The sequence below is a fragment of the Theobroma cacao genome, chromosome 1 (assembly GCF_000208745.1).
Source record: "Theobroma cacao cultivar B97-61/B2 chromosome 1, Criollo_cocoa_genome_V2, whole genome shotgun sequence".
Classification (NCBI taxonomy): domain Eukaryota; kingdom Viridiplantae; phylum Streptophyta; class Magnoliopsida; order Malvales; family Malvaceae; genus Theobroma; species Theobroma cacao.
In genome coordinates, this window is record NC_030850.1 from 30052155 (window position 1) to 30193381 (window position 141227).

General features: G+C 34.9%; 17 protein-coding genes across 19 annotated transcripts in view; 7 read left to right on the plus strand and 10 right to left on the minus strand.

The window, feature by feature from the left end:
- On the minus strand, positions 2019-19751 carry LOC18613397 (protein HUA2-LIKE 3). 2 transcript variants are annotated; one of them, XM_018124456.1, is made up of 17 exons: positions 19135-19741; positions 18476-18552; positions 12613-14691; positions 11860-12325; positions 10066-10174; positions 9841-9953; positions 9585-9772; positions 9031-9499; positions 8504-8945; positions 8210-8389; positions 7164-7171; positions 6482-6565; positions 6297-6373; positions 6130-6191; positions 5637-5755; positions 2412-2579; positions 2019-2293 (listed from the first exon to the last, which is right to left on the minus strand). In XM_018124456.1, exons 1-17 carry the CDS (start codon positions 19255-19257, stop codon positions 2258-2260), a joined length of 4800 nt encoding a protein of 1599 aa, XP_017979945.1. In that variant the 5' UTR covers positions 19258-19741; the 3' UTR covers positions 2019-2257. The 2 variants fall into 2 exon arrangements, with proteins under 2 accessions (XP_017979945.1, XP_007050671.2); XM_007050609.2 differs by lacking the exons at positions 2019-2293; positions 2412-2579; positions 5637-5755; ... (2 more) ...; positions 6482-6565; positions 7164-7171 and adding exons at positions 7394-7901; positions 7989-8041 and having other exon boundaries at positions 19135-19751.
- Positions 21729-25680, minus strand: LOC18613399 (GTP-binding protein BRASSINAZOLE INSENSITIVE PALE GREEN 2, chloroplastic). Its single transcript, XM_007050612.2, has 4 exons — positions 25454-25680; positions 23275-24655; positions 22803-22970; positions 21729-22590 (listed from the first exon to the last, which is right to left on the minus strand). The coding sequence occupies exons 2-4, from the start codon at positions 24571-24573 to the stop codon at positions 22237-22239; spliced, it is 1821 nt and encodes a 606-aa protein (XP_007050674.2). The 5' UTR covers positions 24574-24655; positions 25454-25680; the 3' UTR covers positions 21729-22236.
- On the plus strand, positions 28369-30494 carry LOC18613400 (EID1-like F-box protein 3). The gene has a single exon (XM_007050613.2). It carries the CDS (start codon positions 29123-29125, stop codon positions 29990-29992), a length of 870 nt encoding a protein of 289 aa, XP_007050675.2. The 5' UTR covers positions 28369-29122; the 3' UTR covers positions 29993-30494.
- LOC18613401 (CSC1-like protein At4g02900) lies at positions 40314-49052 on the plus strand. The gene is made up of 12 exons (XM_007050614.2): positions 40314-40513; positions 40591-40919; positions 41108-41257; positions 41961-42096; positions 43175-43276; positions 43486-43602; positions 43752-43832; positions 45144-45484; positions 45983-46228; positions 46753-47077; positions 47889-48122; positions 48611-49052. The coding sequence occupies exons 2-12, from the start codon at positions 40606-40608 to the stop codon at positions 48818-48820; spliced, it is 2256 nt and encodes a 751-aa protein (XP_007050676.2). The 5' UTR covers positions 40314-40513; positions 40591-40605; the 3' UTR covers positions 48821-49052.
- LOC18613402 (isoamylase 2, chloroplastic) lies at positions 49982-53500 on the plus strand. Its single transcript, XM_018123184.1, has 2 exons — positions 49982-50122; positions 50594-53500. Exon 2 carries the CDS (start codon positions 50691-50693, stop codon positions 53292-53294), a length of 2604 nt encoding a protein of 867 aa, XP_017978673.1. The 5' UTR covers positions 49982-50122; positions 50594-50690; the 3' UTR covers positions 53295-53500.
- On the minus strand, positions 53760-58570 carry LOC18613403 (protein PALE CRESS, chloroplastic). The gene is made up of 7 exons (XM_007050616.2): positions 58398-58570; positions 58213-58280; positions 57493-57687; positions 56770-56856; positions 55815-55865; positions 54937-55116; positions 53760-54442 (listed from the first exon to the last, which is right to left on the minus strand). Exons 1-7 carry the CDS (start codon positions 58504-58506, stop codon positions 54209-54211), a joined length of 924 nt encoding a protein of 307 aa, XP_007050678.2. The 5' UTR covers positions 58507-58570; the 3' UTR covers positions 53760-54208.
- On the minus strand, positions 58840-68839 carry LOC18613404 (mediator of RNA polymerase II transcription subunit 33B). Its single transcript, XM_007050618.2, has 12 exons — positions 68313-68839; positions 67100-67210; positions 66512-66859; positions 65953-66272; positions 65759-65850; positions 64802-65162; positions 64064-64271; positions 62829-62943; positions 62520-62681; positions 61463-62123; positions 60703-60909; positions 58840-60278 (listed from the first exon to the last, which is right to left on the minus strand). The coding sequence occupies exons 1-12, from the start codon at positions 68591-68593 to the stop codon at positions 59158-59160; spliced, it is 3987 nt and encodes a 1328-aa protein (XP_007050680.2). The 5' UTR covers positions 68594-68839; the 3' UTR covers positions 58840-59157.
- LOC18613405 (apoptosis-enhancing nuclease) lies at positions 69560-72978 on the minus strand. The gene is made up of 7 exons (XM_007050619.2): positions 72851-72978; positions 71942-72093; positions 71732-71865; positions 71158-71387; positions 70871-71077; positions 70265-70345; positions 69560-70131 (listed from the first exon to the last, which is right to left on the minus strand). The coding sequence occupies exons 1-7, from the start codon at positions 72889-72891 to the stop codon at positions 69882-69884; spliced, it is 1095 nt and encodes a 364-aa protein (XP_007050681.2). The 5' UTR covers positions 72892-72978; the 3' UTR covers positions 69560-69881.
- On the minus strand, positions 73396-74448 carry LOC18613406. The gene is made up of 3 exons (XM_018118096.1): positions 74425-74448; positions 74266-74344; positions 73396-74150 (listed from the first exon to the last, which is right to left on the minus strand). Exons 1-3 carry the CDS (start codon positions 74446-74448, stop codon positions 73495-73497), a joined length of 759 nt encoding a protein of 252 aa, XP_017973585.1. The 3' UTR covers positions 73396-73494.
- On the minus strand, positions 75331-78013 carry LOC108663471 (sm-like protein LSM2). Its single transcript, XM_018127754.1, has 3 exons — positions 77848-78013; positions 77519-77677; positions 75331-75690 (listed from the first exon to the last, which is right to left on the minus strand). Exons 1-3 carry the CDS (start codon positions 77848-77850, stop codon positions 75571-75573), a joined length of 282 nt encoding a protein of 93 aa, XP_017983243.1. The 5' UTR covers positions 77851-78013; the 3' UTR covers positions 75331-75570.
- On the minus strand, positions 78373-83321 carry LOC18613408 (BTB/POZ and MATH domain-containing protein 2). The gene is made up of 4 exons (XM_018127746.1): positions 82675-83321; positions 80910-81258; positions 80130-80406; positions 78373-78917 (listed from the first exon to the last, which is right to left on the minus strand). Exons 1-4 carry the CDS (start codon positions 83088-83090, stop codon positions 78739-78741), a joined length of 1221 nt encoding a protein of 406 aa, XP_017983235.1. The 5' UTR covers positions 83091-83321; the 3' UTR covers positions 78373-78738.
- LOC18613409 lies at positions 91560-95438 on the plus strand. The gene is given in 6 exon segments (XM_007050625.2): positions 91560-91949; positions 92429-92609; positions 93124-93188; positions 93190-93542; positions 93840-93920; positions 94449-95438. Coding segments are annotated over 6 exon segments (1275 nt in total). The 5' UTR covers positions 91560-91856; the 3' UTR covers positions 94951-95438.
- LOC18613410 (elongation factor Tu, mitochondrial) lies at positions 95897-100205 on the minus strand. The gene is made up of 12 exons (XM_018114426.1): positions 99864-100205; positions 99465-99540; positions 99250-99342; positions 99081-99155; positions 98556-98660; positions 98364-98454; positions 98067-98272; positions 97475-97558; positions 97200-97265; positions 97049-97111; positions 96530-96770; positions 95897-96354 (listed from the first exon to the last, which is right to left on the minus strand). Exons 1-12 carry the CDS (start codon positions 100052-100054, stop codon positions 96284-96286), a joined length of 1362 nt encoding a protein of 453 aa, XP_017969915.1. The 5' UTR covers positions 100055-100205; the 3' UTR covers positions 95897-96283.
- LOC18613411 (GDSL esterase/lipase At1g54790) lies at positions 103588-105594 on the plus strand. Of its 2 annotated transcripts, XM_018115648.1 has the most exons (6): positions 103588-103779; positions 103873-104042; positions 104215-104415; positions 104528-104697; positions 104788-105055; positions 105151-105594. In XM_018115648.1, the coding sequence occupies exons 1-6, from the start codon at positions 103718-103720 to the stop codon at positions 105405-105407; spliced, it is 1128 nt and encodes a 375-aa protein (XP_017971137.1). In that variant the 5' UTR covers positions 103588-103717; the 3' UTR covers positions 105408-105594. The 2 variants fall into 2 exon arrangements, with proteins under 2 accessions (XP_017971137.1, XP_017971133.1); XM_018115644.1 differs by having other exon boundaries at positions 103589-104042.
- Positions 110124-117516, plus strand: LOC18613412 (E3 ubiquitin-protein ligase SP1). The gene is made up of 11 exons (XM_007050628.2): positions 110124-110783; positions 110901-110953; positions 113737-113861; positions 113952-114047; positions 114233-114370; positions 114458-114523; positions 115493-115605; positions 115713-115823; positions 116003-116046; positions 116131-116236; positions 117128-117516. Exons 1-11 carry the CDS (start codon positions 110710-110712, stop codon positions 117228-117230), a joined length of 1029 nt encoding a protein of 342 aa, XP_007050690.2. The 5' UTR covers positions 110124-110709; the 3' UTR covers positions 117231-117516.
- LOC18613415 lies at positions 132455-138612 on the plus strand. The gene is made up of 7 exons (XM_018129703.1): positions 132455-133239; positions 135342-135472; positions 135642-135759; positions 136395-136511; positions 136663-136778; positions 136932-137086; positions 137757-138612. The coding sequence occupies exons 1-7, from the start codon at positions 132711-132713 to the stop codon at positions 138253-138255; spliced, it is 1665 nt and encodes a 554-aa protein (XP_017985192.1). The 5' UTR covers positions 132455-132710; the 3' UTR covers positions 138256-138612.
- LOC18613416 (BSD domain-containing protein 1) overlaps positions 140008-141227 on the minus strand; it is a 1830-nt gene continuing 610 nt past the window's right edge. The window contains exon 1 of the mRNA XM_018114281.1: positions 140008-141227. This exon is cut by the window's right edge and continues 610 nt beyond it. Coding sequence (XP_017969770.1) covers positions 140222-141227 — 1006 coding nt within the window. The 3' untranslated portion in view covers positions 140008-140221.

Below are 141227 nucleotides of genomic sequence, written 5' to 3' on the forward strand. Positions count from 1 at the left end.
TGTCCCGCATGCATCATCCATTCATGCTTTACCTTACCTTCATTCATGCACTTGTTACCAATCATCACACTGTACACCAAGTACAAAGTTTGTAGTAGTTAGTTGTTACTTGTTTATTTATTCAACCCAAATTTTGTTTGTTCTGTATTTTGCCATTATTGCTTGGGTTTTCTAGAGTTTTAGGAGGAAGAAATTGGAACTCCGAACTCTGTTCTACTCCCTCCTTTAAAGCCTAATTACAAACCACTTGATGATTAAATCGTGGGGGGGACAGAAAATCAGAACCATACAAAAATACGGGTGCATCAATCAACCATTGTTAGTTATTAATTAAATGTTTATTTCTTTCAGCATGAGCCAATAACACGTAACAGCAGCTTTAAATACGTTGCCGGGGTCATATGACTAAAGGTATATTTTAACCCACAAAATTGCTGACAAAATCAGCATCACTGAAGGAATAATGAAAGCGAAGTGTCGTTGAACCTTTTTTAAAAATGAAATGAATGTACACCTAATCTCTTTTATTTCTTAATCAAAGGCCAGGTGCCTGATGAGTCAATGCCACAATCGAGTCCAAAAAGACCACTACGCCCTTAATAAGCTGCTTGCTAAAGGAATGGGTGCCTCTCCGCCCTACAGTACCCACTAATATTAGCCCTCGTAAATGGTGTTAGACCTATCCAGAGACAATAAACTCAATACTGACTGGATTAAAATTTGAAGTTTAGTTTAGGTCATACTAGTATTTACAAAAATTGATCACTGCGCCAACAACACTCTTGCTACTCCCCGCTGTCACGTGTGCGGTGTCGGCGATAAGGCCAACCGATGCACAGTCCTAGTCAATCCGACATGCCGGCCACCTATCATTACCAGCCGTGACAAACCAGTTTAAAAGTCAGTTTTACATGCACCCCATGTTTCATAAATTGCTGTCCTACTTATCCTCAAGTGGGGTGCAAAGTCGTGATTCCTCCCTCTCAGCAACAACTTCACAAGCCCTCTAATGGTGAACACATCGGGTCATGTTGGTCCATCACTTTCATGTTAATGGGCTGAAGCGTGCCACATTCGTTCTTAAGAGAATCGTCGTCTTCGAAAAGGAGATAATTGATGGTTCCGTATGCGGGTCCGGCCCACGTGAGAAACTACCCAACTGTTGTGGTAAAGATTGGCATGGGAAAAAGGGTTTATAGCTACAAGCTTATCCGATTAAGAAAAGCAGAAAAGAAAAATCAGAAGACAATTCTTCTTTCCGGTGATATAATCGTGACCAATATGATGCAACTAATGTATGCTCTCAATTTCATCGGGATTTAAGCTGTGCCCGTGGTGATGGTGACGATGATGATAAGGAAATGCGCACGTGAGAAAGCAAAACAAGTGGGGTATTGTCGACAAAATGGTTTCCAAGTATGAGAATGTTGCCGTAAAATATGAGAAAAATCCTAGTTGTCGGGAGAGATTTTCTTGCATTGTTATGATCAAGATTCATAGGAACAGTGAGTTGGTCAAATATAATCAATGCAAATTGCGAAGACCTTCGCTACACGTCTGGAAAAGAGAGAGGAGTTTGTTTGTGTTGTGTCCACCAATGTGATAAACACCCGAAAAGTTTTCAACGTAACCAACAAATTCTTCCATTACTATTAACACCAGCTGCTTGATGTAACCTTTGGGTAAAAGGTTATGCACTGCAACTGCATATAAGCATAAACGTGACCAGCTGTTTTTTTAAGGAACCGCACCCTCGGTACGGTCTGCAAAGTCGTATAAACTGGACTTGATTGTAAGCATAAATGTTGGCTGTTTTGAGGAATCGAGCAATCGGCAGATGGTTGCTTCTGTTCTGATAATATAACCTTACTCTGAAGTGGTTCAGGGCTTGGAGTTAGGTGTTGATGTTTTAGAGATAGGGCGTTATATGGTCGTCAGAATCCGCAAATGATTTTCCCTATACAAAATGTCTGGGAACAGTTCTAAATTGGTGCTATCAGCCATAAGTGACAGAGAAATTCCAGAGAGGAAATTAATAGCTTAAATGCAGCAAAGAAACTGTCTTAATGACAACAATGGAAGACAACTAGTTTTTAACTAAAGCAGCGGATGTCATTACATGAGGCACCATCAACATAGATAAGTCTCAATAGTCAATCCACCAACATAATAGCATACATTATCATGGGCATGGCTAACACTTTAATCTCTACATTTTCTCTAATTTTATCTTCCCTTCCAACTCATCCTGTATCTTTCATGTATCCACTCCCAATGCTTTCTTGATGTCAGCCTGTGCCAAGAAGCACAGCAAGAATGAGAACACTTCTATTTTCAAAACAACATAGAAATTAATCTCTTATGCCATAATTAAATTGCACATGTACCAGGAGAAAGGGAGGAGGGAGTACCTCTATGGCCAGTGGTGCGGTGGTTGGGCCATAGCGACCCAGGACATGGCCATTTTTATCAACTAAAAACTTTGTGAAGTTCCACTTTATCCTAGATCCCAGGAATCCAGATTTGTTTGATTTTAAAAACTTGTAGACAGGTTCAGTCTTTGGCCCATTGACACGAACCTATATATGAAAGAAAATTTAGCAGCAAAGAGTAACCAGTTCTCATAGAATGCGAAGTCCAGAACATTATATGTTGATTGGAGATGCAATAAATAAAAGAAAAAATGATGAAAAATAAACTTTTTCATAAACTCAATTTAAAAATATCCTTCACTATAATTTTAATTAATTTTTTAAATAACTTGACAACAATACCTTTTAAATAATTTCAAATAAATTAAAATAATTTCGATTTTCTCTATCCCGTCATCTAGATAAAAATTTTAAAATTAAATCGTAATTTCTCTCTTATCAAATACTGTCTATTTCACCATCCCAAAGAGCAGAGATGACATCAAGGTATGTGCTTTAGGTTCTTAAGTGTATTGATTTATTCATAAAATCTCAAAGTTAAAGGTTCAAATTGATTAGACATATTTATAAATTAAAACACTATCATACTTTGATAACTTAAACCTGACTGTGAGTAAGCAAATCAATTAGTTATTAGATATTGTTTTTAAGCATTGTATCTTTTTAATCATTGCGTCACTGATTTTTAAGAATTGCGAGATTAGTTTTTAAGCATTACGTAACTTAATTATTGTGTCTCTGATCTCGTGTGATTAGTTTTCAAATATTGCATGATTGATTTTTAGGCAATGCCTAAAACTAATCACGCAATGCCTATCAACGAGTCACGTAATATCTAAAAATCAATCACACAATGCCTAAAAATTAGTAACGCAATGCCTAAAAACTAGTTACGTAATATCTAAAAGCTGATTACGCAATGCTTAAAAACAACCAAAACTACTGAATTTTATTAACAAAATTAATAACTTCAGACAATACACTATATTTCATTTAACAACATAATCTACGAATATACCTACTTGACAAAGAATACTCAAAGATGTTTTTCTATATCAAAAACCACCCCAAAATGCTTAAAAATGCTAAAAACGTTCAGATTTTTTTTCGTGTATCAAAAATCACCCTAAAATACTCAAAATGCTTAAAAGTTTTTCTTTCTGGTAAGGAATACTCCAAAGATGAATGGTCTGGTGATGAAAGCTCAAAAGATATAAATCGGTTTAAGGCACAGACCTAAACATATGGATCGATTTCATTAAGGGTAATTTTATCCAAAATTAATTTATCTTGACTAAAAATAATTAAAATTATAGAGAGAGTTATTTTAAAAAACAGCTTATGTATGAGGGGTATTTTTTAAAAAAATCTTAAATAAAAAGCAATAAGCATGATGAACAGCCAAGCTACTGCTAAAATTGCAGAAATCAGAGCTCTATTTTTTCTGAGAAAAGCAGAAATAAGAGCTTGAATCCCACTTGTAAATAATCAAAGCAACATGACAAGTATTAGAACTACTGAAGGTGCTAAAAGAAAATAGAACCATCTTCATTAATTGGCTAATGCATTCCCAAAAAGTCAAAAAAGGCTCTACGAAACCTTTATGCATTCCTCAGAAATTGTATGAGTTAGACATATGTATAGAAGTACGCATGAGTATAAAATTTTATCATCATAATTCTTCATAAATTAGTTTTGTGATTATATCTTTCATGCTCAATATGAGCAGAATTCGAAGTCTCAGAGTCTCATACAAACTACCTCACATGTGGAGTCATGCTCTCAAGAACAAAATGGAAACATTATTAGACCTTGCAAACTTTGCCTAGGAGGGCTATTAATCAGAAGTCATTGGACAAGAAACCTTTTTGAAAACTTTGCTTGCAGAAGGATCAGATTGTGTAACTGAAATCCTGCTTGGACTATTGATCATAGAAATTGAGCTTGGATTACCAACCTCCAGTTGAAAACCCAAATATTTTTACATTGGCCACTCCCAAGAATATTAACATTTGAATCGTGACCTTTCAATTCTATATAATATCAGCTCTCAAATGTACCAATATCCACCCAAAGGAAGGGGAGGACTCTGGTCAGCCACTTCCAATCTCATGCTTTTATCTCAGCTGAGAGCAAAGGCCAAAGTGACTTTGAGTCTATGTGTTACTAATAAGATTTAGAAAATCACATCTGACCCTGGCAAAGAACATTTCCTATCAAATGCACAAACACAAACAAAAGATATATCAACGTTAAAGCAGACTCGAGTAAATCCTGACTCCTGTTTCTTGCAGCCAGAAGACAATTAGGCTTCAAGAACAGTTTTTCTTGGAAGAAAAACAACAGTTTCCAATTAATAGTCCAGCATCTACCATATTTTGTGAGTCTATATGTTACTAATAAACACTTTAAGAAATCACATTTGACCCTGGCAAAAAACATTTCCATTTGATAGTCCAGCATCAATCAAGCAGAAAAGGCCGTTAAATGTAGTTCAAAACAGCTGCTTAAATCTGTTAAGACATGCTTGCTCAGCTCAAAAAGAGTGTTGTCCAAAATTGAACACAGTCTAAGCAAGAACCATACACAATGCAGCTTGCATTGTGAACATAAAAAACAAAAAGTCAATAAGCTTCTTTTAGAAATACGGTTCTGAATGTGCTTTGTCCTCCATTCCAATCAACAACAATCACAAACAGGTACAGCACATTAAGGAACTTCAAGATCTGAGTAAAGATTTCATATAAGTGAACAAATATTTGAAGAAGAAAGTCGTGAGATTGTCACAACTGATGATGTTCAGGCAACTTTCAAATACCATTCAAATTTAAGATGCAATGTTAGAAGCTCTGAACACATATAAGGCCTCTATTCTTCTACTATTAAATTTGTCAGGAGTTGAAAAGGAAACAGAGTATATTTAAAAGGTACATCTAAATGGTGGCAAATGCCTGAAGCAGTATAAGAGAGAACCATTGGAGTCCTATCAACAGTTCACCTATTTCTATATTCTTAAAGTAAGCAACATGGGTTGTTAAGGTAATTTGATAAAGGCAAAACCGATCAACAAATGCAACCACAATTAACCCAACCAATGGTCAAATTCAAGTAACTCAAAGCAACATCTCACTTTGCCATTGAGTAAATCAGATATTACTTCTAACAAAAGACATCTGTTATCCAATGTTAAATATATTACATTACCTTTCGAAAAATAGGATATTCAGCCTTGTATCTTGTACAAGCGAATTGTTGTACTTCTTGCTCTGTACCAGGTTCTTGCTTCAAAAACTGATTGCATGGGAATGCCAAGATCTCTAGACCTTCAGTCGGAAAATAAAAGCATCTTCAAGTCTCAATATATCTTGGGCAGAAAATTGTAAATAAAGTTAAAATTCATCCACCTGTTTCATATGACCAAATTGCCTAAACTGATAATTACAAAACCAAAACATCATATCATCATGGAAAAGGTTGTGTACAGCGCTATGAAAGAGAATAAAGCCACTCGGGAAATAAAAGGAAAGAAGAGACAAGGTCACAATGGCAGCCTTTGAAGACCTTAAAAATACAGAAACGAATTCAAGAGGGGTCTACACAGATACAAAACGAAGAACATAATCATGCATGATTGGTCTATTAATTTCCACTTTTTTTTAGAAAAAAAGAAGGAAAGAGTAAAGAAAAGAGAATAAACCTTGATCCTTGTATTTGCTGTAAAGATCAGTCAACTGGGTATAATTCGAATCAGTAAGCCCACTGTTCAGAATCACAAATGTATAGAATTCAGATAGAAAATCAGGGAAAAGAAGAACAAAAGAAAAGAAAAGTTAAAGAAGGAAAAACAGAAAGAGAGAAAAGAACCATTTAGAAGCAACATTAACCACAAGGAGAACTTTTCCTTCGTATATGCTAAGGTCCACATCCTGACCTTTGTTATCCTGCCACACAAACAACAGAATAAACCCCCCCACAAGGAAAGAAATAATCATCAAAACCATTTCGTAATTTTAATGGTAGAAGCAGGACAAGAAAAAAGAAAAAAGAACCTTGACAGTAAATTGATGGATTGATTTCTGAGGGACCGATTCAGAAGCCCCCATTTTGGTTTCTGATAAGAAAAACAAAAGGAGCTCCCTTTCCTATGGGATTGAATGGTTCCTAAAGTTTAACGAATTAAAGATTTTTGGGTATATTGTGCATTGCTCTATTTGTCTTGTATTTTGTATTCTGTTTCTGGGCGGTTGGTTAAAAATAGACGAAAACAAAAGCAGGGGAGAGATTGCCTTATCAGCTGGGTATGTAAAGAAGCTTCTACAATAATAACGACAGCGATTATTAATAATCAATATCTTCACAAGGAAACTCAAGTTCAAGATTTGAAGCAGCAGTAATATATGTATATATAGATTACTTGGGCTTGAGAATAACCAAATCCAATCTGAAACGCCCTTTGAAATTTTGTGTTTCCAATGATTATTATTATTATTGATTCTTCCTCTTTGATCTTATCGAATCACGCGGTGTTTTTTACTGTTTTCAGTTTCACTCACCTGTAGACATCGCAATCCCTGAAACTTTCAAATCTGGAAATGTAAAATATAGCAAACTACAGCAAAATCCACCCGGTACTCCAAAGGAAATTCTTTTAATTCACTGGTCAATAAAATGGAAAATTGCCCCACACTGACAGAGAGAGAGAGAGAGAGAGGTTGTGGCCTCTGCCTGCACGGGTGGCACTAATTGAGTGCACAACCAACGATCAAATTAAAGACAAACACCGACTTGGTCAACCATCTCCTAGCCGCATTTATAATTTTTATAATTTTATTGCAAAATAAAAGCAAAAAAGAAATGTGGGCATAACTAAAATATTTTGGATTCTATATTGCTGAAAATGATACACTCTACTCATCCCTCTGGAAGAGAAACCATTGTCGCTTCTGTCTTTTCCACAACAATAATAAATCGGCATCCAGCTAACTAGATTATATTCAGCTCATTCTGATCCACTTAAACCACTGAAATTCTGCCAGTGTATTTGACAAAATGGACTGTTTACAGCCAAAATGGGGGTTGTAAATATCAAAAGCTAAAAAAAATATGGTATCTAAGCAATGGCCCAATAAAAATTTTGCTCGTGTTCCTATTGGGGCGTTGATGAAATAAATAATGCAAAAAAAGAAAAGAAAAATAAAATAAAATAAAATTTTGATACATGACAGCCTAGAGTTAGATTACAGCTCTCCCCAATCTCTACAGTAAGGCACATCTCACTATCCTTGCCAGTTGCGGTAGAGGTGATAGGATACATATTTACAAAACCAGCATGCCGACGTGCTGATCATCGGCTCCAAACCCGTATCTGTTGTATATCTGTTCCTTGCATCGCAAACAATATAGGGCCAGAAAAGCACTCAACTCTTTTCAACAAGCCGCACAACCCAGGTCAAAAAATAGGGTTTATACCTAACAATAAGTAACCAACAAGGATTTTGATGAGCAAGTAAGCATTTGAAAAACAAAACTTCAAAATAAGTAACGGCAATTACATACCAATTAGAGCAGCTCGATAATATTTGGTCATCTTGGCCACCAACCGCTCGGAGCTGAAACACAAAAGATATTAAGAACCTGCCCCTAACAAACACCTACCTAAATGCAGCGTCTCTAGTGATCAATTGACCAAATCAAGATGCATTCTAGCAAGCATGAAAATGCATGCGTATGCTCTGTTTTTAACTTTTAAAGCAGAATCTCACAGGAGAAATGCACACCTCTTGATCCAACTGGGACCACACCTTCTGGAGGTGGTCTGACAGGAAAGGAGTTTCTATGATTCATTGCAGGGGGGTGGAAGCCCCATCCTTGGTTTGGCAACCTTGTTGGCTCACATTGGGGTCCACCATATGAGCCATGGCCATATGATGCTTTCACTTTATCAGCATACTGCGGACCTAATAGGAGAAAAGATAACATAATATACAATCAGGTATGATCAGAGAAACTGAGGCATTAACAGTAGACTATTCCCCATCACCTTTGGTACAAAATATATTTAAGAACATTACCAGAGAAGGGTTGTGGAGGAAACCTCCAGCTCTCTCTAAGTTCATTTGGGGCCGGTTTCATTCTCTCATGGCTATTATAATAATTTCCACCATCAGTGTTCAGAGAATAGTATCTGTTGGAGTAGGGAGGAGGTGGGGCATCCCTCATCGAATTCATATGCTGGCCTGAATTAACATATGAGAACTGATTTGATTGTGCAGGATGAGGAGGTCGTGGAGGGTAGGCATTGTGATGGAAGTTAGGACCATCAAGTTGTTGAATATTATTCACTGGATGCACTGGGTAACTGTTGAAAGAGGCATTACAATCAGAAACCTCAATAGGGCCTGGAAGATCTCTAGATTCAGGTCCATGATAAGGGGCTGCATTGGTGCACATTGCTGAATTAATTCTGGGTGCAACTGATGGTGGAACTGCAGATCGCAAATCATCTTGCCTATTCTGCAAACATAATCCAAACAAAAAGAATGAAATAACATATAATAATAATGAAATCACAAAGGCAATACAAACAAGCAGGACCTACATGTACACTGGTATGACTTGTTGAATCAACACCATTAGCAAAGGGATCAGATGTAGGACAAGGAGGGATGGGAAGGGGTGGGGGAGGGGGTGGGGGTGGCGGTGGAGGTGATGATGGCAGTGGTGGTGATGATGGAGGCACATCGTGAGGTAAAGGCGGGGCAAACGGCAATGGGAAATGCTGATCACACTGCTCTAGTGAAGTTTGTGCAGTATTCACTCCAGCAGCACCACTGGTTGAGCTCATTTCAATCTCAGGAGCAACATCCTCCATTTCAAGTTCACCATCAACATCTTCCAAAATATGTCTGCGCTTTTCAATTACAGGGTTTGCCACTTGTTCTTCAGGGGTTCCAGAATAGTGTTCTGGAGTAACAGCCTCAAAACTCCCTCCATCAGAATCACTACCTTCATCCTCATCCTTGAGCATTCGGGGCATACAAAATCCAGGAAGCTGGAAACTAGAATTGCTGAGGCAACAAAAAATATTTTACAAACAAAATTCTAGAAATTTTTAAAATTAGTCATAAGTTAAAGAGATTCCATAATACAGACCTGCCATACTCATCCACAAGCATACCCTCCATGTCCCTGACAGGATCATCCAATGCTCTCTCTGTTCTAGCTGAGCGGCGAGAAAAGGCACCACCAGAAGATGAAGCACTAAGTGAATCAAGTTCTCGTATATGGTGGCGAACAACAGACTCCGGAAGGATTCTTCTTTCCAGCCAAAGTTTCAAAACCTATACAAAAGAAAGTGGGTGAGTGGCCCCCCTCCAAAAAAATAAAAAAAACAGCTAATATCACTCACCTTTAAGCACTGCCGACGATTTTCGTGTGCACTAGGTCCAGGGGGAGCTGCAGCATAGAGTAGACGAGGCAGTGTCGCTTGAATAGCTGAAGGGTAGATGCCACCAACATCACCTGGATACCAAATAAAAACATAGCCACATTCATAACTCATATAAACTAAACACCTATCATACTGCTAAATGGCATCTTCACCAAGTCATTAGTGAATAAACACAAATCATACCTTTCAAACCTCGGGAGCACTGAGTAATGGAATCCACAAGAAAGAACAAATCCACTCTTCTGTGTAAGCTTGACTCACGTTCCAAATTTCGAGTAACAATTTCTACAACCTAGGTTTAAATGAAGAAATCAATGCATTTCAAATAAAATAAGATCTTTTAGAATATGAAGATATATCATCTGTACATATGCTCTCAGTTCACAAAGCTCTCTTTCAGCCTTCACTATAATACACTTTAAGTCTTAATAAAAGTCCTATAAGGGGGCATAAACAACTTTTAATGCCAAAGTTTACCTATGTCTAAGTTCAATTTAAAGTGCTGACAATGAAGGAGAAATGCCTTTGATAAACACTTACATAATATAACTAAAAAGAGAACTTTAACAATTTTACCCCAAACATTTAACTACATTAACTTCTGCATATAAAAAGATATACAAGCTATTATAAAACTCAATTGTCTTTATTCATCCTTAAATAATCACATGGACTTGAAACAGATGATTAGGGACAAAAGGCTTTCACATATAACGAGCAGTGACATGTTGAACTAATCAAGATAACCATGTCAAAGGTTGTATTAAGTGTTATAGGAATGTAATTAATTTAAGAGAAATAACTCTCAAGAATAATACAAAAATCTGTAAGTAAAGGTTATCATCATTACAGAAACAAAGGGCAAAACATCCAGAAACGCAGATCTACAATGAATTTAATGCTTCAAAAAGCTGATAGATTACAACTCACAAGAATAGTCCAGTAGTTCTTTTATACTACACAGCAGTACAAGAAATTCAATTTAAAAGAATAAACTGTTTTTTTGGATCTTGAAATATATGAGAGCAGTAATAATATCAGTTTATCACTAAAAAATGAAAAATGCTTTATTTTCAATATGGTTTTCCCTTGCCTCATATTCTGCCAGACCAAACAGAGTATTATAACAACACAAGTTTAAATAGACTTACCATTGGAATTTATTTGGCTTGCCCTTTACATAATTTTTGGTTTATTAGAATGACCCTTTTTCCCAAACCTAACAATTATGAAGATTCCTAATCTAATTAGGTTTATGAGTCACCATCTTTTCAGACTTGAATAACTTGCCAATTCTGGAAAATTGACTATTAAAAAATTCATGTAAAATATATGAAAACGAAATTATCGGGTTTTTATTCTGTGCTTTTTCATTCTTAACTAAATATCAATCACTACAATGTCCTTGACTTTCCTTCCAAAACTAGATTCTCTACCACAGTCCAAATAAATCCTCTTCTGGTATCTCACAAATCCCTCATGATTTTTAATGCAACTACTATCCAAAGATGTCATTGAAACCCTAATGTTATAGTGGCAAGAAGATTTCAGTGTTAAAGAACCTTCTATGAAGCCACATGTGTTGACATAAAACATCAACATAAACAACCCTAGTTGGTTCCCAAATTCATAGTTTCTCTTACTGCTGCAGTTGCAGAGCATAGCCTTATAAGAGAAATTAATCAAATATGTGCTAAGTTTGAAAGTTGGAGGAAGATTAAAGATTGCCATATAAGAGAAAAGCTTAAACAGAAGCAAGGGAAAAAAATCCACCCAGATTTCCTCTAGATGATAACAATAATATAATAAAGGGCCTATGAATATTAAAGTTGATCTCAACTTCACATAAAATGACTCCACTTTTGCACAATTGCAGCACTTGAGCGAGAATAATCTTTAATGTACTTTTGCGGACCTGCATGACAACTATAATTCAAACAAAAAAAAATAACAAAAAGGAAAGCAGAGAAATATTACCTTAGCAGAGACACCAAACTTTGCACAATCAATTGCTATGCGTGTTGCACGAGCAATGCTCTCCTTTGTCCTCGTTAAGGTTGCAAGCATATTTTCAAAGGATGACAGAGCAGCATGTGCTTCGGTGTAATTACTGCACTTACTGACAGATTTTGGTCTTTCAGAAGCAGCAGAGTCAGCTTTACCTTCATCGTCAGCAATTGAAACGCACAAAGATTTGTTGTGACAAGAATGCACATTTGGACTGCAATCCCCATTGCTTCGAATAATATTAGCACTCTCTGAAGTAGAAACATGGCAAATTGAAGCATTGGAAGGAGAGACCTTAGCAGGAGAATCTACTCCATCAGCTGAAGATGAACTTAACTGGACACCTACAACATCCTTGTCTGAATTGTCATTACAAATCAAACTAGAAGTTGCCTTCTGCCTTTGTTCAGGCAGGAGCTCTTCCATAACCTCACACCTAAGTCAAACAAGAAAAAAATTAAAAAAACATATTTAAGACAGGACCCTTTGGAAAATTCAATTCTGTTATCAGATTTATGTTAATATGAGCATCATGACTGTTTAATTTGCTTGCTATGGTTGTGCTTGTATTCCAAAGGGCTAAATTAAAGAAACCACTTTCACGATTGTAGGTGCAAAGTATGCAGTTAACTGTTGAAATTTCATGTTATATCTTTAACAACAAAAATAACCCAATATTGTTTCACTGAAAAGCTGTAATAAAAACAAGGCAAATATGCTTACATGCCATTGACTAAGCTGCTGTCATCAGTTTGAGACTTCAATGAATCACTTTTCTCATGACTGGTATGCTCAAAAGTGCACTTAAACACATTTGAACCATCCTGAGGTGAAACTTTACCAGTTTTCTCAGTCCCTGTGACAGGATCTGAACTCATGTCAGCATGTTCTGAAGTATTTAATTGTTCATCAGGATTTTCTGCCCTACAATTGCTCAAGCCAACAGGTTCAGCATCACGATCATCCTCTGAAGGCAACTGCTGATCTGTAGAACCACAATTGGGTCTGAAACTAGCCTGGCTTTTGTCAGGATTAGGGGATGGGTGTTCTAAACTTTGGCCTATATGACTATCACAACTAACATGGTTCATAGGCTCCACAAAGACATCTTTATGGAAATCATGCTTTTGATTTTTAGGACTCTTCACAGGTTGACTGCAAATATCTGGTTCCAAAGAAGATTTGGCACATTTTTCCCACGGTATTGAGTTTGATCTAGAAGAGATGCCACAATCACTATTCAAAAGCAAATCCATGCCAAGTTGCTCCAACCCATTAGCTTCTTTGTCGTCAACAGCTGTATGAGAGCAACTCCTAATCGGAGAACCATGACATCGATCATCTAATGTTTCCATGGTTGGTGAATGTTCAGCACATGCCTGAACTTCTTCAGCAGCATTAGCTGACATAGCTTCCAAAGCACGATGGAGGCGTTTAGATGGAGGCAGCGCAGCTTCGCCACCTGCCAAACAGCCTAGTTGATTTCTCATGACTTTCCAAGGTTCTGGCCCGCTTCCTTGAACTTGAGTGTCATACTTTGAAGGTGATATACTAACCAAAGCTCCCTTCAACACTAAAGAGTCTCTATCAGCAGGAGAATCATTGCGACAGCTTGATGATGGACTCATCTGCTCCAATAAATTGACAGCACCTTCATTAACAGGCTTTTCTTCAGTTGGTGAAGAACTAGTGAACTCCTCTTCAGCAGCTGACAGTTTGCCCCTGCGAACCCTAGCTCTTTTCACCAATGGTAGATGCTCATCTCCATCATCTTTGGAATATTTCTCATTTAAATTTTCACATGTATTCTGCAAATTTTTCCGAGTATCATCGATTCCTAAATTCAGATCTGCTTCTGCATACATTCTAGCAGGACCCTCAGCAGAGTCATGATTTACTCGCTTTCTAAGAGGTTTCCTTTTCTTCTTAATGACAACTGTCTTTATTTGGAAATCAAGCCCTTTGCTCAACTCAACATCTCCCTCCAAACACTCGACAACGGTCTCAGAGTGTTCTGGTTTACAACTAGAATCCATAGTGCTGCCTTCGTTCAAGCTAACAGCATCAGAATCAACAGTGGCAATTTCAGACCCATTATCATCAATGCTACCATTCGACATTAACACAGATGAGTCCACATCATCACTTTCAGAAGCATCTGTAGACTTTCTGACTCGTTTATTCCTCCTTAGGGATCCATCCTGGATCACATTAGCTGACACATCAGCTGCAGTCCTAACATCATTAGATGACATCATAAAATTCTGGAATCTAGAGGATTCCACCCTTGATGAGCTTCTAGCCCTTCGAACTGATGGTGCCTTCTGCTGTGCAACAGATTTTTGAGATCGTAAACCTCCAGATCTTTTTCTTGATGAGTACGTAGTCAATACGGGTGTTTCTTTGACCAACATCTTATCCAGAGGTTGCTCTGACACAGATTCTTTTTCAAACAGAGCATCAATTTTTGCCTCAGCTGGAGCAACCTCAGTTGCATGACTTGGATCATTTCGATTTGTCACGGCATTTGAACTTTTTAATCGCAACTCTACTGTTGCCTCACAGGTTTCAGTCAGATCCTTTGATGCAGATGAGTCCACTGAGTTCCCATAATTCACCTGAGTAACTCCATCAGCAGAATTATAATCATCAACCTGATCCTGTTTCTTTGACTTCTCATAACTGTCAATAATTTCCTGGACTGCACGAACAAAATCCGCACCCTTCCCCTGACGTTTGATCAAAAGAGATTGTTTCTTCTCTTCAGTAAATGCTTCAACATCAGCAGGATTACAGAAGGCTCTGCTTGAGAAAATATCCATATGAGAACTAACATAATCCAAACTAAGCTAGGGGAAATTATATATGAGGAGCATAAGGATATAGATGAGTTAAAACAACCAACAAGTAGAAATATCCAAATAACAAAGACCAACTGAGAAAAAGGATTACAAAAATGTTACAAAGTAACTATTATAGTTCCTATCAACAATATATTAATAAAAAATATAGTAGCTTTAATAGCACAATAGAGTTCCATGCATCTAATTCCCAAGCACAGCCGATTCAAAATTTATTCAAATAAATAAATTAGTATACAGAATTCATTGGATAACTCATTCCATACATACAGGTGCTACACATAAAAAGGAAACCATTCCTGTACATGCCCCCCCCCTTTTCATTTTTTTTAAAAGGTTTCACAAATCTTTCACATAAAAAATGATACAAATGCAATACCAACAGGTGCAAGCATGTTAAGATACAGCTGATAAATATGCTAATGAACTTCCGAACCCACGTTATCAAATGGCTAAAATTTTTGCTAGTCTATGTAGATTTCTGAATTTAAAGACTACATCTTACTGAGATATATCGCAGATGACGAGCCCGTTTGGCCTGGCTTTTTTCTAACTTAAAAGCTATTATGAAGCTCTTATGAAAAATAATAGCTTTTAAAATTAAGCTAAAGTTGTTTGGTAAATTTTTTTTTATAAGTTCTTTTTTATAAATTATAATTTTTGTTAAAATTATCATAGNAAAGTTGTTTGGTTAAATTTTTTTTATAAGTTCTTTTTTATAAATTATAATTTTTGTTAAAATTATCATAGATGGTATTTTTTTTTTAAGAAGGTAATATTGTAATTATTTTAAACAAATGAAGATATTTTTGGAACAAAAATAAAAATTCTCTTATATTTTTAAAAAAAGAGAAGAAAAAGCTCCTCCTTGGAACTTTTTTTTAAGCTCTTTTTTTAAAAATTTTGTTCTTAAAAAAAAAGCTACTTTTTTTTTAAGAGCTTCTCAAAAAATTATGTTTGGCCTGGCTTTTGCTTTTAAGAGGTAGATAAGCTGAAAAAAAGCTAGGCCAAACATGCACAACATCAACATCATCAAATAACTAGATGACTTTTACTAAATCTGAAGAACATTAGCATCAATGTTTCCAGATACTTCATATTCTAGGAATTGTTTTCCAGCATGTAAAACTTCCTTTTCAAGGTATATCTATTGAGTACAAAAATGTTACAGGAACAAATGTGAAAACCATCAAACAGAAAAGATAAATGAGAATGGCAGCATCCCAACTAAGTATAAATCATGTCCAGATTTGAAAGCCTCCAAAAAGTCTGTTTTCAGATTACAGTGGCTCTACCCTTTGAAAAACCATGTATAGGTCTTCTATATGAAAACTTAAAATTCATCATCATGTTACATATTCTACAATAAAGTGGGAGAACCAAAGACAGCCCAAATAAAGCATAAAGCTGATAATTAGAACAAAGAAAAGAAGATCCAATTTACAATCAGCACAATACCACTCATATAACCAGTTATTGAGGTCTACCAGCTTTAACAACATAATCTTTGACTTAATATTACAATAATTTGCAGTAATGAACTAAGTTCATAAGGAGTTTCAAAATTTTTAAAATAAAAAGAATATATATATGCAAACTTCATATACAGATGCAGCAATGCTCCAGTGAAGAGTATTTGATTGTAATTAGAAGGATTATCACCACCTTGCAAAAGACAATAGGCAAAACAAGAATTTTACCAACCAATGACCAACATCACTCAACATAATAGAAAACAGAAAATGGAAACTTATAACTACTCTCTTCTTGCATTCCATCCCTACATGAAAAACAGAACCTATTGAATGAGGGGATTGACTACTGCAAAAAGTTAAGAAAGCAGTTGAAGCAGCAGTGAAGTGAGAGGATGGTATTTGCCCATTCTTGAGCACTTCTGAATTGCAGGGTTTTGGGAAAGCAACATCACTAATTTTAGATCAATGCCACATGTATCATACCTTATTTCTCTATGTATTCCAACACTAGATTTAAGTGGTCTAAAATGAGGTTTTACTAGCTCTATTTTGAAAGGTCTCTTAGAGAGATTTCCTTTCTCCTTTGCCTCATCAAATTCAGCATTTTATGAATTCAAATTCCCACTTAGCTTCCATATCTCACCTTCATCCTACATTTGAGCTTGGTGTGTTCTATACTATATCAGTGATTACACTTCTAAGAGCTCAGGAGTTATCAGAATGATTTCAAAATTTGTTATATAACAGTTACCTGCCGTATCCTCACCATATCTTCATCCTACTTTTAAACAATGCCAGTTAACTATCATAAATTACTAGTGTTTATGTTTACTATAGCCCAGGAGCTATGAGAATATCCAAAATCATTGTGCAAGCAAAAAGGTAGATCAAAAAACTCCTATCCACTACAACAAGAACCTAAAAGTCAATAACTACTACCACAGTGTAATAGCTGAATGTATAACCTAAACCTCAACTTTAACATATTATTCTATGTTGGAGTCAAATATGCATAAAGCTTGCTATACTCTAAATAAGTCAACAATGACATTGGAGTTCAATAGCACCTAACAGCTACCTCCAAGAGTAATTACAGGAGAGGATAGTTTAAATTCCTTTCACATTATCAAAGTATATACCGCATCAAAGGTCAACATGCATTCACCCATCCAACACCGCAAGTAAATTCACCTCTACCAAGTTTATAGACTTAATGGTTTAACTAATTCAAATAAACAAATTAAAAGAAATTCCCCTTGAGACAATTTGTTTGATAAAAGAAAATAAAAGCACGAGAAGCCGAGAATGTACATTCTTCCATAGTTGCAAATATTTTATAAATACATCAACTTAACTCTAGACAACTTCCTATCCTACAATACAAACTAATACAAAAAAAAAGTCCAATTTAAAATGTTTTAATTGAGCATTCAAACACCCATATCTGGCTGCACACACAAGCACCCATTACTAGATCATAAACATTCAATTTAAAGATAGATGACTATCTATAATTTAAAAGATACCTTATAGATTTACGTATGGACAGTGAAGAAAGGAAATTAATTCATCCATCTCCGAATGATTATGCTTTTCCCTTGGTAACAACAAAATATCGCCACCGTTGATATGGGTTAGGTGGTTAGCACGCTGGGGAAAAAATATTACTAAACAATGGATCCCTCATCATATAAACATACTGAAGAAGAAGAAGAGGAAATGAAAGTAATGATGATGATAATATGTTGTCAAAAAGTTGAAACAATAATCTTAACAAGAATACCCAAATGCTCGTAGACATCAAGGACATGGCCACTGAAATTATATTACCAACGCTGATGATGACAATGGATTGTCAGTAGAGTTCAATAAATCATCTAAACCTAGAATGTCACATGCTTTTACACATCAAGGACATGGTGAACCCAAATTATCTACTGACGATCATGATAATAACATATAGATCAATAAATCATCTAAACAAGAATGCCAAAAGATTATCTACAACAAAGACAGAGGCCACCTACAGTATCTTCCTTTGAGAATAAAATCACTCAACTAACATAAGTCACCAAAAAAATTTGACCATATTACACAACTATCAACAAGAAACACCAAAAACTAAGACCATAGAATTGCAACTACGCATGACTATTAATAATTTAACATAAAGACAAAAGGGGGCAAAAAGAGGAACACAAAGCAAAAGGATGAACTGAACAGACTAATAATCTTGAAATGTGCACTTACATTTGCTGGGTTCCAAAGAAGTAAACCAGAACTTTCTTCCAATCAGATGAATAGCCCCACTTCTCTGGCTCGCTTACCTGCCACCAGCAATCAGAAATATAAGCCTAAAAGTAGTGATTATACAACTGAAAGAAACAAAAATAAAGTAAATAAAGGGGGAGGAGGAAAATATAGAAGAAAACAAACAGCAAAAGGACTACAGGATAGGTTAGTAGAAGATAAAGATGACAAAACAATCTTAAAGAGCAAAAGTTAAATCCACAGCCTTTAAGTAGAATTTAGAAACCAAGGGTTCGATTTTGCCAAAAACAGTTCTGCCAACAGAATTTCTTATTTAATTTTCTAATAAATGCATTCGAGTTTCTATTTTAACAAAATCCATGCATATCATCTCCTTCGAGTCACAAAAATTAAATCAAAACTGGTCAAACATTAAATATGCAAAAGAAAAAGAAAGCCGACAAAGAGTTCCTCCCTTTTAATCAACGATCAACAAAGAAGCAAACCCTAAATAGAAGAATCAATCATGCCACCAATATAGAAGATCATTTAAACCTCACATGCAATAAACACTACGGCAACATCATATTATACAACATAACAAAGATTTTCAAGACATCAAAGATAGAAAAAGGATAGTGATAAAAGTGTAGGCCTACCGTGGCAGGCCAAGCAGGGAAGCCTTTGACTTTAGCAAGGACAAGATCGCCGACTTTCCATTGGCGGCGTGCGGCGGCGGCAGCGGCCGCCTTACTGGCGCCCTTCCTTCGGCTGGGCGCCATCGCAGAACCGATTAAACTATTATCCCGAACTCAAAGGCACGCCAAATCGCCCGAAAGGCGTAACAGTTTGGCACTCTCTAGGGTTCCGGCGCAACAATTTGGCACGAAATTTTGAAGGCATTTGAATCGCCCCCCCGATTAAAAGTGAGTGAGCAACTCAGTCTGTTAAAAAAAAGAAACCCTAATATTTTGTTCAAGAAAAAGGAGTGTTAATGTTTTTTTTTTTTTGCTTTTTCTTTTTTTGGTTTGTTTGGGTATTACTGGGGGTTTTTGGGAATAAAAAGATAATCACACAAGGAAAATGCAAAGATATCGAAGATTTGAAATGGCGAGGTGAGGAAAGTGCTAAAATACGCAGGTGGGGTGTAGGTTAAGAGTAGGAAGGGGGAAGTGCTAAAGTGCACGGAAAGGGGGCGGTGGTGCAGGTTAAGAGTGAGTGGGGAATCTGGTGGGGAGGGTTGGGGAAGGCGTATGCAAATCCACGTGACTTACCCAACTGACAGGAGGCAACAAGGCGATGATCACTCAAATCTTAAAGGACCATACTAGGGAGTGGGCTCTCCCCCCCCTCCAAAAAAAAAAACAAATCCAAAGAATATTCTTACTATGAACACAGCTGCGGTTTGGGTACTGGGCCTACTGGCTTTTTAAGGCCCATTTTTGTACTTTCTGGTTCTGAAAGGCTGGTTTGGACTACTGCCCACCGCCATTCCTTCATCATTGGTTTATAATGCAAAACTGAACAATAGTAGACGTGGTCAACCTAACACAGTGGAAAAGTTCGGACGGCGGCCAACATCCATGTCTGAAAAGTCAAAACATTTTAAACGCGTAGCTGGGTCTCCACCGCCATTGCAAACTAGTTCATTGCCAATTGACCTCTTATCAAATGTCAACCTTCTCGGCTCTCGCATTAATACTCTCCATACGCTTCAACTCCCAGCATTTTAAGCAGGGAAAAGTCTGGGAAAGCCAAAGAAAAGTAACGATGGTGATCTTGCCAAACCCAAATCCCTGCACTATCAAATTGCAGCCAAATAATAACCCTTTTTCCATGTCCAGTTTGGTGTCCATTGGCACGGGGAAACATGCACCAGCTCGCATTGCCATTGTCTCAACCCTAAGTATATCGTACCAAACCAAAAGCCTGGGTCGGTTCATCAACGGCAACCGTGTTCTTGAAGAACCATCTTCAAGGCGGGGATCTCTTTTTGCGGATCAAACTTTCACAACAAGAGATCTTGGAGAGAATGAAGGCAAAAGTGGGTATTCAACAAAGCTGAAAACCAAGCAAAATGATCACGAAGAATTCGAGAAAGAGGTCGAAAGTGTTATCTGCAGGCTGAAGGCAGCTGTAGAAAGGATTAGAGAGTTGGAGATACAAAAGTTAATGGGTAGGTTTAAGGGAAGAATGTCAGATGAAGATAGAATATTGGTGGAGAATACGAGTAGAGAAATTGTAGACAGGTTTTTGGGGCGGCCCCTTCATTATTTGAGAAGCGGTAATGGAGATTTGAAGGAGAAGTTGAAGGACTTGAAATTGCTAATTCGTATGCTTGATAAATTATGCATCGAGGGAAAACCCAGACCTACCAACCATGTTTTATGATTCTTTATTCTTTCTTCTTCTATTCCATTTTTTTGAAACATTCGTCAGTCATGAAGAATCATTCAGTTGATTCATTCTTTTCTAGCAAAAAGATCATAGATTATAAGAAAAAATTGACAAGTCGTTTATTTCATCTACAATGCAAGGCCATGTCCTTTGTAAGAACAATAGAGAAATTATACACTGACATCTTGATTTATGGTTAGAACACTAGAAGAACAGTTGGTTTGCCTCCTTTCTTATTATTACTGATTATTAAAAATGGTATACAGCTGTGAATCTTACCATGATATTTCACGTTGGCTTAAAAAGTGGCTGCCATTCCCATACAAGATATGTAGATTGTAGACTGGTGCAATGCTTGCGTGGGTCAAATTTGGTCGATGATGAACCTTTGTGTTTGAAATTTATTGCAAATCAGTAGACATTCATTTGGCATGACCCTGTCATGCATGAAAAGTCATATACATATGTTCTAAACGACTCCATCTCCGAGCTTAAGTTCTTTTCACCTGATATCCCTCTCAGCTTTTAATTTAACTTGGATCAAAATCTGATCCAAAAAACTTCGATTTCAATTAATCAAACCTGACCCAATATATGCAGTTAGTAGATTTATGCACAACATTTTGGAGAACAGTCTTTGAAATCAAACTTTTCATTTTTCCTTTAAAAAGACAAGCTTTTCATTTGTTTATGAAGCATGTCAATGATGAATTCTGTATGAACTCCACCCACCACAAGAAAAACTTTTGAGCTGATTTTTTTTTTTTTTTTGCTTTCAGTGGAACAAATCTTTTCCTTGAATTTCCTTCCATGATTCAAACACTTTCATAAAACATATAATAGGATAAAATTGAACTTTGCCAAATTGCAAACATCAATTGAAAAGAAGACAACGACCAAGAAATTGTTTAGTTTCAAGCTGCATTCTGAATTTTATATATCCATAAAGACAATATAACGTTCCTTATTTTTGTCATGCTTGATCTTTTCAACTTTCAAGATCAAAAAATTTACCTCCGTAGGCTGTACCATCGAAAGAAACAGATCTTCATATGACGAAAACGGATACATAACCTTTCCAAATTGTAAGAGCGATACCAAAATGCTGCTTATCATACTGAACAAACTACCTAACTACATAGAGCAGACCCAGAGTGTGCACCAGGTGTATCCATTCCATAAGCTCATCTCTTCTGCGTAATGTATAGGTCTAATATCTTAAAGAGATCATTGCCTGAAGAGAAGCTCCAACAAAGGATGCTGTACTTTCAAAGGTGGCTTGTGTTTGTTGCTACCTTCCTCTTTCCCCTACAGGTCCATGTTAGGATTTCCCTCCCATACTTGCACATCTTTTGCAGCCAGAATCAAAATTCAGCTGTCATAGCTGTTTTCTGGTCACTCTGTTTCTTCTTCTTTTCATTTTGCTTCTGTGACTTATTCAAAGCTTGGTCAGCCTTTGAGACAATTTTAGAGACTGTGAATCCAGCTTCTTCAAAAAGCTGTGCTCTATGAGGAATCAAAGCATTGCGTAAAACAACGTCAACTCCATCATAGGTCCAAACCCCTAACACTGCCTCTCCATTAAGTCCAATAGCAAACCAACCAATACCAGCGGCAGCAAGGTCCACTGAACTTGAATCCCAGCTGTGACCAGAAACATGGAATTCCTTTCTCACCCAACTGCCAAGCTCTTCTACTCGTTCCTCCCCAATTGGGGGCTAAAGCAAGCACCAATGCAGAAAGTGTCAAGGGTACCATTATACACAACCAAAATGTAGTAAAAGAAAAGTGATGAAACATGTAATATTCCAGGTAGAATATGAGTGATGCAAAGCAAAAACTTGAGATAGAGAAGAATGGCAAAAAAGGATTTCTACAGTACATCACTTATATCAAGGGGAAGATATTACTTCATTTTAGCTCACCACACCTGTAACTGACGACCAAAATGATCCTCTAGCATTCTGTGTGCATTTTCAGTTCTCCCCATGTGTAATGGTAGATAAGGAGATGCCCAAACTGTAACATACAGAGATTCCACAGATGACTCTTCAATATCCAGCCTCATGAGTCCAGCAATGTGAACTGTGTGACCTGCCTGTCACATTCAAATGTATGAACATTAGCCTTAGCCACAAAGCACGAAAATATAAAAGGAAACAAAAACTGAAACCAGAATTTTGTAGCAGCATGCCCCCATTTTCCCATTAACAAGAGAACATCTGAAACTCAAGCAGCAAAAAAAAATAAATAAATAAAGAATCTAACCTGACCAAAACAAGAAACAAATTCTATTTCCAGACCATAACAAGAGCAAATCTCTGGCTGAACAATTTAGGTAGCTAGGACTTTTGACAGGAGAAATTATATGACATGTTGAATAATGTCATTTTGAGACTAACCTTGATTCTATACGTCCTCGGTTTCAACTCCTTACTAACATAAACAAGCTTCTGCTCCTCCCTAGTCAACCTAGTTGTCATTTGATGTGGCTGCAAAAGCCCTGGAGTATCAAATAACTTTGCCTGCCCTGGCAGCACCCCTTCCACTCTTACTATCCCCAAAGTTGTCCCAGGCACTGGTGCCTCTGTCAAGAAACCAATCTTCCCACCAACACACTTCCCAACGGCATTGATCAATGTACTCTTCCCAGCATTTTGGGCCCCCACTGCCCACACAGTCCCTCTAGGCCCTGCCATCTCCACAACATCCTCCACCAAGCTCTTCACTCCCCAATCCCTCACAGGACTCACAAAATGCAATTTTGCAATCTTGCTAGCTCCACCCTCCCTCGCTCTCTGCCTCACCCAATGTTCATATCGCGTAGGTGACAAAGAGCTTGGTAAAAGATCAATCTTAGTAACTACAAGCACAATCCTAGGCACATTTCCAGATTTCCCCTGTTTCCAAGCTGTGTAATTCTCTTCAGTTACATCAGATACAAGTTTCGCTACTTTTCTTGGAAATGACCCATCAAAATCTGATGCATCAACCACCATTAAGACCACTGACCGAGCTCCTGACACTGATCCCAATCTCCTGCCAACGGTATGATCAAAATCAAATTCTGGCAATAAATTCTCCACTGTTGGATCCCTCACCTTGCCATAATGGCGCAATGAGTGGCATCTAGCGCAAACCACAGGCTTTTCAGGCATTTCTTTATCTAGGTTCTCTTCCTCAATGTCAGTGCTTTCACCTTTTTCCTCCAAAAGCACACCTTTCTTGAGAAAGACTGTGAATTCAGGTTCAGTTGACACAGGTACCAAGTAGCGGGAACCTGTTTTGAGCATCAGGTCCTTGGTCTTCGTTGGGGGCTTGATGAAGAAACCAGGGTGTTTAGGGTCTGAGTCCTGCATGTGTACCCCACATCCTGGGCAAACAACATTGTGGGGGGTGGCATCATCATAGTTTCCATCTCGGTTCAGGGTCAAAGATTTAGAAGAAGAGGACTCCTGCTTCTGCTGGTGTTTTTGATACTTTTTTGGTGGTGATGGTGTGGCTGTAGATTGAAAGGTGAAATGGTTGGTGAAGAAGAGGAGGTGTGGAGTCTTGTTGGAGATTTGGGGCTTAGTCATGGGTAATAGCGGAATTGAAGTTTTGGCTGCTGTAGTGGAAGTGAAGGGTTCTGTAAAGAAGAGGGAGAGAGAAGAGAGAGGTTTGAGTTTTGATGGAGAAAGATTTCTGGCTCTAATGATCATTTCTCGTTGCTTGCAATTGCTCTGAGTTTCTTCCTTTTCTCCGTGGTACTAATTAAGGACCAATGTGCATTGCACATGAAACCTTTAAAACAAAGGGGAAAAATGTTTATGGCCTGAACAAGTACAAGATATAAAGAATAATAATGTTGAGATGCAGTCCATTTTTACCTCATAAAAATTTTTCAGTAATTCATAAATCTCTTTCTAACATACAGCTCCTCTATATAATGTCTGGCAATACTTAAAGAACAATGTAGAATAACACAGACGACACTGAATAGCACCAGATACCAACAGAAACAAGAAACATTATATCGCTATTAATCTTCATATTTTCCATTGAAAATTAATCAATGCAAAAACATAATTGAAGCTAAAGCATATGATCACTAGATCAAGTTTATAGTGGTTTTGACTACTTGGAACCTATTTTTATCACTCCCTGAAGCAGATGAGCAATGGTAATCCCATTTGTCCCCCAGCAGATAGTTACCGGTTGCAGAAGCAAATCATCAAATATATTTCCAAGCTTATTGAGCAAGAAAGTATCCAACAACTAACAGACACATCAAAATCCTACTATCTCTTTGTAAGGCCAACGATAAAGAACGATGAAACTCTAGATTGATAAGGATTTCACCTTAAGTTTGAAACTTGAATAGCGAAATGGGAAGTAAACTGACTGTGGCCCCTTATTATTGATTTTTTAAAGAAACGAAACAGAGAACAGCAAAATAGAATTTAAAATACGAAAATCAACTGAACCCAAACCCAACAAAAAAAAAGGAATAACATAGAAATTAATTGCAATATCACAGTGATAACTAAAAATAAAACACAAGTAGAATAATAAGAAAACAATTCAAGAATGAATCCTCACCGATTTATGGAATAAATCGAAAATTTGGAGAGTGAAACAAACGGCAGGAAAGAAGAGATTTTGTCTCGGATGAGGAATGGCGAAGAGGAGAAAATAAATGGAGGAAATGACTGTAAGGGATGGCTGAGAACAAGGCGGCTGAAAAGAAATGGAGGGAAAATGGACAAAGAACGGAGCGGAGAGGGAAAGAGCGCCAGAGCGGCTAATGTGAGAACGAACTAGCTCCATTTGGGCTTCCACTTACCAAACATTGTCTACGTATAGTGGCATTGTTGTAATTGTGACAAAATTTATAATATAATCTTAATATTGCATTAGGTTTTAATATAAAATGGATTACCTTAGAAAGTATAGTGAAATATTTAAAAATATGAATTAATATTATTTCAAAACAGTATATTGCATCAACACGCACGAATATTAAGTACCTCATATTTTAAGCGAACAACCATCTTTTAGTTAAAAAAACAAATTCTATTCCTCAGTATTAGGTTGAAAATTGTATAAAACAATTAGTATATGCTTATTTACATGATGGCAATATATTAATGCACATATTAACCATTATATAAAATAAAACATGTCCATTAATAAAGATTATATAGTATTTTATTACCAAATTGTGTACTTCATTAATATAAAGACTTGAACTGCAAATTCTTATATTTGGGTGTTGCCATGTATATTCTTACTAAACTAGATATTAGTTAAATCTCAAAAAATGAAAATTTTAATCTAATATTACACCTTTTATATTTGAAAGAGCTAAGTTGCTTATTAATACAATTAATTATTTAATTAATTTTTTGAAGTCATTGTAAAAAAAAAAATATCATTGTTGTTTATTTATTTGTATATGAATATTTTTATAACTACCAATGTCTATCAATCTTTGGAACTCGTGCTATTTGAGTAATTTAAAATTTAGTAAGTTAATTATTACTCATTAACTTAATTTTTTCTTGTGTAAAATTAGTATAATTAAGTCTTGTATATACATTGATTTGGTTGGTTTTTAGAATTTTAAGAAAAGGGAGATTATTTCAAAGTGGAAGATTAATTTGTGTCATTTTAAGTTTAAAATAAATAAATAAATTTAAAGAAAACTAACACTCAGTTAAAAAAATCAAATCTATAAATAATTCTAAATAGTTCAATTAAAACCATGGACTAATGGTGGTATTTGATTCTAAGAACAAATATAATTCAATATTTAAACTAAAAATCATATCAAGAAACTTTAGAACTTGGATTGAGTTAATCAATTAAGGTTTTAGCTAGCTACAAAATGCTAAATTGATCCTAAGAAAAAACAAAGATATATGAAGATGAATTGAAGAGAAATGATTATTACCTTAGAAAGAGCCTAATAATAAGAGATAATAATTAAATTAATGGAGATGAAAGGGATATACAATGAAAAATTGAAAAAGAAATTAAAATGAATAGTAATTTAGAAAATTTTGGTTTTCTACTATATTATTTTATTTTGGTACGGTGCATAATTTTATAGATTTTTCTAAAAATGAGAAACTAACCATATAAGTATTTACATTTTAGCATTTCTTATCAAAGCAAGTTTGTACCTTCCTATATAATATATAAACATGATGTGCATGATATGATTAAATCATGACCTGGCTCAAACTTAAGTTGTAAGCTATAAATCCAAAGCTTAAATTCCAATCGTAATGCTGAGGGCTAAAACGACTATCAATAGTCACGGATGACGAAAATTAGGATGGTGAATATGAATAATGTTAAGTGGAAAATCCACCAGGGGATACGAATGATTTGCTTTCTACCGAGAACTGGGCCGACACTGCCAACCCAACCGGCCTGCATGGACTTGGTTGACCTCCATATTGAAATGCAGCGTGGACCAGCCTAGGTTCGATTTTCAACACCCAAACAATGCTACATTTAGACTTGGGACGGATTACCCAACTTAACCATGCACCTCCAACCACAAAGAAACGACAGAGAGCGTCTCTTTATTATTATTTTCTCCCAGTACAGATTAGATAGTGGTGCAACAGACATCGTCCGATGGTGGTCCATCTTGCTTTTCCATTTGCCACGTGTCCCGACAAGAAATTCGGACTACCGACACGTGTCCTAAAGAGCACTATGGACAGTCACTTCGGTACTTATAATAGTACCCAATTTGAAGATGCTAATGAATGCCACGTGTGTCTTTTGTTTGTTTCTCCGACAGAGAGATGAGCATCGTGGGCGGTACGCGCACTACCAAATCATATGATTGACAAGCCGAGGTCTTGTCTCCCTCTTACTGACAAAGACAGCCTGCTTCTGGTTCTGGGGACTTTCAGAGTTTCCTCCCTTCTCCCGCAAAACGCGTTTGATTAATTCAATTACTCCGCTACGTTCGAGCCAAAGAAATTGTGTTTTTTTTTTTATATATATATATATATAGAATAAATGAATAATGAAAGAAAATTGTTAATTTTCTCTTTATCAATCCCCCCATTTTGTTCGATAAAGATCTCCTAAATAAATTTAGATCTCTCTAAGCAAACGCTGACTGCCACATGTGCTTTGCTGTTGATGTTGGAAAGAAAGCACCAAGACTGTTGATAATTTAAAAGGAGACAACTCAAAATATCTACCACAAAACTAATAGATTTGGGTATCTGATTGTCAATTTGATGTAAAAGCAAAAGACTTTGTTAGTTTAATCTGTTGTACATTATCGTGTGAAGTTGACTCGTGGGTCTCAATTTATTCCAACCTGTAAATTAGCTGGCCAACAAGCAATTTACCTAGGAATGTCTGTCAACTTTCATCATCTTTAGGGGTTCCCCCTGCTCATCTTGAAAAGCAACTGTTAAATTTACCAACGTATTTTCATAATTACATCTTGGAATAAATTTACCATCGTATTTTCATAATTACATATTGGAATTGAGTGTAAAGATGGTATATATCAATAAGGTTATGGGCTACAAAAGAAGTAGGCTCCAGTATCCTCAACAGCAACAAAGTGACAGACTGATCATTGCCTCAAAGCCTCAATTTGTGCTGCTCCTGACAAAATACATGTTAGTTTCGCAGACAACAATATATCCTAAGCAACTGCTACGTTCTTTTACCCTTTCACCTCCCTCATCGGTCATGAATCGTCGTCTCCTTGTCGGTCCATACCCCAGAGACGCGGACCACGTGCTCACACATAAGAAGGACCTTTGGACAAATGAAGGACAACAGTTGTGCTCTTGACGTCTGTCCACGTGTATTGCTGCTACTTGCTGGGCTCGATTTCTTATTCTGAAAAATAAACTAAGGCGCACACGTGTCCCGTACTCAACTCCCATCCAGCACGTCGAACCCTCTAGATATTTTTGAGCCACGAAAAAGATATTTCAGATTTTGAGAAATCTTTGAAACGTGGCGGGTGATCCCCACTCTCAATCTAGCAGCTGACGTTATTCCTATATTCTCCAGCACGGCATTTCAGCAATGCCGTATTAACACGCGTCTCCCTCTTCCAATTAAGTCCCAACACGTGTGTCTCTTCCCCAGCCCAGGATCTAGAGCAGTAAACCATCCATTTCTTGCGCGACACGTGTCCTTCAATTGAGTTCCGGACACTGGTATTTAGGTTCTTTTAATTACCATCGCTGTCCCGTGTTTGTGTTCTCCCAAAAAATGAGTTCCACCCAGAGACGCAGACTCAACCCACCGAGTCAGGACTCCGACTCGGATGACTCGGGGTTCCTTGATGAGCGTATACTCCTCCTCGTCCTTGAGTCCATAAAATGGGATTTGCAGGTCATTTGCTTAACTGCCTCGGTGAACCGCAAGCTTCGAGCTACAGCGAAGCGCTTACTGTGGCGAAAGCTCTGCGTGTATCGCGCACCGCGCATGGTAGCAACATTGGCTAATGGTGCGCCCAATGGAAGAATAGGTGGCGGGTGGGACTCTCTCGCAAAGCTCATGTTCTACTGCTGCGGTTGTGAGTCAACTCGCCATTTCAAGCTGAGTGGGCCGTCTCCGAGTCACTTCGCGAGAGCTTCTCGATTTTCGAAGACCTCGGGTCGGAGCTTCTTGACCAAGAAGTGTCGGGGTGATTTGTTGTTTGTTAGTGACCCGTGCGAGCATCCAATGGGGGATAAAGAAGATGATTTGGGGATTTATCGTGGGGTATTTCGGGGATTTATGAGGTCCAAGACGAGAGCTTGCTTGATTAGACGACAAGTGGCGTTTGAAGAGAGAGTGAGATGCCCTTATTGTGGCACGCGCGTGTGGAGCATGACGACGGCTCGGCTCGTCCCCAAGAGTGCGGCTAGGCGACTCGGGTCACGTGACGGTAGGTTGGAGTATTTTGTTTGTGTGAACGGGCACTTGCATGGGACTTGCTGGCTCGTGCCTTTGTCGTCTGATGAAGAAGTTTGTGACCAGGAGGAGGATGGTGATGGTGATGATGATGATGATGGAAGTGAAGAGATCGACGGGAAAGCATATAACCATCAGACAGTGACAAATGGAAGCACGAGCTCGTTAGGGGAAGATTTTTGAGGAGATGAGCCCATCAATTAATTGCTAAACGTGTTGTAAGTACAGACAAATTATGATATATTACTCAGCGTATTTACGAAAGAACGGATTGGCTTAGTATGCAAGTGGATCAGGTTGGGTCTCTGTCTTTTCTCTTAACTATGACGTGTCGAGAAGAGATTGGGTGCCAGAGCTGTGGGCTGGCCTGAAGGCTCCACCTGTTGATAGAAACTGATTTTCTTGGGCTTGAGAAATGAAAACTAATGCTGACGTGGATTTTCATGAGAGAAGAATTTTCTATGAGATGTATGGTAGGAACGGCGGCTTGGGAGACTTGGGATAATTTTCTATGAGCTATTGGTTGCTTTCATTGCATGTGAAATCCATTTGTTTGCATGTGCCTTTGTTATCTTCATTTCACCCTTCTTGTTGCATTGGTCGGGTCATCACTTTCTTGTTGTACTCATTTCATGTAATAATGCTATTGTAATAAACTACTATTTCATAATTCTTCTCCTTTATTTCCTCTTCTATTTCCTTTTTGGACATCACAATTGGAAATTTTGCAACTTTCGGTTTAAATCACGACCACGTGACCACATGATCCAATATTATTATTACATATAATATACCAACCATTTTAGATTTTTTAGTTTCACATTTTCGAGTAGAGTTAGAGCCTGTTTATCATTTTTTTTAATTTAAAAATTATTATAAAATTTTAAAAAATAATAACTTTTAAAATTAAATTAAAAGTAAATTTACTTTTATAAGTTATTTTTAAAAATAAATTGTTAGGTAAAATAATTTATATAAGTGTTAATCTTACTAAAATTACCATAAAGATATTTAATAAATAATTTTCTATTAATCATGAATTTTTTTGTTAACAATGGGAAAAGAAGTTAATTTTATTTTTTTCTATTTAAAATAAAATTTTGAAAATATAAAAAAATATTTTCATATAATATAAAATTTATAATTAACAATAAATCATAAAAAAATTCCACAAATAATCGATTGAGAGAGGATGGGTATTTTTTGAGAGGGTAATATTGAAATTATATTCAATAGATGAGGACATTTTTGAAAAAAAAATAAAAATTCTTTTAAAAAGCTTATGTATTTTTAAGAAAAAAGAAAAGAAAGCTCCTTTAGAGTTTTTTTTTTAAGCTCTTTTTCTTTAGATTTGTTTAATCTGATTTTTTTTTTAACTTTTATATCTCTTAGAGACTGATTGGCCTAACTTTTTTTTTAGCTTAAAAGTTAATATTAAACTTTTATGAAAAATAATAGCTTTTAAAATTAAACTAAAACTGTTTAATAAAATAAATTATATAAGCTCCAATTTCGATTAAAATTACCCTAAAGGGTATTCATGCTATCTTCAATCACCTAATAAGTTATAATGTAATGCTTCAAGTTTGTATATAATTTCAGATGTTAAAATCGAAAAAATTAATATAAAAAAGAAATAAATTTCAAACTTGTATAGTAGCAATAGTATTAGATTTTTATTGATTTAACAAGCAATCGGATCATGATGCTTCAATTCCCAAAAAAGAAGAAAAAAGAGAAAATGATGTATTTAATATTAAAATCCTTTTTGGTGAAAAAGAGAGAAAATCTTTAAATAGTATTTGAATGCAGTTTTGAATTTTAGATTTTTTTTTCTCTCAATCTTTGTAAGAACAAAAAAATTGTAGATTTTGATATTCTGTTGTTGGGTCTTTTGTTTTTTTATTAGTTTTTGTAGAGAGAATTAGAAAAGAGGAAAATCGTGATTTACATTAAAGAATGGTAATTTGTAGAGGGAAAGAGAAGAGAGAGAGATTAATTGAGAGATGAGTATTTCTTGAAAATTAATGAATTTTTAAAAGAAGAAAATAATTTTTTTTAAGCTCTATTTTTAAAAATTTTATTCTATTATGAAAAATAACTTAAAAGAACAAATAAAGATAACTGAAAGAACAATTAAAGAAAAGAAAAAAAGTATTTAAGAGGAAGAAAAGAGATTTTATTAAAGTGTGTGTTTACAAATGAACTGAGAGGGCTTATTTATAGGCAAATAACCCCCTTATCTTGATAGAATTTACAATATAAAGATAACACTTAGAGATTAGATGGATTAAATCCTAATCTAATCTAATTTACATCAAATCTAGATATAGATAGAATAAATGGATATTCACAAAAATATTCATAACACTCCCCCTTGAATATCCATTGTATTAAGAATATGTCTCGTTAAAACCTTATAAGAAAAAAACCTCATGGGAAAAAATCCGAGTAAAAGAAAGAGAGTACATAATTCTTTTCAAGAATACGCTTATGAAATATTGCCTCATTAAAAACCTTACCAATAAAAACCCAGTGAAAAAAACTTTGATAAAGAAAAAGAGTATAATGTGTATTTTACTCCCCATTAACAACTGCATTATTTAAGATATTTAAAACGGCACATCCCAATATTTTGTATCAACTTTTCGAATGTTGCAGCAGGAAGGGTTTTAGTAAACAAATATGCTAGATTGTCACTTGAACAAATTTGTTGAACACTAATATCACTCTTTTCTTAAAGGTCATGAGTGAAGAAGAATTTTGACGAAATATATTTTGTTTAATCGCTTTCAATGTATACTTCCTTTAACTGTGTTATGCAAGCAGTATTATCCTCGTATAATATTGTTGGAATTTCTTTCTTGGTTGGCAAACCACACATTTCTTAAATATGTTGAGTTACAGATCTTAACCAGACACATTCACGACTTGTCTCATGAATTGCTAAAATTTTTACATGGTTAGAAGAAATAACAACTATAGTTTGCTTTACAGAACGCCATGAAATAGCCGTACCTCCATATGTGAATAAGTAACCTGCTTGGGATCGAGCTTTATGTGGATATAATTAATATCCTGCATATGCATAACCAATTAAATCTGATTTTAATACATTTGAATAATATAAGCCCATATCCATTGTTCTTCGAAGATATCAAAGTATATGTTTAATTCCATTCCAATGCCTTCGAGTTGGAGAATAACTATATCTTGCTAATAAATTCACAGCAAATGAAATATCAGGTTGTGTATTGTTAACAAAATACAATAATGCTCAAATTGCACTAAGATATGGTACTTTAGAACGAAGAAGTTCTTCATTATCCTCACGAGGTCGGAATGAGTTTTTTTTCACATATAATGATCTTACAACGATTGGTGAACTCAATGGATGTGCTTTGTCTATATAAAATCGTTTTAGCACTTTCGTTATATAATTAGATTGATGGACAAAAATTTCATTTGTCAACTGTTCAATCTGAAGACCCAAACAAAATTTTATTTTTTCAAGGTCTTTCATATCAAATTCTTTATTTAAATAATCCACGGCTTTTGATAACTCTTCAGGAGTTCCAATAATATTTAGATCATCAACATAAACAGCAATTATCACAAATTCATATCTGAATCTTTTTATAAAAACACATGGGCATATTGGATCATTTTTATAGCCTTCTTTCTATAAATATTCACTAAGGTGATTATACCACATGCGTTTGGATTGTTTTAATCCGTATAAAGATTTATTTAATTTGATCGAATAAATCTTTCGAGATTTCAAATTTTGTGCTTTAGGCAATTTAAATCCTTCAAGGACTTTCATATAGATATCATTTTCAAGTGAGCCATATAAATAGGCTGTAACTAAATCCATCAAATGCATTTCAAGCTTTTCATATATTGTCAGACTAATTAAATATCAAAATGTAATTGCATCCACCATAGGAGAATATGTCTTTTCATAATCAATACCAGGCTTTTGGATAAAATCTTGTGCGACAAGCCGTGCTTTATATCTCACAATCTCATCTTTCTCATTTCGTTTCTGCACAAATACCCATTTATATCCCACTGATTTTACCCCATTTGGCGTAAGGACTACAGGTCCAAAAACTTCACATTTTGCAAGTGAATTTAATTCCATTTTGATTGCTTCTTTCCACATTGGCCAATCATTTTTATATATACATTCTTCAACAGATGTAGGTTCAAGATCCTCATTTTCTTTCATAATATTGAGAGCTACATTATATGCAAAAATATCGTCGACGTTTATTTCATTTCGGTTCCATCTTTTTCCCCGTCATGACATTATTTAATGAGATCTCTTCATTTTCACTAATTTCAGGTACCTTAATTTCTTTTGAAATTATGTCAAAGGTCTCTTCTAGAGTTTTTGTTTCCTCTTCTTGACTATCTTGAATATTTTCTCATTTTCTTTTTCGAGGATTTTTATCTTTGGAACCAATTGGTCTTCCACACTTCTGGCGTGTCTTAGACTCATTAGCAATAACAGATTGTCCTATATCAATTTTGATTGGAGCATTTGCAGTTGGTATGTGAGATTTAATTACTCTTTGTAGGTCAGTAAATGTGTCTGACAACTGATTTGCTATATTTTGCAAATGAATTATCTTTTAAACTTCTTGTTCACGTTGATTTGTACGATGATCAAAACTAGATAATGATAATATATTCCAAGATATTTCCTTTTCCAGCTGTTTATTTTCTTCCCTTAATGTTGAAAAAATTGTTTCATCAAAATGACAATCAGCAAACCTTCAGTGAATAAATCTCCTGTTGAGGGTTCTAGATATTTAATTATAGATGGAGATTCATATCCAACATATATTCCTAACCTCCTTTGAGGACCCATCTTTGTGCGTTGTGGTGGAGTAATTGGAACATATACCGCACATCCAAAAATTTTTATATGAAAAATATTTGGTTCTTGACCATAAACCAATTGTATAGGGGAGAATTTATGATAACTTGTTGGCCTGATGCGTACAAGTGTTGCTGCATGCAAAATGGCATGTCCCCAAGCAGAAATTGGGAGTTTGAATTTCATAAGTAATGGCCTTGCAATCAGTTTAAGGTGTTTGATAAACGATTCTGTTAGACTATTTTGTGTATGAACATGACTAACAGATTGTTCAACATTTATTCTAATAGACATGCAATATTCATTAAAAGGTTGAGACGTAAATTCATCAGCATTGTCAAGGCGAATTATTTTGATTGCATAATCAGAAAAATGTGCTCGCAGACGAATTATTGGTGCAAGTAATCTTGCAAATGCTAAATTGCAAGTTGATAACAAGCACACATGTGACCATCTTGTTCATGCATCAATTAAAACCATAAAATATCTGAATGGTCCATATGATGGATGTATGGGTTCACATATATCACCTTGAATACATTCAAAAAACATAGGGGATTTAATCCCATCTTTTGCTGGTGATGGTCTAATAATTAATTTACCTTGAGAGCATGCAACACATAAGAATTCATTAGATTGAAAAATCTTCTGGTTTTTCAATGGATGATCACATGAATTTTCAATAATTTTTCGCATCATTATTGATCTGGGATGGCCTAATCGGTCATGCCAAACATTAAAATTATCAGTAAACTTCTGGTTTATATAAGTTTCAATCATTTTAATTTTTGTGTAGTACATTTCAGAAGACAAAGCAGGTAATTTTTCCAATACACATATTTTACCCAATATAATAGATGTAATATGAAGATATTCAGTGCCTCTTTCATTTGTTGTCTCAATATGATATCCATTCAAACGAATATCTTTAAAACTTAATAAGTTTCTTTGAGACCTTATAGAAAATAATGCATATTTTATTATGAACTTTGTTTCTCCAGGTAGTGAAATATTGGCTCTTCCAGAGCCTTCAATTAATCTTGTACTACCAGATATTGTATTATCATTAGCTTCTTCCATTATCAAGTGGGAAAAATATTTATTGTCTTTAAATATAGTGTGCGTTGTAGCACTATCTATTAGACAAATATCTTCATCATTGATTTTGGATCTAACTAGATGAATATCCATATTTTCTTCAAGAAAATAAAATATATATAGTAAGAAACTTATATAAGAAAACATTAAATATAAACTTTGTTACAAAAAAAAATTTTTCCTAATGGACATATTAAAACACATTAACTTCTTAATAGAATTGTACTAAACATACCAAGTTCTTAATAGAGTTGTACTAAAACACATCAACAAATAATTTAAGAAATTTCATTATTGGGATTTCCATCACCAATCAAATGATCAAATCGTCATTTAGGGTGGGCAAAAAAATCAGCAACATCCAAGTGTGTTATATCAACTTGGCTATCATCTTCAACAAAATTTGTTTCGATATTTTTTTCTTTATCTTTTAGTGATGCTTGATAAAGTTCAACAAGATGCTTTGGTGTATGACAAGTACGTGACCAATGGCCTTTCATGCCACATCGATAACAAACATTTTCTGTATTCTTTTTACTTTGTCCACCTTTATCTTTTTCATATATCTCTTCACTATTCATTCACTTCTAGTGGGTATTCTTATTATTAGAATAATAATTTGTGTAACCACCACGACTGTGATAATTATGACGACCTTTTCCACATTCATGATTACGACCACGACCACGGCCAGAATTTCTAAATGATGTCGCATTCACTTCAGGGAATGAAGCAGAACTAGTTGGTCAAGATTCATGATTTTTCATCAATAGCTTGTTATTTTTTTCAGCCACAAGGAGACATAAAATCAGTTCAGAGTATTTCTTAAAGCCTTTTGCACGATATTGCTGTTGCAAGAGTACGTTTGAGGCATGAAAAGTAGAGAATGTTTTTTCTAACAAATCAACATCAGTCACCTTTTCTCTACACAATTTTAGTTTAGAACTAATTTTGTATAATGCTGAGTTATACTCACTTACAGTTTTAAAATCTTGCAATCACAGATACATCCAATCATAATGAGCTTTTGGTAGAATTTTTGTTTTCTGGTGGTCATATCTCTCCTTTAGACTTTTCCAAAGATCGACTGGATCTTTTATTGTAAGATACTCAAATTTTAATCCTTCATGAAGATGGTGGCGAAGGAAAATAATTGCTTTTGTCTTATCCTGATTGAATGCTTTATTTTCTTCTTTGATTGTGTCTCCAAGACCCATAGCATCTAAATGGATTTCAGTATATAAAATCCAAGATAGATAGTTCTTGCCAGTAATATCAAGAGCCACAAATTCAAGCTTTGTAAGATTTGACATTGCGATAGCTTAAAAGAAAAACGTAAATGTTAGTATTACACAATATAACGTAATTGGCAGGCAAAACAATAAATTGACTGATGAAAAATAATTAATATAAAATTAAAAATTGACTTATTATAAATTGGTAAAATTTGGGCAAAACACTGAAGTGATAATAAACAAAAATCACCTAAAGAAAAATTGAACTTCAACTTTGTGAAGTTTAAGTGTGAGAGATTAGAGAATCTGCTGATAACGTGTTATGAAAAATAACTTAAAAGAACAAATAAAGATAATTGAAAGAACAATTAAAGAAAAGAAAGAAAATATTTAGGGGGGAGAAAAGAGATCTTATTGAAGTATGTGTTTACAAATAAACTGAGAGGGCCTATTTATAGGCAAATAACTCTCTTATCTTGATAGAATTTACAAGATGAAGATAACACTTAGAGATTAGATGAATTAAATCGTAATCCAATCTAATTTACATCAAATCTAGATATAGATAGAATAAATGGATATTCACAAAAATATTCATAACATGTTCTTAAAAAAAAACTTGTTTTTTTTTTAAGAGCTTATCAAAAAATCATGTTTGGCCTAGCTTCTGCTTTTAAGAAGTAGATAAGGTGAAAAAAAAATTAGGCCAAACATGCACTTAGAAGCCAAGCTAAATGGGATTTTTGAGAAGTTTTTTAAAAAGAACAATTTTTTTTAAAGAACAAAATAAAAAAAAACCTTAAAGAAAAATTACAGAGAAAAGCTTTCTCTTAATTTTTTTTTTGAAAAAAATACATCAACTTTTCAATAAATATCCTTCTCTTTCAATCATTCACCCTCTACTCTTTCTCCTTTCGCAAATCACCTTTATCCAACACAAAATCGAAATTTTCATCTTTCTACAAAGACTATTAAAAAACAAAACTAGCAACAGAACAACAAAATTAAAATTTTTTTTTGCTCTTATAAAAATTAAGAGAAAAAAATACATAAAACTTAAAGCTGCATTTAAAAACTTTAAATTGTCTCTTATTCACAAAAAAAATTAATACTATTATCATTATATAAGTTTGAGAGTTATTCTGTTTTTTATGAATTTTTTTTATTTTAACATTTGAAATCGTATCCGTTTTGATTTATTAAGTAATTGAAGATGACATGAATACTATTTATGGTAATTTTAACTAAAATTAAAGCTTATATAATTAATTTTTCAAAACAGCTTATCTAACAGTTTTAGCTTAATTTTAAAAGCTATTATCAATGCCAAACAAACTCTTAAAAAGAACAATTTTTTTTAAACTTCTCAAAATCTTATTTGATCTAACTTCTATTTTTAAAATATAGATAAACTGAAAAAAAAAATCGAACCAAACAAGTATTTAGTAGACAATAAAAAAGTGGTTTAACTTTCAAACATCCATTAAAAAGAGTGATTGCAACTTAAAAGCATCAAGAATTTCCCAGTAACAAAAAATGAAGACGATGGAGGATTTCAACTTCCTTTGTTAATGCACTTGGACAAATATGTTCATGAAGCTTGTATTTTTTGCTAAGCTTAATGTTGAGGGATTTTTTACTTTTTTGTGATAGAGAGAGAAGTAGTGTTACAAACAAGTAAAACAGATATATTGAGAGACAATAAAGAGAAAGATTAGAATAGTCCCTCAGGAGGGTTTGATGAATAAAATGTAGAGAATAACCAGAGAGATGGCAAAACAAGTCAGAGAAATGCTAAGTAGAGAAGAATTTGAGAAGGAGAGAATAAACTTAAATTTAATTGAGAAAGGATGTGGGTGTTCCTATACGTTGACCAAGTAAGAGCATTACTTATATTAAAGCAAATGAGAAGGAAGTACTGTAGTCTTACTTAAGCTAATCGAAAGATACAAATTGAGAGATGTGGATGCTGCTAGTAACTAAAATAATGATAATAATCTTATTGAATGCCTCAATCTCGTGATCTACAGGTAAGATTATTCCATGCTTTGTTTCGGGAAAATTGCTGTTGTTTGAGGTTCTAAGAAAAAAATAATCAGATTTGGTGTAGAGAAGAATTAAACGTAACAATGTGTATTCAATATATAATTTTAGATGAACCGAGAGAAGGCCATTATTATAACCATAATTTTTTTTCCCCAATTTGTTTTATTTACGAAAATTTGAACTCCAAAAAGGAAAGCGTTTCCCTGTTTTTATTGTCAATTCTGTTGTAAGGATTCTAATGAGGCTATATGTAACTGTTGGTGGATCAGAAGAGATAGTTCCACACTTCCTTCTTATAAGGTTTGATGCTATACGAATATGTATAGGTACCATAAATTTTCAAATACTCCAATAATTTTGATTAAAGCTAATTAAGTAAGAGAAAAAATCAATATAATATAATAATATAGTATAATCACATTATCGTTTAAAAGTAATGTAATTTTATTTTACCATTTGCTTGGTAAAGTAAAAAATTTTGATTTACTAGTATCCTTTTTCCTTCAACAAAATAGTCGAATCTATTTCCCATTCTATTCTAAACCGAATACATAACCATTGGTCTCTTCCTCCTCCTCCTTCTTTTTTTTTTTTCTTCTTTTAACTTGAAATCTGAATGGATTATTTTGGTTTTGAAGTTTTTATTGTTGAAATCAATGTAATGTATTGTATTTTAGTAAATAATGAGGAATTTTATGATAACCAGATTTCGGCAATATCTCCAATTTTGGCAAGTGCTAAACCTACTAAAACTAGACATTTGGATATTAATAATATCTTTAATCGATTTTAATTTGCATGCTTGAACCATATCAATCTAGCCATTAACGCACCCATATCTTATTCTGATATGCTTGCCAGTTGCCTCTGATTATCTTGCAAGCAAACGCACACAAAAGTAATTAGTGCAAGAAAAGAAAAGAAATTAATATTAACATTAAAGTAATGTTTCAAAAGTAAGGAAAGAAAATAAACAAAATAATATAATTTGTGATAGAAAACAAAGTGCACAATCAATTATAATGGGAAAAAATGTATTTGATGGTATTAGCTTAAATTGAAAATCAATTATGAATTTAATGTGGAAGCTCTTAAAATGTCAAAAAATGGTCAAAGTGTCAAATGGGCAATTCTGTCATAATGGTAGAAATTTTCAAATATTTGGCTTTGGGAGTTGATGTGAGTTGTAACGACACCAAAACTGGTTCCGTGCTTTTTGCCGCCATATCACTTGCACCCTTCCGTTTCTCTCTCTCAAAACTCTCCGATCTCAAGAAAAGCCAACAAGAAAGACAACAAAAAAAGAGGAAGGAGAAAACCCCACCTAATTTCACCTCCGTCTGCGAAGACGATCAAATCCAATTTTGTTCATTGCTGAGTTTGCTCGATTCAGTTTTCCATCGAAGGTTCAATTCAAAAAAGCCACGCCATTGTCAGGTCAGTTGCTTCCTCTGTTTTCTCATTATTTCCAAATCTTTTAGATGGTACCTAACATTTTTATGAATTTTGGTTAGGGTATAAGGAAGGAAATGGCGACTCTTCAAGACATTACTGTCTCAGTTGCCATTAATCTTCTCTCTGCATTTGCATTCCTCGTGGCTTTTGCGATATTGAGGCTTCAACCGATTAATGATAGGGTTTTCTTCCCGAAATGGTACCGTAAGGGGATAAGAAGCAGCCCTACACGATCTGGAGCATTTGTAAGCAAATTTGTCAACTTAGATTGGAGGACATACATAAAGTTCTTGAATTGGATGCCTGCAGCTTTGAGAATGCCGGAACCTGAGCTCATTGATCATGCTGGACTTGACTCTGTTGTCTATATCCGAATTTACCTTCTTGGGTCAGTTTTTAAATACCCGTTCGATTGTTATTTTGCTTTCGGAAGAAAAGTGTTTCTTTTTCGAGTATCAAATGCATGATTTTACTTTACACTCTAGAATTATTATGTTAGAGTTAGTGCAGTTCTTACAGTTTCATACTGTTGTTTGCTATGATATAGCAGTCTAATGTGACCACATTTATGTGCAGCTTGAAAATAACTGTCCCCTTAGCTGTACTGGCTTTCTCGGTTTTGGTCCCTGTCAATTGGACAGGGGGGACATTGGAGCATATTAAGAATTTAACGTTCAGCGATATTGACAAGCTCTCAATATCAAATATTCCAGATGGATCAAAAAGGTCAGGAACAGCCTTTTTTCTTCTTTCACTCTTTTCTTATCCAATGCAATAATCTGGCTTCCATCGGGAATTTACAAAATTGGCAAAGATAGGAGTCTCAGTTTGATTTATACTTGTACGACACCTACAATCAACTTCCCTATAATACTAGTGATGTAATTTTTGCTCAAAGATGAATGTGAGACAGGTATTTACCATTTCAATAGCTGTGCTTATAGATACGCAGCACTGATGGAGTGGGTTGCAAACTATACTAAATACTAAGTTATTGTACACAAATTTTCAAGTGTTCTGAAATCTGATTTTTACACTATTTTGGTTTGTTGCTACCTATTCTCGTAGTCCTCATGTAATTACTTACATTCTTGGGTTGAATGATTCAAACCTCTGGTGCCATCATTCTAATATCAGTACAAGGCAAACTCTTACCGCCATCATTCTATCATTTTTGGGTTAAATTGTTTAAGCCTCTGACGCAATTTTATAAATGACTAAAAGAAAGAGTCATATGTGCATGAGGGGGCATGTTAGAGATAAAAATCCAGTTTTCGGACTCTCACCTAAATAATATATTACCTTGTCTCTTCTGCTTTTCAGCTTTTGCACAAACCAGAGTATTATTGTCTATTAAAAAGTTGCAACTCAAACAAAATTATCTGTTTCATATCTCAGTTTGGAGAAAGTCTAAACTTGCCCTTTTCAGGTTGTGGGCACATATCACTATGTCCTATGTGTTCACCCTTTGGACGTTTTATGTGCTATATACAGAATACAAAGCGGTAGCTGCTATGAGGTTGCGATTTCTAGCATCTGAAAATCGTCGTCCTGATCAATTCACAGTGAGTTTTTGGCTCTGTTCAGTGCTTAATGCCTATATTGTTGTTATGCACATATGACTCTTTCTTTTGGAAATCTAATCTATTTACAACTGTTGACTATCTTATATGGGTTGATTTATTGAATGCACTAGAATTTCTGACTACCAAGGAAAAAAAAAAGAATCAACTACATACATAATATCCAAATACTGGCACCATATATCTAAGTTAAACATTACAAATAATTGGAGTGGATAACTAGCCATAGCTTCAAAAGGCTGTTGTTAAAAGTTCCAATCATCTTTAAATGGTATTTGGTTCTCATTAATTGCAGGTTAAGATTTTTTTTTTTCCATTTTGATGAAAAATTTCAGAGACATGCAGACGTCTCTGACTATAACAATCACACATTAATATCTAATCAGATCTCAGATGTAAAGTTACGCTTTTTTACATATACATACAAAAATCATGCAATGAAAATGGAGAAAGTTTACTTAATATTATTTTAGCACATAGGTAAAGACATCCATCTTGTATAATGTGAACTATCATATACCTGGTTAACTGCTATTGCTATTGATCAGGCTGTGGTTTTTTACATGAACTATCTAATAAATTTGGTACTCATATTTGAGGTTTTTCCCCCTCTTTTCTCGTCCCTCAGCTATTTGGTGTTGCTGGATCGTTTGTCTATGTAATTATTTAGGTACTTTCCTTGTATCATTGCTTGGGTAATTGAAAATGTTTTTTTGGGTACTTAGGGATGCTCACTGAACCTTGGGCTACATGAGGGAAGTACCCCTCTCCCATTCGATAAACCACATCCTCTGATGCCTAAGATTCAACGTTGAGAGCCAAACTGCAGGTCCTAAATTATACCATTCTGGTCTCGTTGAGGACTTGTTCTACTTAAAGTTCATAGAATCAAAAGGACGTATGCTGTTTGTGTCAGATAGAGGGCAGTTCTGGCAGTTATATGTAGCTGATGTCATGTTTGAAACAATCAACATACATGTGCATGCCTGCTAGAAAATTTTTGACTCATCCCAGATTTGCTGCTTAAATATAATTTTTCTTTCTGTTATATGTTTTGCAGGTTCTTGTAAGAAATGTTCCTCCTGATCCTGATGAATCAGTTAGTGAGCATGTCGAACATTTTTTTTGCGTAAATCACCCTGATCATTATCTTACTCATCAGGTGTGTTTCTTTAACAAGTTGTGTATACTATGATAATTCTAAGAAGCACTAGTGCATGAAAGAAGGAAAATAGGTGGTACTAAACAGGGAAATTTACAATAATAAGTTGGAATTTTAGGAACTGCTGGTGTCTACAATGTATTATATTTCTGTTTGCAGTGACATAAATTTCTATAACATATTATTGCTTTACTACGTAACTTTGATAGGTTGTATATAATGCAAATAAGCTTGCAACATTGGTTGCAAAGAAGACGAGTTTACAAAATTGGTATACTTACTACCATAATAAGTATGAGAGAACTTCTAAGAGGCCGACCAAAAAGGTAATATCTTTGCATGAACTATCGACATATATTTGGCTCCATGTTCCTTTAGTAGAATAGTTTGTTTAATGCGTACAGAAAATTTCATTTACTGCTCCATGTTGATTTTCAGCAGTCTAGTTCATTATCCAAATTTCGTATTATTATAGACAGGTTTCTGCGGTCTTTTGGGCTCTAAAGTTGATGCAATCGATTATTACTCTTCCGAGATTCAGAAGTTGAGTGAAGCAGTAAGTTTCAACGCACTGTACTGGGGATTTTTTCTTTTTCATTTCATATGTTGTTTCTAGCTATGCTTTGTACCTGCTCTTCTTACTTCAACAATTATAACTATCTCTGTTTCTGGCATCATCATTCTTGGCATAATGGGACAAAAATTTAACAGTGTTAACATGAGTCCCTAGCGATGAAATTGTCATGCGGTGAGGCAATGTTTAGATGATTAAAGTTTCCAATGAAGTGTCTATCCATCGGCTATTGCTACGTTGTATCTCTTGGTTAATAAGCACACTCTCCCCCACATGACCCTTCCAAGCACACATATATTGACACATGAAAAAAAAGCTTTTACCTTCAATCATCCTATTCAATCAAGGTAAGAGAGTTAAAATAATTCGGTGCACCCCCTATGATTTCCGAATTGGATCGCGCGATCCCCATCGAGGATTGTAGAAGAGCAGAGATAGAATAAGGATAGAAATAATCTTAACCTGGAATAGAAGACAACGAAGTTGAAAGAAGAATTGGAAACGTTTGCTCCTTGCTCCTATCTAGAATCTGGAATTATCTCAACTGGTTGAGTCTTTTTGAGTTTTGACCCTCAACCGCACCTTCAAGTGAAGGATCCTTCAAGGCTTTTAAGAATTTCTTTGAAGTCTGTTTAGTATTGACCAATTGGGGCATGCATTTGCTTAGAAAGAAGAGATTTATCTGAAGAAAGTGGTGAGGTTAATGATGAATAAGTAAATCAGAGATGACTATCAACCCAAAACAAAAGTACCTAGAGAAGAGAAATCGTGCAATTAGTTAAGTTAAATCTTTAGAGAGTTTTGTTAATTGTTCTTTTAAGAGTTTCAAAGCGAATTGGTGGAGGGTGGCGGTAGCGTTAGGGGTAGCAGTTTATTTCCCCAAAAACACTAATTCCCTAATCGCTTCCAACCATTTATAATTTAATAAGGAAGTTAATTGTTTCTTTGATAAAAAAATTAATTATTTTTATTATACTTGACATTGAAGTACATTGTTTATATATACAAAAAGATAATAACATATGTTTTAAAATAACATTTCACGTTCCGATTGATCCAATTTTGTTCTTACTAATTGAATGAATTAAAGAAGACTACATTATGAATTATGTAATGATCTGTATTCTGATTCCTCGTTCCACAAACTAAGACTAAGAATTGATAGGATGGAGGCAATGTAAAACTGATATATAGTTTACCATACAGGCAACATCGTATTTTTCCCTCCCTTTTCTTCCCTTTTAGAGTGTAATTTAGTTACTCATAAGAAAAGGTGTGATTTCGTTTTTGTAGGAAGCTGCAGAAAGAGAAAGAGTGATAAATGATCCCAAGGCCGTAGTTCCAGCAGCATTTGTTTCATTCAAATCCCGATGGGCGGCAGCTGTCTGTGCTCAAACTCAGCTATGCCGTAATCCTACAATTTGGTTGACAGAATGGGCCCCTGAGCCACGCGATGTTTATTGGAATAATCTTGCTATACCATATTTTGAACTCTCTATTCGAAGGTTGCTAATGGCTGTTGCACTATTTTTTCTTATTTTCTTCTCTATGATTCCTATAGCTTTCGTTCAATCTCTAGCCAACATTGAGGGGATTGAGAAGGTGTTGCCTTTCTTGAAGCCATTAATAGAAGTGTAAGTTCCTTGTCAGTGTTGTCTTTCTATTAACTAAGCATTTCCTTTTGGTGTCCTCAGTACTTTCCTCCATAGAAGGCATTGTCATCTGTTTCACCTGCCAACATGTATCCCGATTTTATACCTCCATCTTGTCCAGCCATTTTATCAAGCAGGATCTTGCTAGGGATGGGCATCTACATCTTCACTACCAAAATAAAATCCAGATGGATAGAAATAAGTTTTAAACTGTTTCTTTCTTGAACCTACCTGAAGCACTGTAGCACAGATTACTTCTGCTCCTATTCACAATTCACAGCTGGTAACATAGCCAAATTTCTGACTTGCCATGATGAAAAGTTACACTTTACTCTTTGGTGTAATTGCCATAATGATCTTAATCATAAGCCGATGTCAATACATAATCATTAGGTTTCCCCTATAACCTAGCAACTAGCAATGATATAATGAGACTTGTAGTAGCTAAAATTTCAACCGCTGGAAATTTTTTTTTATCAGGAAGTCTTTCAAGTCCGTCATCCAAGGCTTTCTCCCTGGAATTGTACTGAAGATATTTCTTATTATTCTTCCAATAATTCTTATGACAATGTCCAAAATAGAAGGATTTTCATCACTCTCATCTTTGGATAGAAGATCGGCTGGGAAATATCACCTGTTCATTCTCGTTAACGTATTTCTCGGAAGCATTATCACAGGAACAGCATTTCAGCAGCTTAAAAGTTTTCTTGACCAGCCTCCAACAGAGTATGTACCTATCTCTTCCCAGTAAAATGGATGGCTTAACATATTTAATACTACAATATATACACATGCAGTTTGAATTCTGAAACAATTTTGTTGGTTGTTGTTGCATCAAGAAATTATGTTAGAGCAACAATTGGTGTATATCTCTGACAGAAATATGTAGCTACCTGCACTAAACTCAAATCTGTCAATTTACTGTTGTAGATATTCTTATAAATTTGTTCTTTCGGGTTTTGGCGACCAGAACTCAGATATACCAACCTTAAAAGTTCTTAATTGATGCTGAACCGCTGACTTTCTTCATCTTTTTTACCCTTTAGTTACTTCTATTCTCTTTTCACTTGCAGTGCATGCTTTTCTCGATTAGTGTTTTTGATTGATGTTCTGCTGACTAGCATACCATCATGCCTGCACGCCAGAGACCTGGCTTTCTTTCTCATACTATTTATATCATGCAATTTTATCTCATCGTACTTGATAATGTAGAGGTGTGATTGACCAGAGATATTTTGTTACTTATGCAGGATTCCAAAAACCGTTGGTGTATCCATCCCAATGAAAGCCACTTTTTTCATTACTTATGTAATGGTAGATGGATGGGCGGGGATTGCTGCAGAAATCCTCAGATTAGTACCATTAGTCATTTTCCACCTTAAAAATACGTTTTTAGTTAAAACAGAACAAGATAGGGAGCAAGCAATGGATCCTGGTTGCTTGGACTTTGCAACATCTGAACCAAGGATACAATTTTATATCTTGCTTGGACTTGTTTACTCTGCTATCACACCTGTACTTCTTCCTTTCATCATCATCTTCTTTGCTTTCGCCTATTTGGTATTCCGTCATCAGGTACACTAGCTAACCAAATATTGTCTTGCATGTTTAAGCTACATGAAGTTTAATTATCTCCTCTTCATTCCATTATACATTAAATGAACGCTGGAAACATTTGTAGATAACTTTTTTCAGCCTTCCATCAACCGATGTCATATTAGTGTTTTTGAGTTGTGCCATGCTGATCAGCTAGACCAATTCATTATGGAGATATATAAAGTATCCTTTGTGATTAAATTGTTAAACGGACTGAATCCAAGGTCTAATTTCCTCATCTACGATTCAGTGGCCTTGCATCTATTAAATGTTAGGATAAAGATAGAGTACTTCCCTTTGAGGTAGGACTGCATTTTGCCCCTTAAGTGTAGAACAGTGCAATTTCTTTTGCACCATATTGAAGATGGTTCCATCAGTCAGTCATTTTCTAACAATGAAGGTCATGAGACAGCCTCTCTTTTGGCTACATGAAGCATATTGCATAAATATTCAATATTTGTTGCTCTTATGGTCATTTCTAGGAAATGTTCTTATCTTTGTCTTTTTGGGGGGATAATTCAAATGCTTCATTCATATAATAAAGCAGGCCAATTCCTGCTACTGAGAATTACTAAATGGGAAATTCCCAACAAGTTCAATTACAACTGATTGACCAAATAGAGAGAACAAAACCTCTAGCTAATAATAATTAACTATCATTAGTAGTACTAATAACAATGCCCCAACTTCTACATAGATCATAACTATCGAAGTATTCAATCTATGTTCTCATCTTGTGGTATAAAAAACTTGTCTGTTCTATGTTCACAATCTTGTTTCTTGCTGCAAGGTTATCAATGTGTATGATCAAAGATATGAGAGTGGAGCCTCATTTTGGCCAGATGTGCATCAGCGTCTGATTATTGGTTTAATAATATCTCAACTTCTTCTAATGGGATTGCTGAGCACAAAGAAGATCGATAAATCAACAATTGCACTCCTTCCACTTCCTATTTTGACCATCTGGTTTCACAGATACTGCAAGGGCCGTTTTGAATCTGCATTTGTAAAATTCCCATTACAGGTGAGGAATGCTTTGAATTATGTATGATTTTCATGAAGCTTTAAAGAAATAGTTTGCAGAAGTTATGCTTGCTGAAACATTAATAAAAGGAATATATTTATAAGATACTGCTAAAATGTCATATGCACCTTGGAATTTTGAAGGATATGATGTTGTATGTTTGGTTGTGGCATCATATACCATGTCAAGCCATTTTATGTTGATCAAGGTTCGAGTATCACCCTTGATCCGATTTAGTTATAAGTTAATTTCAATAAAGGTGAGTGAAGCAACTGTAACCTGTTAAGATCTAGAAAATCTATGCTATTTAGGAACATCAGTCTGATGTTGGAAGCAGGTGGCATTGTTTTGGAACCAGAATGGAATTGTACTTGGATTATCTTTGCTAAACTGATTAGTAATGGCAGGAAAATACTATGTATCTTCCTTGTCGCTGTGAGGACATGTGACATTATTTATCTGACACCTCAACATTTGATTTCACACAGGATGCGATGATCAAAGACACCCTTGAACATGCAACGGAGCCAAACCTGAACTTGAAAGCCTACCTTAAGGATGCTTATATACATCCAGTTTTCAAGGGCACCGACTTTGAGAGGCCGCAGTTAATTTGTGAGGAAGAGGACAACCCGCTTGTTCCAACAAAGAGGACCAGCAAACAGAACTCCGAAGCCGGTTCTACTTCTGGTAGTTAGAGATCCATTAGGAAACATATCATCATTGTTCATTATCAGCATTTGGTCATTATCTTCTTCTTCTTCTTCTTGTACATACAACAAGATTTTCCTATTGCATGATTGGAATTTAGCGAGAAAAATCCTTCAAACCCCGTTGCTTGCTTATAAACGTTCGCGAATTAAGTTGTGAAAGAATTTATGATGCTTGTGTGGTGCACGAGAAAACTCTGCTGCTTTTCAACTTAAAGTAGGTTTGCTTTAGTAAATTTGATGCCTCTCTCATAAGCGACATTGCTTTCTTAGATTTTTCTTTCTTCTTTTTTTCTTTTTGGTGGTAAATTTAGATTTTTCATTCATTGGTAGGAATAATTTGTATGCTTTTTATTTTTTAAATATATATATATATATATATATATTATGTATACCTATATATGTATATTAATTTTTTTTTTGTTGCAAAAAAAATATATCAATGTTCATGTTATCAAATTCTTCCCATTATAATAGTGTAATCTTGAAAACAAATATCATTGAAAATATTATATTATATTATAAACAAAATTATTTTTAAAAATGTTATTCAATAGCTAATAAAAGAAATATACTGTTTATCATAATTTATGTAGATTTATTTAAATGAATACGCATAAACATATATTGTTTTTGTAATATAGCATAGAACAAATATAGATCTTAAAATCATTCACAACATTATATATTAATAATTAATAGCAATTGTATATTTTTTATATTTATACACAGTAAACATATTATTATTGTTGTAATCTTTCAATTATTTTTTAATAAAATGATTATTTAATCAATTACATAACCTTTTTGGTATGGTATACTTAAAACACCTCATTTGGAATTGGTTTTCGAAAATATAAAAATTTAATTTATACAAATTACAATATAAAAATCAAATTCATAATTTTAATTTAGAAAATTTGACCGGTGGGAAGCCCAATTTCTTCTTAACTTTCATACTGTTTTATAACTTCAATAAATCTTGTGGGCCAGCGTTACTTCTCTATAATCATAAAAGGGGGAAGGTGAAGGGTGATCTCTCCAGTGAAACGCAGCGTTTTAGTCAAAACTGCGCTTTAAGAAAAAACAAGGTTAAATCATTAGATGAATGTGCTGTGCGGTCCTGGGGAAAGCTATAAATTCCAAGCAACGACAAATCTACACTGATTGCACTCCACTTCTAATACTGCTGGCAACTCTTTTTCATTTGGGCTCTCTCTCTTCAACTCGTCATTTTTCTGGCTTTTCAGTAATCAAATTCAGCTTCTCGCGCTGATAGAATCCAATGCTGTAAGTTGTGTTTTCATTTTCGTTTATGCTGCTGCTGCTGCTACTACTAGTACTTTTTTTAAAAAAATAAAAATAAGAAACCTCTGCTTTAATCTGGGTTCGTTACTGCCACCATATGCTTCTTTATCAACTGGGTATAGCTCAATTCTTATCAAGTTCTTATATTCCAAACTTCCCATCCTTTCTTACGGTGCAATTTTTCAGGGGTTTACTTGGTTTTGTTTTTTCTGTTTCATTTTTCTGCATTCTCTATGTTCACGCTATGTATTTATCCGATTGCTCGTTCAGTGTGGGTGCTTGATGCTACTATTGCACATGTTAACATGGATTTTATTGCTTTCTGGGTCTGGATGTTTTAAAATGATCCCAGTATGGGAAAAGCTGGCCTCGGTATCAAAAACCAGTTGAAAAGAGTTATGCTGTTTTAGGTTCCTTGATCCAGTGAACTAACTCTTTCCTAATTTCAAACAGAAAGCCATCTCAGATTCAGTAAGGAAAATTATCCCCCTTTCCAGAGAGGGTTCTATTCTGCTCCCTGATTCAAAATCATTTTCTTCTGCAAGTATATATGGCAACTCTTCCTCCATCCCTTGCAATAGGGCCCCATTGCCTGAACAGTGGAGCCACTGAATTGTCTAAATTATCGTTTGTCACCCGTTATCTTTGTAAAAGCAAAATGGGACAGAGCCTTCAGAGAATAGATGTAGGAAGAAAGCTTTTCTCTGGAGAAGTTGCACAAAATGTCATGCAGTCTCGGTATTGGAATCTTGATTTGAGATGCTTTGCTGCATCACGAGTTTCTGTTGAGCAAACTGAACAAATATTTACAAGTACCCAAGTTGATGAACTTAAGAAGCTATCAACTTATCTGTTTAGGACAGAAATTGGTGGTCAGGTCAAAGTTCTTGTTAGAAAGAGAAGTGTCAACCATGTAGTAGATATTGAAGTTTCATCCCTGCAATTGTCCGGTGATGAAAGTCAGCTGGTGCTAAGTGGGGGCGTACACAGATCCGATCATGATATCAAAAACAGGATCATTGAAACCCCATTTATAGCAAAGTCTTCCAGTGAGTTGGCACTTGAGTTGGAATTTGAAGCTAAAGAAGCCCCATTCTACTTCTCATTCTTGCTGAAAGCCCCATCAGGTGCAAATTCAAGTGGCTCGGAAATCAGAACTCATAGGAAGACTAATTTTTGTGTACCAATTGGTTTTAATCAAGGGTATCCAGCTCCATTGGGCCTTTCCTTTTCAACTGATGGTTCCATGAACTTTGCAGTTTATTCAAGAAATGCAGAAAGTTTGGTCCTGTGCTTGTATGATGATACTGCATCAGAAAAACCTGCTTTAGAGCTTGATCTTGATCCTTTTGTTAATCGAACTGGTGATATTTGGCATGCTTCGATAGAAGGTTCTTGGACTTTTGTGAGGTATGGTTATCGGTGCAAGGGGTACACTGATGCATTTAATGCAGAGCGTGTTCTTTTGGATCCTTATGCTAGGATCATTGGGAGTTCCATTCCTAATCATCATGAGTCTGGTTTGCTCCTGAAACATCTTGGGCGACTATGCAAGGAGCCTGCTTTTGACTGGAGCGGTGATGTTTGTCCAAACTTACCTATGGAAAAATTAGTAGTATATCGGTTGAACGTTCTACATTTTACTGAAGACAAGTCAAGCAAGCTACCTGCTGATGTGGTGGGGACTTTCGCTGGTGTAACTGAGAAGGTACAGCATTTAAAAGATCTTGGCGTCAATGCTGTCTTATTAGAGCCAATATTTACATTTGATGAGCAAAAAGGACCATATTTTCCATGTCATTTCTTTTCACCAACAAACCTGTATGGGCCTTCTAATGGTTCTGTATCTGCTATTAACTCAATTAAGGAGATGGTTAAGAACTTGCATGCCAATGGGATGGAGGTCTTGCTGGAAGTGGTATTTACCCATACTGCTGAGGGTGGAGGCCTGCAAGGACTTGATGATTTATCCTATTATTACAGGAATAGGGTTCAAGATTTAGAACGAAGAAATGCTTTGAATTGTAACTATCCTGTTGTTCAACGGATGATTTTAGATAGTCTTCGGCATTGGGTGACTGAATTTCACATTGATGGTTTTTGTTTCATCAATGCTTCGTGTCTTTTGAGAGGGTTTTATGGTGAACATTTATCTCGCCCTCCCTTGATTGAAGCAATAGCTTTTGATCCACTGCTCTCCAAGACCAAAATCATTGCAGATTGCTGGTATCCACATGACATGATGCCAAAGGAAATTCGTTTTCCTCATTGGAAGAAATGGGCAGAAATGAATACAAAGTTTTGTACTGATATAAGGAACTTTTTGAGGGGTGAGGGTGCTTTGAGTAGTCTTGCTACACGGCTTTGTGGGAGTGGGGACATATTCTCAGATGGTCGAGGCCCAGCTTTTTCTTTCAATTATATTGCTAAGAATTTTGGACTTCCTCTTGTGGATTTGGTCAGCTTTAGTAAAGCTGAAATAGCTTCAGAATTAAGTTGGAATTGTGGGGTGGAAGGACCAACAAATAAAACTGCTGTACTTGAAAGAAGACTCAAACAAATCCGTAATTTTCTCTTTATTTTGTTTATTTCACTGGGCGTTCCTGTTCTTAACATGGGCGATGAATGTGGCCAATCTTCTGGTGGTTCCCTGTCATATGGTAGCAGAAAACTTTTAGATTGGAATGCAATGACAACAGGTTTTGGTATTCAAACAACGCAGTTTATCTCATTTTTGAGTTCGCTCAGAATGAGGCGAAGTGACCTTCTTCAGAAAAGGAGTTTTTTGAAAGAAGAAAATATTGAATGGTATGGAAGCGATCAGTCTCCACCTGGATGGGAAGACCCCTCCTGCAAATTCCTGGCTATGACATTGAAGGCTGACAAAGAAGAGAACCAGTTGAGCTCTGAAGCTTCTCGACTAAAAGGTGATCTGTTGATTGCCATTAATGCGGCTGACAAAGCGGAAATCATAATTCTACCCCCACCTCCTGAAGGGCTGGCATGGCGTCGATTAGTAGACACAGCTTTACCATACCCAGGCTTTTTCTCAGCTGATGGTAAGGCTGTTCTTGAGCAAATGATGGGATTATTTGCTTATGAAATGAAGTCTCTCAGCTGCACTCTGTTTGAAGCCCGCGCTGATGGTAGTTGATAGATTCCCCTTTTCCCCTCCATTTTCTTCATTGAAAACTTTGTAGATGGGTGAAGCATAGAGGAACAGCCTTCTTTTTTTCTTATCTTTTACATGTGTAGAGTAATTGTATAATAGCAGATTGAAGTATGCAAAACAAGGACGTTTTCAAGGTAAGCAACTTGTATATCCATCAGTTTCTTCAATAAATTAAAACATTCTAAGTATTTCTCTTAATGTTCTTATGAAAAATGTAAACTTCAGCTACATAAATTGGGCAACTGCACTCAGGTTTGGGTGATTTTGATTACTTGAAATTGTTGGGTTTATGTCAGAGAGAGTTCCAGCTTCCAACCCAGGCCTTCAATGAGAAAACAAGAGATTGTAATTTCTGTTGCTCCTAGTAAGTTTCAGAGTACGAAACTCCTGTATTGCTGGGAGGGAACGTGAATTTGGTGAATGAAAGGAGGACGAGACACTTGAAAATTCAAATTTGGCCATTGCCGGCAGCAAGACCTTACGCTTGTAAAACCAGCAATGGGCTAGGTATGATGTTTCACATGTTTACCAATGTTTTGAATATTCATGATAATTGAAACATGCCCAGCCTAAACTTCTAAACATAAAGCTTGTAATTCAATGTTTCCACCTTCACTGCACATAGTGGCGAAGGCAGAAAGCAATCCAATTGAAGGCAGGCCCCCGCACGGTACAAAATTGCATTCAAAATACATACATACTCCCATCTATTAATTCTCTGTACCCTACGTACTATATACTCCTGAAAGTACAAATGCTATATCTGGCTACCAATACAAGTTTCATTGGATCTTCCAAACCAAAATCTGCCAAATATGCAGAAACTGACCAGAACTGGATGCCTGTTTTTCTCCTGAACCCCCAAAAATCAGGCCCCAAAAAAGGAAAAACTAAGGCTACCACTTCAAATTAATGGCCAAGTCTAGCAGAGTTTCAACTTGGTGTATGGTTTGTTTCTTCTCCTGTTCCTTCAATCTTACTGCAACTGACTCTGGATCGAGCCCTTCGATGCTTTGTGCTTCATTTTGTTCAGATCGAACCTCTTGTAGCAAAGCATCCACCTCTCTTACAAAATCTACTCTCAGAAGAACATCATCTGCTTCAAGTGGCAGGGACAATGGCCCATGATGCTGATAGAAAAGTCAGGCATAAAGCGTTAATTTGGAGGTGCATGTTTCAATATAACATTTATAAGCTTGTAACCTAATAGATAATTAAAAATGTCATTGTACATTTAGAAAAAATTGATGATGCCTATTTAATAAACCTATTATATTTATATTATTTGTATATTTAATATCTTTGATACTTCAGAAGTATATCCCTTTCCCTGGTGAGCAAGTTTCTGAGTTCCAAAAACCACAGGCAACAAGGACGTTATGCCTCAATGCTGCTTTTTTCTACCTTGGTCTCACAAAGAACGATAGAACACCAGGCTGTATAAGTACAGTGGCTAAAACCTAATAGATAGCCATACAATCAGCATAAAGAGAAGCAGCTCAAACATTAGATGCTAGATTCATTCATGGAATATGATTGCAACTGTCACAGGTATCATATGTACATGTGGAGGTTCATAACTCAAAGAAAAAAAAAATCAAATGCATTTCCAATCGCAGCATACCTTATCAATGTCAAACCCAGCTGGTACAAGGATGCTAAAGGGATCCTCCCGCGGAAAAGTATCAACCATGCGTTTTTTGCATTCCTTCAGCCATCCTTCATCATTAAACCCATCATGCATATTCAAGAGATCATTGAGCAGTCTCATGGCAGGAGTAGCCTCCCGTTTCAATATCTCAGTCTAAACATAAAGGTAAACTTAGATAATTTTTTTTATTTAAATTGTTTTGTAGTAATAGTTGAACTGCAGCAAGAATTTGGATAAACACAATGGAGGTGTAAGAAACAAAATATTCCTTATTGCATGAAATGTGCTGAATCCAAATACTCCAGCAAAGTAGACAATTCAGAAAATTTTGACAGCTTTTAGCATTTTCTGTACCTTCTGGGTAACCTCATATTAGGCTCATTCCCCAAAACTAATTTCCTGTATTTATAATGGATAATGGCTAATTATAATGGTGTTCCCTTTCTCTTACTGATATAATTTGAACTAGTTAAAGCAAACCCAAAATCAACCATATCCATAAAATAAAATGATTTTTCAAGGTGGTGGTAGATATTACAAGGTAGAAACAGGGTTGGAGGTAAAAGGTTAATGTAGAGAAGAATAATTGATGCATCCGGAAGCTTTTGGTATTTCTGAATTTGATCACTAACAGTCAGAGACATTAATCAGAAAATGATATAGAGATTCAAGATTGTAAGTACTGAACATCAAACCAGTGTGGAATGGTACAAGTTAAGTTTACAATCAAATAATTAATATATGTAGGATCATTTTCAGAATGGGAATTGCAAGTATATCAACATCAGGAACACCCTCTAAACAGAATTCAAATTCTGATCTGTAATCAAAATAATTAGGGCAGTGCATACCTCAACTCTTCTGTAAAGAAGATCAAGACTCCTAATGGCATCCTTTTCATCCTGGAAAAATTTATAATTATTAATTTTATACACTAGAGACAGAACTGAATGTCTACATGGATTACATGAACACTTCATGCAGAGAATTTATTTTTTAAACCCCTTTCTTATCAGGCACTGTTATGGTAAACACAAGTAGACAACATGGACAAAGCTGATTCACCTATTGTAGGAATTGCCAGAAATTAAATTGAAATAAAAATATAGATACAGTCCATAAGGATGTTTGCTAGAAAAGTCTGCATCATGGAATAAGTACACTTGTGCACACATAAAATGGCAATAATCCAGGTCTAATGCTAAACTGCTCAAACTTGAGCACAGGCATCGTGCTTTTACTCATGCCTGGGATAGGTATGATCAATTTTTGCATAATGTTTACATTTTATATTATATTACAAATTTGTAACCAAACAACCATGACTGCTCAAGGTGTAGGCGATGTGACCAACACAGGCTGTTAAGCCAGAGTAACATAAGATCAATAATTATCATTTCCCCCCACGCATAACATGTCTCTTTTCGAGAGGAAAAAAGCATCTATTCTTGCGCAATAAAGTTTGGGTTTAATTTCCAAGTACCTAATGAACAAGTATGCTATGCTTGGTATAAAAAGGGCTAACATCATTGATTGAAGGATCTGATAACTGTTACCACAGTTGTGTTTTTCCATTCCCCAAGATGATTTTCCAGGGCTGTTATTTTGATTCCAGAAACTCCCAAATTTACCAAGTTATACATCAAATTCTCAAAGCGTTTGAATAGGAATCACAATTGCTTTAATTTTTAATGAGTTGTGGCAAATTTTTGCACAGACATATAAAACCTCTGAAAATAAAGGCTGGAAAAGAAATAGGCAAAGTCAAGGGCTGCCAAAATGGTAAGGTTCTAAAAACCCACTTACATCACGCCGAGCAAGATCAAGACGATTCCATATGACCATTAGCACAAGTTCAGTGAGTTCACCTCTCTCTGCAGCCTCCTCAATTTTCTGCATTAGAGTAACGTTAATCAATGGGTACAAGTATGATCATCAAACAAAGTGAAGTGAATAAAATATGCAGTTTCTTTATTAAGCAATATTATGTTCAGCAGAAGAAAGATAATTTTGGGAATTCTGTGCCCTGGTGTTTATAATCTGGTCAAATATTAGGTTATTCTAAGAGTTTCCAAAGTTTTACTTCAATTTCTTGGAAGACAAAGATGGTAAAATGAGCATTTTCAAATTTTTATGCATGCATCAAACGAAGAAGTTCCCAAGCCATTGATAGATAAAGTTCCTATCTCCAAGCAGGGATTTTGTCCCAGTTTGGGTGTGAGAAATCATGTGACAACCTTATTTATGCCAAAAAATCTCAGATTTACTTCTGAACTAATAAGAAGAACATGTCACTAGAGATTTGCCAACTGCTGTTAAACCTCCGTCACCACAGCTGGACTTTTAACAATGATGCAAAAAGTAAGTCCAACATGACTGTATTATTCTTATCGTTGTTAGACACTTTACCAGAGGAAAAGAAATTCGATTAGAACACTTTCATTATTTTAAAACCTTATTCTGAGACAAAATTAACCTGTTGTAATGAACTGGCTTTTGGCTCTAGAAATACACACACACAAACACTACCTCTTCCACCTCTTGTTCAGCCCTAATGAAGCTTGAAACTAATTTTCTTGCTTTTCTGACATCTTCTTCTGGGTACCCCATCAAACGCGTGCCAATTTCACGATACTCTTCAATCTTTCGTTCCTCTTCTTCCTCTTCTTCTTGACGTCTTCTATGTAACTCCTTTGTCTTTTCCCATTGTCTGGCTTGCCATTCCTAACCAAGATATTATCAAAGCCAGTTTCTGAGTAGTCATTACAAACAATTCAGGCCAACAGCAGTGATCAAAGATCAACAGAATTCACAAACTTATCCAATGAAAACCCATGTATGCCACTATCCTGAAAAATTTACACATTGGTTTCATAAAAGAACAACTCTTTTAAATTTTAGATACACATACATGTAATCAATGAATCAATTTTCAAGCCACAATTCACAAGTCAAAAGGTAAAATTATCTGCAAATAGTACCATATCCCAAACTCTTTCTAGAACACATGTGGGTATACATAAACATGCAAAAACCTGAATAAGTAATCACAATTTGGTGAGTAGTAATAGCCTCTTTTGTTTTTTTTCAGACAAGTAATAGCTAATTTAGAAGTGAGCCAGATATCGCAAAACTTGAAAACCCATTTACCTATATTAACCAGAGAGTAAAGCACCCAAAAATTATATAGAATAAAAAATAGGAAAAAAAAAAGAGGGAAAAACCGGTTAAGCAAAAAGAGTAACATACATCATCGTAATACTCCTTTGGCATCCCTTCCAGAAGTTGCTCTTCTTTGTTCACGCTCCTCCTCAAAACTGTAAATTATACGTCGTTCAAAACCCCACAAAGAAAAAAGGAACGAATTTTGAGCAAATAAAGAGCTTGATTGGTTCGTTCTTTGAGAGTAAAACAGTGAGTTTATGGGAACTAACCTGCTCCAGATGGGTAAGTGGTTTTTAAACGGGAGATGCGCACGTTAGTGGGTGAAAGAAAGGATTGTAAGGGAGGTGCGCCTGTTAGCGGGAGCAACTTTGCCTCCATTTTTTGCGAGAGACAGAGAGAGAGAGAGAACTTCCCAGTTGGGATATTTCCGTTGGTTATAGACGATTGTTTGTGTGTTGTGGAGTTTACTACATTTTCACCCCTCTACTTGTTCATTTTTGCATTGGCGCCCAGCGGGAGTAGTAATTTCCGATTTTCTTCTTTTCTTTTTGCCGCTTCTCCGACCATTGGGATTTACTTGTCAAATTAATTTCATTATTACTTTTCAAAACTTATGATTATAAATAATGATCAAAATTAATTTTATTACCATGTATAAAATAAAAGCGAACATCTACTTTGAAATAAAAAAGAGTACATAAAACAAAAAACAGAGGGAAAGAGCTGGGTAGAAACATTTCCAACCCGGCCAACGGGCTAACTACTTGATAGAAGGCTGGCTATTTCAGCGTTGGCAGTGTCTCTGTCCAATCCAATAGCTTTGCAACCATTCAAATAGTGGAGTCAATGAAAAGGGCTACATCGCAACCAAAAAAGAAGAAAGATGTTTTGAACCATATTTACCAGAGTGTAATTAGATTCGGTTTTGTTCAGTTCCCTGTTAGAACTCTCGTATATGCTATGATCTTTACAGGAAAGCAACATCAATTCATCGGATGGAAGTTTTGTCTAAGGGCTTCTGACAAAAATTTAAACTCCGATTTCAATAATCAATTCGGCAGCTGCGCTCATGGCTCCCACACCACCAAGTCCCAACAACGCCATAGCCAGTTCTTCCTCATTCCACTGCCTCAATCCGTTGCTCAGGCTTTTCAAAACATAGACATCGACGTCCAAAACCCACTTCTGTGTGCAAGCGACCATCAAGCTCACAAACCCCGTTACATATGCACGCCAAGTGGCAGAATCACATCCCAGCGATATTTTCCCATCTAATGCACTCGCAAGAAATTCCAAGTGTGCCCCAAGAACCTTTGGTCGCCGTTTCGACGCTGGTGAGGCCGAGTCCACACCCCACGCAAAGGTCCCGCAAAGCACCGCAAAGTATGCAAGTGCATAACCCCCCAGCATAGCAACTACACCTCCAGGTTCCCCGCCATCCTTTTCCGGTGCATGGGCTGATATAAACCAAGAAGGTAATGTTTCTTTGATCAAAGATTGGACCAAGCTTAATCCACCTGATAGCCAGACCAATGAAGCCCCAAGTGATGCAGCAAGTTTCACGCGTGTCATTGCTGCACCAAGAGAAACTTGCCCGTATCTCAGTCCAAACTTTGTCTTTTTCAATTTCTCTGATTTCTCCTGGGATAACCCACTACTGGCAATCTCTCTTACAGAAGACATCAAAAGAGACACAATTTCTTCTGTCATAAACATGATATCTCTGACTGATCGATGCACTCGTAAGTATAGAATCCCTGGGGCCACTGGAGACATTCCCCCAGAGAAGTGAGAGCCAAATCCATGGCCAAGGAGTGCACCCACTCCACCATTGCTGTAAATGATAGAAGGGCTTAATCCGAGAGTAGATGTGAAGCAACTCCTAAGAAGCTGAACTACAGCATCGCTACTGTGGTGGAAGACAGTACGAGAAGCAGAGAACACAAGGAAATCATTCCAACGCTTAACCTTCTGAGCCCATAGTGAGGCTATGATGGGCATGCATGGCCAGGGACAACCTTCAGCTAGGGAATTCAACGCTGGGCCAATCAATATAAGGAAGCGTTCAGAGCCTTTATCAAGTTTATAGGTTATTGTGAGGCTAACAAGGGCAGCCAAGGGCAAAGGAAGCGTAGTTGGAGAGCTCCCACCTGCAAGCAAAAATAAAAGATTGCAACAGAATTAGCTGACAGATCTGTCAAATGATATCATTCCCTACATAAACTTGGAGTAGAATTCATTTTTCCAACATTTTTAAAATTGCAAGGATCCCGCTAAACCACTGGTTGCGGATCTGTGTCTAAAGTACACGATCCTAATTTTATTAGATTCACCTTCAATTCTTGTTGCCATTCAGAGAGGAAAAACATTAACACACAAAGAACTTCCAATCCTTTCCTTCCTATTTTCTTCTTAATTACATTTAAAGATACAGAAAAGCCGTACAGTGGCCAGTACAACTGATGCAACTTTTGCTCAAAAACCACTTCCGGAGATGCAGGTCAATAAAAAATTATCATTTCTCCAGAAACTAATACTAGGGCAAGGAACAAATATAATGGTACAAAGTAATACCTACGGCAAGGCTAGGGACATCAACACCAGTGGCAGCTAAAATTTTTTTGATATGCTGCTCAACCATGGATAAATTTGCTGCAGGACTTGGCCAATCTGTTCCATTCATAAAAGCTGGCTTCCATATACCTCGTGTTACTTCAGCAGAAAAGTAGCTAACAATGGTCCCCAGGGTTGCCGGAAGGAAATCAGCAAGATCTTTGAGTCCTAAGATATTGCAGGCAAAAAAATTATGTTGCAAGGAAACATAGATATCTGGAAGAACAGGATATGCCATTTTCTTAGTAAATTGGTTAGTGCAGAAACATCACTAGTTGTGTTTATGAAAGATACAGGATACCTTTCAGCAACTTATAAAGACTATTTCCATAAATCCTATGTGTGATTGTTTAGATTACGCAAGGTAAACAGTTTGCAACAACTATGCACTATATTGCATTCACATTACTTAGTTTTCAGAAATTAACATAGATTGTCAACCTAAAAGTAATATCATGTTTTGGAAACAATAGTACGCACTGAAATTAAACTTCTGCAAAATACCATCAAGTAGCCCCAATAGATCAAGAAGAAGCATCTAAAAGTCATATTAAAAAATTATGCCTAAAATGTCAGCCCCAGTATTCATGTTATGAGATTGACCCACTTTAACTTGACAATATGATCTATAACTCTCTCCCTCAATAAGCTCTTCATATCCTACCAATATATGTTCCATGTATATGCCTGCTTTTAAACAAGAGAAAGAAAAAGGATAAACCTGTAGCCAGTTCACGGGGTGAGAGTCTTCCATGGGCACAGGCAGCCAGAGCAGCATCAAGCACATAGGGAGTTCCTTCCAGGATATCCCATGCAGGCACTTTTAGTCTTGTATAAGCATCCTCGGCTCCAGATGCAGAAGAACTACTACTTCCAGAAGTTGTAGAAGTGAAAGACTGACCACCCCTGCTTATCTTCCTGAACATCATATTGAGAAGTGCATCAACAATCTGATGAACAGTGGTCCCTTGCACAAGTCCTGACAGGGTGGAAGCAATACATTCTTGATGCTGCCGGTACCAGCATTTTAACTTGGGAAAGGAATCCATAAATATGATATCCAAAGAGAAATTTAAATTTTTTGACAGTCTTTTAATTTTCAAACGATCCTTTGGTGATTTTCCAAAAGCTGATAATTTAGAGTTTCGAACCAGCAACAGATAATCAGGACTTAGTTGGGAACCCACTGGTGTTGCATCTCCCATCACACGTTCAAGAGGTGGGTGATCAAACCTCCATAATCTCAGTAGAAGAGTAAATGCATTGGTGAACACCGCATGACTATTCAGCTCTTCCCCCGTGGGAAGAGTCCATGAAACAGTGGGAGCAGTTGACCCGAAAACCTCACAAAGCGGCATCAATGTACCAGCAAGTAGAGGAACCTGACAAGAAAATCAAAGAACATCAGGGTGTAGAGCACATAGGATTTTCTCCTTCCAACAGACCACCCTTTGCTATCCTCTCTTTTCTTATGTGAACGTTTGCCACTAGGCATGCCTCATTATTCATGCAACATATAGTCTCTGTCAATGCAGAATGGAACAGCTGACTAAATTTTTTAATGGTCCAAAATTACAAAGACATTAAGAAAGGGACTGCCCTCAGTTCTATACAATTGGGGAAAACCTATATATCATTTATTTGCAATATAGGAGACGATCTTTTCAGCAAACTTTTTTAAAAACTAGCTCCATTGACCTTTCTTCGGTTTGTATGACACACATAAATATTCACATATAAGCCAGCAGAAAACATGGATCATGAAAAATAAAACCTACCATGCCATGTAAAGAGAAGATCTGGACGCAGTCTACAGATGATATTCCAACAAGAAGAACATTCAACAATGGAGCATAATTGATCAAATGGCTATCACTCCCAGAATAATCGGCAGGAACTGGTGGTGACAGCAAACTTGTAATGAAGAGAATGTTGTGTTCCTGCAAACAAAGGAGAACAAAATAAAATAAAAAATTCGTATGAATAGACAAAAAAGGATAAACAAACTTCTGAAGCACTTAAGAATGATAGTGACAGACTATGTGACTGTAAAGCACCTCGTGGGAAGTGAACTTCTGTCAAATTACCTGTATATTCCAACCACGAACTAGAGATGCCCCACAAAGAATGCTAGCAGCAGATATCTTCTCCTCATCGGAACCTTTGGTTGCAATCTCATAGATTTTCTCGATCTCTGCTAAGCTTCCATCAAATCCATGAGCTTAAATTCAGTTGCTTTAGCACTGGGTAAATTTACAAAAAAGAGCATCTCATATACCTGGCTTCAGGAAAAAGAAGGCTGTAACTGAAGACCAGGTCATATCCAGCAGATTACTTGGATACTACAATTAATCAGTCAACACACTTGCAATCCTCACCCCAACATACAGACACGACACAGAATAATGAGAAAAACACCCAGAATCTGTGGCACAGGGACATATAATTCTAATTTCTGTATGCGCATATTTGTTTAAGCATATCATGCGTAGGAACTTAAAGTATGATAAAGAAAATAATCATAGGGAAATTAAAAAAAAAAAAAAGATGATTCTTCGAAGTTGAAAGACACTATGCCTAAGCCACCTTACAACTAATAAACTTCAAATGTAGCCTCATCAGCAAACACCTAGGAGCAAAATGAAAACCATACTAAATGTGGGCAATAACGGGAAATAATATTAAATCAGCAAATATTAAATCCAAATTCCATACAACCAACTGCTGAGCTGTATATAGTAACCCTAGGGTGTTAAGATATAATTGACTTGTCAACATATTTCTTCCATCCAATCCATAAGCTCCCAAATTAGATCTTTAACTATAATAACATTAAATAGCAGGATCACAGATCATTCAAACTCATACAAATGAAAAAACAGAATAATCATTTGTGAACACCAAAAGGGCAAGCAAATACATAACGAATCCAGTGTTGCTGAAAGGCATTCTGGTAAAATCCAAATAGTGTTATAAGAAACTTATAAAACTTAATGGCCGAGGAACAGCAAATATGAAAAATCTCATAAAAATCATGCCTTCTCCTTTCAGATACCAGAACATAATAAAAGATTAATGGATGGATCTATTCCATGAATTTTATTGTCCCTATGACTGGAGCAAAAAAGGTGATGATAACTCTCTTACATGGATAGTATCAGGGTTCAGAGTTTGATGTTTTGGTCAACAGCCCCATCTTAGTCTTTGGGACAATAAAAGAAAAAGGGTACCAACTAAGCAACCAAACCACCTTACACTACCCCTTTAGTAAAGCAAAGGCAAAAACAAAATTTATCTAAAGGAAAAATATGCTGCTGCATACCTAGAAGCTGGAGTTGCAATCAAAGCATTTATTAACGTTGGAGTTAAAGGGGATCCTTTCATCAGAGATGACCAACCAGGCACTTGACTAGGAACACTACAGGGTATATTGGCACGTGCATTTACATAGCCAGGCCAGATATATGCTGATGTGTCCAATAGATTTCTGGCAATACAAGCCTCAACAATCAGATGCCGCATGTTTCCAGCTGCAATGAATACATAATATTATAAAAGAAACCAAATTGAAAACATTCCACAACATGAAAAAGTTGGAAAATGCATTAGCTAGAATAACCAAAATTTAATGAAAGAAATAGCTATGAACAGACAGAACACAATTAGAAAACAGAACAAATAAAATCTATCATACATGAATAAGTGAAAAAAATCAACAAAATTTTCATAAAAGAAACCTAATATCAAGAGAGACAGAGAACGAGGTTCAAGATAATCCTCTTGAATTATGATCAACCAAAGTAACCTAGTCGACAAAACAACCAGATCAAATAATCAAATCCCCCTATATTAATTGCATGACTGAATTTTATACGAGGGCATATTCTTGAGGGGAACTTCATGAAATTTTGAAATAATAAAGAATTAGCTAGCACTGTTGCTCTTGAACTGCTCAGTAAGAGTCTGCAGTAAACTTGATTTATGCAAAGAACACATCTCAAAACTGCCTTAATAGATTGGTAACCTTCATATATCAAAGATCAAGGATATTAGTGCTTACAGCAGTTCATGGGCATGTCATTAATGCTCATGCACTCATAGTATCCATTACCAACTGTAAGACCAGAAATAAACATGATTGCCTTGGCAGCAGCCTGATTGGCTACTGAACGAACCGATTGAGGTGGAGTCAACAAAGCCTCATAATCACTCAGCATTTGTAAGCTGGAAATTAAATCCTTCCGACATCTTCCTGGGGCTTGTTTCTCTTTTGTTTGATTGGTTGGGCTGCAATCACTTTCATCAATCAATTCACTTTCCTCTTCCTCAACAATATTAGCCACCACAAGAGGCGTAATAGACAATAACATGCACAAGCAAGTGTCTAGGCGAGGTACAGGACCCTCACTAATGTCCCTTTCCTATGAAACAAAAAAAATAGAGAGAAAAGGCAGATCAGATTAAACAAATGAAATAGTGGGAAAAAAATACCGGAATATAATGTGTTCTAGATCATAATGTATGTGCTTCTCTGGAACAGAACTGAGCCATCGACAAACCTACCGCACCGATGATGAACTAATTTTTTGTCAATATCATTTTCTTCTAGTTTTAAATAAAATAGAGAGTGGTATATTAATATTCCAGTATTTCCAGAGAATTGCTATATTACAAACTGGTTGTCACAACAAATCATGTTAAATTCCCTCAGAAATTGACAAGAGTACAAGACCAGAACATAGAACCAAATTTAAAGTAGGTTTTAAAGTAGAAATGTTGGAAGCACAAACACAGCAACTTGTGTGTAAGCAGCACACACACACACACAAACACTCAAACAGAGATATACACATCCATCCATTCATCCATCCAGATACATGCACACATAAATGCCATATCATACACACACACACATGTACTTATGCATGTACATTCAACAATTTTCTTCTCAGTAAAAAGGGGAAGAATGATGGTTGTAGGTTAACAAGAGTTCAATCAAGTTTGTACAAATTCTTACCCTTTGAACAAGCCTTAAAGCTGCAATCCATAGACCTAGAAACGTATCATGCCATGTTGTACCATTGACTGCCTGTAAAGCCTTTACTAAACCTGCAAGATTAACTCTGCCTTACTAACATGATAAAAGAAATAGTCTTTCTGCTTTAAATAGAGCAATAAATCAAGCATCCGAAGATAACTATTAACAAGTACCAGTAAGCCTTTCAACAGCACCAGTAGCAGCCACCTGTGATCCATCCATAGCATCCTCAAGAAAAAGATCAATAGGAAGCCAATGTGCAGAAGAACTAGTCCCGTAACATTGACCAGATGAAGATGTAAGACACCCGGAGCCTATGATAGCATGAAACTCTTCTTGTGATTTTATTTTACATTCCCGAGACAGAACTTTACGTGTATCAGATGTCAGCTGCAGAAGGGCATCTGGAGTTAAATGTTTTGAATTCCTCAATGCCACTGACTGTGCTGCAAGAATGCTTAATTGCTGAATGAAAGCTCCCCAATGTGATGGCCTAAGAAAAGTAACAGAATATATGTGTTAGTCACATCTTACTCAATAACTCAAAGTACAACAAGCAACCCATCCGAAGTTCAGTAAATCAAATTCTTGCACAAATTATCGCATTACATAAAGTGACAAGACACCACATGAACTGCACTTCTTTTTACCATTTCCCTCTTATTCATAAGATATAACTAGCACCACAGAGCCTGAACAGAAGGAAAATTAATAACAGATATGAGTTCTTACATGTTTCTCCGTGCCAAGAAAAGAATCCTCGAAGTTACTTTGTTTTGCAGAAACTCCCCAATAATCTCAATAGCCATTGTAGTATTTCCTTTATACATTACATCAAGCTGCTCATTTCTCTTCTCATTAAAGTTATCAGGAGTATCTATTTCCATGTCTTGGGTTATAGTAGGCCATATTGATCTCTTTTCTGGTGTAAGTTCCAGCAACCCTTCATCATCTAGTGATGCATCAAGCAGTTGCCATACAATTGAAAAAACAAATTCAACTAGAAGCAGACCAGGTTCAGACACTTGAAGGCCAAATATCTGGGAAAGATGAAGAACATCATCTATTGATTTCATAGTCCTGTAATTTCACCAGAAACTTGCGTTAATACTTAATGCAGTAGCAGAGTTAACTGTCCTAAAATGATATGAAGCAATAAGTTGTCAAAGGTAGAGGAGTTTATACAATCAGATCAAACCATTTTTCATAGAATAACAGCTGACATAAATCTAGGTTTCATTATTTTGTCACATGCTATATAGTTTTATTTAATATTATTTACCATCAAAAAAGGAGGGGGGGTTTAAATTTGGAGCTTACTTTTGATAATTTGGCTTATTGATTTGACATTTAAGTGAAAAGGTATGCCTCCTAAGGAGTTCCATGTAAAGCCGATATGCTGCTGGATGCAACTTACGATTTGGAATAACCCTGTCATAGACACCAAACGTAAATTATCAGTTTCAGTAAAACAAATGGCACATAAATAGGTACCTTCCACAAAATCATGACTGCACAGGCCACCCATTGTTGGACAATATGTGCTGGTGGAGGACTTAAAGATTAATGTTTTGCCCAGGAAACCCAACATATAGCTATTTTAAGATTGCAATCTAAAAAAAAATCCCCAGTGAAGCAGAAAATTTCTTTCAAAACCAGCAGTGACACATAGCAAAATAAACCACAATCCAGAGAAATAAGCAACCAAAACACAACAGATTGTCAAATATCCTTGACCTTTTGTTCACTCAATAGCAAATGAGCAGTAGATTAAAATAACTTTTGGAACACCAATAGGCTTTAAAAGAAAGAAAAACAAAACCAAATACTATATTTAACCTTCGATGAGGAAACATTATAATGAGTTTACATTCTTAAGAACATTGGCCTTTATCATATTTTATACATTGATTGAAAGCCATAAAACAAAGAAGGACAGAATGAATGAAAAAAACAGTTCTTCCGAATAGGTGCTTTGAACAATGAACACATATTCACCATAACAACTCAACTTGGCCACAACTCAGCACCTCCCCCCACTTCCTCACGGCAGGAACACCAGATACACACATACATGCATACATACATACATATATGTTTATATGTACAATCATCTCATACGCTGGCTTTCAGATTTGAAATGAAATCATAATAGGCAGCCATGGTAGGGTGTGACACCCAAATACAGGGCTAATTCTTACAGACAAAAAGTAAACAAAATCTACCGCATCCCTTATTCAACAAAATCTACCGCATCCCTTATTCCCATGAACTGCAGTATATTATTGTGTTAAAAAACTTAAATAAAAGGCTAACAAAATAAATGATACTATTAACTTCAAAATCCAATAAGCTCAAAAACCCAAAACCAAGCAACATAGTCACCAATAAAAAAGAATGAAACAACAAAAATATCCTCATAACAAGATCAAACAACACAGTGACAAATATCATCAAACCCTATTTATTTTGTATAAATAAATATATATATATATATATATAAACAAATTAAAACAAAACAAGGAAAACGGACCTGGTAGAGAGAAGGGCGAGGACGAGAATAGGAGTGACGAATTTGACAGTCATGGCCTTCTCTAGGTACTTCCACGTGATGGGCACGTGATTATCCCAGCAGATGTGGGAGACAAGGAGGTGAGCCAGGTCAATTGAAGGCAAAGAAACCCCAGCGGAGTTAAGGCTAGAACTGAGCTGAACCGCCCAGAGAAGTGGGTCACTGTTCTTGCCCTGAGCAGACTTAGTCTGCTCTAGCACCGACTCCCATACCGGACTCGCCGCCTGTATGGACACCGCCATGCCAGCTGCCGCTGCAACTGCCGCCGCAAGGTGGCGGTCCAATGGAGTTTTATTAACACTAGTATTTACAGCGGACTGGGTCGAGCAGAGAGTCGAGTCAAGTCGAGGACCCTTTGTTTTTTGTTGTTTTTCTGTTAACCTTGGGACCAAGGTTGTTTACGGGGACGCCTTGATTGAAAGAAAATATTAAAGGGTGAACAAGGGGAAGGGAGATTCTTTTGCTATGGGGTTTCTTATCGATTTGGGAAATACGTGGAAGGGATTTGTGCTTGCTTTTGACTGGATAAAGGGCTCGGTCAATTTTGGGGGCGGGCTGTTTAATTTGTCCTCTGCTTTGGGTCATCTACCGAATCAGCTAGTTGGGTCAAAATTTGATTATGCTTGTCATATCAAACAAATTTTTTAGCTTCCTTCTTTCTACATACATGTTCACTTATCATTTTGAGATGGAATGGAAATAGTCACACCACTTGTAATAGTACTTGATTTAACATTACAAAGATATTTAATTTTAGAAGTCAATTACTTATGGATTGCGTACTAACATAGGTTTTACTAACAAATTGGACAAAACCAATCAAACATATATGTCTTTTTTTCACCCAGGAAGTAAAGCAAAAGGTTTGTACACGTGACGAGGCGGTGGTGTTGTTCGCCCGTTTGTTCCCATTCAAGTCCTGGCACTAAGCTTCTTAATGAATTTTTTTTGTCTATCATTAATAACTGATGGGCCGAGATAGGTAACTAACGCCTGACTCACTCCCACAGTCCAGATGGTATGGGTAGAGCTTAAAAACACCCATTAGTCTAAGGTTGTTGCCCAACATCCTTAAGAGGGAAAACAGCAAAGGTCATAATGACAGAAATAATGAACTCAGCATCCAATAATGATATTGGATTTTGAAACTTACTCCACTTCAAATAGTAAATATCAGAAAAAATTAAGAAGATTAGCAGCAATTGACCTTTACAAATGTTGCAATGTTCTATTCTCAATGATTATATTTCCTACAATCACATTATCTAGTAAAACATCAACCGTCCCCATAATTTCTCTTGTTATATATACAATCCAAGCAGTTACAAGTCGACTTTCTATTGTGACTTGCTTGTTTTCACTTCTCTCCTCTATCCTCTCTTTTTTTTACTGCTCTCCTGTCAAATTCGAAAAGTTTTAAGCCCAAATGACGCCCACACTAGGGGACACAAAGCACAAATGGCAGACGTTTCTTAACATGCCCTGCCAAGACTAAATGTTCAGTTGAAAAAAAAACAAAAAAAAGGAAAATCAGCTGCCAAGGCTGCATTCCTTGCTCAAGTCTAGACACCAACACTTGTAATCAGATATAGAGATCTCATATAGCTCATCTGGAGTCAGCTTCTCTAGTTCTGTGGATCTAATAGAATCGAAGCCACTATTTGCTCTTTCATTTCCAAGTCCTTCCACCTGATGGTCTTGGCCACGCATTCTCTTGTACAGTCTCATCACAGAGATACAATCTTCATACGGATCGTGAATGCCTGACTGGATATCATACCTGTAAAACAATGCACGTTGATGCTAGAGGAAAAGGGTGTAACAAGAAAGAAGATACAGTGAGCAGCAGCAGCAAATTTAATGAGCAAGAAATAACTCCAAAATGTGTAATAGATCCTGAAATAGTAGCTTACCCTAGATATGTTTTGGTAAGGTGCTTCAGTGAGTGACTAAGAAGATTTGTTTTCATCAACGGACGGTATTTTGCAGTGTCCCTGCACAATAGAAAAGCCCATGTAAGGGAGGACATTTCTGCACAACATCTTTAATAAGATAAAAGAAATGAAGAAAAAGGGCAGGAAGGGGGGAGGGGTTGTTGAAAGAAGTCCATGTCAAATCAGAAAGTGAAAACAGCAGGACAATCTAAAATCATCCCAATTCTTCTACACTTTATTTTTCCACTCTGTTTGACTAGACAATGCAATGCATCCTTTCCTTACAAAGCCAATTAAGTCCTTAGATAAAGTTAAAAAGTGATTAATAAACAAAGTATAGGATTACATGAGATGCAAAACACAACAGAACGAGTTAATTTTGTTAACGCTTAAAGTAGTTATATCTTGGATATGTTTCATCTAGAAGTGAACTAAGTTATACCATCGAATGAGTGAGGAAACACAAGAAATGACATCACATAGGGTTCCAATAAAATTACAGACAGCAGCTTCAACAAACTGATTCCTCAAGAAGAAATTTAGATGGGTTGCTGTGTTTACAGCGATAGAAATAGTTCAATATACCTCAGCAGCTGGCCAGGATATTTCATTCTCAAGCAGTCCAAATCATGCTGTATCCCATGACCCACAAGAAGCCTAACCTTTTCCCCATCTAGGCGAATCCTTCCAACAGACTCTCCGTTGTACAGAATTTTCAATATTTTATCTTGCACTTCGTTAAGTGGCATGGCATCTCTCAAATGGTCTTCTGTTACCCCAGTTACTTCATATCTGAAACATATATATGGAGATAAAGGAACTATTCCTTTAAAATGACCTTATTAAATAAAATAAAATACGGAGCATGGTACCTATAATTACTGACTGGAATTTGTGGTTGAACATATGTGTGGAAAATTAGATTCTCATCTTCATCAACAAGACATACCCTAGCACAAAGGTCAATTGATCCATCACTACCACCACCAACCATTTCACAATCCATAGCAATGGCTCCATGACCTTTACCATTGTGCCTTTCGTCCATGATTGAACCTGACAAAATAACATGAGATTCTATACAAGGCATGATCTTTGTTCCCTGCAACAGTCAACATAATATTTAGGTTATATTTGGCAATGAATTAAATAACGACCCAAAACAAGTTATTCTGCAGTATGAATGTGATTAGAAAGGTCACTATGCACCAGTTACTCAACTTTAACCAAAATGTACTTTTTCCTTGTTTTCATGATTCATTTTATCATATAACTTACAAATAAGGCATCCAAAACACAAAATACAAGAGAAATATAGTAAAACATGTGTCCAAAGGGCATATATAACATATTGTTATAGATAAATAAAGAAGGGCGGAGGGGGGAAAGCTCCATCATTGATAAGATTCTATTTTAGCATTTTAATAGTTTCACTGGGCTACTTACAAGGGGAACAGGAGCATTTAGGCAGCACTTTTGTTTATGTTCATTAAGGGCAGCAGGGCTATCCAGAACTTTTAAACAAAGATTACAACCTTGGTTCAAAAAAATCTTCGAACAATTTGACTTTGCCAATGGACCTATGTAAAAGGAAAGAGATGAGATGCTTACACAATAAAAATTGACAAATGAGAATGAACATGCATATGATCTCACCACTAATATGTTCTCGCACTGATTCAAAAGATTTGCAGTGCTTTTGGCACACCCCGCATCTAGGTTGATGAACTGAATGGTATGAGATTTTCATATGCTCTATAAGATGCAGCTTTCTCTTAAATTGTTTATAGCATGCAGGGCATTTGTGCCTGTAACAAAAATAATGGAAAAAAGATCGTTACACTTACATGCATTACAAGCACAACCAATGTATCATCATCAAAAAAAACAAAGACAATATCAGCTTAAAGATCTAAATAGAGAGTTATTATCACATAGTTTATGTCTGAAGCAGCAAAAGTGGAAACTTCTCAGCAATATCCATTTTTTCCCGTATTTCACAGTATCATACTTCAACAGTTAAACTCAAATTGCCTACATTATGATAGCTGATGTATATTCTCTATGTCTACCAAATCTTGGTCCTAAGACTTCGTTTGATTGATACTTTTACATTTTACCCCTTACTATTTGTATTGTGCCTCATATACAATTTCATTTTTTTTTTTTTTTGCTAAAAGAGCAAAACGTAAAAGTGTGATCGATCAGAGGCTAACTTGAAACAGCAACAACATAAGTGATCAAAATTAAGTAAAACGTAAAGTAGCATTTAATATCCCAGAAAAATTATTGAAATCAGCTAAAACCTCATATGGAAACAAACAAAACTGTAAGAGGAGGAAAGCAGAGAGATTCTGAGAAACTGCGAGGAAACAAATAAATTTGTTACTATCTTTTTAGTACCCAGGAGTTAATCAACTAAAAACAAAGTAAATGAACCAATGACACGCATTTTCGTCCGTATTCTTTCCCATATTTTCTAGGCATCCAAACATGTCTCATCAATAAATGACCAACAATCAGAAAGAGCACAAGCATAAATATAGAGAAAGAGAGACATGGGACCTTTGGGTTCGGGATTCTGAAGGATCAGGTTCGGAGGCCATGGGGTACTAGATCCGGAGATGAAAATGACGGGGAATTTTCCGGTGTGTATGGGCGTGGGGAGTTTATTGTTTTGGCGTGAAGCATTTTTCAAAAGTTTATGGGCATAGTATCTGTTCTTATTATATTCAATTAAACTATTATATATTTTTTTGAATTAAATAAGATTTTATCATAATTAATGATTGAGAAAGTATTTCTAATCAAAATATTATTTATTATTTTTTATCAAATAATATCTCATGATTTATAATAATTATTTTTTATCAAGTGATAATGTGAAACGAAAACATGTAATAATTATTGATAATATGATTAATGATATAGCTGCAACTGTTTTCTAAATGAAATATATATCACCAAATGCATTGACATTCATGTGTGTATGCAAATGTCACACCTACATGAAGATATGCCTACATACATACATACATACAATATACTCAAATATTCAAATTTAGTTGCAAATTGAGAGTCAGCTAAATGCCTAGGAAGAAAGAACAAAATTAAACTACATATCATATGCATAAAGTTATATGATATGTTATGTTATTCCTGGATGATAAACTGAAAAAACACTAATCAAATTCAATTTTGGCACCAGCTCACATCATGCTGCAAGCATTAACATTATCATCGCGAAATGAGTGAAAAGCAGAGTTGCCTATTGGCGCTTCCTTCTTCTCGTAGAAATCATATGGATATGGCCGCGGCGGCCTTGTTATTCGGTAGGGTGGTGAGTAGGGATAAAGTGGTGCATGCTGTCCATATCTATATGATGGCGGTGGAATAGGTGGAGGTGGAGGTGGCAGCCTTGCATATCCTGGCCGTGGTCCTCCATAATTGCCAATCACTCTTGGTTCAACAGTACTCTTCTTGCCAAACCAACCAGCAAAGCCGTGTTTCTTCTTTTTCATGCCATTTTGTGGGTGATGCCAAGAAAGTGTGCCTTCAGGCCCCTTTGGTATATTGCCCTTAACTTCATTATGGACAGCCTGATCATGGTTGTCTTTACCCTTGTCGTGGTCATTGGATCCATCAGGAAAAGAACATGGTTGGTTATTTTTCTCGTATTTACAGGGAGAACAACTATTCCCTTGGGCTAGCATTTTGCTTGGAACCTTGGGGTTCTTCTCATAGGCGTAAAGCTCCGCTTTTTTGCCAACCTTTTCTGATATGGTCTGGATGAGCATAGACGGTTGGACCATGCCCCAAACAGACACCAGCCCATTTTTGGCATCTATGTCGATAGCATACACGCCTAGGCGACATAATCAGATGAGAAGAAAAAATCAGAAAGTATTTTAAAAGTTGTCAGTGTCTTTAAGATTCAAAATAGACTAGTACTGTAATATTCTTTCATGGAGCAAACATGCCATCGATTTTCTGCAACTTTTTCTTCACTTTCATGGGACATGCTGCACAGCATTGGATATTCACTTTGAGAACACAAGTCTGCAAATAAAAGGTAAAACCATGAAAAGGAAAACATGGGTATCAAAACATGTGAAAAAGAAAGACATTAAGGTGCATACCGGGACATTCACACCATCTCCCATATGGAACCAGAGTACCCAAGGCCAAGCAAAACAGAGAAGAATGATTGATGGGATTAAACGAAATGAACGTTCTTAGAAGACAGTAAGGAGAGGAGTAATGTAGTTATGTGTGCCTTGAACTGTTGCCTTGCTATTTAAAAGAAAATCTCCATGATTTTTCCTTTTTGGCCAGAAAATCATGATGCTTCATTTAGCTTTAACTGAAATGGAAATAATTAAAGCCTAAGCGTTGTTTTGTAGAATGGAGAAGATTTGATTTGCGTAATTGACGTAAGAGATCAAGAGATTTTACGTTTACAAAATAATGAAGGAGTCGTCCTTAGAAGAGAAGGTAACTTAACATCCCATTTCAAGAAAACAAATCAAGTTTGATTGCCTTGAGTATGATCTTTTCTATTGAATGAATGCACAGAGTTTCCAAATTGGAATTGGCGATCATACGGTGGACAAAATGAATCAGGAGAAATTTATTAGATTATTATTTCCAATTTATAAGACAGGGAAAAAGATAATAGTAAAAATGGTCAATAATAAACATTTTTAAGGGACTGAAACTGTATGATTTGGTTGATTACTAAATTTATTCCTTGGAGGAATCATGTTAAATTAGGAAATTGTGAATGCGGTGAATTTGAAATCCTAATACGTGGTACCTTCTATAATTAATAAGTTAATAAGTTAAGCCCTTGCCATTGAACCAACCAACTGCACCAAAAATTAACCTCCAACCTCACCATCTTTCTCATCGTGCAACATTTTACGTATTCTAAATGAAACTTGCTGTGACTTTATTTATTCATTGTGCAACATACCCTTGCTACACAAGCTTTCCACAGCCTATGTTTCAGACTTCATCCTCAGGATTCATTCCTACTCAACGAACATCTAACAGCATCGTAACTAGCTACTAGCATTGTACACATTTCTTCGATAAGGAAATATTCTTTCAACAAATCAAATTTGTTGATACACAAACCAACATCAATTTGTCTACACTAATGCAAAGAGGGATTAGTCTTCATTAACTTGTCACTATCTTTGCTTAATTCAGAAACTATTTGAAGCAAAAGTATCTTAATCAAATGTTCATTAAAGTACATTGAATTTGTCACCAAATGCTTTTCAGCCTCCCCGAGCTTCTCTTCTTGTGGCATCATGAAGCAATTCAATGTCAACACCATCAGGAGGTAGCTGGACATATCTCACAACCGAGCCTCTGATAAAACAGTTCCTCACTGAAAGCTGTAACCAAACAGAAACTCATCACATTCAGCCGGTCAATATTGAAATGAGAAAAACAAATATACAGAGATAACAGAAGCAGTGACATCAAGCCCAAGGGATGCGAAGAGATTGAAAATTGAGATTGATATAGCCAACTGTGACAAAGCCTAACCAAGACACTTGCTATGAGTATTGAGTAAAAGGACATTCCAACCTGGTGATACTTCCAGGATAACTTTTACAACCATGCTGGGGAATGCATGTCTTGGCACTAAAGGATTAATTTAAAGATAAAAGAAAAAAAAACAAAGAAATAGAAGAAAAACTGATAGCGTATTAGATGGAGAGAGGAACCAACTTTATGCAAAGTTAAGACATGGTATTCAGCAGTAACAAAGTGTTTCAAAGTTATACCAGTCTTTGACTCAAAAGCTAACAGATCATTAAAAGAACGAAAGTATTTTCACTCTCAAAACTAATAAAAGATTACCAAATAAATATTACACACTAAAACTGGGACTTCCATGTCAAATTCACATCTATCACTCCATCTAACATGCCCAATAGCCAAACTGTATTCAAAGCAAGCAATCATCAACAATCAACATGAAATGACTTGAGGCTGACATAAGCCAAAAGAAAAAAAAATAAAATTTCAAAACAAATATATTTCGAAAAAAGAAGTGGCAAACAACTAGCAAAACATAAACCACAAGCGATAGCCAGATTAACATCACATTTGACACACTCCAAGATCGCTGCACTTCTGGCACAAGTCTTGCTGAGGTAAAAGGTGACAGGTTTAGATCGATCCAGTACAAACCCATCCTTCCTAGCAGCAAACAAGTCAGATTGCATTGCTACTCTTTTCTTAAGCAGCTTAAAATGTAAGTCGCCTTGTTTGAATAGGCTCTCCTGCCTGCCTCTTGAAACATTAATTACCATATAGATTTTACAGTTGAGCTGAAAGCCAAGATTAGGATGAAATTCTTTCAGGTAACACATAATACTAGTAAAGCACATCCTGCTTCAATAATCCTATGTGCCAAATGCTAGACCATGTAGCATCATGCTAATATTAACAGGGCATATTCTGTAGTACAAAACACAATGCTTCCTCATTCCACTTTTCTGACTAGTGCTCTCTAACCATGGGTGTGAAATAGGAGTAAGGCATTCCAATTAAAAGTAAAGTACCCAAATTTTTATCTACAGATAAACCCCAGAGGATAAATTTGTCATTGACATAGCACAAGACAGAGACACACCATTCGTGGAAAGCAAAACAGAAAAGAAAGATAGACAATAACAAAAGTGCCATTTTCCAATAGGTAGAGGAGAGCATGCAAATCAGATGCAAAGAAGAAACGGTGAAGAATGATAAGTAAATTAAGGTGAGAAGTATTTGGACTTTCAGGTATTGAGAAAAAGAAAATTCATAGGACTCATCACTTCTATTGGAGAAGTAAATCAATGGAAAGTGCTACTAGTCAACGAATAAAGTGATTGATATTCTGTACAAAATCAAATAGCAAAAGAAAAAATATAAATAAACAATCTGTAAGAGAAGGTAGCGCGTACAAAAAAACACTTGGTAAGCCCCAAATTCAGCTTCCCTCATCTCATGTTTACCCCCAAAAAAAGAAGCCGGTTGGAATGAAAGAAAAAGTAGATACGTAGAAGACCCAATACATTTCTTCCAGGTAACGAAGTAAAAAAGAAAAGGAAACCCTAACTTTTAAGACACCTAATTGTAAAGTAATCCCGTGATAAGCCCCTATGATAACAAGAGAATGAAGGGGAAATGAATGAGCAAAGGCGAATACAAAAGAAAAAGGGGGCATACCATGTGAGGATACTTGTCTTGATCGACAACCCTAGTGTTCTCGAGCTTGATATTGAGGTATTGATCAACAGAGTGAAGGGTTCCTCTAATTGCCAAATCATTCTTCAACTCCACCGTCACTTCTCTTCCCACCAAGTCCTTGAAATATGAAAAGAACAACTGCAGCAACCCCACCCCAAAAATAAATAAAGAGAAGCCCATTGGAGAATGCCATAGGGGAAAATAATTGCGACCACAATTAAATAAAAGAATGATTTCGGTGGCAAGAAAATGAAAAAAAAAAAACACAAACTCATAAGAACATGATGAAACTGAAAGAAGAAGATTACCATGATGTTGATTCCTGTGCCTAAAAGGAGAAAGAGAGAGAGAGAGAGAGGGAGAGGGAGAGGGAGAGTTTCTGCGTTTTGCTGCGATGAAAATTTGATGGAGCCGAATGCTGTCCGAGCTGAGGTGTACAGCGGAGTTGCAAAACTTAAACTAGTGAGTTACTACTTCATTATATTTATACCCACCACTACCACTACCGCTACCCACTTATTTACGGATATAACCTTCCGCCTTTTCCGTTGTTTGAACAATTCTCTATTGGTTTGCCGGGAAAGCCCGTCTCCCACTCTGATTTTGGGCCTCGAAGCCATCCATAAGGGCTATGGCCCTTCTTATTTAGTGTTCCAACAATACATCCAACCTCGGTTCAATTCCTCCTACCCTCAACGATTTCATTATTCATTGCCATTTCGTCACAAACAACGTACAATAATAATTCACGTTTGGCCCACCACCCCTGTTCAACTATAAAGAACTATAGGAGGAAGCCGACCCTTAAAGCTTTTATAATTGGAAAAAAGAAATAATGAAATAATATTTGTAAAAGTGAATGGACATTAGTAAACACTTGCCGTCTGTAACATTAGCTGCTAGGACGTCAATCAATCCTCCACACACAAATCAGTAATCAGAGTGATACCAACTACTACAAATCTGAAAGGGCAAGTTATGGAAAAACTACAATTTTGGAAACACTTCTCATTCCCAATACAACGCAAACAATGGACACCAAATGAACAACTACATTTACATCTCTTACAAATACCAAAGCTTAGCACTGGAAAATTTTTTCCTATTCCTAGAGAAATATATTTTCCTTTTCTTCATTCATTTTTTTTTCTTCATTTTTTTTTTTAACCTACGAAGGAAACTATGGCAAGCTGCTGCTACTATAGCCGTTGCTTCACCCGCCTACCATTGGCATCACTTCCATCAAGGATGGCCTCATTCCCATGTCTGCATACAATCACTGAATGCTCATTCACTCTAGCCACATACTCCAAAAGCTCAGTCAAGACAGACGGGCAACTTTCCTTCAAGTACTCAAATCCATCAGTTTGCATTACAGCTGCAAAACCAAATAAACAAAATACAAATAATTCAGTCAAGGAAAACATTGTTAAACAAAACACACATCATTGTAATTTATCCAACATAAGATAAAATTTGCAAGAACCAGAATACTGACAATGGGATAAATCTTGTAACTACTTAGAGAAATTTTCTGCCTGATGATGGATATGAATAAATGCAGGCAGAATCATTCATTTTATCTGAGATTACCATAGAAAAAAAAATCTTTTTGGGTTTCTGCAACCAAACTGTAATAAAATATCTTCCTATGAGAAAAACTTAACATCTTTTTTTTTTTTTTGAAGATTAAAGAGGATCATTTCATTATATAGAACTATTACTTACAAAAACAGACGATAATCAACTGGTGTTCCTCCAGTTAATACTGTCCTAGGATGGCTTACAACAAAAACTTAACATCTACTCCTATGAAAAATGTGATTTCCGTGTATATCAGGTTTAATACAAATGCAGAGAGCAACATGACTTCCTTTCCCAAATTTATGCACTTTTTGATAGTGCAAGCCCAATAGCCTTTTCTGTGAAAAAGTAGAGGAAATACTTTCAAAAGTTAAACACTTGTAAAAACTCACACTTCAGGTCTCCATCTCATTGCAACAACCATTGCATAATGCATATGCAGTCAAATTACTATCTGAAACCCGAATGAGCAATTCATAACAGTTGTATGAAGGGTGAAAATTCCAAGCTTTCGACAAAGGACAAGCACCAAATCTTGAAATGGATGCTAAGCGTTTCTTATGTTTGCTTGCAAGAAGAATGGATGCATTTATCATGAAAGGCTTAAGACACAATCACATGACAGAAAAACTCTACACCAAACCAGCTGCCACTGCATTTAACTTTAGCATTTATGGGACATACCATTACAATAAGACATATCTTAATAAATGACAAAACCTATTTACTTTCCAACCAAACTCCTCTATGTGGCCTGGAATTAAAGAGCTACAAGATGACTCATTCAAATACAATGCTTCTATGACAATTTTTTAATCCTGTCACCAATTTTGGCTTGATGAATCCATAATTTCAATAATTTCCAGTTTAAAGAACCAAAGAACCTTGGTTCAACTGATAACTAGCATACTCAGTTAAGTTTTTTCTACTAAAATGACATTTACGAGTTATAACATAGGATACCCAATGCAATATTGATGTAATATCAAAACAAAAATAGATTCACCTCTTAGATTTTCTGGCATCGCAACAAACTTGAGACACACAGCTTTCAGCTGGAAACAATGGTGCTGCTCAGCCAAGGCTAATGTAGTTGCCACAGTGTTGATTGCAACATCCTCACAAAGATTGGCCTCACAGAGCAATCGCAGCCTATCTAGGCCATACCTATCTGCAGCTGCAAGCAGATGCTGAGACATCAATGTCGACGCCCACTTTGAATTGAGACCAGTGAGTTCTTGCATGTCAGGTAGACAATCCCAGTATATAAAGTGAAGTAAAGCCTGCAAAGTACAAAATAAGGCATAGAGATAATAGTATATCAGTAATCATTACTATAGATTGCATGAATATTAATAGTCAATTTGATTTGACTTGACAAGTAATTAATTGAAGACTTGAGATAAGGCATAAATATCATAATTTTAAGAAATGTAAAGAAACCAATACTCATGAGTTACACGCTATATGTACAACCATTAGCCACCCACTTCTGTGTTCTATGAAGCAATCAACTAAAAGCTTAAGACAGTACAAGCCACATTCAGATTCTGCTTTTTAAGACATTGCATCAGCCGCCTCACCATATAGCTTTGATTATGGAATTTTTAATAACTAATTATTGACATCAGGCATGCTAACAAGGCCAGTTGGTATCATACATCTAAGGCCAGTGCATGCTATCCATGGCAAGTTGACACCATGCATCGATTGCCCATGCATTATCATGCACAAAAAGTAGCATGAGTTTTTGTCCAACATAAGAAGAGGTGGTATTTTAGTGAACCTTAAAAACTGGAGCTTCCATGTCTTCAACTTTTATTTTCCGTGTATTCTGATCCTTCATTGGACCAAAAAGTTGTGCCCTAAACACAGGTGAACGAGCAGCAAGTACCAACTTGTGGGCAGGAAAGACTTCCCCATCAACTTCAAAGCTTACATCAGTTCCCTTTCCACTTTCTAGTAGTTGCCCAAAATGATGACCGATGTTCGAAGGTGGAACAGCTATGGAGTAGACCTTAGGACCCTCTGTATGTGACTTAACAACACCAACACTACAGTGAACAGAGAGGCAATTGTCTTTGAGGTAGTCTGATTGCTCCAGTAGAGTTCTTTTGAAAAATCGTTTATATCCCCTGCAGCAAAATCAAATGACTTACTTCTCTACTCACCAAAGGTTATCATACACCACGATAAATAAGGAAAACAAATAAAATATGCTTCTTGTTGTTCATTTTTCAGCAGGAAGAGGGAGTCAAACCCTAGAAATTGACAAATCCCCCATCAAACATAGAAGCTAAGAACCCCCGAGTCAATTCTGATATATTACAACCCACAAATGTCTCAACGAACATTTATTGTCTAGTTAGCTAAGTTCAAACAAAACAAAAAATTAGAAGAGTTTGGTATGTCTGACTTGAGTGTGACCAAATGCTTCAAAGAATACTTAATACTAATACGATGACACAAAATACACAAGCCGCAGAAACATTAAACTGTTTGGATTGACAATGAGCATAATAGAAATCAGACACAAGCAATGCGTCAGAAAATAATTCAAATAGAAAATTGCAAAATACAAAAAAGTACAAACTTAAAACAATTGGCTGAAAACATTCAATATTTAGTAACAATACTTAATAAAAAGTAACTTTAATACACATGAAAAGCTCAAAATGAGAAAGCAGACATATTGCCCAATAATTGACTTTTGTTTCTTGTCACTGAACCAAACAACCTATCCCCAGAACAATATACACAATTTTGACATTAAATTTATCTTTCAAAATAAATTAAGATTTGCATGTCATAGAGTCGTAATGACACATGGAGAAGGAAAGAAAGAAAAAATAATAATTATGACAGTGAATGTTAAAGCCAGGAAGTAAGCTGGAGAACAAGTAATGGGCAAAACATAATGCATTTGCATGAATCACAGAATAGAGACTAATAACATTTATAATATAATTTTAGAATAATTATCGGTGAACTAAAAAGGATTGTATGCAAAAGACACATCAAAATTCACAAGATCGCTAGCACTTGTGACATTATGTTCTGCCAGCCACCCCAACCTCTTTTGATATCTCAAACAATGTCACAGAAAATCATTCCTCCAAATTCCCCCTATTGTGTTGCTATTTTATGTACTACATAGGCAACACACATTTTATACAAACATCCCAGCTCCCTAAGAACCAATGTAAAGCTCGATAAATGGAACAAAAGAAAAAACTCAAGATAACACCCTTAAACAACAAAGTTAACCTGCGAATTACAAATTACAACACAAGAACCACAAGCAACCCATCATGCTTTTCTTAGTGTCCAGCAAGACACTTAAAACCCATAACAAATTACAACAGAAGAACCATTAACCCATCAAACCCCAAAACCCACCAAAACTTCAATCATCCCAAATAAATTCACCAAAGTACAACCCAAAAAAACCATCTCATAATTCCGATCAAAATAACCAAATCAAAGATCAAACTCCCAAAAAAACCACCCCCCCCCCCCCCAAAAAAAAAATAAAGAAAAGAAACCCTTACCACATGCTGCCGCGATACTTAAGCGTATACGGCCCACTCTCAAGCGTCCTCCCAAAATGGCTATGCACCTTATGCCTCTCTTTCCCGCTCTGATCCAAAAGTGTGAGCTCAAAAAGCGCCCTAACATCGGTCCCCTCGCTCGCCAAAGCGATGAACAACGAAACGTAGGCGGCATTATCTTCGGGGCTCTTCCCATCGGGATAAAAATAGATCGCCCACAAATATCCACCCACCATGAAAGTGTCAGAAGCTATGTATTTGCCGATCCCCAAGCCTTTAGACAGCGAATACCCCGTGATCTTGAACTGGTGAGACCCGTTCACCGTCTCCGTCACCGACGTCGAGGTCGTGGTGGCGCTGACGGAGGAGGCCGACGACGAGGATGGCTTCGATGTTTCCCGTAGAACCCTCCCCATATGCCCCCCCAATTCTAAGTTTCCTTACGAAATTGGGTTTTATTTTCTTCTCCGTTAAATTGAAAAGGATTTTCTCGGGAAAAGGAGGGGCTTTTGAGAAAATTTAGGTGTTCTTTTTTTTTTCTTCTGTTAACCGGAGGGTGAATTTCTAGGGTTTCGGAGAGAGAGAGAGAGAGGAAGCCAAATGGGAGAGGGGGAGAATGATCGAAGATGATGACTTTATTGACATACGTAATAATAATGAATTTCATTTTATTAGGGTACCAATTTCTTTTTTTTGTTTTTTTTTTGTTTTTGTGAATGAGAGAATTATTGGTGGAGAGAAAGCGGTAAAGCGTTTTTCTTCTGAATGTATTGTGGGTTTGAACGCCACTCGCTTTTTTGACGATAACAGCTGTCCATAGATGGGCATTCTGGTAAACAAGGTCCAACTTCGGAAGGAATCCTACTTGATAAAATACTCCCTCCTCCGTTTTTTTATATAATTCTTTAGATGTAGCGTGTTACGCTCCTATACTTTTCACTGATATGCATTCTCTATTTTCTTCTTTATATATATATATATAAAAGAGGATTTCTTTGACTTTTACAAAATAATTTTCATGGTACAACAAAATGTAACTACCTGATTATTATAATCAATATTATGTAAATGTAACAGTTTAAAATATAAATATATCTATATGTTGATTTTAACTCTATAAATCGCGAAAATAACGATGATTTTATTGTTATGTTAAAACATGACCAGTATTCAAAAAGTTTTCAAAGCTAGTAACAATTAGCATTACAACACCACCCTTCATTTCCTTTTTAAGCTAGAAGCCGTATGTGTGTGTCACGATGACGTTGAATGCGTAACGCGCGCGCCTCCGAACAGTCTGAGCCGAGGGTTGAGGGCTCAACGGGGGCCTGGGCCTTTAGGCTCGAGACGTGAACTGCCAGCCACAAAGAGCTGGCAAGAAACTGGGTGGGTAGGGACCAAAGTTTGGTGAAGTGATGAAGAGACCACGTCTGGGTGACTCGTACCAGTGTTCGTACGCCCCATCTTATGGATTTCCTACCACAATCGTGCTGCACTCCCATTATTATTTTACAAACTTTCCGGCTGTGGTCTACTGCTTTTTTATCTTACATTATTTTGTGACATTTACGGTACATGCCCCTTCTGGGGCCTGCGGGGGGGGGGGTTGGGGTCTATTTGCTTTGAGTACATACCCTCAGGACTCAGGTCCTTTGCTCTATTTGCTTTGAGTCAAGGGTACAGTCAATGTGATCCTGAAAATCCTAGCAACCCCACTGCGTCTAGAAATAAATCCGTTCAAAAAATAAGAGAATATGTTAGTTAGATCTTCAATCCGCTTATAAATGGTCGTATACATCTTTTGATAAAGACTGCTCATTTGCCTTTTTCAAGGACTGAAGATTTTATCAGGTGGAGATTAAATACCAAATTTAACTCTCAATTTTTTTTTATTTAAGAATTTAGTTGTAGAGAGATTCTGGCTTTAATATCTAAAAAAACCTTTACATTATTTTAAAATATTTAAATAAATATTTATACTTTTTATTATGTTCAATCAAAATTTTATTTTAAATTAAATAAATTATTTATATTTTTATTTGGCATAATACTCAAATAAGTTCTTAAACTATTTAAAAATATATAAATAAGTTTTTATTTTTTTATTACATTCAATTAAGCTTTTGCATTTTTATTTTGAGTCAAATAAACACTTATAACTAATGAATAGCTAATTGTCAGTAGCAAAAATGACTCTTACTGTTTTATATCCACATGACACTAATATAATAGTGATGTGAAAAGTAAAAAATGTTATATTATTATGTTATTATATTAAATTAATATATCGTGTCATTATCAATTATGATATGTCAGTATGCTATATCATCATATTTTACTATTTTACGTCAATGTCACGCTGTATAGAATAACAAATGACCTTTTCATTAAGTTAATTATTAGTCATAATGGTTATTTGATTCAAAATAAAAGTATAAAATGTTTATTTGGTTCAAAATAAAAAATATAAGGGTTTGATTGAACAAAAAAAAAGTGTAAGGGTTTATTTGAATTTTTCTAAATAGTTTAGGGGCTTATTTGTATATTATGTCTTTTTATTTTGAGTTAAAGTTAAAATATCATTTGTCATTTGATATCTTGTGACATTAACATGGCATGTTAACATATCAAAATCGATGATAATATAACATGTTGACATAATATGATTGATGATAATGTGATATATTAATTTAATATGATAACATGACTATAAGGTATCTTTCACCTTCCATATCAACATCCTATTAATGTATATAAAATGATAAGTGATATTTTGATCAATACTAATTAATCAATTATTAGTTATAATGACTTATTTGATTTAAAATAAAAATATAAAAATTTGATTAAACGTAATAAAAAAATAAAAACTTATTTAAATTTTTTTAATAATTTCAAGATTTATTTAAATATTATGTGTAAACTCTTCTGACTCTTAAACTAAATCGAAAATGTATTATTTTTTTTACTCATTTTATTTGAGACATATTTTGAATAATATTTAAAAGACTACCCATATTCAAATCCAAAATCTTTTATTATCCAAGTAAATGAATTAGGTAATTAAATCAACTCATCGTTCGTCTAATGCTTTTCTTTTCTCTCCCATTAAAAAAAAGGGAAAATACTACCTGAAAATCTTCATGATTATAATTTGAATAAATGGGTTTTAATATCTCAATGTAGGATTTGTCTTTCCCTGCAAATTATTACATATCAGTATTTCTGTTTTTAGAATTTTATTGTTAGTATCAGTTACCCTGTTTTTCATCTCAAATGTCAAAAGTTGCATGCTGCTCCTACATCTCCCTTCTAAAAGTAGAAACTCTGTTTGGTGTACTTCATTCAAAGAAAGTGGCATGCAATGCAAGGCTAAAAACAGAGAAAGGTGTCAGTGCACCATTAATAGTAGAATTTTGCTGAAAGTTGGAGTCAGATGGCTGATTAGGACCAACATGTACCACACATCTGAATGATTTTTAATTGGCTTGTTCCATAGGTGCTTAGCTGTTCTTAGAGGGTACGAACTGCGTGCGCCGCTTTGATGACAAGCCAATTATATTAAATTAGGTTTAATTCATTGTACATAAAAATTTAGTGAGTTCGAATTGAAATTTCAACTTAGCTTTAATCGAATTTTTTATGGGTAACTTTTTTTGTAATTGTAAGATTTTTTAGTCTTCTTTTATTTTTCATCATCAATTTTTCCTTCGTCTTGAATAAGGTCTTAAGATTTTAATATATTTACATGTTATTTTGGTATTTTTAATTGCTATGTTTATAAATTATTCCTTTTCCCCTCTAGATTTCTCCTCCCATCTCATTTCTTACTTTTTTTATTATTTTCATTTTCTTCTCCTCTTTTTTCACTTTTTTTTCTTTTTGTTATTTTGTTTTATTTTCTTTCTTTCTTTTGATGCTCATTTTCTTTGTTATTTGATTCATTGAGGTGCTGTTCTTCTTGATTTCTTTATTTTTTGGTCTTTTGATTTTTTTTTATTTTTTTTTTTGTGATTTGGGGCTATTCTTGATTTTTGTATTTGATTTGGTTTATTATTTTTTTGACTTGATTGTTTACTCAATGTTCCAAATTTGGTTTGATTTGTTCTTTAGTTTTGTTTATTATATTTTTTACCTATTTGTTTGGTTTTTTTCATCTTATCTACTTCTAGGAATGAGCATTTGGTTAATTTGATTAAAGAATACCATTAACCAACTTAACTGACTTTTCTAAAAAAATAAACCAAATCAAACTAATTTTAAATTAACCGACTTTAGCAGGTTAAATCGGTTTTAATAGATTTTTTTAACTTTTTTGTATTTTTTACTTTATTTAATAATATATTAATAATGCGCTTTATGTTACGATACATTACATTATTACTTATAATTTTACTAATATATTAACATAGTATATTATTAATTTGTAATTATTGACTAATTATACTTGTTATATAGTATATACAGTGTATTAATAAGTATACTATCTATAGGGTATTAAGATATATATTATATAATGTATAACTATAAACAATATAAACGGTATTAATATTTACTATATATAATTATATAGTATATATGTATATTGTATTGATATATATTATATATAGTGAATAACTATATACAAGTATAGAAAAAATGTATGAGTCAATACATTTAAGAAAATCCCACTTGATGACTAAATCTAGTTCTTCGTGTGTGTGTATATATATATAGAAAATCAGTGTGAGTGCATATATGTAATAAAAACCTTTAAATATACTTATTTCAAAGTCTATTAATTCGATTAACTCGACTTCAAAAATTTTAACTAACCCAAACCGGTAAAACTAATTTAACCAAAATTGAATTAATCGAATTTGTCAATTAATTTGATTTTGACCGGATTTTGCTCATCCTTATTTATCTCTTAAAAGCAAAAATTGAGTCAAGTAAGATTTTACAAAACTCTAAAAGAAAAAAATTAAAAAACAAAATCTAAAAGAAAACTTTAGGAAAAATTCAAAAGAGAAGTTTCTTTTATCTTATTTTAAAAAGACGTCAGCTTTTGAGAAAAATTTTATTTTTGTTTATTAAATATAATACTAATAATACTTTTTATAGTAATTTTAATCAAATTAAAACTTACATACTTATAAAAATAAATTTATCAAACAGTTTTAATTTAATTTATTTTTTATTTTTTAAAATTTTATAATAACTTTTAAATTAAAAAAAGTAAAACCAAACATACTTATGTTTGATTTTCATTGCTACTTTCATTGTCTTCCTTTTTGAATTTCGCTTGATTTGGGTTTTTTCACTCAACTAATTTCATCACATCGAAAGAGTATATTAATATTCACATGTGTACAAGATATCAATTGATTATAAACCTAATAACATTAAGGCACATGATATCATAACAAAATTTCCTTGACACAAAAATTATTCAAGTACAAATCATAGGTATGAGTTTATTTGGATATAATAAAATAATAAAAATTTATTTGAAAAAAGTAAAAAGTTTACAAACTTATATAATATTAAATCTTTTTAAATTTAAAACTTAAGAAACTAACTAAATATGTTAAAGCAATGGGTCGGTTTTTAACAACTTCATTCACTGGACTCAGTTAATCAATTTTGTGAAAAAAATAAAGTTCAAAAAAGTTTCATATTTGCATTATTTGTTCTTTAAATTTAATGCATTACTCTCCTAACTTCAACAACTATACAATACATTAATTATAATTTTTTTTTACAAATATCATCTTAATTGGTGTTAGTAGGCACCGAATAACATCTCTCCAAAAAAAAAATTCCACAAGTCATCACTAATAATGACCTATTGGCCATTGGGTTTGAATTGAACTAACTCACGTTCACTTCATAGCCCCAAAGTCAAATATATACAGTTAGAAGAAGAAGAAGGACCTAATCTTATTTATTTATTTACTCATTTAATTGTACTATATGGATTTTTCTTATTATTATTAACAATTGTTTATGTTGAAACTGATAAATTGTTTGATGATCTTACAACTTGTATATTTACGAGTAGTAAATATTATAGATGATATTCAAAATATTCTCGACTAGTATTTTATTTTAGTTTTCTTTATAGCTCTTCGCAATTTAAACGTAGGAAGGAAAAAGGAAAGAGAAAAGAAAAAAGATTGGTGCTTCTTTACACAACTCTGAAAATAATAAATTAACAATAGATAATGAAGAAATAAGCTTTATGTTGACATGTTATATATTTATTTATGGATCCTATCGCTTTAAGTTTTAATCGAAATTTCAAGCGGATCAATTAATTTTCGAAATAGACACTTCATTCTAAGAGCACAAAAACTGTTAACAATGATTATGAAAAAACTAAAATGCTCTTTTCTTTCTTTATTACTTTAAAAAATTATTATTATATTTTAAAAAAATAATGGTGCTCCCCAACTCCCCAAGAAAGGGTAGCACCAGTCGAAAATTTAAGTCTACTCTTACCACGTTATCAAATTTATAGAAACACTAACGGTCAATTAACTACTAAACCTACGTGTCTAGTAAAAAATAGTTTTTGAGGGTAGAGTATTTATTTTGAAAACTAATGGATTTCTGTATAATTTCAATTAAAACTTAAGAGGTGAAAGTATTTTACCTTTTATTTTTCATTAATATTGTTAAATCCATTAATTTAATTAATATTTTTGTTTATAAATCATAACTCCTTTACCAAAGACTAAATCTTATGTATTATAAGTTATAAGTCAAATATTTACATTATCTTTTATTATTATTATTATTATTATTATTTGACAAAATAAAGATTCAAATTTAATTATTTGAAAAGGAAGATTCATACACTTATTATTAAAGGTGAGTAATACTTAGTTAAAACTAAAATTAACTGAATTAATTGAAAAAAAATTATTAAAACAATTTGATTTATTTGATTATTCAATTAATTTTGCAAGTGTTCTCAATTAATTCTATTGGTGCAAACTAGGTTTAGTTGAAATTAAAAGAGGTCGACAAAATTGATTTCAATGCATGTCTTTAATGGACATTATTTTTAAAACTTAGTTCGTCCCACTACTCGGTATATAAAAGAGAGTTATGTGATGAAACTAACATCTAACTTCGTCATGCACTTACAAAAGTAGACCGTTAGACATACTTGAGAATCGTAAGATTGTTTAATTTTAGAATTGAATATTACAAAATTGTTTAATTTTATAACATACTTTCTGCAATAAGTATATTATAAGAGTTCAGACACTTTTGGTAGATGATGACAACTCAAAGTGTATGTTTATTTTTTGATTTTTTTTCGAAACATAATATTTCTTTATTCTTGATTTTCTACTTTAGTATGTTAAAATAGTTGTTAGATTTTATACATAGACTCACAAGTGTCTATTCTTTTAAAAACGCAATCCTTTGACACTTTTATATTTTAAACATACATCTGTATGTTACAAGACACAATCTATGATACTTTATGAAAAAAATAACGATTAATACCATAAAATATAATTTTTGAATTATAATAAGAACAAATATTTTTTCATATCCAAACATTTGAATAATGATGTTTTCAATTATCTCTTAACTTTTGAATTTAGAAATATTTTTTCAAATACTACTTTATTAAAAAACATAATTTTTAAAATAAAAAACTACGTACAATCCAATAATCACACCGATATAACTTTTTAATTGATGTGATGTTTCAATTGTCATATATATTTCATATATGAAATTATAACTTTTCATTTATAATTTTTCATACTGAGTTGTAACTTTTTATTTTTAAAATGTACTAACAAATTCAAGTTAATCTACTAATTTCGATTATGAAATTAAAAATTATTTTAACTGAATTAACTAAACTAATAAAATAAATTTATACGGTCTAAATAGCCCAATATATACACACGAGTAATTTGTTGGAGCATTTTAATGTAATTTTGTTTATAATTGTTGAAACAGTTTAATGTTTCTAAGCTCATGGTGTTGAGATTTTATAATTCAATTTTATTTATTTCATACTTTTTATTTAAAGCATAAAAAAAGAAATTAAAAACATTAGACTTGAGTGCATTAATGTCCATAAGGCTACGGAATTTGGTCTATACAGTTTGATCGAATTGATTAATTAAAAATATTATTGAATTAATCGAATTGAACATTCTTTTTCCTTATAAGTCTACCTATTATTGGAGTTTTGCTCCCACCGACTTGGTTCATGGAAGTTACCATGATTTTTTTTTTAATAAATCCCAACTCATAATAAATAAATAAAAATTATTTTAAATATTTTAGTCGAATAAACATAAAATTTTTAATAAATTTGATTTCAGATGAATTTTTATAATTATGATTCGTTTGATATCAAGATCACGTAAAACTTACTCGAGTGCAAGTTATTTTTACATGATGGATACACTTTTAAATCTTATCAATAAAAACATGGCATCATATGTTTGATATTAATTAAAGATGAACGAAGCTGACAACGTCGCCCAGGCAATAATTGCAGAATTAAAGTAATTAAATACAGCAATTAATAGAGTCCCACCGAATTTAGAGGAAACAATAAAAAAACAGACAGGTCAGAAATTCACTTTTGATGAGAGATAATCTTAACCGCTGATACAAATGACTTCACGTTAGTCAACCCTGACGAGCGGGCTTTGTGGTGCCACCGAGATTTTTATGAAGGTTTGGTTCCAGTGTATTTCATCACACCCACGAAGACTTACAGATAAAAAAAATCAGAACTAGAGTACATCCCATTACGCCCTTACATCTCAATCAGACGGCTAAGAACTAATTCTGTCGTGAAATTAACTACTGAACAAAACGAATTCGACTGTTGGGAAGAATCCAAGATAAAAACAGGGACATTTTTTGGTCTGTTTTAGGGTCCCCAAATCTGGATTTTCAAGGCGACGCCTGCCACAGGTACCAAACCCAGAGAAATTCTCAATCCTAACAATTGGATCACATAAATCTAGATCTCCCATCCTAAACTTTTCTTTCTTTTTATTACCACTGAATAAAAGGCTTAAAATTGGGGGGGAAAGCGAGGATTTTGAGGTCTAGAGATGGATACGTGAATGGTTTTGTGACAAAAGGGTCACAAAAAGCTAAAGGGGAGAATTTTTGGAATTTGAGGACTGGGTTTCTCTCCGTAAAATATGATGAAGCTTTGCTTGATGCCTTCTCATGGGTACCCTCCGGGCCCGGGGCTTGCTTTTCGGCAAGAGCAAGGCGTTGGCAGGATGATCAAGGTAATGTTTTTATTGAAGTTCTTTTCTATGGTTTTCATGATTTGGGTTTTGATATGTTGTTATCTGAATTCGTTACTTCTTTTTTTTTTTTTTGGTTAATATTTCAATTATGAGCTGCTGTTCGCCATTTATGATTGATAATTCTACTTTGTTTAGTTATACAGGTCATTCTCAATAATTTCAACATGGATATTTTCGAGTTATTATATGTTTTCTTCGTGTCTTATTGATGTCAAATCGAGATTAATTGAAATCTGTGCCCGCAGTGTGTAATATCTGATATGAGTTAGAAGTTATTGAGATTTGCTCCATCAGTAATTTGCAACTATTTTCTTTTCTTCTTATTTTGCTACTTATAGTTTTGTTTATTTGTGCTTAGCAACTCTCTCTCTCTCTCTCTCTCTTTGCACTAAATGTTTTAGTAAAAATTGTGATACTAGTTATTTGCTAATGAATCATTATTATTTTGATTAAAGCAGGAGTGTCCATCCTACTTGTCAAGTCAGGTGGTAAAACAAGAGATAGAACAAGCAGTTCTCTTTGATCTGAACTGCAAACGATTTGAGAAGCCATGTAAACCAGTTAATGCACTATGTGAGCCTAAACTGATCGTTAATGTTGATCCAGCAGCACAAAGGCCTATGGTCATTGGTAAACCAGGTCTGCAACTTGTTGGCTATTTTATTAGATGGTCTAGTAATTGCTTTTTGGTATGTGTTCAAGGAGAGAGACATTTGAAAATACATTAAATGAAACAATTTTTGTTCTTAGAGTCTTGATAAAAATATTCTATAGTTTGAGAGTTTGTGTATTTAAAAATTTGAATTAAGATTTAAATTCAAGTCTTTGCATCATGCTCTTCTGCTCTCCCTCCCCCTCTCCCACCCCAAACATGAGTGGAAAGAGTAATTAGAAAAGGCGGAATAAGCTCTAGCATAATTATGACAAGTGATCCTTGAAGGGGGAAAAAGTGTTAGGAGCTAGATTAGGGAATCCAATCGATACAATGCTGCAAGAATTTAGTAGCCTATGAGAAAGCAGAAATTTTTTTTGGTGACTGTAGATCAGATTCTTATAGATTCATTTGCGATGTCAATTCCTTATTTATTTATTCCACCCAACTGTCTCTGATAGCTGTTAGAGAATGCTTATAGTCACCCTGCTCTGGTCACAGATGCTTATCCAGAGACAGCACACTTTAGCTTTCGGATAGCTGAAAAGTGCATGAGGCATGAAAAACATCTTGAAGTTTCTGATGTCCGGATCAAATGAAGTGGAGAAAGGGGAACTTGATTTATCTATGCTATCTGAGTTGATGGGTCTTCAACCATTGATGTTTGGTGTGCATCAGCAACCTTATGCTTCTTCTCTAATTTATCCAAGTAGCAAAATCAATGCCGAGAAGCCTCTCCCAGACTTTGTAGGAGAGATGGTGCGTGATTCGAAAATTACAGTTAATCCAGATGGTAGAGTTATACTTACAGGTAGTGGGACTGAGATGACAGATATCCTATCAATCGTTGCTAAATTTTACTTATCCCGCAACTCAACTAAGTGGAGAAAGCAGTTGGCACTGGTTCCAAACTTCAACAGGTAAGTTAAATGAAAACAACGAGTACAAACAAATAAGTGTTGTTATGACTGCACTATATTGTGGTATTTTGATTATTATTGAAGAGTAAATTTAGAATGAAAATTTTCTACTGTCACCATTTGTATTTACAGTGTAATTACCTGATTATCTTAATTGGTTAAGTTCATTCGACTTGTGCTTCTGGTTTGCGATAAAACTAAATTTGTTGCTCAGGTTTAATCTTATGAGAATGTAAAACAATAAGTTGATTTCAATGTTGTTTGAAAGGCATCTGACCCAAAAGTGTGATTAAACAGGACTCAGAGCAGTGAAGCACATGCTAGTACTAACTTGTCTTCTCCACAGTTTGAAGTTGCAAGTATTGCACCTGCAAAGAGGTATGTAACTGAGCATCTCTGTAAAGAATGTTTCATTGTGTCCTCATTTATCAATCCTCTTGCCCTTGCCATAATTCTTCTATAAAGTGTCAGCTTGAGATACTTGGAATGTATCTTGTTTTGAGATCTTGAAATTTATGCCTAAATTTTCTACAACCGAGGGATAATGACTTGTGATTGTGAGTTGTGACTCTGCATTTATGTCAATTGCATTTAAGACCATAATAATGGAGAAATTATAATAGAGTAAGAAACAAAAAATATGATCAAAGAAACTGAAATGATGTAGCCAATATGCTAAAAATGGCAGGGCTGACCTGCATGTTTAATTCAGTATCATGTTTTACATACCCACTTGGCTATTGTCCACTAGTTATGGGACCAAAAAGATGGTTTGTTCTTATAAATACATGGTTAAGATGTGAACTTCTGAGAAAACTATAGTTCTTGGTGCTTTCTTATGAAATTTTTTTTTTGTTCAAAATGTGTTAGTATTTCTCCTATTTTTATGCAACTCATTTGTAACAGTCATGAGAAAATCAAACTCAAGCCATCACCAAAGAAGAAGGCCTCCAGGAAGTTAGCCAGGGAGAGAGATCTCTACAAAAAGAATTATTTCCATGCATGTGAGAGCCTTCTTTCCTTGATGGTTGATAAGAGACGGCATGGCAGAACAGCAATTCTTTCCCTGAAGAAATCTGGCCCCGAACTTCCTGAGCTATTGACCCAATTCTCTGCTGGCATTGCTGGGACTGGTCTTGCTGTTCTTTTCTCTGTTATTTGTAAGGTAGCTTGTGGGAGAGTTCCATTTAGTTCTTCTAAACTCTTTAGCACTGGCATTGGCTTTGGGCTAGTTTGGCTTTCTTGGGCAGTTAACAGGCTGAGGAAGACAGTCGTGCAAATCAGCAAGAATGCTAGCAAGTTGGGTCTGAAGGATGAGGAGATGATTAAGAGGGTGGAGGAAAGTGTCAAAGAGATCTACTTCAGAGCTGCAACGGTGATGGCTGTAGCAGTGCTAAGGTTTGCATGAATTCCGAAGAAAACCCATGTTTATGACAGTGTTAGTCTTTTGGATAACATCTTGACTGGCTGGGTATTCTAATCACTAAAATGTGGTAGTTAGCTGTGAGTTAGACTCAAGTATATTGATCTTAGACATGGATATCTGAATAGAGAGGGGGATTGAAGCATGATATTTCAAGAAGAGAACTTTGAATCCTATGCTATCCGTATGGTCTTGTGATGGCCTTGAGCACATATGAGCAGGACCTCATCCTCTGTCAGCTTCTGTATGTAAAATAATCAGTAAGTTGTAAATGGAGAGGAGGGTTGTCACGGCCACACTGGTAAAGAAAGCAATACCTGTACTATGTATAAAAAATACAATTTTGTCACTGTATTTGAAGCTTTTCTCAACTACTATAATGGCATTTGATTTGTCAATCCAAACGCTGCGCGCAAGACTGCAGTGGAAAAATCACAAATGATAATTATAATGGGCAAAGTTTATGTATGCTATATCGACTAGGGAAAATTAACTTTTTTTTTTTATTGTTTTTCTTCGAATTCATGATCTACTGAATGAATGAAACAGCTAGGTATTCAGTTGCTCGGAGATATTCTACAGAGATTTGCAAGCGCTCAATGCAATAGAAAATAGCTTATAAGGACTGGTGTAGGAGATTATTGCTCAATAACAGTGGTAACACAACCATAAAAACCCTTTTTCAGAGATTGACCTGTTTAACGAGGGAAACAAATAAAGCAAGCTGGACTATTGGCGACTGGACTGGCAATGGCAATTTAGCTGCCATGCATGCAACTTTGCCTGATAATAATGCCACCTAGGCCTAGCTCATTGCTGAGTAGGGTTTTGAGACCTGTTTCCGTTTAAAAGATTCCATTTTTACAGCTAAAGTAAAATATATATATATATATATACACTTTTCATTCTAAATAAACTAAAGAAGAGGGAATAAAACAATTAATAACTACAAAAAGTACTCCAGGAAAAATGATTGGTCATGGCGTGCAGATACCAGGCTTACATCGCAAATCAGCACTGTTCATCATGGCTATTATTTTCAAATAACCTCAAAAAAGCTGTTCAATTATGATTTTTGCGGAAAAAAAGAGAAAAAAATATAACATGCTGACTACTGGTTCACTGCTGAAAACTGAATGAAAATAATTTTCCATTAACATCCCCAAATTCTTATCACTTAATTATCTTTTTAATAATTCCTAGAACACAGTACCAAAAGCAGACTTGTAAGATGTTAACGACTGATTGATCCATCTATTTCTTCATTCAGCAAGCCAACATGATGGAGAAACCGTAAATGTTAAGGAACAGCAACTTCTCAGCTCAATACTTTTGATACTACACCAGCACCAACTGTTCTACCTCCTTCCCTCAAGGCAAATCTTTGTCCTGTTACATTGATGGCAAGCAACATATTAAGACTGTCCTATCTTCTATGCTTCGGAGCTTTAATAACTAGGGAGAGAAAAAACTCTTCTTGGCACAGATAAAGTGCTACAATGGTAACTTCCAATATTTCTCAGATTCTTTTTTGGGGAAAAAAATAGGGAATATGGCAGCATACCTGCTTCAAGAGGCACAGGTGAGATCAGCTCGAAAGTTGCAGTAACATTGTCCCCTGGCATAACCATCTTAACATTTTCAGGTAATTCCACTTTTCCAGTTACATCTGCAGTCCTCATATAAAACTGGGGCCTGTAATTTGATTCAAAGGCTGTATGACGTCCACCTTCATCTTTTGTGAGGACATATATCTCTGCCTCAAACCTCCTGTATGTCTTCAAACTTCCAGGTTTGGCAATTACCTAAGCAGTTGGAAGATTTCAGATGTTGTACTACATCCTTTTTTCTCTTTTGCACATCTTGCCCAAGAAAACTCATTTACCATCAAATTAATTTTTCATAAGCTAGCAGGTTTGAATACATTCTCAAAGCATGAAAGAATCACAAAGTTTTAGGTAATAACGGCAAATGTGAGTCCAAAATCTAGATAAATCATAAATAGATTAGAGTTTCTATAAAAAGTGCAATTTATTTCTAGAGAACTAAGTGGATGTAAAGAAGCCTGGTTGGTGCCATTTACCATTCCCCGTTGCACATCCTCTCTCTTTAGGCCACGTAGAAGAAGTCCCACATTGTCACCAGCCTAGTAGAGTATCCAGACACATAAATATAGTTCATTACCAAATGTGCAAAAACCTTAGCAGGGCAAGGTCTCTATAATAGTCACTTACCTGCCCTTGATCCAAAATTTTCTTAAACATCTCAACCCCAGTGACTGTAGTTTTTGAAGGCACACCCTGCAGAAGAAAGCTAAATTTTAGATCAAACAACAATTAATGATATTTTATCAAAATATATGAACTGTACCCTTCATTTAACAACCCTAACCAGGCTGACTTGTTCAGAATATAAAATTCCAGGACATCATCAACCCAACAAATTTATCACAAGAAAATGGATATGGACTTCACAGAAAATGACTAGAAAATTCAATTTACAAATATACCTGCGTTAAACCCAAAATTTCAACTTCTTCACCAACTTTAATGGTCCCTTGTTCAACACGGCCAGTTGCAACGGTTCCACGTCCCTTCAAGACATCAACCAACATCATCAGGCTAAGTACAATTTAACTCCGAAAATTTTGATACAGCTTCTGGCATGCAATGGAGACAATTTTATGACATTGAACACAGAAAATCCACACCCCGGCCCCCCCCCGGCAACAGGATGGAAATTTTACTGAAATACCAGAAGCAGACCAAAAAATTACTAAAATTCCAACTTCAGAAAAAGAAAATTTATCTCAACGTAACATGACTGCATTTTAAATGAAAAAGGTCATGTTTTCTAGCATTTTAAACCCCTCTCCACATACTAACATGAAACAGAGCAAAAAAGGTAAATGACTAATATTGTAGCCACAACTTAGTTACTTGACTTTTTTGCAAAAACATTCATACAATGTTGGCAAGACTGATGATAATCAAAAGCCATGAATAAGGAGCTGCTAAAGCAACTTATGTAGCAAAGCCAAATGTGTGCAAGTCAAAAGAAGAAAAAAACAAGTAAAAAAGGCCACATCCACGGCTTTCTACCTGAATTGAGAAAACATCTTCAATTGGCATTAGGAAAGGCTTGTCAAGTTGGCGCACGGGGTCAGGAATGTATTGATCTACAGCCTCCATTAGTTTCAAAATTGCATTTTTGCCTATTTCCTCATTTGTACCCTGTAAAGCTGACAATGCTGATCCCCTAATGATAGGTATTTCATCGCCAGGAAACTTGTAGAAGCTAAGTAGTTCTGTCACAAATGTAAACCTATGTGAATTAGTTCAAAGAAGCCACGGAAATGAACAAACAAGAAATGACATGTTGACAAAAAGGCCACCTACCACGGAGCTCCATTTCCACAAGTTCCAACAGCTCTGGATCATCAACAGCATCAACTTTGTTCAGGAAACACACAAGTGAGGGCACACCAACCTGCATACCGGTATTTTTTTATAAGTAAATAATAAACACTCTAACAGCACATAGACGAAACTTCCATCTAAATAAGCTTCAAGCAGCTATAGAATATCCACCTGGCGGGCAAGCAGAATATGTTCCTTAGTCTGTGGCATGGGCCCATCAGGAGCTGATACAACCAGAATACCACCATCCATTTGGGCAGCACCAGTGATCATATTCTGCAAAACATGTTATAGTTAGGCCACTGTTCACAAGCTGTTTGATTGGTAGATTCATGCATAACGTTAACAAACAAAAATGAATCAATGATTCGAAATGGTTAATATCATTTAAATGAATCTAAGTTTGTCAAATCAGATAAGACAAGCAAGAGAAGTAAATTCCAAATAAAACAGTAAGCTCCATCCCTTCCCATACATAGACACAAAAAACCCAAAAATAAAAAAAGCATTTTTAGTTTCATTTGCAAAGTAAAAAATGCATGTTTCTTGCCATGAAAGCTTCAGCATTCCTGTACACTATCTTATAATAAATCTTTGTAGAGCTTCTAGCGTCATCCCCTCTTTGTAACATTTTGAGCAAGGTTATGCAGCAAAAGATAACATTATTTCATTTACCATATTAAACTAACAGCTTACTTTAACATAATCAGCATGTCCTGGGCAGTCTACATGTGCATAGTGACGTTTAACTGTCTCGTACTCCACATGAGCCTGCAAAATCAAATCAACTGGGAAGCTGCATTAAACCTCTCTATGCCATAACAAGCAAGTATGCATGACATGGAGAACAAAAAAATTTACTGACCGTTGCGATTGTAATTCCTCTCTTTTTCTCCTCAGGAGCCTTGTCAATTTCATCAAAGGCAATAGCCTTAGCTTTCCCTTCTTCTGCCAGTACCTATTCACAATATACCAAACTTATCATAACAATGCAGATCACCATTGTAATAACAAATTCAGAACTATTTGAAAGTGATATGGTTTGTGATGAGAAACTATCAAGTATATCAACAAGCCAACCTTTGTGATTGCCGCAGTCAATGTGGTCTTTCCATGATCAACATGCCCAATTGTTCCTACATTCACATGAGGTTTTCTGGAAAGGAAATCCATCATACAAATAAGAAAACATTTCCAATCGTTAAAAATGAAAACCCATTGCTTTCATTGATTATTTCTCATGTTTAAATAGATACCTCCATTAAACCTCATAAAAACTATCACCACTTTTTTCCATCTGGTAAACTCCGAAAATGGAAAAGAACGACGTTCCTATTCTTAAATTCACAATTTTACTAACTAAACCAAATTTAAATCATAAACAAAAACCAATATTAATATATAAAACAAACCCTACATTAAAAAAGGAAGAGAAAAAGCTCTAATTCATTTAATAAATGAAAGAAAGAGAAAACTGACGTGCGAGTGAAAGTAGCCATGGATCTCCAGCAAGGGTTAGCGTTAGCAGAAATCGCCGCCTCATTTCCGGAGAGAAAATCGGAGACTGAGAAATGGGAAGAAGAGACGGAGACACGAGAGGACCAGTAAATTGGGGAAGAGAATGACAAAAGGCGCCTCGAATTAGGGTTTCGGAGGACGACTGCAGCCATTTTGTTTTTCTTCTTTGATTTGATCTGTTGCAGAGAGCAAAGGGTTTTATGTACAGAGAGTGGCGGAAATGGGATTTCAGTGCTGGCTTTGGGGAGGGTTTTAGCTTCCAAGCGTTTTTCTGAGTCGAGGGTTTTAGAGGGAGAGAAAAAGGGCTTGTTCTCCAAAGCTAATTTCCGTTTGTTTCCGTTGAAGTCGTAACCGGTCCATTTAATTTGGGCTCTACGCTGCTGCTGCCCGGCCCAATATTCCCACCTCAAAGAAAGATCCATTTGTTGTTGCCCGGCCCATTACCAGTCACTCATTTCTTAAACCTTATCTCTTACTATATTTTAAAAGAAAGCTAAAAGTTTTTCTTTGGAGAGCTTTACATAAATCCTTACCAACAGCGGATTGCTTGTTTAAAAGGAATGTGGTTTCTTCAAGTTTGTGTTTTAGATGCGGTAATGCTACTGAGAATTTAATACATGCTTTAAGAGATTGCAACTGCTCGAGAAATATGTGGCTTAATATGCAACCTGATTTGAGCTCAAATACTTCCATTATAATGGACTTACAACAATGGATTCAAGAGAATATATCTGTATCAAAGTTTTGTGATGGAGTTCCATGGGGAGTCATCTTCTCTCATGCAATATGGATGTTGTGGCATTGGAGAAATAAAAATATGTTTGATTGTTCTTTTCATTGGCTAGATAATGCAGCATAGTATGTATGGCGTAAGGCGAAAGAAGCTTGGGATATTTTGGGGAAAATAGAGCATCAATCTAAAATAGCAACTCCAATATCCTGAACAAGATCAAATCATTCACATGTAAAGCTTAATGTGGATGGCAGCTCAAAAGGAATTTTTGGAGAATCTACTGCAGGGGGTTTGGTAAGAGATGATGAAAGGAGTTGGCTTTTTGGTTTTGTTCATAAGGTGGGTGTAACATACCCACTTGTTGCAGAACTTTGGGCCACTCGTCAAGGCCTTAAATTATGTTGGGAGAGAGGTTTGAACAAGGTGCAAGTAGAAACAGATTCAATGGTGGCTATTCATAAGAGCTCAAGCTCGAACTCTTCACTGGATCCATATGCAAATTTACTAAGGTAGATTACGGAACTGATACAACGAGATTAGGACTGCACTATTACTCACATATATCGTGAGGCCAATTGAGGAGTCGATTGCATGGCTACAAACCATGAAGACTTAGAGATAGGTTTACACATCTTTAATGTTCCACCTCCAAATAGTTCCTCTATGTTATTGGCAGATAAACTAGGCATATCATGGACTAGAATAGTGTAAGTTAATGTTTTGATTAATTGAATTTTCCTTTTACCAAAAAAAAAAAATACTACATAAATACTAGTAATATATTTTGAAAGAAAAAATGTACCCTTCCTTTACTTGTGTATATATATATATATTGTAAATAAAAATTTATCGTCGAATATTTTTTAATGAAAAAATTATAAGATAAATACAAATATTTGATGTGAATTACAATTTCTGAAATTCATCAAGAGTCACGAACTTGACTTAGAATTTGGACATAAGGATGAACTTTTTTGATATCTTTACATTTGATTTGGGTTACAATCTTTGAAATTCAAGTGTCACGAACTTAAATGTGAGTTACAATCTTAGTCACGAACTTGGACTTAAAACCTGGACCTAAGACTTAATCCTGATCACAACTTCTTTGATATCTTTACTTTGTCTTCCAAAGTCACACTTCGTCTTCTAGAGTTATGAGAAGAGAACTTGGACTGGACTTAAGATTTTAGTCTTCCAGAGTCACACTTCGTCTTTCAGAGTCACAAGAAGAGAACTTGGACTGGACTTAAGATAACAGAACTTGAACTGGACTTAAGATTTAGTACTTCCAGAACTTGGACTAGACTTAAGATTTAGTACTTCGTCTTCAAGAATCACACTTACTTCGTCTTCCAAAGTCATGAGAATAAAACTTGGACTGGACTTGATGTTGATCACGAACAAATCTTATGCTCTTCTCTTCAGATATCTTATGCTCTTCTCGATCTTTGAAATGCACTGAATGATTTTCAGTGATGTAAATGTCTTGGAGGAACATTGTATTTATAGTGTTGGATGAAAGACCTTGACGAGTATGTAGTTTTTTTGAATTACTTTTAAATTATTTTAATTTAATTAGAGATAAATTATAATGACTTATTAAAAGTCTTTTAACTCACCGAACTTTGAGTCATTGAATGTTGATTAGTCGAAGTTCAATTTTATCTTTAAATTATCTTAATTTATTTAAAAATAAATTAAATAGTCAAATTTGATTTTTATCTCCATATTATCATAATTTTTTAGAGATAAATTAGATGACCAATTAGTAAATTTTAATTGATAAAAAATATGAATCTTATCTCTATATTATCTTAATTTATTTAGAAATAAATTGGATGATCAACAATTAAATTTTAATTGGTTAAAAATATAAATATTATATCTAAATTACCTTGATTTATTTTAGAGATAAATTAATAACTAATAATTAAATTTTAATTGATCCAATTTTGTGACTTTAAAATAATCCAACTAATAAATTAATTATTTTATAATTAATTATATAGTTATCCTTAATGATATTTTCAAGTCCATGTGGTGGCATATGATTCGTCTTTAGACACATAACGTCTTGTAATTGGATCATAATTTTTCTTTTTCTATGTATAAAAATATATCTTATAAAAGTAATTATAGAAAAAAGGAAAGTTTATGATTTTTTTTAATATTTGGATAAGTAGAGCAAGAAGAATCTGCATTAATCATTAAGTCAAATGTTTAAGTATAAAATATGTATTTAATTAAAATAGAAAATCATGTATGTAATTTTTACGCTTAATTTCATATATTTTGACATAAATGTATTGTTTTTTTAATTCTTTGTAATTAAAATAAAAGTTTTGTGATTTCTTTTATTTTAACAAAAAGGAAATTATTTGGGATTGAGTCTTGGGTGTGGGTTTGAATGAGTTATGAGCTGATGGTCCCTTAGAAGTTAACGAGTTTGTTTTAAACAAGTAACAATCTAGACTTAGCTTACAATTTAGCCGTTGTTTCTTTCTTTTGAGATACAAGAAATTGAGGTAACCTCGTCGTCTCTTATTATTCCCAAAGGGGGTGTTTCTTCCGTAGTGATTACTGATTACCTTCTGGCTGAGCCGACTTAAAAGGCTGAAACAGTACTGGTTTCATGAAAAGTCTGATTAAAACAATGATTTTTTATTTAAAAAAAAAAACTAGTAATGAAAACAATGAAGGAAGAGACAAAAATAGATTCGTTGTCCTTTTGACTTTTTTATTGAATTACGAATTCAGCAGAGAAAAATGATGGTGAATATATGTCCACATCCTTTGGTCACGGATGAACTTCTAGGAGACAAGACATCCTAGCGATGGATGGCTTGGAAATAACTTTTCCGGTCTCTGTGCCTTCCAGTCCATTCTTTTTGGCCTTTTGTCTTGGACCCTCCTGTTTTGTACGCATCCATTTTCGTCATGGAGTGTGTTTTTGTGAAGGTTAAACCCCTTGCGGGAGTTTAAACTCGAGGCTAAAATAACAGACCCTTTGTTTTGGTTTTGGTTTTTTGTTTAATACCCTTTGATTCAACTGCAAGAAATCAACTTCCTACCAACCTTTATGTTCGCGGTCCAGCCACTTTTAAGGGAATCGAACTATTGTTTTGTTTTGCCAAAGATTTGGTCAGTTGTCTTCAGCTTCCAGTTCTTTATGGCTCTGAATATGCATTCTATTCTAAAACTAGCTTTGATTTGTTCCTTCTTGCCTACTATTAGCCCCTTGAGTTTGAATTACCCTGCGGTATTCAACTTCGGAGACTCAAATTCAGACACTGGTGGATTAGTCGCCGGAAAAGCTTTTCCACTGATACCACCTAATGGAGAAACCTACTTCCTTAAACCCTCTGGGAGATTCTGCGATGGGCGCTTAATTATTGACTTTCTAAGTAATGTTTTCTTCCTCTTTTATTTATTTATTATTTTAACATGTTTGTTTACGGAGAGTCACTGCCCGCATACATAGATATTTACAACGCACATGGTTGAGATCACGGAGATGGAATTTAATTCTAATATATATTGGAATATTAAAATATACTTTTTGCTTTTATTCTGCAGTGGAAGCAATGGAGCTTCCTTACCTGAACCCATATTTGGATTCTGTTGGCTCTCCCAGTTTCGAGACAGGGTGCAACTTTGCGACCGGAGGGTCTACTATACTTCCGGCCAATGCAGCTTCAATAAACCCCTTTTCCTTTAACCTTCAGCTATATCAATTCTTCAGATTCAAGAAACGAGCTCTTGCATTACTCTCAAAAGGTATTCATCATTGGACAAGCTTCTAAGTTTTGACAACACAATCATGGCTTGTTAAAATGGTTAAGTTTTTATGAAATCGCACTTACATTACGAAAATGGTTCTTTGTTTCAGATAAGGAACTTCAGAAATTCCTCCCTGCAGAAGGTTATTTCAAGCAGGGCCTTTATATGATTGACATAGGCCAAAATGATCTTGACACTGCATTCTACTCATTAAAATCGGAGGAAAATGTACTTGCTTTGATTCCACAACTTGTGTCAGGACTCGAGTATGGAATGAAGGTTCTGTCAAGCCAGAAATTATACTAGCTAGCTCTGATACAGCCTTAATAAATATTACTATACTTAATTCCTTTTCCTTTCTTTTTTTAGATATTATATGATTCAGGAGCAAGGAATTTCTGGATTCATAGCACAGGTCCCCTTGGGTGCTTGCCAAGAATTATTGCTACATTTGGAAAAAATGACAACCTAGATGAGCTTGGTTGTGTAAATTCACACAACCGAGCAGCTAATGTTTTCAACATGAAACTCCATGATGTTTGTGTAAACTTCTTGGCACAATTGCCTGAAGCTAATTGCACTTACGTCGACATTTACTCAATGAAGCTAAGCCTTATTTCAACTCATTCTCTATATGGTAAGCAGGTTATTACCTATCCATCTTTCAAATTTGTTATCATTATTTTTTCATGTTATACATCATCCGTTACTCCATCTGGATTTCGCGTACAGGATTCCAACAACCTCTAGCAGCATGCTGTGGTTATGGTGGGCCTCCACTGAATTTTGACTCTAGGATTGCTTGTGGTCTAACTAAGGATCTGAATGGGAGCATAGTGACAGCAAATCCATGCAACAACACTGCTGAGTATATAAATTGGGATGGAAATCATTATACAGAAGCTGCGAATAGATTTGTCGCAGACCTAATACTAACAGGAAATTATTCTGATTCGCCTCACTTGGCGAATGCACCATCTCTTACCTGACCAAAAATGAATGTTGTTGTATTACGTTTGTATCAGAGTTGATATGACAATGGCAGATAGATGTAAAGCATGGCAAAATGTGTTGAATAAAGACAATCTGTGAAATGGTTTTTTTTCCTGATAAAAACAAAAAGGTTCATTAAAAGAGTTCTCTGGTCTGAGATGATCACTGAATTTCTTTGGGCTCTCTTTTGTCGAAGTACAAAATTAACAAATTCAAGTTCCTCCAGCTCATTTACTATTCTGATGAATTATAACTCCCGAAATAGTAATGAACTAGCAGCTTGAAGAAGGATATGGCAATTGCCAACGAAATTTTAATACAGATGAATCATAAATTCACCGGCCTGAAAGTGCCTTAAATCCGGTTTTGCTCAATCGAAGTACTGCCGTCAAAGAGTCTTAATTAGAATCATAATTCAAAGAAAACAGGGTGAGATAAATGCAGACTCTCTACCCTCTTAAATTCCTTTCGGTATAGCTTCCTAGGTTGGATCATATTTCTTCCTCATCCCACCCTAGCTCACCCCAATTAATTAATGCAGACATATCATTTTCCGTTGTTGCTAACAACCCAAAATCATAAATTCGGAATCAATGATTGGTAGAACAAACAATGACTGGTGCAATAATTAGCTTGAATGTCGATTTTGTGGAGAATATGTTAGCATCATCCTACATTACACACCATCAAAACTCAAAACCATGCATGGCATTGATTCATGAAAGTTGCTGCATGCATGAGAGTTGCAAGTAACGTCTTAATACGGCAGCACAATTGCTTGATGTTGATTAATAAACGAATTATCTGACAACCAAATCCTATTTTTTTCCTCATATCGCCATATAAACAGGTGTACACATATAGATCAAGATCTATGACTTACATCAACGATAGGGCCGGCATTCCATTTTCATATAAATAGTAAGAGGGGAAAAGGAGGAATTACGTAGCGTTATATCTTTAATTCCCACCAAACTAGGAAAACATTATTTCATTTTGTTGTGAATGCAAGATCTTGATCTCCTTTTCTTCCCTCTCTAATTGGCATGGTAAGGGTCGGTAGGCCATCGGTTTTGATCCTTGATATCTAACTTTTTTGCTATGCAGGGGCAAGCCTTGTAATCTAAACTTGCTTTGCGAATTGATACTTAAGCTAAAGGAACTTAATTCGTTTTAGGGTATGTACTTCCTGCACTACTCTAGACGAAGCCGAAAAGCCGTAAGTTAATTAATAAGGCTCTTAATCTTAAATATACAATATGGTCTACTTTTGCATACAAATAGCATAATATTGCTAGCTGAACTTGAACTGTGACTTACATGGTTCTTTAACCATGGGCTATATTAAGAATCAAACATTTCTTTTTAAAAGAAAATAAATTGATTTTAAAGGTAATATTTTCATTTCTCTAAATATTAAGTTTTGGTTTGCTCATGAAGATAAAGACGCATATGGTGCATTATAGAAATAATTAATAGCAAGCAGGACAGCCTGGTTTTTATTTTTTGTCTTCAATTTTAATTTTAATTTATTTTCTGTACTACTTTAAAGAAGATAAATTAACTGAGAGGATACTAAAAATAGTATAATATTGATTCACTAATGCAAAAGGAATAGATTTTCATTTTATCTAACTTATACCCAACTATGATAGGAAAAGAACAAACCATGGTATAAATTGTATCTTTCTCCCGCAAAGTTTTATGGATGCTGCATGTAATTCTGAAATAAGTTCATTTTATTCATTGCATTTTCCTTTTTTTCAATATTTATATATACGTATTTTTGACCAAAATTAATCATCCTAATTTTTATTATTTGTAAATACTTGATTATGACTACTAACTTATTATTTCTCTAAAAATATTTTGTTTTACAAAAAATATAATGCTATACAAAAAATAACGATAACAAGTGCAATAGGTGAAACAGTTATATCTTATATACAATAATGAAAGTAACATAGAATAAGTTACAGAGTGCATATTTAGTTTTATTTTGAGATATTTTAGAAAGCTTTGGTTCTGTAACTCGGTACGAAGATGGTTAAGATGGACTTCTCTTAACTTTTTTCTAAAGTATAAGTGTCTTCTTTCTATATTTTTTTTTATTAATTAGTTTTACTTAAAAACAAATCTTATTATGTTATTAATGATTGTTTGCAGCAAAAGCCTACTACTTCAAAGATCACATAATGTGTTTTAGTCTCTATTCATTATATCCAATAAAACTCTTTTTAGTGATTACTACTTCTTATGTAAATTAAGGTAGCGTTTGGTATGAGAGAAGTGAGAGCACATTCCTTGCAATGTGTCCAATTAAATTACATTATAGTATTTGTTTTGCAACAGACCACTGCAATGTAAGATTGCAATACAATCACATTACAACCAAGGGATGTAATGTGATTACAGTTCAAAACCAATGCAATCACATTGCATTGCACTTTGCAATGTTCTTAAAGATACTTTTACCCTTCAACTTTGTTACCTTATTTAAAGCATTTTGTAACGTTATAATTAAAATAAAAACCATTAAAATAAAATATATAATATAAAAATAAAAAATTAAAATAAAATAAAATATAAGAAATTAAAATTTATATAATATAGGTAAAAGAAATTAAAATANGATTATAATAAGAAATAAAAAAAAATATATGACATTAAAAATATATTTAAGGGATGATATTATATAAAAATTAATAATAAAATATATAAGTATATTAAACTTACATTTTAATAAATAGGGGTAATTTTGAAAATTAACATTACATTCCCAGCAAAATACTTGTAAACCAAACGCTGCAATGTTATCTTCTCTACATTTTAATTATTATTTTACTTGTATATCAAACATTATAATGTTATTTTCCCTACAATTACATTGCTTGCAATCACATTACTTGCAATTATATTACTTGTAATCACATTGCATTGTAAAGTAACAAACGCTACCTAAAACTCTTACTTCAAAAAAAAATATACATTAAAATTCATTTTAGTCTTTTTAACTCAGTATATGCATTAAAGCCTATTATTGAGTAATTGTTCCTTGTGGTTCTATATGTAAAATCGTAACAATTCATTTGGAGCTATTTTCCACTTTATTCTTAATCTTACACTACCATTTCCCTATTCTTCCTCGCTTATCATAGTACAACACTTCCTCTTCACCTTTCTTATACATCTTTTTACTTATTTGTAACACTGTCTTTTCATATCTCAAGAAGAACCTCTCAACATTATTCTTCAAACATTACGCGCACTTGTGTTCAATGATATGTTTATAAATAAATCATTTCCTCCTCACTAAAGTTAAGCTAGTGGGATTTTCTACCAATCTTCTAAAGTTTAGCAAAACTATAACTATGTAATTTTGTTTCAAAATAAAACATTATTATGTTGCTCAAATTTACAACCCATTTCCATTAGCTCTAACCACGTCAACAAGAGGCCGATAGGAGGGGCTAGTGGGGGCCCCAATCCCTCAACAATTTTAAAATTTTATAACTTATTTTTATTTTTTGAAATTTTATAATTTCGTTGTTTTTAATATATTTTTATTTTTTTTGAAATTATATCATTTTATCTTTATAATAATTTTTTATTTGGTGAGATGCCCCATAACAATTAATTAACAATCAAATTTAATAGAGCTAAAATAAAACTTATTACAATAGAATTATTTTCAAACACCACTTCTCCAAAATTTTCCAATCGCTGTCTTTTGTTCTCATTACACTTTTTTGCTTGTCCGTATTTTTTACAGAAAATCTTTAATCAGTAACTCAATTTTCATGTCATTATAATTAGTAAGTTTAGTTATTCACTTATTTTATTTTAAATACTTTTAACTTAAATTTTTTTTATTTAATACTTTTTACTTGATGATTTTGATTCAGGATTTATCGTCTTAGAATATTTTGTTGAAAGCAACCAAATAAGGATTTGATTAAGCACTTAAGATTAGTTATCACTTATTTATTAGGGATTGTTTGATTGCTTTCTTATAAATTATTTGTGTTTTTTTTGTTTAGATTCTTATGAACAACTAAAATTTTAATTCGAGACTGCTTCCTCATTGAATTATTTATTGATATTGTATTTAATTTTTGTGATTAATTTTAGGGAATTGCTTCCTCATTGATTTGTTTATTGATAACTCTTAATATTGTTTAGAAGATTGCTTTTCATTGAGATTTTTCTTATTATATCTGTTAATTTTTGTTTGTTGTTAAGTTTTCCTAAAAATTGAGATTGTTATCATTATTAAATGATTGTGGTTATAATAGTTAATTCTTTTAATTAAATTATTAAGATTGATTCTTTTTAGTAATTTTTTTTGAAATTAGAATTATTGTCATTATTAAATTTATTTGAGTCAAATTGTTTTATAATTAACGGTTAACTAACTGTTATTAATCAAATATCATTGACATAAAAAAAAATGTCACATGATTATATTAATATGTCACATTATAACATAATATGATAACTTAACATTCCATGTAAACGTCATATGATATAAAAAATTATTAGTGATATTTTTTAAATAATTCAAAAATTTTAAAAATAAAAATATAAAAATTTGATTCAACACAATAAAAAGAGAAGTTATTAAAACTTTTTAAATAATTCATTTTTTTAGATATCATATCATTTTAAAATAAATCATAAAAGGGAAAAAAAATTCCAACCATTCCAATCTCGATCAATCCGAAACAACAATGTATTGGTCGACACTGCAAAGGAATACATGAGTTCACTTTTCTGTTTGGGCCGAAGAGAAATTACGATTGGGCTGTGAAGGCCTGCGTCAACCACAGGCTCAGGCAGGCAGGCAGGCAAATAAAGTCGGTTGTCTATCTCTGTTTTCTGTATTCAAATTGGGGGTGAAGAAGAGTGTGGCAACGATGAATCTTGGGTGCCTTGGATAAGCTCCTTCCTTCTCCCTCCCCTTCACTTCTCGCATCTAATTCCCTATTTACTCATTTCTTTCTCCAAAAGTTATTTACTATAACTATATCATTTCCTTGTTCCTTCGACCTTCCTTTTCCTCACACTTTTTTTTTTCCTCATCCATTTCCTTAAAAAAGAGCCTTCCGATTTCCCTTTCTGTTCTTTTGAATTTATTCTACATTTGTTTTTCGGTTTTGGTGTGATATTTGATCATTTCCGATCAAATTGGCTTTCTTTTTAACTTTTTTCGCTAATATTTTGTGCTGGTTTATGAGAAATGAAGGCTGTAACTGAAGGTCTTTAGAAATTAGGGTTTCCTTTTGAGTTTCCGTTAAGATGATTCCATGGGGCGGCCTCTCGTGCTGCTTGAGTGGAGCCGCTCTCTATCTTCTTGGAAGGAGCAGTGGCAGGTTAGCTTTCCATCGACTATGTCAATAAAAATAATTTCATCATCATTTACCGAATGCATTTGACAGAATTTTTTGAAAAATTGATAATCGAATTCTATACTTAACATGGTGGAACAGGGATGCAGAGCTTCTCAAGACGGTCACTCGAGTCAATCAGCTTAAGGAATTGGGTAGGTAGCCCCGGTGCCCCTTCTTCCTTTATGTTATGCATTTTTTTATGATTGGTTGAGATTTATTGCTTTTGGTTAATGATTTCCTATGCTTTCTACAACTTTTAGAAGGAAATTTGAGAAATGTGCTGAGTAAGAATGTAGATTAAGTTTTTGGACCCATTTTATAATTTATGCAAACTTATAACAATTTCAAGAGGCTTCCCGGTTTTTTTATTTGTTAATCATTGATTGTTTTGCTAATTAGTTATGCTGGAGCATCTTAGTTACATGTGAGTGTAGCTATGAATTCGCTCTCCCTAATGTTGATTTTTGGCAGCAAGGTTGTTCTCTGTTAATATTGAGGATAAGTTTGCAATTTGTATTAAAAAAATCCGATAACAATGGAAAAATGATCCCGTCCACCTTAAACTTTAACTACTGAAAATGGGTGTGGGACATGTTTATTTGTTTGGTAGATGTTGCTGGTTCTACACAGTACGTGTCGCGCAAGTAATATAATAGTAAGTATCGTCTCCACAGGGAGTTGTATCTAAACTCTTGCTAATTACTAAAGTTTAGAACCCTAATCTTATCCAAGTAAATCTAATTTTAAAAATTAATGAAAATTGAAATTAAAGTAACAAGCTAAACTAATGAATTAATGCTAAGGAATTTATAGAAATTCAGAACAATGGAGCCTAGGACTGGAAGTACTCTACTTTTCATTTGGATTTAATTTCAGGTTGCTAGCCTAGAGTCCAAATTTATGTACAATTCTCTGTTGAGATATTGTAAATATACCTATCTTAACTAATTTTTCATATGTCTCCCTAATCTTGGCTGCACATGGTATTTAAGTATATTTTTATCCTAAATACTAATCAAATCACCTATGCACTAACTGAAGTGAACGCATGCTATTCAAATCCTAGGTCTATTTTAAATTCCCTTTGTCAAGTTGCATTTAGAAACCCAACTCAATCTAATTGTTGATCAAGCAATCAGAAGCCATAAGCATTGATTTATAATAAACAACACAATATCCATTAATATTGGGTAAAAGGAAATTAAAGTACCTAAACTACAAATAGAGATTAACCACAATCCTAGGAATAGAAATTTAGTTCAACATATTTAATTCAAAACCCAATATTTCCAGAAAAATGTTCATTTCTACAATAAAGAAGAGAGAGAGATGGAACTGGTGTTAGAAAGGTAAGCTGATGTGGATGGTACAGCTCTCAAGAAAATCGTTCACTTCTCTTCTCCATTTCCTCTTTTGTGTAGACCAAATCCCTAACTTTTTCTATCTCTCATGAAAAGCTGCTCCAGATCTGTCCTTTCTTTTCCCTAAAAACTCTCTCTTATAACCTTTAAAAGTGACCCTTTGATTTGGAAAATTGAAGGGTCCACATTGCTTAGCTCGGCGTTGCAGCGCTGAGTTCACTGCCAAAGGCAGTGTTTGTAGTGCTGGACAGTGTTGCAGCGCTGGAGGTTCTGTTTGGTGAGGGGTTCTGGTTGACTGGGACAGCACTGCTGCGCTGGGCTTGCTGTTTCCATGCTTTGTTCCTTCAAGCTGCCTAGTGTAAAGCTGCTGTGGTCGGGCTACTTCTAACGCGATTTTGACCATACTCGGATCAGAACTGGGCGAAGTGATAAATATGAAAGTTATAGCCCTTCCTCTTAGCTTTCCAATGGTTTAAGAATCACGTTGATTGGACTTTTGTAGCTTGACTTATGTTTGAAATACCACTGCATGTTCGGTGAAGTCTGCACCTGGCTAACTTGTGAAATTCCTTGCCACTTGACCCCTTCTGTTTTGAGGACCTTAAAAACATAGGAGCTAAATCAGTTATAGCTAAAAATAGGAATTTTTTCCATACAAATGAGCAAAAATAACTTGAAGTAAACTAGCTCAATCATGAGTTAACTAATTAGAGAAAAACTAAAAAAATTACTTAAAATTTTGCCTAAACTTAAAGACTTAACCATTTTATCACTCAAAATATGGCAAGATAACTTTATATAATAGAGTTATCAGTAGTGTGAGTGTTATTGCACTGTCACTGCTAATGATGCTAAAGATGTTTATCGTAAATTTAAGGATAAAATACCTTGACCCTCGAAGTTTTAGTCATAACTCCACATGGGTCCATTAATATTCAAAATGGACATTCCACCTTAAACCTGTAAATGGTGTTACTGGACAAATGTGAAATGTCTAAAATACACTTCTTATTTCTCTCCTCTTTTTCACTATTTTCCTTTCTCTCACATCAGTTGGCAGTGCTCCCTTATGCTGGCCAGCCACCCCGCGGTCGGATTTGCATGCTCCCCTTGGGGAAATCTGGCCGGATGTGGCATTCCACAGCCAGATCTGGCCGTAGTGTGGCTGGCTGCGAGAGGTAGGGTAGAGGGAAAATTTTTTTTGAATAGGAGAAAAAAATTTTAAAAATGAAAAATTATAGCTTATATAGTTTGGTAATTTTTAAAATTAATGAAGGGTAAAATTGTTTGAGAAATATTACCACGTCATCAAACTGACGGAAATATTAACAGTTGACTAACGGTTTGATTTATGTGTTTAATGAAAGATATTCTTTTGAGGCAGACTATTCATTTCGAATATTAATGGACCCCGTATGGAATTATGGTCAAAACTTAGGAAGGTCAGGCTATTTTATAAAATTAATGTTAGGTGATACACTTGGGTGGGACTTGGGACTGATTTGATTAGTTGCCATCATATACATGTGCTAAGACATTTGTCTTAATAATATTGTGTTTCTTTCACCTTGCAGCTCAATTGCTTGACCTAGAAAGTAAAGTGCTTCCATTAATTGTTACAATCTCTGGAAGAGTAGGTTCTGAGACACCAATCAGTTGTGAGCACAGTGGATTAAGAGGTGTTATAGTAGAGGAAACGGTAACCAAAGAGCAACCAAAGAGCAGTAACTGTCGATGCTTTTATCCTTTTTTCTAATTGCACTGAAAAATTCTTGTTCCTATGTCTTAGGCTGAACAGCATTTTCTAAAGCACAATGATGCTGGTTCTTGGATACAAGATTCTGCATTGATGCTTTCTATGAGTAAAGAAGTTCCTTGGTATCTGGTTAGTTTATATTTCTCTCTGTCTTTTTGGTTTGAGTAGTATGCTGAAATTAATTTATTAATGCTGGATTGTTAAGGTGGTTATCTTTTGAATCGCACTTGGGATGAATTATGATGAGCTCCATGAGAATTACAGTTGTTGATGTAGCAGATTTGGTGACAATATTTTTAAATCATTAATTATAGGATGATGGAACTGGTCGAGTATATGTAGTTGGTGCTCGCAGTGCAGCAGGTTTTGCTCTAACTGTTGGAAGTGAAGTGTTTGAAGAGTCAGGTCGATCACTTGTACGTGGAACATTAGACTATCTCCAAGGTCTCAAGGTATTTTTTCTGTGTCGTTAGATTTTCCATTTTATGGTAACACTTTCAATTGGAATGAGCTTGTTTGATGGGCTATTTTGCTTGTAGATGCTTGGAGTCAAGCGAATTGAGCGAGTGCTTCCCACTGGTTCTTCCTTGACTGTTGTGGGTGAGGTATGTTTTCAATTAATGATTGCCTCTATTTTTGGCAAATGATGCTGAAATATCAATGCAGATTTAAATATACAAATTATCAATATATTAGGAAATGACAATGTTGTTACTAGTTTATATACTTGGTGCAGTCTGCTGTTTCCTACCCATGCTTTTAAGTTGAAAATCTTGGCAAAAAATGTGTATTAAGTATCTTTTTGCATAAGTATGGTAGGAAATCAATTTTTTTTTTCTAGGTTTTCCCTAAGAACTTGGGTTACCTAAGTTTCAAATTAACGTGGTCCAGCCTGACGCTTATATGGTCCTAAATGAATAAAAGGCAATGTTTCAATGTAGTCGGATGATGTCTAGCCTTATCTTAAAACTTTGAAAGCTTGGTGTTGAAGTAGTTTGATGATAGTTTCAACGTATATGAAACTTATCTGGAGCTAGTATTTGAGATTGATCTTTGGCCGAGACCATTTAGTCAAAGCCAAGGCCCAAGCCACAGTTTTTTTTTTTTATAATTGGGAAATGGGGGATTCGAACCCTGCTCTTTAGGCAGGAGAATCATGCACCAATCAATGAGTCAAATGCTCGGGTGCAAGTCATAGTTTTATTTCTGCCTAAAAGTTTTAAGCTGCAGCTCCATCTACTGAATACGATATCTTTTTATCAATAATTTTCAAAGCTTAAGCAGATCCCTGATGGCAGGAAGACTTTGCTTAATCACCATGGATCAGCATGCCACAGTAAATGTGTATCCTGGTCCTCTACATATTTCACTTGAAGCATCAGACAATTAACAGTGCCATTGCTCTTCTTGAATGTCTTAATATAATGGAACTTTCCTTGCAAACTTTTTGAATTCAAGATGTTTTCATGATTTAGAATTTAGAAAGCTGCAATTTCTGAGTTCATCATCCACATTTGGGTTACATGCTCATTTACATTTCCTCATTTTGCCTCTCCTAATCTTGTATGTGGTAGGCTGTCAAGGATGACATTGGAACAATTCGGATTCAGAAGCCCCATAAAGGGCCTTTTTATGTGTCCCCCAAAACTATTGAGCAACTCATTTCCAACCTTGGGAAATGGGCAAGGTTGTAAATATTTCAGACTCAGACTGCTTCCTTATTCCTTTTAACATAGATAAGTTTTGATGATTATTTCAAAAAATGAAGAAAATAACAGCATTTATATTTATTAGGTTGTACAAGTATGCATCTTTTGGACTGACCATCTTTGGTGTCTTTCTAATCACCAAGCATGCAATCCGTTACGTATTGGAGAGAAGGCGCCGTTGGGAATTGCAGCGAAGGTATGCTTGATTAGTGTTTTTATTGCTTGTTGAGAAACAGATTGGAATGTAGATTGACTGATATAGAGAACAATTGCTACACAATGGTCTTGTCACTATTCACATCAGGTTTTTTTTTTTATAAGAGGCATGTATTTATGAGCACCAAATAAACTGAATTGTGAACTTTGTTCATTCAGGGTTCTTGCTGCTGCAGCTAAGAGATCAGGGCCAGATAATGAAGGTAATTCATTAGCTGTCTAAAGGGTTGTTATTGTTCATGGTTTTGTCTGTACAAGGTGTTGGGATCTCACAATAATTTCTGTAGATTCAATTGAGAAAGCTGAAAATGGATCAGAAGCCAAGAGAGACCGCATAATGCCAGATCTATGTGTAATATGCCTTGAGCAAGAGTACAATGCTGTTTTCATTCAGTAAGTCAACTAGTTGTATTATTTTAATTGAGTCATATAAAGCAGTTAAAGTGCCTTGTTTTAAGCTATGCTGTCTATGCTTGTCTGTGTCAACTAGATACTTCTCACTATGCGAAAGAAGGTTTTATGTCTGATTTTAATTTATGCATCTATTTCCATAATGATGTATAACTGTGCTAAGTGCTTATGAGTCGCATTTCAAAATTCAGCTGGATAAAACAGGTATTATGTACCAAATTAATTCTGTCAATATCCATTCTTCAACGTAGAAATTATGTTGAATCAGTCACTTCTTCTGTATAAGAATTTCTGTTGCCTCTATTGTATACTGTGAGTTGCAAATCAGATGTTTACCCTGTGCACCTTATTGGTGCTGAGGCTAAATGGTGTTTCTTGATTTTCTTAAAGGTATATCCAGTAGAAAGGAATATATTATTAAATATCATCCGTATTTCGCATAAATTCCATTTTTTTTTATATAGGATGGGTGTTTTCCTCTGAAGTGAAATGTGAAGATGCTGTTGTTCGTAGACTGTCATCTGTACCCTTCCTTTTCTTTTTCCCTTCCACCTTTTTGGTGGTGGCTGGGATCAGCTACGAGGTGCATTAGAATGTCATTGGGCCATTGATGAGATATAGTATTTTCCATATTTAGCTGTAATAACACTTAAATTCCCTGTCATTATGCCACTGGTGATTGCTAGGTTTCTGAGCAGTGTTGATATTTATGTTTTTCCAAACATAAAGTTTGTCTAGATTATTTCTTTTGTTTTGTTCTAGCATGTGAGATGATCAAAATTTTTCACATCAAATTTGGCTTCTGAAGTATGCTTCTTCATATCTAATTTTAAACTCTAAACGGACTCATGACCTATTGCTTATGATATGCAGATGTGGTCATATGTGCTGTTGTACGACATGCTCTTCGCACTTAACTAACTGCCCTCTTTGCCGGAGACGTATTGATCAAGTTGTAAAAGTCTTTCGCCATTGAAGTTTAGCTTATGAAATTTGATAAGTGGCAATTGTACTAGCTGGGAAATCAGGATATTTATTTTTGTTCAGAGATGTGAGATTTTGACGGTATAGAATCCTTTTAACTAGCAGCCACTTCTTTGTGTAAATTCATAAATTTCCCTTGATACCTTGTAAATATTATTTTATATGCTAGATGATTTGTTGTCGTGATTTCCTGACAGCTACAGAGGATTATGTTTTGTCCATTCCCACAATACCTATTTAAGTTGATACGTATATTATTCGGGAGGGATGCGACGAAATTTATGCCAACTGTGCTCAGCTCCCTCAACCATTGTTCTCATCTGAGCGGGTTGATCTATTAGGGACAGTCCTTCGGTCATGCATTTCAAGGTTAGGGGTTTTAAGCATCAGGACATGAAAAAAAGGGTGATTGTATTTTTTTTAAAAAAAAAAGAAAGCAGAGGAAAAAAGTATAGATAAGTCAATTGGATATTGTGCTCGTAGTGCAGTTTATATCACGTGTGTGTTATATTTGCTCAATTCAAGTTTATTATAAAGGTGTAACTGAATTAATGGCTGCAAAGGTAACATTTGATGCTAAGGAATCTTTCTTTGTTGGGTTTTAGCCAACTAGCCAAGGATGCTAAGGAATCTTCTAGAACCATTTTATACATTAATTTTGGAATTGGCTTAATTAACTAATGGTCGAGAGACAAAACGTAATTAATATTGTAGGATGAAGAATTGATGATCATTATGATATTTTAACAGAAGGTGAAACGAATATATACTGAAGAACTACAGAGTATAACAAATCAAAGGCTGTCCGGAATCCAACATGGAGAAGTTCTGTTAAGAAGCATAAAGTTAAGCAAAGACTTCACCCATGAAACCTGAAACTCAGCTTCAGGAAAGAGGCTTCCACTTTCCGCAAAGTTCCGAATCTAGGTGACTTCCCCTCAGGCATATTCACCTTTTTTAAAGTGGAAAATTTCTCTAGTAAAATTGCTCGTTTCTTCTCCGTAGGCTACAGACCGCTCCATGTTCTAGAGTTGCGCTGCGCCACAAGAAACCTCGAGCGTCACCAACTTTAGATGTCATGCCCTGAATGTCACCTTACCAATGGTTTGTTCACATCACAAGTTAATGTTTCAAAACCTGATGCTTGCTGAATCGGATACCCTTTCGATTTTGCGTCGCAAAGTCATCAAGCTTTTGCTCTTTCTCGGTTCTTTCATCATGTAGAACAGCTATGAGTGTATGCAATGTCAAAAAACAAAACAATGAAAAATGATTTGCACCCTCTAAGCTGTACCCATATGGTCGGATTCTAGTTGAAGGAGATGAGAAAGAAGCGAAAAAGAAGGGAATATGTCCTGAATTCCTGATCCATCACATCAGTTTGACAAAAATGTGAAAAGTCATCCATTTCAATTTTAGAAATTATTAAGAATCTTTCCCAAGTTTCCGTCAGAGCTCTACAAGATTTGTTTTACACATGACACACGACGATTCTCGGTTTTGTTGTCCACTAGGCGAAGTGGATTTCTTTCTCTTTACAAGGCTTATGCTAAGTATAAATCTGGTGTTGCTCTGCCATTTTAAGTAGCCATCTTCTCCAGTTTCTGTTTGTCTTTCGTTCATAATATCATATCTCCAAAAACCTATTCAAAAAACTTGTTCACTTTCGCTTCACATCAATGGAAAAGAATCAAACTACTTGCCCCAAGGCTGTGTGTGAGAAAATCTTTAAAGCAATCACTTTCGCTCCTGCTTTCAGTACAATTCGTCGTATCTCGAGCTGGCGACATACACCCTCACCTGTCAAACACCCTCGAAATCCATCACTACCAAACTCTGATCCTCCTATAAGACCTCTTGATATCAAACCCAAACTGACATCACCAGAGCGCCCCAAACCTACAAGTGCAGAAGGGTCAGAAGTTCCCATCAATTTTGACTATGCCACCCGCTCGCCTACTCCACCAACTGAGAGTCCAAAACCAATATCCCTGAACGGTTCCATCCAGAATATTAATGGCCAAGTGCCACATGCCTGTACAGCTCAACAGGCAAAAGCACCAAAGCCCTCGACCGATATGGTTCAATCAGGAAAACCAACTGTCCCAGGTAACGGTCAGCAGGTATCCGGAGTTGCTTCCAGGACTGAACCTGGAACATCTGTCTTATCAGCAGAGAGTAAGCCCAAGCATAAGTCAGAAAACAGTAAGGGGCAAATCCAAGTCCAAATTGAACGACGTCAAGCCAATAGGGAGGAGGAAGGCAAGAAACCAACACATTATGATGATACATTTACCGCATATATCTCTCGAACAAAGAAGAGGATCACGTCACATGATCAGGAGTATGGAGAGAATTCCTCAAAAGTGCTTGGACATAACCATGGTCATGGTCATCGTGGTACTGGTAAGGATCATCACTTTTCGGATTACATCGACCGGACTAAAAGGACGATTAGAACTACTTCAAGCATCAAGGATAAAAGCGAGTCCTTCTTCAAGTGATTGACATCGATCAGTTACTTAAAACTATGAATAAACCGAAGATCGATTCTCTATACTTGAGGATAAAAGGTTTGAATTTGATGACTAATATCATTGATTTTGTTGTTCTGTGTGGTGTTTCTCTTGCTATGTTGTAAAGATCTCAACCTGAGCTATATATGGCTGTTGGGATGAATTTGAAACCAGATATACTGAAATATTCCACCATCTGTTTCTCACTAAACATTCCATCTGCTTTTGTACTCTATTTATCATTGGTTTAAATAAATAATTCTACTCGTGATTTATTTCCTTTTGGACTTTGGAGTGCGAATATGATACAGTAGTGGGAATATTGAAAACATTTCTAATCAATTAATTATCATTAAATTAAGTGATTAGTGGTGTTCAAGCTGTTCAATGAGGAGCAAGAATGAGTTTTACTGACCAACACATGTTCACTGCGCTTTTAAGTTAATTAAAGTTCCACCAAGTTGATTTTTTTTAATATTTTTCTAGAAAAACATATAATAAAAATACCAATTAAAACGAATCTAAAAAAACTTTGATATCATAATAAATTTGTTAAAATGTCCCGACTCCTTAAATTTTGATTGAAATTACACGAAAATTCATCAGATTTTGAAATAAACACTCATCTTTAAAAAAATATTTTTCACTAGACATATAAGTTCAACTGTTAATATTTTTATTAACTTACTGACGTGGTAAGAGTAAAAAGATAATTTTATCTTTGATTAATTTTTATAATTATAATTATCTAATTTTATTATTATTTTTATTAATTAAAAAAAAACTCTTCATTGGAGAGCACCGAAGCTCCCTTAAGGAGGCCCGATCTGGTTCTCCAAGGAGGGGAGCACTGAGGGAGCCTCAAATCGAGCTCCCTAAGGGAGGACTAGATCCTATCTATGCTCCTCTCCCTTGGGAGCACCAGTCAGTGCTTCTCTTTCTTGGGGAGCTAAGGAGTATCGATCGGTATTCTTTATTTTTTTTTTAAAAATAAGTTTTAAAATTAATAAAAAAGATATTTTAGATTTTTTATTATTTTTGTTAATAATATTTGTAGTCTTAGGATGAAATGTCCATTTTAAAAATTAATAAATTTTTATATAATTTTGATCAAAATTTAAACCTTTTATCAATGTAAAAGTTTAAGATGTTAGGCAAATGTTCAAGTTTTCTTTCTGTTCTCTTTTATTCATGTCAGCTGAACAATGACATTCCTAAATGAGAAATTACCTAAAAAGGGAGTGACGTATTAGGCAATTGCGATGTACGGGTTTGAGAGAAGCCACAGCATGCTTTGGTATAAATGTTGTCTACCTTGGCCCAGACTTGCATGAGTTAGGGCTCCAACTACACCCGGACAACCCACAATCCTCATTCAGGCCTTAGCCCATTCCTCACATGTTAACCTTCTGGGCTTTCACCATTTCACCAGCCCCTGGATTAGAATTTTGTTTTTCCTTTCATTTTTGTTTTGCTCATTCTTCCTTTGCCCCTTCCTCATTAAATTTCTTATAAAATGAAATTTAGTTCTCAGTTCTACCAATGGGTTGTTGGTAAAACTAGTGACAACAATGAACATGAATTAAAAACAAAAAGGGGGGATTTTGAGCTCGAGACTTGTAAGAATAAGCAATTATATATCCCTTAATTTCCTCTTTTTTTTTAAACCTTTCTATAAAGAAAATTCCTCAAACGTATAATATTAATACCTATATATTAAAATTATCTAAAATGGCAGTGCGGTTTTGCTTGGACTTTACTTCCAGAAAGTTCCATCTGTTTCTTCCTCATTTTTTTTCTTACTTTTTCTGCCTTTATTATCTGCTCAGCTTATTTAGACTTTTAGAGGTATTGTAAAGGATTTCTTCTTCGTTTTCTTGGTTTTCTTTTTATTTCTTCTCAGCTTGGGTCCTTTCTTCTTCTATTTTAGTAAGCTATAAAACTTGGGTGTTTTAATGTTGATCTACCATTTGGCGCCCCATCCCTTCTAAGCTAAAGCATATATACCTTATGTCATGTGATACAATTTCTAATCCAAAAACCGCCAATATTTGTAGGCCAATTATGCTTTCCGATCCGAGTATGTACATGTTTAAGCAAATTGGCATAAGGTAAGAAAAACATTATCAAAAGTTTCCATTGATTTCCCCAAAGTTGTGAGCCCTGCTAACTGTCACAGCTTGTTGATGCACTGGCATGTGCTTTGCTAGTTGCTACTAGTATTACAAAAAATCCGAATCAACCAACCACTATCTGCCGTATTTAATTATTTTCCTTGTCAAGGCCTCCCCTCTTTTATTTTTCATGTTGCCTCTGTTATTTTTTTTCCCTATTGCTGCTTTCCAAAATGTTGCATTGGGACATTTCCTCCACCCGTCAGGCTAGCACCTGCTTCTCTCCAATATCTTGAACTTAATTGTCTCATGACTTCCACATGTTCAATCTCATGGTGTGTTGGAAAAGCTATCATACCTTTTCAGAAGATATATATATATATATGTCTAAGTTTGGGACTTAAGCAAACCTCCACCTTCTTCTTCTTCTTCTTCTTCCTCTTCATGATTGATTGCCTCAAAATCATACAGAGATTACATCAAGCAATTACAAAAACACTTGTTCAAAAACGGAGGAAAGAAAAGGATGTGGTTAGCTTCAATTAAAGACAAGATGGGGGGATCTTTTCTTTGGATTGTAGCAGGCTTTTTGCAAAATACAAGGAATCCCGTGCATAAATATCTTAATACCGAAGATAATAATTATTATTATTTGAATGAAAATAGATTTCGATAAAATTCATCTAATCGAATCATTACATGATGCCTCCTTATATAAATAAATCCGTTCTGCAATTATGATTAACAGAACTATCTAAAAAGATCATGTCATGACATGCAGTCTGAAACAATTTGACAAGAGCCCAAAATGGCAAAATCATTGATATCATTTTTATATTTTTATTTTTATTCACATTAATCATATTATTGTTGATATTATTTTTTAACTTCTTCATCATTTCTTTGCCAATAAAATTATTATTCAACCATTACCTCACCATTTGTACTTTTTTTTATGGACTACTATCCCCTTAAAATGTCCAACCTTTTTTAACCTAATTTTACCAATCTTCTTAATCTTTTATGCTTTAACTGTATTCTCAACATCGATTATTTAATTATTTTTTTATTACATAAGGGCTTAAGAAAATATTCAATAAAAAAATAAATAAAAAGTAGAATAAATTAATACAACCAATCAAATAATAAAACATGATCAAATATTAATTATACGTAAGATTAGGCAAAACCATTAACCATGTAAAGATGTAGCCTAAACACCTAATTTATATTAATAATGGTATGGGACTTGCCCCTTAAACCATTCCAATGATTACCTAATGAATGGAAAATTAAGGGTTGACGCAACTGTGTCAGCTTCCATCTCCATGAATGTATAAGAGGCAAGTTGACCTTAAAAGCACAAAAGAGAGCTCCTGGGAAAAGACCTTTGGGTGGTCGGAGGAAGCAGAGTTCACGCCGAGCTCTAATTATATCAAGCTTTGACCTAAAACCCTGACGCACCTGCTGATCTGACATGCACGATCTGCGGTCTCTTTCCATGGCTGAAACCTGTGAGAAAAAGGGTATATAAATCGCATAATTTATGTTTATTTACACCTGCTTGCTGAGTCCTTAAATCGAACTAGATTTTAATGATTGATTGAGGGGTTCTGAGAACATGCTGCTAATAAAGTAAACAAATTTGCAAAACATCTGTCCCCGGAAAGGGGAAAAAATAGTAATAAACATGTAGGAGAGTATATTACTTTGCTAATGTATATGTCAATTGCGAATAAACAATTGCAACTTATTATTGGTATCGTATTACTTTAATATATGCTGAAAGCCTGAAACAAAAGTCAGATGCTAGTTAGGTTTAGTTTAAATAAAGAAGTGTGATGCCAGAGTGCAATAATTTTTCGGCACGGTGCATAAAAAGTGCACATGCAGTTGATGTCATGTTGGCATGCTGCATTAATCAAACTTTACATTCAAATTATTTCTAAAGTTGTTTGCAATTATTTTTCATGCTCTAAAAAGATGTGGGACTCCTTTGCTATATAAGACTACAAAATACTGATCGCGACACTATGGTAAAGAGAGGTCTATGATAGAAAAGAGAAGCAATCTACTTTGTTTTACATGTAAAAACTGAAATATCAAAATCGGAGAATCCACAACTCTAACCATGTACTATCATGCATGACTTGAAAGGCATGAATTCTCATCCAAGAAAAGGAGTCGAAGGGGGAGAGGAAGAGAAATTCTATATATATTTGTTTTGGGGGTGCACCGGCATGAAGTTTTATTTGCATTTCTTTTAAATTAAGTTTTTAAGTGCTAAACAATTATGATCCTCTGCTGGCTTGGCTGCAGCTTGCTTAAATTAATTTTTTAAAAGAATCCGTCATTTTCTTGATTTTATCAGCACAAGACTGAAGGGGCGGATGTTGCCACAGCACAATTACGAACAGGTGTTTTCTCTGTTTTGTGTATTTAATTAAATAATTTAATGCCAATCAGTTAGTTAGTTGATGTTACTGCATTCACGGCCCTGTATCTTACTTAGCCTGACCCGACCCCTGCAAACTCTCCTTTTTTTAAAGCCTTAAAGTCAAACATATATATATATATATATATATATATATATATATATATATATTACTATGGTTGGTGTCTTTAAGCCTTAGCCCCCCGTCGAGTTAAACCCATGCATGAAAATGTCAAACAAAATAGCAAATGAAGTGAGCAAAAAAGTTTTTTTGTTTATTTTTGTTTGGAGCTAACGCCCATGAATAGCGCAACCGAAACAAACTTGCACGCTTCTTGCTAAAAAACAAAGGTATATTAGTAATACAAAAACGCAACCAAAAGCAGCCAGCCACCGTCCAAAAAGGAAGAAAAAGTGTGTCACCTCACCATATCTGCAAGGTTTTTTGTTTTTGCAGAAAACCAAAGCCCCTTTTTCATTAAATGGTTTCACAAGAAAGTACATTTTCAAGTTAACAATCCTGGAATAGTTTCAACCTGAAACTGAGCTTTCAGTTTTCAATCTTAAAAATTACCAAGGAATCAAGTACAATTAGTTTGAGATACTAAAACCATCTATAGAAGTGCAAAATGAAATGAAATATATATATATAGTTATAGTTATACTTGTCTTTCAAAGCATATGACTAAGTAATTTTGTAACTACATCTTACAAGAAAAATTGAATCATGGAAAGGAATATGTTCCTCCTTTTTTGGTCTTTTTCTTTTTAGAAAAATGCGTGAAACCCATGTGGCACCTTAATTGATCTCATATTGCTCTTGCCATAATGGTGGGAGGGAGGAAATCTCAGTTGCTTATTTTGGATGGTCCACAATGAATTTCTGAGTTGTGTAACCTCCACAGTTCCAAAAAGTAAAACCCAAAGCACTTCAAAAGTATGTGAGAGAGAGAGAGAGAGAGAGAAAGGGGAACGGGTCCTTCCTCACATTATTCCCCGTCCTTCATCACATTTCTTGTTACTTACAACTGTTTTAGCTTTCTTGGTTGGATTCTATATGGCTAAGACATCTATCCCTATCAACAAAAAAAAAAAAAAAATTACAAGATAATATTTCTAAGTCTTTGGAAATTGGAATCTTCGTTTCCCAATCTCGAATGTTATCTCTAGGACCAATTGGTAAGTACAGGTTCTCAATTAATCGTTTATGTATAACTATAATTTATTAAATTGTGGTTAAGATTTCATCATCTCGAAATCCCAATAAGTCTATGTTAACTTTATTCAGTATGTAAATCATTTGACAAGATAAGTTGAAAACTTGTATATCTATACTCTAGCGTTTGATTTTCATCGTCAACGACATAATGGTATTTAAGAAGAAAGATATGTGTGCAGAAATGATGTAGACTGATGTTAATATAGTTGTAGTGTTGTATTTGGAAACAAATTGAAAAAGAAAATGCTGCAGATGGGGGGAATTGACTTTTCTACAGTGACACTGATAGAGAAGAGGGAGGAGGATCGTGTCCATCCAAGTAGCCCACCTTTCTGAAAGGACTTTGAACATGGACCTCTCATGTATCACTCTTGACTTTAGGCTAAAAAGGGCATTTGCATTTCAGCCCCTTTGTAGGGTAGGGCCCCCAGTTTTTTTGGGTCAGCTGCTCGGCTTTGCCTCTTGCTTGCACATTTAGCCACATCCTTTTTACTTATTTTTATTCTTCATGTGAAAAATGAGAATCTAATAAAGCTAAAGACTTTTAAAAGTTCAGATGAGCTAATGAAGAAGGAAGTTCCCATAGCCAGAGGGAGGGCTTTCTCATCTTTTTAACGCCAATCCTTTTATTCATTCTTGCAAAAGAGTAAAGAAACTGACATAATGGAACTTTTAAGGGTAGAGAGACTCTTAGGAGGCTCTGAAAATAAAAAGAAAGTTGAAAGCATCAATGAAGATGATATTCTTTAAAAGAATGGAGTGTACAACAATTTTAAAGATTAGTGGTTGGCTTAGTTGTACAAACAACCACATTTTTACTTGTTAATTTTGCTCCTCATTCAATAGAATTAAAATTCTTCAAGCATTTGTGGGTTCATGAAAAGCTTTAGTTAGAAATGTGATATCCAACTTTATTATCAATTATTAGAGTACCAAATAATACGTCTATTTTTATATTTAATTGAGATAGGTTATGCTTTTTTATTTCTTTAAGATGAGTGTAATGTCTTTTTCCAATTTTAGGTTCAAGATGCCATTGTTTTAATAATCCACTTCATGATTGAAAAAAGGAATCAAGCTAAACTTGAAATCTCATTCCTTATTCTACATTCAAGTTATTAGTCATTTACATAAATTATTATTGACAAAAAGACGGTATTACTTGTTCATATGGTTGCTTATGAATTTTTGAAAATATCTTCGAAAGATGCGAAAGAATTATTCAAAAATAAAATTATCAATTGCATTAATAAAATAATTAAGATAAGATAAACAAATAAAAAGAACAAATTTATCTACATGAATATAAATTGTAATATTTATTATCACTGAAAAAAGAAAAACTTAACTAATGTTCTCCTCCTAGCACAATCCATCCCATCCAACAAAAAGTCGTGAAACAATTGAGGAAACTTCTTTAACTTTTGCTCAAGATTAGGGAATAAGACAGCACACCTTCTTTTTTTTTTTTTTTTTTTAAAGAAATCCCTATTCCATTAACTACAAAAAAAAAAAAACCCTTTTAATTTGTTGTATAAAAGAAAGATAAAGAAGAGAAAAGCCACGAGCCAAAGCCGAGTGAAGGAAGAGAGAAGCAAAAGCCGGCTAGGGGAGCCGTCGTAAAGATTGTATTTTGTGATGGTGGGAAGGGCATCGTCCGTATTTGCGCAACGCGGATGGGCGGCCACAACGAATCACGCAACAAACCCTCAACCCTGCCCGGGCCCCCCCCAAGCCTTCGCTCCCTATGGGTCCCCCACACCATGCCCTCCGCCCTGTATATGCCAACAATAGAGGCTTCCTCCATGGACCCCACCACCCAAAACGAACCCTCACTTGAATGATGGAACTTGGACCCACACATATGGCATCATGCGTGTCGTCCACGTCATTTAGTAGCCCTTTGCCTACTTGGTTTGGTTGCTTCCTCTACTTTCGCCAATATGCCCACTCCTCCTCGAGCTATTTGATTGTCTAATTACAATTTGTTTAAGCCAAAGACTGAATTTGATATTTTGGGCATTATATTTAATTTTTTTGAATTATTTAAAAAATTTTAAAATAAATTTTTATCATTTTATGAGATTTAATTAAATATTTTTATTTTAAATCAAATAAATTTTTAAATAAATAATTAATTATTTTTAATTAAAATATGATTTGTTATTTTTATTATACATAATGATAATATGAAATGTTGATATAGTATGATGACATGATTTTATAATATTTTTATTTTTTCACGTCTATGTTACATTAAAACCCAATGATTTCCATATCAACATCACATCAAAACCGAATAAATATAAAATAACGAATAATATTTTAACTAATGACAATTGATAATTTTAACCATAAAAGTTTTTTTAGTTCAAGCTAAATGACTTTCACATCACCGTCACATCAAAAGCAAATGAGTATAAAATGATAATTAGTATTTTGAATAATGACAATTGATTAACCTTAATCATAAAAGTTTTTTTAGTCCTAAATAAATTAATTGAATGCAATTGAAGAATGAGAATATATTAAATTTTCTTAAATAATTGAGAAGCTTTTTAAAGCATTATATCATATTTTTACTATCTCAATTCCATAATTGTAGTCTCATTATCTTAATTTTAATGAATTTATACAGTTCATCTATTTTTATTAAAAATTGATTTAAAGATAATTGATAATGATATTAGGATTTTGCTTTTACTTTAAAAGATATGATATTTCGGAGATAATTCGACATATTGGGATGAATTAGTTTTTCAATTACGAGACACATATCAATATAAAAAATATCATATTTTATTTAATTAAAATTTTTAAAAACATTTTTTAACATTTTTATTAAAAATAATATTTTTGTACTAAGTATGTGCCACGTGATAAAGAAATTTAAATTTACATATAATGTCATCAACAAAAGGGTTCATATTGTTAAATTTAACTGCAAAAGTCATCAACTGTTTTTAAATCAATTTTTAATAAAAGTATAAAAATTAAATTTATTAAAATTGAGGTAATGGGACTAAAACAACATAATTGAGATAATAGAATGATCAAATTCAAAACTTCTACCCACTTTTCATCTCCATTCTTTGGACTATGATGGGGTTCTATTCTATTGTTTTGTATATGTTATACAGTAATTTTTATAAAGTATTTTTAAAATAAGCTAATCTCATAATATAATTGGATAAATGATTCATATTAAAAAAATAAGTTTGTGTATTAATTTGTAAGATAAGAAAAACAAAGTAAGTAAATAGATTGGATATATAAGTTTGTGTATTAATTTACATTTCTCAGATTAGGTTAAGTAAATCAATCAAAGAACTAGGAGGAGTTTCGTGAGATCTTTAAAATTAATTTCTCATTTTTTTTTTTAGCTTCAAGAATAGATGTAAAGATATAGGAGATCAAGCAACATGGAGGAATATAAAAGATTGAAAAGGTTGAGAGAATAAGAGACTTTACCTTAAAAAAAAAAGAGAGGAAAAATCACGAAGAAAGCTGGAGAGAAATTGGCTACAAGAGCTTAAATTAAATTTAAGTTTAATATGGGATCCAATTTCAACTCTTAAATTATAAAAATTTAGATAAGTTTCTTATGTTCTAAAAATAATGACAACAATGTTACAAGAAATAAGTAATTGTTATGATAATACTTATAGGAAAATTGACTTATGTATGCTATCATATGTTTAATTATCCTCAATATCAAAATATTGATAAAAAGTAAATCTCATATTAGTTACATTACGATATCTTAAACACATAAATATAATAAAACACCTTTTCACTTATTGCTAATGAGTTTTAGATTGATGAATATCTATTTTAAATTTAATATAGTATCGAAGTAGGCTCTGCATTGTTCATCGGCTCCTTTAAAAAAAGGTTTGGTATCTTTACGTATAAAGTGCATTTCATACAATCGGTTAATAATTTTTACACGTTAAGTTCATACGAAATGATAAGTTCACTGTTTGTTCACATCATAGATCCATTGTTCTTACACATAAGATTAAAATCAAAATTAAAAAAAAAATCTCATATTAATTAAATTGAGGGTATCTTGAGTATTAAATATAATAAAAACAACTATTCTTATTGTCAATTGATTTTAAGTTAAATGATCATTTAAATTTAATATGGTGTTAGAGAAAGTGATGCCAATGTTCATTAACCTCTCTAACATATGTTTGATATGTCAAGTGCCAAGTGTTTGTCGCACAATGGATCTATCATCCTTACACGTGAAGTTTATGTCACAAGATAGGTCCATTGTGCTTAGACTTATCAATCCCTAGATGATAAGTTCATGCCACGTACTAAATTTATTATCTTTATAAGTGAAAAAAAGTAAAATTAAAATGATTAAATTGAGATTATTTTGGGCACATAAATATATTACAAGGATTACCCATCAATTGTTAATTGATTTTAAATTAAATGCTATCTTAAAAAATAGTCAAATTTAAGTTGCCCCAAGGGATATTATCTTATGAAATTCGAATGTGAGTTCTTCAAAGATCTGTTTGATTACTGATCGTCTTAAATTTTGTTGGTTACTGAAACCTTCCTATATTTTGACAAAATTAGAATATATTTGTCAAAGTGGACGATGCATTTTCTTCCCTTGCCATGAGAAAAGTACAATAGTGTATTATTAAAAAGGACAAAGCAGAGTAAATTGCTGGATTAACATTTATTTTAATCTCCAAGGATGAATGTCTTATTCATATTGTAGTAGTGTTTACTTTTTAGTTCAAAACATGAACTACATATATAAACTGCAAAACTTGATTCACTATGATAAGAATATGGAAGTGATGAATGAGGCAATCTCACCTGCCCTACAGGGGGAGGGGACCTCAAGCATGCCCTAGTCATTGTTGCCTCGATATCCTTGATATTTATAACAAATTAGCACAACATGTGCTTTTATTTAATTAGCATTTCTATTCTAGAAATGAATTCACCTACACTTATTTCTCCATCATTTTTCAACACTCCAATTTCATATAAATGCCTCTCTAAAACATACGGTTCACATTTAAAGAAATGCTAACCAATCTTCATTACACCTCTTTTATTTCATTAAGTCTCTTAAACCATAAGCAAGGGATATCTCATCTCATTAAAATGAAACTCAACTCAACTTCCATGTAAACCTAACAATTCGTGTTTTCGTGTCTTAAACATATCAGACACATTTATATACGAAACACGTTAAGGCTAAATACGAATACGACACGTTTAATATTCGTGTTTTAAATTTAAAACACGTACATGCATACGTTTAATACATGTGTAACATAACACGACACGATTAACACGTTTATTAAACGTGTCAATATACGACATGACACGATTAATAATACGTTTAACACGATTAATAATACGATTAACACGATTAACACGTTTAGCACGATTAACATGTTTAACACGATTAAATAAAAATATTTATAATTAAATATAATTTTATTATTTAAATTTAAAATCTATAATTATAAAAATAATTATAACAAAAAATTAATAATAATAACATCAAATATAAAAAAATATAGTATAAATAACATATATAAAATTCATTATCATATATAAGGTTAAAATACACATCAAATAATTATTAAAAATTATTTATATAAGGTTAAAATAGTTTTTAACTATTAATGTTTAATAGATTAATAAATATGTCATGTATACATGTTTAAACACGAATACACGTTTAAACACGATAACACGATTAAGTAAGCGTATTTAAATATGTTTTAAACGTATTTGTCGTGTTTGACACGTAAAGATATGAAAATTTTAGGGTCTTAACGTGTCAGACACGATTAGACAAGAAACAAGTTAAGGGTAAACCCAAAACTTGTTTAACCCGTGTCTTCTCGTGTCGTATTAACGTGTCGTGTCTAAAATTACCAGGTCTACTTCCATGCACCCTACCATACAAGGAATTTCCAACTAAAAGAAATTTAAGTTTATACATCTTTTTTACCTCCTCAAGTCTTGACCAGCCAAACATGAAATGTCCCATATGCATGTGCTAGGTGCTTTCTTTGTCTTGTTCGAAGGTGGGTGGGTATGGGAATTATTAAATACAGAATTTGATATACTGATAGAATTTTTCAACATATCTATTGAAGAATTTAATCAAAATTCCCAATACAACATTGATGAAATTATTTATTGAAAATGATTTATACTACAATTATAAATCAAAATTTTTGAACATTTCATTCAGTAGATTATATGTATATATACATGTATGTATATATATGTACTTTTGTATGTATGAATTAAGTTTTGCTAACAAATATTAAGAATACTTGTTGTCATATTATTTATGAAAAATATTTTCATATTAATAATGAGAGTTATACCATTAGAGATATAACTTTCAACTTTAAAGTAAAACCTATTGAAGTAAAATTATTTTCCATATCCCACGGTCACTAGAGTCCACTATCAATTCATTTTTTATTTATTTTGAAATATAAAATTTTAACTTTGTCATTGTATGATATTCATAAGAGTTATAGCAAATTTAAAAAGTTTAATATTTTATTTAAATAATTTTTTAAATTCAATAATAATTGAATAAATTTTATGATTTTTTTTTAAATTTAGTTTTAACCTAGTGAAACAAAATTAATTTTTGAGTGAGAAACTCTTGTGTTCCAACTAAAATTTCCCTTGTTGGCTAAAAGTAGAACCTAGCGAACCCCGAAGGGTAATTTCACAGTAGATCATGGTCTGGTCTCGAATTCAATTTTTGGACTTTAAAGCTTTGCATTTCCTTGTTTAGCCACCTCAAATTTTGTTACGCCACGTCACCTCTCTAGGAGATCGCCATGTCACCCTCTTTTGCTGGTCCCCACCCGTACGGACATGCCACTCCAAATATATAACCCCTCCCATCGCCAGGAAACCCCTCCCCCGCTGAAACACCAAAAAAAAAAAAAGCAAAAACAAAACAAAACCCATCCCACCACTTCGCTTTAAGCCTTCCCTCTCTCTCTCTCTCTCTCAACAAAACAGCTGAAATATCGGCCGACAGGTAACTCTCCAGACCCAATAGTTCGGAGTTCGGAGCATCCGAAAAATAAAAAGTTCCGGGTTCCTCATATTTGGTCAATAGTAAAAAGTTAAAAGGAAAGGGTAGAATTTAGTAGAAAGTGAGATGCCAATGGCGGCGGGGCCAGCATCTCCGAGGGAACGGGCTCATGCGGTGGGGCCTACCGTGGTACCGATGATGCAAGCTGTGCCGGCGGTTGCTGACGTTTTTGCTAAGGACTCGATCATTTCTTGGTTCCGAGGGGAATTCGCGGCGGCCAATGCCATCATCGACGCTCTATGCGCCCACTTGGCGCAGCTTCATGGAGGAGGAGCGGGGGGATCGGAGTACGAAGCAGTGTTCTCGGCGATCCACAGGAGGAGGCTGAACTGGATCCCGGTGTTGCAGATGCAGAAGTACCACTCCATTGCTGATGTGGCAGCGGAGCTAAAAAAGGTGGCTGCCAAGAAGACCGAAGAGGGAGGAGAAGATGGAGATCACAAGGAGGAAGTGAAAGGTGGCGGCGGAGGCGAAGGCGATTGTTTGGATGATGAGAAAGAGAAAGTTGCCGAGAAAGTCATGGAAAATGAAGGAAATGGGGAAGTTGGTGGTGAAGAAGAAGAAGATTCCCCTGACAGTGATATCACTGATTCAGGTAACTTCATAATTAAAAGAAAAGTAAAGTGATTCCGATCATAAAGTTTGATTCTATTTTACTTGCATATTGTTACGTGTTGTTTCTCTGTTTGATTTTTTTTTTCTTTTTTCTCTCAAATGCCAAGTTTGATCGTTAGGTAAAGCTTTCCTTTTTCTATTTTTTTTCTTGGGGGGACTTATTTGGTGTTTCTTTTTGGAATTCGTGACGCAAGATCGGGCCGAGTAACCGGGATTCTTATCACAGTCACAGTCCTTAAAAAAAACTCTGAGCTTGGCTCAGTTTTCTTTCATAAATGCCATGGCGATCAGTTGTTTTCAATCTTTTTCCGTTCCGTTATTGAATTCTTCGAACTTCCTTTATTTCTTGATCGATCAAAAAAAAAAAAAAAACCAAAGGACAAGGAGAAAGATCGCCTTCTTTTTTTTTTTTTGTTTCTTTGTTCTCTGGCTGCGCGGAAAGCAGAGAGGCGTAAGGCATAAGGCGTTGAATCTCAGATTGCACTGTGTTTGGTAAAGCCAGAAAGTGAAAGCTTAGCTTGGAATAAAGCGAGCGCATTATGTTATGCCTTTTTTATATGCATATAAAAAAAGAGTTAAAAGATTTAATCATTTTCCTCCAGTTTCTGAGGAACCAAACAAAATCATATATTTCTCCACGGGATCGAATATTCAATGTTTCCAATGCCTTTTCTTAAATTTCTCTGACTTTCAATTCATTCAACGTGGGGTTAGATTATGATGATGTTGGTTTTACCAGTCTTTCATCGGCTTAATTTTCTTACGCTGTTTGCTTGAGAAAAAAAAAAAAGGAAAGAAGACATGTCATACTTTTCACGAGATCATTTTCTTTCTCTAAAAAGTGTTCTTTCAATTCTCTTTTTTTTTTTGTTTTGTTTTTAGAGCTGGAGTGATGTGGTAGGTATGTTCCCGAGGTTAAGTGGGGGTTTGAGGATTTCGAGGTGAAAGCTCCGAGAGAGAGAGAGAGAAAGGGTTTCGCTGCCCTCACTGTTACAGTTAGTTTGGGCAGTGGAGCGATCTCAATACGTTGACACCGGGTACGCCGCCTCGGGATGCGTGCAATGATTTTAATGGTAGGCCGCTTCTGATCACAGCCGTCTGATTTTAATGTTGACGTCACAGCTGCCTTTTGTTGATTTCACGTGGAGCTTGTTGTTGCTGGGGGTTGTTGTGGCTTTTTGACATTTTTGGTTGGAGGAAGCCATTAGGCAGATAGCCAATCCCAATTTCCTAACCCCGAAATGTTTTGACTCGAGCTGCGTCGACTCGTTTGACTGGATTGCTTTGCCCGTTCAACTCCGTTGTCCTTGGGCGGGCGGGCGGGCGGGCGAGCGAGCGATCCAATGATGATTGAATTCCACGACAGGAAAGCTGGGGGAGTGTTTGGATAGCCAGTTGTGCTATCCGACATTGGGACAACGTGCAGCTTCTGTCCTTACACGGTAGCTTATAAAGTATAGGGACAAAAGTGAGCAGTATTGGTACAGCTCACAGCTGTGTGTAAAAATTGCACAGCCTTTTCCAGCCATGACGGGGAAGGCGCTGGCTGAGGGCTGAGCTTCCAAAATAGTGTTTCTAATAAGGAATGTGTATGTTTAATAAGGTAACATAATGAATATGATAATTAAATAACCTACATTAAGGTCCATAGAATATATGGAGATAAAAGCTCAGTTCCACCCTTAAAATAACAGACCAGGAGCTAGTTTTGCTTGTCAATTAATCAACTTTACTTGCCTTACAAATATAATGCTTTTTAACAATTAAGGTAATATGATTGACTGCCAAATTTGTTGTATAATTAAGTGCACTATCAATGGATTAATAATTTACACATTGAATTTTACAGAATGGTGGCTTATTTTACTAGTCAGACAACAAATTGAAGTGGGGGGAAAATGTGGTCATCTTTTACTCTCCAAGGCTACTTTGTCTGAAAATTTGGCCTTTTTGTCTTATGTTATTTAGTCTACAATGTGACAAATGCCGAAAATTAATTAACGTTATATGCCCATATCATTCCTTTTATTCTACAGTTAATTTGTATCTTGGTTAATGATTTCACTTGTTCTGGCGATGCAGGATCTCAGGAAGTTCAGCATGTTGAGGAGAACGTTGACATTTGTTCTAACCATGAAGAATGTGATGCACGCCCTTCTCAGATCAAGTTGACCAAAGGTTTTTCAGCCAAGGAGCATGTGAAAGGTCACATGGTGAGTTCTGTCTTTCACAATTTAGTAGGCCTTGTTCTAGTGAAGAATTTGGAATTAGAGAGAACTGATATCCTATACTGTATGCTATTTCAGTAAAGAAAAATGAAGAAAAGATGGATTCTGGTAGTTTGTTTTTTTTTTTACTTATTTACTGATAACTATGATGCAGGTGAATGTTGTGAAAGGATTGAAATTGTATGAGGATGTGTTCACTGATTCAGAGCTGGCTAAGCTGGGTGACTTTGTGAGTGAACTTCGAGCTGCTGGCCAGAATGGGGAATTGTCAGGTGCCATCCCACTTTAAAGCCTTGCCGAATTGAGGCCTGTTTTAGAATATTAAGATGAAGATTTGAAATAGTTATCTCTTCTGTTATAGCTTTGTTTTAACAGGTATAGTCATTCATGTTTCCTGCTTGATCAATTTAAATAATATTCACAAGTTATATAGGGTGTTTGATGTTAATCACTTCTAAGATCAATAGACCAACTTCCAAGAGAACTTTAAGTCAAGCACCTAGAGAGGCAAATTATTTGGCTGTAAGTTGATAATTAGGGGTTTAGACTTTTGATGGAGGAGGTTCCTGTGAAGCACATACCTCAACCCTTGGGGTCGCCTTATGTGTTGTAAATGTAGATTTCACAAAGCTCTTAATTGGTAGAGACAAATGTTTAATAGCTTTTTCTTTTTCTCATTTAACGTTTCATTTGAACTTTTTTTTATCTCTCTTCTGATTAACAGTTTTCCATTTCATTGCAAAGGATTTGTAGTGTGGACTGTTTGTTTCATTAATCTGCAATTGCTTGTCTTTCGAGTGATATTCAAGAGTTTTTAGTAAACATTGTCTTCGTTTTAGGAAAAGATAAGGACTGCAATTTGTTGGCCAATGTCTCTGTTTCTGAACTTGTTAGTGGATGACTACAGGTGAGACTTTTATTTTATTCAACAAACAAATTAAAGGAAACAAGCGAGAGCTGATTCAGCTTGGTGTTCCAATATTTGGACACATTATAGAGGAGCCCATGAGTAACAAGCAAACAAGTACGACCTACCACTATGAATTACTGATACAGTTTGGTTTCTCTAGTTTCTTAATTTGTTCTTGATCATTAAGAGTGATCAATTATGACTACAGTCACTAAACAACTTTCTAATTGGCCCTTTTTTTTTTCTTTCTTTATATGTTTTGCAGTCAATATAGAACCAATTCCAGCTCTTCTGCAAGGTGTCATAGAACACCTTGTCCAGTGGCAACTTATACCTGAATATAAGAAACCAAATGGTTGCATCATTAACTTCTTTGATGAGGTATACTTCTTTGCTGCACTGTCATGCCCATCTTCTCTGTTCTTTGTTAGAGTAGAAAGGCCACCATGTCCATGTGCCATCTTGCTTTTGGTGTTGAACTATATTTGAAGGGAGTAAGGATAGAAGTGATGCAATTATATTACTTTAATGCAGGGTGAATATTCACAGCCTTTTCTTAAACCACCACATTTGGAGCAACCCATCTCTACTCTTTCTCTCTCTGAATCAACAATGGCTTTTGGGCGCACTCTTGTGAGTGATAGTGAAGGGAACTACAGGGGGCCACTACAGCTTTCGTTGAAAGAAGGGTATGTTCACTGTTCAGAGTTATTTGAATTTGGTTTGTACTTTTGGAAGTTAGCTAAAAGGGGAACCATAGTAAACTATGACAAAAGAAGTTACTGATGAAGCAGCTTAGTATCAGAATCGGAAATATTTGCAAGTTTTCCATCATAGTTCAATGCATCTATTAATAGCACGAGAGGCAAGCTTTTGGTGATGGAGTGACATCTATAATTTTAGTTTGTTTATAATGTTAAGAGTTTGCATAAGAGCGGCTTTCCTTTCTGATTATATTGTTGGCTAGCATCATACCTTGAAAACTAACACGGGGGCAGCTTCTAATTTATATGTTACTCTCTGACACTGCCAAGATGTTTTAATTGCAACAAAATCCTAGATAATCATGTGTTAGAGTAGGAAGCTGAAAGCAAAAAATCTTCTTAGCACATGGCACTATTTTCTCTACTTTTCTCCTTTATATTTTCTTCTCTCTTCCTCCTTTTACGTTGTGTCAGAATTTATCACGTCAATGCAGTACACTGAGCAGGAATCTTGTTTCAAACACAGAGGAATCACCTCTCCTAATGTTATCCTTCATTTTGGGTTGTCTCCCTTCTTCAAATGTACCATGTGTGCTTTATGATACTAAGTCTTACTTGACAAGCAGGTATGTAAAATGTTACTGCTATTCTGCAGGTCTCTTTTAGTTATGAGGGGAAACAGTGCTGACATGGCAAGACATGTCATGTGCCCATCTCCGAGAAATAGGGTCAGCATTACGTTCTTCCGAGTTCGGCCTGATACCAACCAAGGTCAGTCGCCACCAGCTAGCCCCCAGCCTGGTGCCATGACTCTGTGGGAACCAGGTGTCCCAGGTCCATATGCAATGTCAAATGGAGCTCCTAATGGCTATGACTATGAGGCACTGGATATGATGCCAAAATGGGGAGTCCTCCGTGGACCTGTTGTTATGCTAGCTCCTGTGCGCCCAATGGTAGTGAGCCCCAGAAAACTTCCTCGTGGCGGTACAGGGGTCTTCTTGCCCTGGACTATGGGTGGATCAAGAAAGCCTACTAAGCACCTTCCACCCCGTGCCCAAAAAGGAAGAATGCTTGCATTACCTTCTCCTGTTGAACCAAATGCGGCAGAGTCTACTTCTGAACCAGGCATCACTATTGAAGGGAAATCGGCATAAGCTAAGCATGTGGCAGCCCTGGGGGCAAATTGATATGAATTGTCAAAGGCATTGTTCATGCGCACATCTTGCTCTGAAAGAGCATTTACATACTGTACAAATGCAGCTCAAGTGCTAAAGAGTTTGTTTGTTTTTTCCCTCCATTTTCACTCTTTTTTATTTCTTTTCCTCAGCAAGATTAGGTTCTAGCAATTGTCACCACACTTGTTGAATGTCATGGTAGGGCTTTAAAGGCAGTTGAGCTTTTAAGTTGGAGTGTGAATTAGCACTACTGGAGGGCCGAATTTTGTATTAAGCTATTACATTATTTATATTAATCTCCTTATACAGACAGATAGTAGTATTAGTTTGTGGTTATTTATTTTGAATCTTTTCCACGACTTTCTTACTTGACCAGGATAGGTGAATGCCCATGAATGTTAAATTGAATCTTAATTGCTATTGCTTAAAAAGTTGATCATAATCCATTCTTAATATTTCACAATGGGCAAAATGATGTTATTTATCTGAGGAACTGATATATCTCTTCTTTCTTACCTCATAGTCCGTTTGAAAATTCCATTTCTTAGATTTAAAAAGTCTTCGTTTATCTAAAGTAGCATCTGCAAGTGTGGAAGTTTTCTTTTCCTACCTCATTTTTTTCGTGCTTTGTTCATTTCACACGCCAAGCAAGAGAAAAACCAAGAAACCAAGAAAATTGAGAAGCATGTAATTGGTCAGAATCTTGCTGAAGTAGACAAAATTTAGGTCATCTCATCATCAAGATCCCTTACTTGAGGAAAACATCATATGGTCCTATCTGGATGTGCTCCATGCTTCGATGTTCAACTTGAGATTAGAAGGAATAAGCAGGTCATTCTTCCCTTTCTTTTTAGTTCTTCAATAATGATACATGATGATTATACTTCTTAAACTATCAAGTACTACTAATCACGAGCTATTCCTTTATAACAGCATTTTCAGCCAAATTCTTTTTACACCTAGCAGAACTTTTTAGCAACAGCTACCAGAAAGCTAATATGTTCAACCCTCAGAGAGTTCTGCGGTAGATCCTGGCATCATCTCATAGATTCTGTTCGGCAGCTTTTGAAATTTTACAGATGCACATTTTATTTCTGCTATGCTTAACCCATAGAAACTGTGCTGGTTGAAATACTGATATTATTTACTTTAAACAACTTACTGGTACAGGTTTAGTTATTTTCTCGTGATGTACAAGAGCAGTGAGATATCTAGGTCAGTAAGCACTTATGGTATCCATCCATTACTACAGGCATAGATCAGCATAGATCATTAACTCATTTGCTGTCCCAAAATGCATAACATGCAGAAAGTCCTCGGAAAAGAAATTCCCAAGAGAGAGTTTTAACTTAATTTTCCTACCATCTGTTTTAGAGTTCAAGTGCACTAATTTACATCTCATTTGCTATTTTGGCAATTTTCCTAACCTCTATTTGCAGGGTTAATGCAATTGTTGTCCTAAAAGAATCCCTTGAACAGGAAGGTAACAGCAAAACATGTTGTCTAAACTTCCATTAGCACTAACCAATGCAAACATCAAAAGAGAACAGAGAGGAGTGAAGGCTAAGTGCTTCCAGAATGCCTTAGCGGACGCAGTCAACAAATTTGAAAGCTTAATGTCCAACATAATCTGTTAATCTTCTCAATCAACATCCAGGTTAGCAAGTGCATAAATAATTGTCTTTCATTTCAAGCTCTAAATAGCTCTGGAAATAAGTGAAAATCAATTTTACTATCAACATAGCAACTTCCATTTCATTTCAATTAAGTGTTAAAAGTACACAATCATAGAAGATATTGTACTTGAAAAAAAAAAAAAAAGGAAAATGAATCCTCCCCACTATATAACACTTAACAGGGGATAAACACAAGGAATACTTAGAATGCAATAAATTCTATTGAGTAATAAACTTCAACATTTTCAGAAGAAACTTAACATTTTTCATTAAGCTTTAACCGTTTCATCATCATCTTCAATATCCCAGCTCAAATCCTCATCTTCTTCCGCAGTACTTAGTCGCTTTCTCAGATCAGCTCTGGAGCTCGGGCTCCCACCATGAGTCTCTCTCTTATCATCAATGCTGCTGAGATCCTCGATTTCATCCCACCCAAGATCCTCCTCCTCAGGCATTGATGGATGGCTTGATACCACCGAAAAGTCACTGTCTTTACCATTGCCATTACTAGACTCCGCATTATCACCTTTCCCTTCAGAAGCTACTTTCTCAACAGATTTCGACACTGAATCTTCCTTGCATACCTCTTCATCCTTCTCCAAATTAACTTTCTCAGTCACCACACTGCCGACACTTGATTGATCAGCACTCCCCTTCCCCTCTTTATCTGAATCATAACTCTCAACTCGCAATTCCTCAACAGGATTCCTTTCCTTTTCCTTCTCAGCTTGCTCCTTATTCTCCGAAAATTCACCTTTAGATTCCACATTCACTGCCTTCAGTTCCACAATTTCATCTTTTCGTTTCCTTCCCACATCATCTTTCTTTACAGAGGCGTCCGACCCCACATTTCTCTCATTTACCTCTTCTTCCTCCTCATCTTCATCGTCATCGACATCCCAACTCAACTCCTCCTCTTCTTCCCTTGAAATCGCTCTCTTAACAAGCTTAACCCTCATATCCTCAGCTTGCTTCAGCTTAAAAACTTTGTAAAAGTACCTACACCAAAATGTCTCATGATCAACCCCATTTGAAACACCAACAACCCTTTTATAAATTCTCCTCAGCTCCCCGTTCTCTTCCATCAATCTCTCAATCTCTTCCTTCTTATCTTCCAAACCAAACCCTGATTTCCACTTCTTATAATCCTCCAAATCCTCCGGCGCTTCACTGAAAGTATTAGTATCTCCCTGAATTGCCCTCACGTGAGCATCAAATCGACTGTACCGTTTCGAGTTCAAACCCCGTTGAGTAGTAAAAGTTTTACTAGTGCTT

Excerpts from the sequence above, each read along its gene's own strand:
- LOC18613411 (XM_018115644.1), top strand. The coding sequence starts at position 103,718 with ATGTTCGCGGTCCAGCCACTTTTAAGGGAATCGAACTATTGTTTTGTT. Across the intron at positions 104,416-104,527 it reads TCTTGCATTACTCTCAAAAG|ATAAGGAACTTCAGAAATTC; the intron begins GTATTCATCATT and ends TCTTTGTTTCAG. Across the intron at positions 104,698-104,787 it reads GACTCGAGTATGGAATGAAG|ATATTATATGATTCAGGAGC; the intron begins GTTCTGTCAAGC and ends TTCTTTTTTTAG.
- LOC18613401 (XM_007050614.2), top strand. The coding sequence starts at position 40,606 with ATGGCGACTCTTCAAGACATTACTGTCTCAGTTGCCATTAATCTTCTC. Across the intron at positions 46,229-46,752 it reads CTTGACCAGCCTCCAACAGA|GATTCCAAAAACCGTTGGTG; the intron begins GTATGTACCTAT and ends TTACTTATGCAG. Across the intron at positions 48,123-48,610 it reads TTGTAAAATTCCCATTACAG|GATGCGATGATCAAAGACAC; the intron begins GTGAGGAATGCT and ends GATTTCACACAG.
- LOC18613408 (XM_018127746.1), bottom strand. The coding sequence starts at position 83,090 with ATGGGGAGGGTTCTACGGGAAACATCGAAGCCATCCTCGTCGTCGGCC. Across the intron at positions 81,259-82,674 it reads AAGTATCGCGGCAGCATGTG|GGGATATAAACGATTTTTCA; the intron begins GTAAGGGTTTCT and ends ATTTTGCTGCAG. Across the intron at positions 78,918-80,129 it reads GATGCCAGAAAATCTAAGAG|CTGTAATGCAAACTGATGGA; the intron begins GTGAATCTATTT and ends TTGGTTTTGCAG.
- LOC18613415 (XM_018129703.1), top strand. The coding sequence starts at position 132,711 with ATGCCAATGGCGGCGGGGCCAGCATCTCCGAGGGAACGGGCTCATGCG. Across the intron at positions 135,473-135,641 it reads AGCATGTGAAAGGTCACATG|GTGAATGTTGTGAAAGGATT; the intron begins GTGAGTTCTGTC and ends ACTATGATGCAG. Across the intron at positions 135,760-136,394 it reads CCAGAATGGGGAATTGTCAG|GTGAGACTTTTATTTTATTC; the intron begins GTGCCATCCCAC and ends GGATGACTACAG.
- LOC18613402 (XM_018123184.1), top strand. The coding sequence starts at position 50,691 with ATGGCAACTCTTCCTCCATCCCTTGCAATAGGGCCCCATTGCCTGAAC.
- LOC18613399 (XM_007050612.2), bottom strand. The coding sequence starts at position 24,573 with ATGATCATTAGAGCCAGAAATCTTTCTCCATCAAAACTCAAACCTCTC. Across the intron at positions 22,971-23,274 it reads CGAGGACGTATAGAATCAAG|GCAGGTCACACAGTTCACAT; the intron begins GTTAGTCTCAAA and ends TGAATGTGACAG. Across the intron at positions 22,591-22,802 it reads ATTTTGGTCGTCAGTTACAG|CCCCCAATTGGGGAGGAACG; the intron begins GTGTGGTGAGCT and ends TGCTTGCTTTAG.
- LOC18613406 (XM_018118096.1), bottom strand. The coding sequence starts at position 74,448 with ATGGGAGATGGTGTGAATGTCCCG. Across the intron at positions 74,345-74,424 it reads GAGATGGTGTGAATGTCCCG|ACTTGTGTTCTCAAAGTGAA; the intron begins GTATGCACCTTA and ends TTTTATTTGCAG. Across the intron at positions 74,151-74,265 it reads AAAGTTGCAGAAAATCGATG|GCGTGTATGCTATCGACATA; the intron begins GCATGTTTGCTC and ends TATGTCGCCTAG.
- LOC18613412 (XM_007050628.2), top strand. The coding sequence starts at position 110,710 with ATGATTCCATGGGGCGGCCTCTCGTGCTGCTTGAGTGGAGCCGCTCTC. Across the intron at positions 114,371-114,457 it reads ACTATCTCCAAGGTCTCAAG|ATGCTTGGAGTCAAGCGAAT; the intron begins GTATTTTTTCTG and ends TTTTGCTTGTAG. Across the intron at positions 115,606-115,712 it reads AACCTTGGGAAATGGGCAAG|GTTGTACAAGTATGCATCTT; the intron begins GTTGTAAATATT and ends TATATTTATTAG.
- LOC18613404 (XM_007050618.2), bottom strand. The coding sequence starts at position 68,593 with ATGGCGGTGTCCATACAGGCGGCGAGTCCGGTATGGGAGTCGGTGCTA. Across the intron at positions 64,272-64,801 it reads TGACATGCCCATGAACTGCT|CTGGAAACATGCGGCATCTG; the intron begins GTAAGCACTAAT and ends TATTCATTGCAG. Across the intron at positions 62,944-64,063 it reads ATTGCAACTCCAGCTTCTAG|CTTAGCAGAGATCGAGAAAA; the intron begins GTATGCAGCAGC and ends ATTTGATGGAAG.
- LOC18613397 (XM_018124456.1), bottom strand. The coding sequence starts at position 19,257 with ATGGCGCCCAGCCGAAGGAAGGGCGCCAGTAAGGCGGCCGCTGCCGCC. Across the intron at positions 6,374-6,481 it reads TCCATCAATTTACTGTCAAG|GATAACAAAGGTCAGGATGT; the intron begins GTTCTTTTTTCT and ends TTTGTGTGGCAG. Across the intron at positions 5,756-6,129 it reads CAGCAAATACAAGGATCAAG|GTCTAGAGATCTTGGCATTC; the intron begins GTTTATTCTCTT and ends TTCCGACTGAAG.
- LOC18613405 (XM_007050619.2), bottom strand. The coding sequence starts at position 72,891 with ATGGCCTCCGAACCTGATCCTTCAGAATCCCGAACCCAAAG. Across the intron at positions 72,094-72,850 it reads TCAGAATCCCGAACCCAAAG|GCACAAATGCCCTGCATGCT; the intron begins GTCCCATGTCTC and ends TTTTTGTTACAG. Across the intron at positions 71,388-71,731 it reads TAAATGCTCCTGTTCCCCTT|GGAACAAAGATCATGCCTTG; the intron begins GTAAGTAGCCCA and ends TGACTGTTGCAG.
- LOC18613410 (XM_018114426.1), bottom strand. The coding sequence starts at position 100,054 with ATGGCTGCAGTCGTCCTCCGAAACCCTAATTCGAGGCGCCTTTTGTCA. Across the intron at positions 99,343-99,464 it reads TGACTGCGGCAATCACAAAG|GTACTGGCAGAAGAAGGGAA; the intron begins GTTGGCTTGTTG and ends TATTGTGAATAG. Across the intron at positions 98,661-99,080 it reads GACATGCTGATTATGTTAAA|AATATGATCACTGGTGCTGC; the intron begins GTAAGCTGTTAG and ends CATGTTTTGCAG.
- LOC108663471 (XM_018127754.1), bottom strand. Across the intron at positions 75,691-77,518 it reads AAGACAAGTATCCTCACATG|CTTTCAGTGAGGAACTGTTT; the intron begins GTATGCCCCCTT and ends GTTTGGTTACAG.
- LOC18613400 (XM_007050613.2), top strand. The coding sequence starts at position 29,123 with ATGAGTTCCACCCAGAGACGCAGACTCAACCCACCGAGTCAGGACTCC.
- LOC18613403 (XM_007050616.2), bottom strand. The coding sequence starts at position 58,506 with ATGGAGGCAAAGTTGCTCCCGCTAACAGGCGCACCTCCCTTACAATCC. Across the intron at positions 55,117-55,814 it reads TTCTTTACAGAAGAGTTGAG|ACTGAGATATTGAAACGGGA; the intron begins GTATGCACTGCC and ends CTTTATGTTTAG. Across the intron at positions 54,443-54,936 it reads CTGGGTTTGACATTGATAAG|CATCATGGGCCATTGTCCCT; the intron begins GTATGCTGCGAT and ends CTTTTCTATCAG.